A 144,179-nucleotide genomic window follows, 5' to 3' on the forward strand; every position below is an offset into this window, starting at 1 on the left:
GGTTCTTAGCGGAAGGTGTGGCAGGTGAGGCTCAGAGAAGTGAAATGACTTGCCCAAGACCACACGGCCGGTCAGAGGCGAAGCTGGATTTAACCCGAGGTCAGCCTCCTCCAGAGCTGGTGCTTCCCCTGCTACTCAAAGAAGAGTGATGAGAGTTTTCCTTTCTGACTATCTTTGGTGAGAATCCCACTTCCACAAAAAATACACAAGGAGGTCTCAAAATTCAGGGCTCCTTTTGGGCAGTAACCAACTTGAGTCAGTGCCAAGCCTTTGTCCATTCTGTTCCATCCACCTGGGACACTGTTCCTTCTCCCTCTCCAGCTGGCTGAATGCTCCTCAGCCTCAAGACTCTGCTCAGGAGTCACCTCCCGGCTAAGTGGGGACCGCTTCTCAATGTTCCCTGAAAAATGATGCTGTGCTTCCCAACCTGCATGTCTAACCAAGCTCCCTTGTCTTACTGTCCGGTACAGAGACCACGCTCAGAAGGAGCCAGTGCTGCTTATTATGGTTTTCGTCTTTCTTATTTGTCTCTCTGCCCTGAGCCTGTGAGCTCCCCGAGGGCAGGTACCTCCCTCTTCTCAGCAGCCCGGTGCCCAGCAAATGGGCAGTGCAGGCACTAACTAATGTTGAATGAATGAATGAATGAGAGTGAATGAACCTCTTCTTGACTGCGCGCAGTCAGACACCATCTCCAGGACAGTTGAGCAGCTGGGTGGACAGGAAACTTCTGGCAACCCAGGATTGGCGGGTATAGGAGACTTGTCATTAGTTTCTGTTAACCAGGGACGTCCCTGGCACTTGAGGACACAAGTGATGGGCTATGGACCTAATGCATGGCTCCTAGTGGGTGAAGCCAGGACGTGGAGTGGTAGGGCCAAGGCCACTGGGTCTCACTGGTGACTGATGTGGCTAGTGAAGGGGAAAAGGGGAGAGGGCGGAGAAGGGAGAGAGTGTTCTCCTGCTGTCAGCCTAACACCCCTGGGACCAGCTCTGGCTCCTTGCCCACTCAGCCCGGACAACAAAGAGAGGTAAAGTCTTCCTGGAAGTGGTGACGTCCCATGAAGGAGGCTTCAGGGAAGAGGAGGACACTTTGAGGAGGTGAGGGGACATCTGCTAGAAGGGAATATTTGGGAGGAAAGAAGGCAAAATGTGAGTGGATCCTGAGTCAACCAGAAACTAGTGTGCCAAACTCTTTTGAAGACTTAATCCGGTTAAATAAATGCTGGATCTTTCCAATGTTTGCATGATTCCTTCAGGATAACATCTCAAAATCAGAATTATTAACTCCACATCTTGGAGTATTTTATGACCCCAGGAATGCATCACAGAATTACTTACCAAACCGGATCTTTCTGTTGACTCTGCGATGAGCGAGTGTATATAGTTCACCTTGTATTTGCCAGGAGAAGGACACTTTTATTTTAAATATTTGATCATCGAGTGGGAGTAAAGTAAACCTCATCACATTGGAAAAGCCAAGATCCCAAATTAGAAGAGTCAATTGTTACATCAATTCGATAAACTATTTTCTGAACATTTTTGAACAAGGGAGAAATACTGTGTTTTACAGCTGAGTGAAAATATGGGTCTTAGAACTGTGCTTGGTTGGACTAATGATGCAAAAAACTGAAACTGGGAAAAAAACTGAAAAAGGATGCTGAAATTTGACAGAAGTTTGTTGGGGGTGACTCATTTCTGTTAGTGTTTATGCAAGAAATAAAGTGGATTTTCAAAAAATAGGAAGGTTATCAAGTATGTGGCTAAGTCAGGCCCTGTGCCGGGCAGTTTGGGGATGACCGAAGCAGGACCTCTCCCACCCAGCACAGCACACCTCGAGCGTGCTCCCGCGGCGTGCCGCACCTGCGGAAGGGGCTGGGAGGGAAGAGAGCAGGACCTGTTCCTGCCATCACGGAGACACACAGCCTCCTGGAGGAGATGGCTTTAGGACAACTGAGTGCTGAGGAAAAGACTCAGAAGGTGGCTTCTGACCTAGCCTGGAGGTGAGGGGCAGTCAGGGAAGGCTTCCCAGAGAAGTTGCTCATGGAGCTGAAATGAACAGGATGATGGAGAGAAGGGAGGGGAGGGTTTTGCAAGCAGAAGTGACCACATGAGCGAAGGCTGAGACGAGAGAATCAACCTAGTATCATCTGGAGACGCAGGATCCCTGGAACCTGCTGGAGGATCCCTGTGTGAGGGTCACGCGGAGGGCAGGGCCACACTGGGCGTGGCTGGGATGTGCTCCTCTTAGCCAGGAGTTATATTTCTTTGTTCTTAGCACACTATCAAAAATTGAAGACCTCAGAGAACTTCTGTCTCTATGGATTCCATCCATCGATATTTGCCATGAAAGAAACTAACCCTGAGAAGTTTTAAAAATCTCTCTTTCTGATTCCTTTAAAAATAACAATAATAAACTCATTGCATTTTTTAAAAAATGACATGTTTTTATGAAAAATAATGCTATATTCCAAAAACATCATTAGTGAGAAGATGGCTCTCTTTAAATTTTTTTAAATCTCTGTAATGACTGGCTCGACAGAGGGGACAGCTGGATTCTCACTTCTGCTCTGCTTTCAATCTGTTGCAATATCCCATGTCGTGGAGTGTCTAGAAAATTCTGCTCAATACTTGTGAGGGAATGAGAGTGAAGAGGCTAATACTGTATTTGTATTAATTTAGTATTTGTTTGGACCTTGCAGACCCCCTGGAAAGGGACTCGGGAACCCCCAGACCCCACTCTGAGAACCACTGGGTTAGGTGCTAAGAAGACATGAAAGGTTTCAGAACCAGGAGAGACGATCTCAGCTCTCAGGTTCTGGAAGTTTCCTCGTGCTGGTGATGTGTCGGGTGGGTTGAAAGGACATGAAGGCTGTGACTGGTCCAGGTGGGACAGGGGAGGAGCTCTTGCATGGGCAGCTAGGCTGCAGACAGGAAGAGAGAGTGGCTTCCATGGAAGGGGTGCTCATGAGAGAGGGACAGCCAGAGAAGTCCCTCCTGGGGCTCACTCATGCTGAGCTTTTATCATCCTGAGCCCCCCAGACTAGGCGCCAGGGCCAGGGCTGATGGCTCAGGGGCCTGCATCCTGCCCCCCTCAGTTTGGGAGGGAGAGAGTGTTGCAGGAAGGAGCCAGACATCAACTTAGGTTGCAGAAGAGGAAACAAAGTGATTCTCTTTGGCTCCTATCCAGAGCTGACAGGCAAAGTCAACATTTGTCCCTGTTAACACTCGCCCATTCAAATGACCCTTTGCCTGCAGACGTGGCTACTAACGCGAGCAGCTGTGCTGATAATGGCACCTATGGATCTGGACGTCACAACCCTGATCAAAATTTCCACAGTGTCTTACCGCACGATCCACAATATTTGATACTTACCCAAAGGAGGTGAAAACTTATGTCCACACAAAAAGTTGCATATGGAAGTTTACAGCAGCTGTATTCATAGTTGCCAAAACTTGCAAGCAACCAAGATGTCCTTCAGTAGGTGAGCGGATAAATAAACTGTGGTCCATCCAGACAATGGAATATTATTCAGCACTAAAAAGAAATGAGCCATCAAGTCATGAAAAGACATGGAGGAACTGTAAATCCATATTACTAAGTGAAACAAGACCAAGTGATAAGGCTACGTATTGTATGATTCCAACTATATGACATTCTGGAAAAGACCAAACTGAGGAGATAGTAAAAAGATCAGGGGTGAGGAGGTGGGAGGGATGAACTGGCAGGGCATGGAGGATTTTTAGGGCAGAGAAACTATTCTGTATGCTACAGTGGCGCACACATGACATTATAATTTGTCCGAACCCATAGAACGTACAACACCGAAAGTTAACTTTTATGTAAAATATGAACTTTGAGCGGTAATGATGTGTCAGTGTGGTTTCATCACAATAAGAAATGCCCCACTCTGGGAGGGGATGTTGATAACGGGGGCAGCTGCGTGGGTGTGGGGGCAGGAGGTGTATGACAACTCTATGTACCTTCTGCTCAGCTTTGCTGTGAACCTAAAACTGCTCTAAAAAATAAAGTCTATCACAAAAGAAAACCTCCCAGAGTGAAGACTCCAAGCCTGGCCTTGTGTTTGCCCTGGAACCTGTCCCCTGCCTGCCCTTTCAGCCTCCTCTCCTGGCCTTCCTTGTTCTCGTTCTACAAAGAGGAGGTATGCAGTGACGTTTCAGGGGTGGTTGAGCTGAAACGTCTGCTGGGAACCCCTGCTTTCAAATGACCGAGTTAGAGTGGCACTGTGGGTCTAACACGCATCAGTAGGTAGAAAACGGACTGCGTGAAGTCGAATTGTGGTTCAGAGCTCCGCTCTGGGGCCTGCCTCCTGGGTGTGAATCTTGGCCCTTTCAGGGGCTGGGGCACGTTGCTCAGCTGCTCGGAGCACGGCCCCTTTGCCCGTAATGTGAGTGTTAGAACATCCACCCTCAGACGGCTAGGAGAGGACGAAATGAGAGATGTGCAAAGATGTAGCATAGGGCCTGGGGAGACAGAAAGACTTAGACACAGCCCCAAAGAGCTGACAAGTTAGGGGCAGAAGCTGATATCCTCAGACCTATGGCCGAATAGTGGGGGCAAATGTCAGCTTTGGGGTCAGAGAGAGACCAACTTCTACCAGGGGAATGTGTAACAGCTTCTCAGTAAGGGGGAGATTAGAGCAAGTCTTCAAAGAACGGGTCATTCACTCATTCTTTCTTTTAACACAGATGTATGGAGCATTTGCTATCTTCCAGGCAGGCCATAGGAACGGCTTGAGCAAAGGTCCTGAGGCAGGAGGGCCAGGACGTTCCAGGAAAACACTGAGTAGACAGTGAACTTGGGCTGCATTTAGGGACGGCTGGTGAGAGATCAGCATGACACAGCCCCCATGGCGTGAGTCCGTGGGACTGGCTGACAATTCCCCAGAATGGTTGCATCACTTGACGCGGCAGGTAAGGAAGTATACAGCTCAGTTGTTCCTTCAAGAGGAGCTGCCGCGAAGAGGTAGCTGGCTGACCGTTTGTCGACATCTATGTCTGTATCTAGTCATGCAGAACAGACTAGAGGGAAATGAACCACAGGGTTGGCAGGCTTTATCTCTAGATAGAGAGAGTGCTTTCTTTACACATTTCTTTATTTTAAAAATATTCCTTTAGAAACATGGATTATTTGAATTATCTGAAATACATCTTTTAATACATTGTTGAAATTAAGGCTTGAGTGGGTCCTGGCTTTTGGAGCACATGATGGGGAGGATTTGCCCTTGGGGCCTCGAGGAACACGCCTTGTGAGCGCCATAGAGAATGAGACTCCCACTCAACAAGGAGGGTCAGCTCTGAGGAGGGGTATGTGATCTGGCGTCAAGGCTACCAGCTTCAGCACAAGGCAGAACTGGATTCCAATCCTGACTCTGCTGTGGACTAGCTCTATGATCTTGGGCAAAATGTTTCCTGTCTTGAGTCTTAGTTTCCTTACCTGTAAAATGGGACTAAGGATAATCTTTATAGCATAAGGATGCTAGAAGGATTCCACAAGCATTCGTGAAAATTGCCTGTCAATGTCAGCTATTGTTATTACAGATGGGGAAACCGAGGCCCAGAAAGGGCATGGGAGCTATCCAGCGTCAAACAGCAAGAATGAGTGGAGTCAGGCTAGAACTCAAGGCTCCCTGAATAAGACACCCCCTCCCTCACCTCCACGCAGGGCAGACTGAGTGGCTTCCTCCCTCACAGTCCCTGGGTCCACTTCACTCAGGGTGCGGATGAGGAAACCAGCTCAGAACAGGACTGGAAGGTGAATGAGTCACGAACATGGTGCCCTCCGCCACTCTCTCAGTGCTCTCCAGGTTCTCCACAGCTCTGCGTTTGGTGACATTGATGACTGCAGTTTGAAGTATGTTATTGACACATGCGTCAAGTGGCTAAAGTGAGTCCCTGCTCCTTTAATGCCCCCAGGCCTTCTATGCAAGAATGTTTGCTTTGGAGGTGTTGGATGGGCGTGGTAAGAACGAGGGCTTCTCCTCAGTCTCCTGGCTGTCCATCATCCAGTGCCACATCTCCCCCAACAACGAGGTCACTTGCCATTTATAAAGTCTGCCCCACTGCAGAGTCCATCGGGAATCAACAGACGGAGACTCAGGGCATCTCTACAGCACACAGGAGAAATCCAGGTGAGCACAATGTAATGACACTCTGCAACCTGCCTTTTTACCAGATGCCAAACCATAGTAAAGATTTTGTTAAATGTACCGGTTGCAAATGGTGATTGGTTCTAGCACAGAACGTGAAAAATAGTGGCTTAAATAATGACGAGAGATCCACAGGTAGGCTGTTACACTGCTCTTCCCTCTGCTACCCCAGGTTGTGGCTTTGATCTTCATGCTGATAAAACAGCTGCTGAGATCCAAACATCATGTCTGATATCCAATCAGGAAAAAGCAGGAGAAGAAAACAAAAGCTGGGTCCGACCACCTTAAAGAACTTTTTTAGAAGCCTTAGCCTACACCTTCCCCGGTTGCAAAGAAGGTTGGGAAAGAAAGCTTCTTTCTTAGGCCCATTTCTGTCCTCAAAAATAAAAAGTTTCTGTAAAGAAAGAGGGAAGAATGGACAAGTGCCCTTTGCTCTCCAACCTTCCATTTTCCACTCTTTAAAATAGGGGTATCAATATTTGTCTCATAGGACAGGGCTCTTGCAAGGATTTAGTATAGACTCCCAGCACTCTTTGGGCATCCACAGATGCCCTCTGGCCACACTCTTCTTCAGGTTGTGTTAGTCTGTGAATCTTCCAAAGGCACTATCAGGACCACGGAGGGATAAAGAGAAATGTTAATTTGCCCATCCAAAATTAACTCCCATTTAGCGGCACTGGGCTAAGCAGTTTTCAAAATGCTTGTTGAATCCTTATAGTAACTCTATTTAGTGAGGCGCGGGATAAGTATACACAACTAAAAGGCAGGAGAGACAAGTTTCAGTCACTAACTATAGGTGGCCTCTGGAAAAGCGTAACTTACTCTAAGCCTCAGTTTCCCATCTGTAAAATGGTTATTGGGGTGGGTAGAAAGAAGCCTAGATGAGTCCTTTGGTTCCCCGCCCCCTGAAACTCCTTCAGCTCTGTAGAGAATCTCCCAGAGTGGCCCTGAAACAGACCCTATTTACCTGGGATCCGCAAAGGTCCTACCCCAAGATGTGGAAGGTCTCAGGCCTCCTTCTCATTGTCTGTGGGCTGCTTGCCCTATTGTTTGCTCAATATTTGCATATTTGAATCACCTGTGGGTCTGTTATATTGTGTATTTTAATTTCTTGGATTTTAGTTCATTTGTCCTTTTTTTTTTTGTAGAATGCCTTGTAAGGTTTTATTAGATGCTGGACATCATGATGAAAAATTGTAGAGGCTCTGAATGATATTGTCTTTTTCCAAGGAGGAAGGGAGATAGCAGAAAGATAGGGTATAAGTGGATTGCTTTCGTCCTGCTGAGGCTTAGATTTCTGTTTTATTAGGGTGGAATTATTGTGGTTTTGTTCTTATGCCTCAGGAGGACCCTTTATTTCTGGGGCATAGTCCTTTCTCCCAGAACACAGCAGTCTTCTGGTTGTCAACTGAAAGCTCAAGGTGTCATCTCAGTGGGGTCTGAACTCCAACCAGAACTCTAACCAGTGTCTCCCCAGCACCACGCAACAGAGATGCTGAAATCTCTGCTCAGCTTTCTAACTTTCAGCTGCTGCTTTCTGATGAATGTTTTCTAGTCTTAAAGTCTAATGATTCTGACACCAGCTCCACTGTGTGAATTTCCCCACACCACCAAGCAATTCTCCGACACCAGCTGGGTGTTTTACAATTCAACTCAATTCTGACAGTATCTACCCAGAGATAGCATCAGATTCTATACTTAAAGGCTCATTCCCACAAGACTGCCCTCTATTTCAGATGTCACTGCAAGTCCAGGTTGTCACCTCTGCTTCTGACTGACTGGCTATAAATTAGAGTTTCCCACAACCCCCTCCTTGGGTCCAATTACTTCACTAGAGCGGCTCACAGAACTCAAACGTTTTACTCACTAGATTACCGGTTTATTATAAAAGGATACAGCTTAGGAACAGGCAGATGGAAGAGATGTGTAGGGCAATGTATGTGGTAAGAGACTTGGGGTTTCCATGCTTTCTGGGTGCACAACTTTCCCCAAATCTCCACGTGTTCACCAACCCAGGAGGTCTCTGAATCCTGTCCTCTTGGGACTTTATGGGGCTTCATCACACAGTCATGATTGATCAAATTGTTGGCCATTGGTGATGGATTGAACATCCAGCCCCTCTCCCCTTCCCCAGAGCTCAGGGAGTGGGATGGAAAGTTCCAACCCTCTATCACGTGGTTGGCTCCACTGGCAATGAGCCTTCCTCCTCAGGTGCTTTCCAAAAGCCACCTTATTAACATAAACTCAGGTGTGGTTGAAAGGGCCTTTTAGGAATATCAAGACACCTTTGCTGCTTTCGTCACTTAGGAAATTCCAAGGGTTTGAGGAGCTCTGTGCCAGGAACAGGGACAAACAGCAAATATATATTTCTTATTATAAATCACAGTACTGCAAGTTTCACACTGCACAGGAGAGCTGAAGAGTAGTCCAGTGAGTTGAGGACATCTGTCCACCTGTTTCAAGGCCCCTTCTCTGTGCCACCTTCCTCTGTGAGACTTTGCTCCTTAAGTCCCCGATACTCTAAAGGCCCCAGATTCCAATTTCTGCCTTCTCAGTCCCGTAAGACAGGCCCTTTTGCTTGGACTCTATTTCCCCATATGGCAATTTGGGAAATGACCTCAGGCAGAAGTTGGGGTGAATTCAGAGCTCACCGTGAGTGATATCCTTTTCTCAAGAACAATAGGCTCTCAAATTGTACCTGCATTGTTGCTCACCAATATCTCAAACCATTGTTCTATATATTTCCATTCTTTTAGTGGATTTCAGTGGGACGGTCAGTCAATACTCTGTCATGACCCAAACCAGAACTCTGCAGCTGGAATGTGAATTGAGATCTCAGTGGGACTTTGTAACCACTCATTTGAGGCTCAGGGATAGGACGAGGAGGTTCCACACAGGAAATGCTTGTACCCTTACAAACACAACTTCAGGTCTGGGTATTCCCAGAAAATGCTTCCTAGGTCGGTATTGTGGCAGGTGAGTCAGGAAAAATCCCAGGTGTGATCATCCCAGTGTCGTTTGGAATGATAACGTGAAGCTACACATAACAGAAATGCCAAAAGGAGGAGGCTGATGGAATGAACGTTGGTCAATCCAGACGTTAGACTATTCTGCAGAGAAGGAAGTAACAAGATAGTCATGATGTGTTGCTATTTTACTGAGTAATTCTATGCGAGCATGGCAGGAAAATCGAGGTTTTTCATAATGTTTCATGAATGCATGTGCATGTATGCATAATATAAAGAAAAACTTCTGAAAGAAGAGACAACAGAAGTTATCTCTGAGGATTGATTTTTATTTACCTTTTTCTTTCTTTGTATGTATCTTTTTCTAATTGTTCTTCTTGTCTAAAAACAGACCATCAAAGTTACAATACTAAACCAAAAGGGTAACTTTACACAGGATTAGTGACCAGGAATGGGCTTAGGGACTGTCCTGAATCTGTCAGGTGTCTAAAGAGAGCATTGGGCCCTGCCAGCTTCTACCTGTTAGTCTCAGATCCCAGTAAGGGCTGTTTGCAGTGTCATTTGGCTGAAACCCCAGGAAGTCCCACCAAAAGTGCATGAATGTCCTTGTCCAATCAAGGGATGTGAGGTGAGCGTCAGGGTCCTGAGGACCAATCCCAGCCCAGGGAACACATAATGGAAATGGAGGGTCCCAACCCAGAAGCACTGCAAACTGTAGCACAGTCTCCACAGGCTCTAGACTAACCCTCTCTCAGCCAGAGGGACATGCCCACGCTGCTGAGCCTACCGTTTCCCACCCACTCAGGAAGATAAGTCCTTGAATCACCAAATGAGAATCATCATGACCATAAAACTCATAGCATAACGGCAGTCATTTATGGAACACTTCTGATGTGCTTGGTGCTGTGCTCAGTGCTTAAGACGAGGCTGAGGAGAAGGGATGGGTACGTATCATCCACATTTTCCAGATAAGAATGCTGAAACTCTAAGGGTCTGTGTTGCCAAAGTTATTCAGCAAGCAGGTGGCAGAGCTGGCATGTCTGACTCTGAAGCCAGTGCACGTCACCACCAACATCTCCCTGGGGAATGAGAATATGTCCTGCACACAATGTCATGAGGTGGAGGAATTTGCCCTAAATGCCACATCTGGCAAGAGGTGGAGGGATTCAGAGACTGTTCTCGTAACTACAACATTGCGCAGCCTCTCACAGGGGCAGTGAGCAGCCTACAGAAGGCTGTGTCCCTACAGGAAAAGGTGTATGTCCACCTCGCTTGGGTACCAGTATGGATTGTGCGGCCTTGGACCCTCTGTTTCTTGCTCTGTACTATGAGGAGAAGCATGTCTCCTATGAGCCTCAGTGGCCCCATCTGTAGAATGGGTCCACATGAGTTCTTTGACCACCCCAGATCCAAGCCCTGGGGAGACCCGCTCAGAGAATGACCCCACCACTGACCCTCTCTGCCCTATTCCCTCACAGGGACATCACGCAAGATGCTGAAGGTCTCCTGCCTCTTTGTTCTCCTCTGTGGGCTCCTTGTCCCGTCCTCTGCTCAACAGATCCCACCTGAAGTTTCTTCCCAGGTCACCGATGGTGAGACTGTCCTACCTTTGGGTCATGCTTGACCTTGCCAGACACATAGGCCTCTCCTAGAAGTCCAGGCTGTGAGCCAATGTCGGTTAAGTCGTTGTTAGCATAATGCCTGGGACACAGTTAACACCATTAATCATTAGCTGTTCTGATCATCGATACCTTAATATATTTAATCCACTTCTCCCAAGATGCCCTTCTTTCCTGTCCCTTTGCTCTGCTTCATCTATTAAGACCCACCACCAAAGGACACAACCCTACCTGGATTGGTCCCTGCTCACCTCTCCTACCACCCCACCCTCACTCACTGCCCTCCTGCTGCAGTAACCTCCTCAACACATTAAGCACACCCCAGGACCCTTGCACTTGCTATTCCCTCTGCCTGAAACACTCTTCCTTTAACTATCAACATGGCTCCTTCCCTTCCTTCAGGTCTCTGCTAAAATGTCCCATCTGTGGAAAGACAATCTTTGCCCTCCCTGCATAAATTAGCACCCTCACCCAGTACTCTCAGTCCCTCACTCTGCCTTTTAATGTTCTCTCATAGATGGAAATAGCATGCAGTAGAAAGTACCAGTATGGCTGTGGTGATTAAAATAGTGAAGATTGTTTTCTGTACTCCTTGGGAAATAGCCCCTGCACAGAGACACTCCAGGTTTCTCCCCCTCATCACCCCAACCACCCCAGCTTCACCCCCAGGACTCCAGACTCCTCACCAACCAAAATCCAAAGAGTTAACACCTGGCATAGCCCAGGAGCCCCAGGACAAGGCTACAGAGCTATGGCTGATGTCCTTTCTGATCTGTCAGTGCGCATCCCGAGCTAGTTGCTGACTGTTTTGAAGCCAGCCTATCTCCTGAACGGATCTCCTCGTGTCCCTTTATTCACTGCCTTATCGTCAGTCTCTCCTCATCCTCATTAGAATGCCAGCTCCACGAGGGCAGAGAGCTCTGCCTGTTCTTGCTGGTGCAGCCCATCCCCTGGCACGGCCCTGGCACATAGTGGGCCCCTGTGAATCTTTGCTGAATGATTGTGTCTGGAAGTTGGTCCAGCACCAAGCAGGCCAGAGAGACCAGATGGATGAAGAGTAAGCGCTGCGTGTGGGACACACTCAGAGGTCAGGGTTGTGTCTCAGAATCTTTGGCATCTAAATGTCTAATTGGGTTTTGGGGGCCCATGTCTTTCAGCTTTGACCCAAGGACTCCTTGACGGGAACTTCCTTTCTCTCCTGAATGCAATTAACTTAGAAGGATTATTGAACACCATCCTCGATCAAGTAACAGGCCTCCTGAACATCTTGGTTGGCCCTCTCCTGGGGCCCAGCGATGCAGAGTGAGTGGCCTCTGATCACCACCCACAGGTCCAGACTGTCCTGGTTTGTCGGTTAGATGTCTACCCACATTTCTGAGTCTGCAGTGATCCTCCCGTCAGTGAAAGCCCTTCCAGCTCTGAAGGCCTGAAATCCACTGGTTGAGAGAAGTCCCCACTGGGGGTGGAGGGAAGAGCTGAGGAGGTGCTGAAGGCGGGGGTTCAGGCCCTTTGTCTGGGAAGAGAATGGCTGCTCATCGTCTTGGGAGCACTGTCGATCTCTTCCTCTCTCTGAACCTCAACTTCTGCCCCTGGGGAATGGGGAATTACAGCATCTACCCCCAGAGGACTGTTGTGAATATTAAGTGAATAATATGTGTAAAATTCTTGCACAGATCCCTGCCCTCACTAAGCCTCCAATGGGTGATAACAATAACAACATCCTCTACAATGATAACGTGGTAACCATAATAATCAGTGCTATCTGACCACCAGAGTGTCTCAGGTCACTTGTCTAAATGTGTCCAAGACTCAACTGCTAAACCCCACCCTCATCCCCACTCCAGTCTGCTCCTCCCCCACCTAGCTCATCTTAGCTCACGACAACTCCGCTCACCCAGGTGTTCTGGCCAAAAATCTTGACACTGCCCTTGGCTCCTCTCTTCCTCTCACACCTGTACGAGTGTGTCAGCAAGCACTGTCAGCTCTGCCTTCGAAACACACCCAGGCATCTGAGCGTTTATTCCTCCTCCTCTGGTCTGAGCCTCCACCATCTTCCCCCTGACTTACTGTCCTGGATCCCCCTGCTTCCACTTCAAGCTCCTCCTCTCCATTCTCTGCCACTAGTATCCAGAAGAATCTTGCTAAGAAGTAGGACAGACTCCATAACTCCTTGGCCCAAACCCTCTGTTCGCTCTCAGAACCGAACCCAAAGTCCTTATTGTTGGCCCACAAGGCTCCATGAGATCTGGCCCTGATTACCCGTCTCACCTCTTCTCCTACTATCCTCCCCTCACCCATTGCCCACCAGTCACACTGAGCCTGTTGCTTCTCCTCAAACACGCCAGCTAAGTTCCAGCCTCAGGGCCTTTGCACTTGCTCTGTCTTCTGCCTGGACCTTCCTTCCCCTGTCTCTCCTCATGACTTGTACCCTCACTTTATTCATGAACCTGCCCAAATGTTCTCTCCTATGAGAAGCTGTCCCTGACTCCCCTGTCTAAAATTCTACTCTTGCCAATGTCACCCTCTATCACCTGATTCTGCAGGTCCTTTTCTTCACAGCACCTATCACCTGGCACATTCGATATGTATTCATTTACTGCGCTTATTGTTTTATACATATACACTCTCCCTAAGCATGTACTATCTATGGCTTTTGGTCTTTAACTTATTATTTACTGACTCGTTTATTCCAGCCTGCTTGGCACTGGTCAAAGGGCTAGACAGGATTATTCTGGAATGCATCAAGGCAAGAGCTTCTTTTTGCTCAGGGCTGTATTCCCAGTGCTTATAACACATAGTAGCTGTGCAATAAATTACATGGTTGGTAAGTGAGTAACCGGCTTTGCATACAATCAGCTTCTGCTCTGCAGGGGACCTGCCTTTACAGAAAGGTGGATCCACCTGCACCTGGAGCCTCAACTTTTCCCCGTTGTGTATTTCTTCACCCAGGATCAAGTTGCAAGACGCTCGACTCCTTCAACTCTCCCTTGAGTTTTCTCCTGATAGCAAGGGGATCGACATATGGATACCATTGGAATTGTCCGTATATCTAAAGTAAGTAACAGCTCTACTTTACATAACAGCAAGTTCCACGTACAGCTCCATCTCCTTTTGCACAGGTGTGCAGGGATGTGGGAAGCAGCCATAACTAAAGGATCTCCACACAGTCTCAGGAAGACTCATTGTGTGGTCGAGGCAAAATCCCCACCCTCTCTGGACCTCAGTCACCCTACATGTAAAACTGGGAGTCTGCAGAGTATGCGAATGCTTCTGGCGTGGGGGCCACTCTAGGGAAAGCAGGGGCTTGAGCAGGTGTCCTCCCCCTGATTCATCCTGAGAGGCCCCACCTTCGTCTATCTGGACTTCATGAGCCCACTCAGCTCTGATGGAATGTGACTCAAGACAGGAACACAGAACCTGCTCTAGACCCCAGCACTCCTTGGCACCATTGCCTACATGTGTCTGGTGATTGCCCATAGGTATGTTTTGTTTGGCCTGCATGGTGTATTTTCAGAGAGGGTAGGCATTCTTCGGTTCATCACAACCTCCACCTCTCTCTGTGAAATTAGTCCCTGGTCGACTTCATTTGTTTCCACTTCAAGCCTGGCACTTGAGGCAGTGGAGTTCGAGACCTCTAAAAGAGTACATTCCAAGGTCACAGATTCTCAGTTTTGATAGGATGCTATCCATAGAATCAACCTTTTCCGTTCTAACTGCCCCCCAAGACAGAGGTGGTGAGTATCAGTTGGATGCCCCGAATGCAGAGCTGTCTGGTTTAACCAGTGGTGGATGCATTACTCAGAGACAGCCATTCCCATTCTCCAGCCCTAAATACTTTCTTTTGAAAAATGAGGAAGTGATGTTAACAGGGTGATAATGAGGTTTCTGTGCAAACACGGGGAACCCTTGTTCTAGAAACAAATGAGGGTGTAGTAAGTTCTGAGGTTCTCTCCCACCAGCCTTAACTCTTCCCTCCAACAGGCTCCTGATTCTTGAACCCCTCACACTTTACGTGCGGACAGATATAAGAGTCCAGCTTCAGTTGGAGAGCGACGAAGATGGCAAATACCGACTCGCCTTTGGGCATTGCAGCCTCTTACCTAGGGCTATAGAGCTCCAATCTGGAAATCCGTGAGTTCTCCATCTTTCTCTCTCCGTGTCCAGCTGATCATGATGAAGCCCCCAAGAGGGCTCACCTGAAAGATGTCACTAGGAAAACAATACCTTCCCAAATCAGCCTTTTGTGCAAATGGGGATGTGTGTCTTACAAATAGAGTTTTAGGCTAATTTAAGATTTCATTTATTATAGGAACAATAATTTCAGTGACATGAAAAGACGTTCACTGAATAGTCCTGAGGAGAAAGAAAGCAGGATCACTCGATTAATGGTTGACATTTAGGTTATTTCCAAATCTTTTGCTATTATAAATAATCCTGAAACTTTTGGTACAGTAAGATTTCCCCAAAATAGAATTGTTTCCTTATTGTAGATTCCTAAAACTACTGAAAAAGTATGAACAGTTTTACAACTTTTAAGTTTTAAGGCATATAATAGTGTTAAGGCATTCCCAATCACTTATCTCAACCCTCCCCAACAGAACTGAACTAAGTAACACTGTCCAGCTGGCACTCGTCAATTCCACCCCACATCCAATCACCACCAGCTGTGCTCATCTTCACAACTTTTCTCTTCAGTGGATAGAAAGTCCCATGGATGCCGTTAGTTTCATTTCTGGACTACCAGGAGAGCAAAGATTTTATCACTTGTTTATTAGTCTGTGACGTTTCCTCTTCACAGAACCTGTTTTCAGAGGTTTTCCCTTTTTAATTAACTAAGGTTTTAATGTTTTCTTCTAAATTTACGATATCTTTTTTTACAATCTTCTTTTGTACCACTTTTTAAAAATTTAGGCTGAAATCCACAATTAACTGAATCCAATGGTCATCACCAATCCCTTTTATACCCTGTCTTCTCCATTCATGAATTCTTTATTTTGATTCATCTCCTAGTTGCTCACTGTTTCAAGAAAGATCTGAGTATACAATCCTTTCTGAGCCCTTGCAGGTCTGGTAATGTCCTTCTCTCATGTTCAAACATAAGAGAGAACCAGGCCAGATATGGCATCCTTGACTCACAGCCATCTCTCCCTAGGAAAACTCTGTGAATACTGCTCCCGTGTCTTTTGATTTGTTGAAGAAAACAAGTCCTTCCTTTAAGTGAAATATGAGACTTGAGACTGGAAGTGGTAGGTTAGTTGATTTATATGCAAGCTCCTTATAGGATAAAGACACAAACCCTTTGCCTGAGAATTAGACAGACGTGCCCTAAACTATAAGGATTCGGGATTGAGTCAGGTACACGAAGACACCCTTACACTGCTATTTACTGCTTCTTTCTCATCTCCCCCAACTGAAGATGATATTATACTATTCCTTCCATGAAGGCATGACCACCCGGCCGGGGAGATAATTTCTATTGGAGCATTAGATAATCAGAGAAATGGGAAAGTGCACAGCGAAGAGAGACCTCAGAGTTGGCTGGAGCAGTCAGGAAGGGCTTTCTGGAGGAAGCCAGTTGGCTGGACCTAAAAGGGTGGTAGAAGCTGAAGAAGGCATTCCAAGAAAGAGAAACAAAATAGGCACAAAGAGAATGATGTGAATAGTGATGAGGGAGAGGTGATTTAAATTGAAACATTAATTTTAAGGAGCCCTGAGAGGTAGGTCAGTGTAGAAGGGCAAGACCGAGTCATGGAGGGCTGTGGAAACAAGGAGTGGACTTTGAGTAACTTGGACCCAATTGAGCAAAGAACCAATGTGAAGAAAGGAGAGTTTGGGAAAAATAATCTGTTCTACCAACTTCTTTCACTCTTTATTTAGACTCAGCTTGCCGGTAAATGCTGTTTTGGGGACCATAGAAAACGCCCTGGGAAACTTCATAACCGAGGATTTGGGAGCAGAAGTAAGTATACAAACCCAGATGACTTCTGTTTTTGAGTCTGAGAACCAGAGCTTGGTGGGTTGGATCCTCTTAATAAACTGGAGGAATATCTCCCAGGAAGGAGAGTTAGAGAGAGAGGAAGTGGTATTTATTAAGCTCCCATTCTGCAACCAAGCACTGGTAAAGTATTTCATAGACATTATTTCATTCTTCAAGTCAAAATCAGCATCCATGTGACCAGAGGTGATTTGATAAGCCTCTCCAAGACTCAGGTTCCTTATCTGTAAAATAAGTATAAGTAACCATGAAATTAGCACCTAACATCACTAAGCATGCAGACACGGTGCTAAGTTTCTTGTGTGAATTTTCTCATCTCATCCTCCTAACAATCTCATACTCTAGGTAACAATAGCATCTCCAGTTTCCAGACTAAAGAAAAAGTTGCAGAGAGGGTCAATGACTTACCAAGCCATATAGCTGCCAAATGGCTCAGCTGTTGTGTGACCCCAGGGCAGTCAATCCTCCAAAACTCTCTACCTGGTTGTTTTCTACAATGGGTTGGCTCAGAAGGAGAACTTACTTTGACTACCACCACTTAGGCTCCATTGGTAGAGTCCTCCTCCTGACCCTTGCATATTTCCTTGTCTTTCAGCTTTGTCCTACCCTTAATTCATTGGTCTCCAACCTGGATCTGCAGCTGGTTAATAATCTGATTAGTAAGTGCCGGCAGTGGGAAGGGACAATACCACCCAAGGAGAAAGCTCAGACTGCTCCTTTACCCTTTTCATCACATGTCCCCTTCCCTCACCCTGACACTTCTCCCAGACCAGAACCCCCTTCCCTGCTGAGGCAGAATGGTCCCTAATAACAGCAATCCTAATAAACTCAGCTGTCATTTGCTGAGGGAGTCCTATGTGCCACGCCCAGGGTTAAGCGCTGTGCCTGTACCAGCCACTGGACTTCCACCACCAGCTGAGTACATGCTGGTTTCACTTCTATTCTGGTGTCCAAAGCCAAGAGAAGCTGAAATATAAATGGAGGCTTCTCTGGGGGAGGAAAGCTGCCCAATAAGTCCTGTACCCTCCACCTAAATTGTATGATGTTGCATTAGGAGCAGAAAATTGGCCTGGCTTCAGCCCAGACAAAAACTGCCTCCTTCCAGTAGTTTCTACCACTAAGAACTCAAAGTTTCCACGTCTGCCAGAACCCAAAGCAACAAACGCAAGATTGAATCTCTGCATCTCAGGCCCCTGGCAGGAATCTGAAAACCAGTACAGTTGCTGGATTGAAAGGACTCTTCCTTCATTCACTGGATATTCACTAGTCCTACCAAGTGCTAGATGTTAGACTTTTTAAATTTCCTTTAGGTGGCTCTCCCAGAAAGCAATTTTCTATCCTCTGCCATACACCTCTGTTAACAGGGAGCTCACTACTGATGAAGTAGGAAGCTTGAGGCAGTTAATCTGGATGAGACTTGAAGCTCCCAAAACTTGGTTCCTAGGTTCACTCAAAGTAAATGTGAGTTGGGTAGCTGGACCAACACCCTTGCTCTGCTGATATTAGGCACCACTTTGAAGATGTTTCCAGGCAAATGGGGACTCTGACCGCTATAATGCCAACTTTCTCCACTGTCTCATTTCAATGTACAGCTCTTAAGTGATTAGCTTGGGAGGGAGTGGTTGCTCCCAATGTATGGATGAGGCAACACAAAACTGTTGGTGAAGTGATCAGAGACAACCAATGACAAAACAGAGACTCTAGCCCCATCCTCCTGCCTCCAAGCCTTTGGCTCATTCCATGACACTGCTCTGTCCCCAGCTGGAGCAGGGAGAAACTCCTTTGGCCTCTCTGATCCTTCCTCATTCCCACAGTCTGAGGTATCCATTTTGCCTTCTAGATCTGATACTGGATCGTGCGAACGTTGACCTCAGCGTCTAAGTATACCCAAAGTGAAGGAGCCACATTTGTATCAATTTGGTGAGAAACCAGCACATATTTCCCTCTTTAGTGATGGTGCCTGGGCTTTAGGGTCATTATAAATGTGTCATTCATTCATTTATAAAATTTCAGGTAAGCTTCTACTGTGTGCTAGATGCCAGGGATACAGCCATGGGCAACACAAAGATTCTGCTCTCCTGGAGCTCAGATCATTCTTGGGCATCCTAACAATGAACTGAGAAGTAAATATAGTCATCCAAATTCAAGAGGGAAGTGGGTACTATGAAGGAAACAAAGTAGGCGGATGTGAGAGAGAGAGTGACTGCAGTAGGAGCAGAGAGAGAGGCAGCAAATTAAGAGAGTATAGGCAGGCAGAGGCTCTTGAAGGAGGAGACATTTCAGCTGAGTCCTGAATGATAAGGCAGGAGTTGTGCTAAGACCCAGGGAAGAATATAACAGGCAGCAGGATGAGCATGTGCAAAAGTCCTGAGGCAGGAATGAACTTTCCTTTTTGAAGCAAAGAAAGAAGGGCAACATGGCTGGAGTGTGGAAGGAGCTCAGTTATAGGAGGTATATTTACAAGGATGTTATTTGGTGATGAAAAAGAGGAGGATTTCTATAAAAAGAGATGCCTTTATTCATTTATATGTATTTATTTGCAACTGGTCTGTCTGAAAACACTCTGCTCAAGTGTCATCATCTCAGATCTCTTAAAAAAGGCACAACTGCCACATTCTGCTTCATTTTTCTTCGTAACATTCATTACTACCTAACTTCCTATGATGTTACTTGTTTCTTTTCTGTCTCCCCTCCTAGAATGTAGACTTCATGAAGGCAAGGACTTTATCTTATTCCCTGTTTTATCCCTGGTGCCAGGATTACAAAGATGAATCACACCTGGCCCCTGACCTCCAGAGCCCCCAACCTAGTAAGGGATAAGACAAATAAACAGACAATTTTATGTGCAGTAAGGTGTTCTTGTTAAGGTTCTGTGGAAGTGGAGAGGCAAGACCCAGCAGTCCTTCCAGGGGATTTCCAGGAGGGCCTCACAGAGGAGGCAGAATTTCAACTGGATTTTGAAGAATGATTAAAAGTTTCTTTGTGGGAAAAGCCATTGAAAGCAGAGGATATAGTATGTGCAAATGCACAGGAGGTAGAATGGACCTGGTGCTCTAGACAATGGGAAGAAGCTCTGGGTAACTGGTTGTAGGAGTCATGGGGAATGGAGGCATCTTCCTCAAGGGGGTAGGATAGGTTTGTAGTGAACTGTACACATGCTTTCTGAAGACAAAGGTGCATGCGATGTATTGAGCCACCAAAGAAGGTGCAGTCTGTGACAGGGGACATAAGAAACTGAGTGGCCAACATCATTATTGAATCTATGTCCTTGGGTTGATTAGCTTAGTTATGGAATGATCCAAATCAGTTCTGTCCAGTAGAAGTATAACACCGAACACATATGTGATTTTGAGTTTTCTAGTAATGACACTTTTAAAAGGAAAAAAAACCATCATATTAATTTTAGTAATATATTTTATTTACCCAATGTATCCAATATCATGGCAACGTGGAATCAACATAAAATTATTCATGAAATATTTTGCAGTCTACTTTTCAAACTAAGTCTTTGCTATCTAGTGTTTATTTTATACTTACAGCACACTTCAGTTTGGACTGGCTGCATTTAAAGTGCTCAATATCCACATGTGGTCAGTGGCTGCCACATTGGACAGTGTAGCTCGAACTAAGCTAATTTGCTGCCGGCTGGAAAACTTTTAAAGGCCTAAAGCATGTCATTTTATCCCCACCATAATAGCTAGGCTGCCCTCTATCAAAGAATTCCCAAATTGTGGCCCCTATATCATACTCAGTCCACAGACATACTTGGTTGTGGTTAGAAAGTGTTTTAGAAATGTGGATGTTTCCAATATTAAAAGTAAGAAATCTGTCTTTTGATTAACTAGGGAATCTGGTAATATTTTGCATCCTTGTGTTGTGAAATAGGCCAAGGGGAGGGGAGGCTCCATTTTAGTTGATGAGTGTCCAGGGAACAGAAATTGTTATCCAGGGATAGGCAGTGGATGGGGGTCCGGACAGAAATTTGGTTCAGGACCATGGACAGTGGACAGCAGGCCCAGTGTGAACGAGGTGGGGGAGGGGGGAAAGCTCTCAGCTTTGACTTACAGCCTCCTTAGAAGGGGTGCAAAGTTGACTAATATCTTGATTATCTCATGCAGAATCAGGTCCTGCATGCTGGTCTCCTTCCTGGAATGCCCTCCACACTGCGGGCCACCATTTACGTAGATATTCCTGTCGATTATTCAACTACTGCCTGGAGTTTCATTACCCGCCCTGGACTCAAAGATCCTCTACTTTCCTGGCTATGGAGGCTGTTTCCCTGTAAATCTTCTCCAGAATCCCTGTACTGATTCCCTGTAATCTTAACATAATAAATTTCTGCAGCCCTGAAATGTGGACTTTCCTGCTTCCATAGCGTCATGTGAGCAGGGGCAAAACAATAGCTAGAGATGGTGGTGGGTCCGTTCATGATGACAAAACTTTGGAATGCAAGGGAAGATGCTTGGGTAGTTTAGCTTTTATCTCAGAAATACGTGAGCACTCTGGCCTGGAGTTTCCCCAAAACTAAGGAACTAGCCTTCCTGTCTTGTCTGAGATGTTTTCTGAACTGGTTCTGTGTCCTTGGGGACCCCCCACTCTTGCCCACAGTCTCCTCACTGTGAAGAGAGAGTGTTGGACTCGTTCTTTAGGTACTCTCAGGCAGGAGCAGCCTACAAAGTTGTGATTTATGGGAAAAAATTTATCTTGGCCCTGGTAACCCCATTTTTCTTCCCTGCATCACCAAACTTCTCAAAAGATATGTTGCTCTTCACTGCCTCTATTTTCTCACCGTCATCCACTGCTCGGTTTTGGATAATCTGGCTTCTTCCCTCAACTCCTTAATAGAACTTGCCCTAGGTCATCTATGACCTCTTTTATGGTGAAAACAAGTGAACCCTTATTCAGTGTTCATGCTTCTCAAGTTAATAGCAATTAGCACTTTAGATGACCACTCCAGCCTACTCCCCACCTCCTCCTCCTCTCTTTCTTCCTCATCAGTACCTTGATTCATGTCTGGCATTCTGAGCATTTTAGATACATTACATCACTTACTCTTTTAAATAAACTGTGTTGGTTATTAAGCTTTTGTCTCTTGGTTCCAAACTCATCTTTCTGTACTCCTCTTTGCGATGGTGGGTCTGGGATGCTGCAAACCACATACAGTTGTCCCTTGGTATCCATGGGGTGTTGGTTTCAGGTCCCTCTGCAGATATCTAAATCCTTGGATACTCAAGTCACTTATTTTGCCCTTTGTATGTGTGGGTTCTGCATCCGTGGATATGGAGGGCCTGACAATGTCGTCTTTGCTGGTTTGCTGCTTGCTAGGGTCTGCCAATAGTCCTTACTAGAAGGAGATTGCAAGGCTGAAGGAGAGAAAGGAAAGCACCTCTTTCCTGTTTGCTCCATATTCCTCTAAGCATCACCTGCCAATGCTGCTTCACTCAATCAGGGAAAGTTGGTTTGACTTTACAAGTTGATTTTTTAAAATGTTCCCCAAACCAGCCTTATCATGCCCCTTCAGAATGCTGCACCAGCCTCCAAGATCCTGAGCTACTAGAAGCTGCTGAGCAGTGTCTCCTCCTCAGCAGTCTGAATCCAATTTTCCCAGGTCCCTTTCTAAAATCTTGTAGGTTCTTCCAGCCCCTTTGTTCCCCAGCCCTAGAGTTGATAGCTACCCCTTACAGCTACTGTGTGTGATAATTCAGTATTATGCTTTTGCCTTCTTAGTCTTCCAGTACTATTTGACTCTTTCTTTATATTAAATTATTTCTTAAAATAAATGTGTGTGTGTGTGTGTGTGTGTGTGTGTGTGTGTTTTTTTTTTACCAGATCCTGACTGATACAGTACTTGGTCACAAGAGTGGCCAAGAGCTAGACTCTCAAAGTGGCATTAAAGAAAAAGTTTGGTCATATCCCTGGGCTTGAATGCAGTGCTCAGACATTTTTCCCAGTGAAAAATGAGGTGATAGTGACCCGTGGCATGCAGTGGCATCACAAGTCATCAAATTAGCACCTGTCATTGAACTGTGATGGAGGACTTTTCTGAAGCAATTGTTTTAGGGAAGCTGGTGGCTGCTGAACTTCATCATTATGGCATCTATGATGTCCACAAGGACTTGGGATGGGATGGCTGCTTCTGAGTAACCTGGAGTACTTACAGAAAGCGGAAAACAAGTCTCCATGACACCCAGACAATCAGAGTGTTTCTATGGTGATCCTAAAAGAACCATTTGTTTCTTGTTGTTGAAAGGTTGGTCTCACAGAAAATCAGAAATAAAATTTAACCATGGGGTTACATAATTCCAGTGTAAGTTAAATCCATAGCCTCACCAAGTTGCTCCTATAAAAGTTAAGCCACTAATTGGGAAGGTTTGGGGCTCTGGGAATTGGAATTGGAACATTTGTGTGAATTCAAAGCTCAGAATCCTCAATTCCAGAGTCATTCTGAGTTTCCTTTGTGAGCAGAAGTGTCCCACCCTCCCAATTCTGAGTGGACTAGCCTTCCCTTCCCTGAATACTCTCTAATAACTTCAGCTTGGGCAGTTTCTTTGCGAGGTGATGCTCATCTTCCTCACAACTCATCCCAACCAACACAACTCAACTCTTTATTGATACTACACCCATAGCTAGGATCAGATCCCAGTAGGCTCCAGGCAGAAAGAATAAAAGACAAAAAAATGTATATCCTTAAAAAATTGCAATGTTTAGCTAATTCATATCAGCAGACATGGGTAATACCTATAGCAATTGATTCTAAATAGACCGGGAAGATAGAATATAACACTGGATTGTTCCCAATTAGTTGATGGGTACATTTACCAAAGATTCTGGATTTAATATTAGATCACACGGCTGAAAATGGCTTTAACAATTTACTGTGTTGATTACTGCAAATTGAACTCAACACTGGCCTTCATTCAAACAGGTTAAAGTGCCAGAATTTCCCAGGTTTAATGTAAGTTAAGGAATCCAAAGGCCTAGGGAAGTGGGACCCTTAGAGTGGACGTATGTTTTGCAAAGGCATGCACCCCCACCGTTATGTTTCCTGAGAGGATCCAAAGGACAATCCCTTCCCTAAGAAACTGAGAAACACGCTAGGGAGGAGAGCATCTCTAATATTGAAAAGCTCTGTGGTGGCTGTTTTCTGCTGCCTGGGAAATGCTGCATTGAGAGGGGCTCCCTGATTTCAATGGGGATGATGAGATATAAGAATAACAGAGAACAAGGGACAGCATTTAACTTGCAGAAACAAGATGGCATTCTCATTGTAATGGATAGCAAAGATGAGTTGGTAATCGGAATATTTGGCAAATACTAACTGCTCACTGTTTCCCTAGAAAGGAAATAGATGGTCCCTCCACCAAATGTTTCTTGATCAGGGAGATCTCCAAATCTGGAATCCAAAAACCTCACTTGGATTACCAAAATGGAGAGTCAGAGCCTCTCACCCAATTTCCTGTCACAATCCAGTTCAAAATCAGCAACCGCTTGATTGAAGGGGAGGCAAAGGATCCTGCAGTATTGCCATATCATATGTCGTAAATCTTTCTTCAAGTCTCTCCCAGACTGGCCTGTTGACATTTATGAGAATCATGGTGCACTGTGGAAAAATACCCAAAACTTTGGGGCATATAAAATACTGGCCCTGAATATATGCTATTTTCCTGGAATCCAAAATAGCTTTATCATACACCAGTCAAAGCGGGCTTACGGTGTTTGAGTTATAAATAGAGTTTTGGCACAAGTTTGATACAGAGTGGGCCTGATAATTATGGGGACCCGTTGTGTGATTATTCCCCCAGTTCCTTAATGTATAACTGAAACAGACATAATTGGCAACTGGCAGAGAACCCATTTGGCTCTCGGATCCACGGACTGAGAGCTCTCTTGGGAGGAAATGCCAAGTGAAAACCCCTGGGGCTTTCTATTGTAACACAATAATACAGTCGTGCATCACTTAGTGACATGGATACATTCTGAGAAATGCGTCATTAGGCAATTTCATTGTTGTGCTAACATCATAGAGGGTATTTACACAAACGTAGATGCTATAGCCTACTACACACCTAGGGTAAATGGTACTAATCTTACGGGACCACCATTGTATATGTGGTTGTTGACCAAAACGTCATTATTTGATACATGGCTGTAAACCAAAAGCAACTGAGGGCATTGAAGAGACAAAGGCCATCATTTAAACTTGAGAAACAAAAGGATGACAATACTTTTATCAGTCAGAGTTAATGCAGAGAAAGAGAGAGATTGAGATTATAAGGAATTGGCTTTCATGATTATGGGGGTTAGTTAAGCAAGACCAAAACCCCTAAATTAAGCCATCAAGAATGGAAGACCAACGGCTGCTGCTGCTGTCTACAGGAAACGTTTCTTCTTTTTCTCATCCTCCTCCTCCCCTTCCTCCTCCTTTTTCTTCTTTTTCTCTCTCATTCTGTCTTTCTCTCTGTCTCTCTCCCTCCCCTCAGCCTTTTAAGATCTTCCGACTAACTGAATTTAGTCCCACCTAGATTATCCAGGATAATCTCTTTAACATAAAGTCATCTCATGATGGACTGAAAGCTCCCTTCAGAGCAACATCTAGTTTAGTATCTCATTAAATAACTGGAGGATGTAGCCCAGACACACTTTAAAAAAACCACAATACTTGTCCTATTCCCGTTTAACATGACTGTTCACTGTCCTTAGAATCAACATAGCCCCTGGCACCTAGGATGCACTATTATGATGAAATCCATTTTTCCCCTATACCAAGTTGTAGGAACCATCAGAATCAGCTCATTTTTACTTGGAGGTGCTTTCAACACATCTTCATAGTTTTCTTTGGGGCCAGTCAACAATCTTCCTCTACACCATAAAGTATTCTGCAGAAATCCTGATCCTCTTGACATCACAGAACATCAAGTTTGTGCAATACATTGTTAACAGTATGCTGATTAGACTCGATGAGCAGGAATTAGCAAGCACTTAAATGCAATAGTAAAATACACATGAGCAGGAAGGTGAGACAAAATCTCATGGAGACCCAGGGTCCCACCACCTTGACGAAGTTTCTGGGAGTACAATGGTTTGGAGCATGAAGAATATCCCTTCCAAGATTAAAAACAAGTTGTTGTGCCCTTGTAATGCCTATTTTTACAAAAGGGCACAAAGCTTCATGGGCCATTTTAATTTTTAAGGCAACATACACCACAATTAAAAGTGCTGTTCTGACGTATTTACTGTCTTAAGGCACCAGTTTTGAGTAGGAATCAGAGCAAGAGAAGGCTCTCTAGCGAGCAGCGCTAGCTTCTCTGCCACTTTGTTCTTATGACCTTGTTGTTAGTGCTGTCGAGTCAATTCTGACTCCTAGAGACCCTGTGTACCGCAGACCAGAATCCTGCTTGATCTTTTTGTGCCATTCTCTCACCTTCCGTTACTATATCAGATAATGCTCCTCTGCTTTTCATAAGGTTTTCATTGCCAATATTTTTTGAAGTGGGCGGCCAGCCCTTCTTCTTAGTCTGTCTTAGTCTAGAAGCTCCCCTGAAACCTGTCCGTCATGGGTGACCCTGCTGGTATTTGACATACTGGTGGCACAGCATCAGCATCACAGCAACATGCAGCCACCACAGTATGACAACCGACCTACAGGGCGGTGTGGTTCCCTGAAGGGGAAAGGAACCCAGGCCATAGCAGTGAGTGAGCTGAATCTTAACCACTTAGACCACCAGGGCTGGCTCCTCATGAGCTGGGCAGAACCAATTATACTTTTAAAGTATCTATGGCACATGAGGATGTTTTATGGATGTTCTGGCAAACTCTAATAAGAGAAACACAGCACAGACCTCTAGGGCTTTGGAGAAAAGCCTTATCATGTTCTTCAGATAATTGTTTGGATTTTGAAAAACAGCTCCTGTCTTGAACCGAGTCCTAGTAGAGATGAATATGTAACCATGACACATGAAAGAACCATGCAACCTGAGATGTCCCTCATGGACTACATATAATCTGATCTATCAAGTCTTAACATTGGGCATGGACAGCAGCCATCCTTCTCATCAGTTGGAAACAGGATGTAAGAGATTGGGCCTGAGCAGGTCGTGAAGTCACAAGTAATTTGTGTGAGTAGGTGACTCAGATGTATTTGACTCTTTGTAGAGAAAAAACACACTACTGTTTTCACTTACATTACACACAGTGCTCTCTGAATACTACAACTCACATACTTCTGACACCAGGTTAAGGGCTTAGTCCCACAAGGTGGCCCCTTGGTTCTGATTAGAATGCCAATCACAAGTCCAGGCTGTTACCCATGCCTCGGACTGGCAGGCTGTATTTCAGAGGTTCCCATGATCCTTTCTTTTGTTTCAAGTAATTTGTGAGAGCAGCTCATAGAACTCAGGGAAACAGTTTACTCGCTAGATTACCAGTTTATTATGAAAGGATATAACTCAGGAACAGCCAGATGGAAGAGATACATATGCCCCTATGGCTCTTCTACAGGAAATTACGAGTTTTAGGAGCTATGTGCCAGGAAGGGTAGAGAAAGACCAAATATATATTTCTTGCAAATCACCATATCACCTTCTTCTTGTGCTGCATGGCTTCTTATCCCTCGATGCACACCTTGGCTTCATGAGGCTGTTCTTTATGACAGTTGACTGAGAGGAAAAAAACTGGGGCTTGTTTTACAGATGGTTCTGCACGTTATGATGGATACGACTGAAAGTTGAAAAACTAAATTTATTGATCTCTAAATCTTCTAAGAGAACAAGATTTTAATTTTATTGATTTTCTCTATTGTTTTTCTGTTTTTATTTCATTAATCTTTACTCTGATCCTTATGACTTCCTCACTTCTGCTTGCTATGAGTTAAGTTGACTCTTCTTTCTCTAGTTTCCTATGATGGAGGCTGAGGTCCAATGTGCATTGCAAGGAGAAAGACTTGATACAGGCTCAACACCAGGTTGACAAAAGGGAAGCCATATTGTAAAAAACAAACCATACTGTAACTTTGAATGACCTCTGACTAACTAACCCAGTTGGATATGCACCCTCCAGGTGATCTTCCTGCTGTAGGTTTTATGACCCCTGCTTGTATGTGTATCTCCCAGCAGTGATAAGATGATAACTTTGTTCTTTTGAGTTCCTTAGGAAGGTGATGACCCCCCAGATAGAGAGTCTATGCTGATAGTCATCATCAAATGACAACTCAAAGATCTGGTGTGATGACTCCCACTCTGTAACACCAGAGGGTCAACATTCCTAAGCCCCTCCCCTATAACCCACTGGCCTATATAACTGCTTCAAGATTCTGTGCCCTCCTTAAGATGGTTCTTTAGGACACTAGTCTCCCCATCTTCTGATTTCCTAGCCTATCACTTAATAATTTTATTAAGTGGTATTTTATTTTATTAAGTGAATTTTATTTTATTATGCCCTTTTTCTGCCACCATCTTGCCTCTTGACTATTGGCTTTTGTCTTGAGGTGAGCAGATCACATGCATTGTGCGGTATGAGAAACTTGGTGACTCTGGTGGGATTTTAAGTCCAGCTCATGGCCAGTCAACCTCAGATGAGTGACCTGTCAGGTAAGTCCCTAGAAGAGTCTGAGGCTCCCTTTGTCTAGAGGATATGCTCTTCCTGCTGTCGCATGCGGATGCCAACTGCTTCCTAATGCTCCCTATGGATGGCAGAGAAAAACCTACTTCTAGTGCCTTGACAGGCTCACATCTGGAGTAGGGTAAGTCACCTCAGGAGTGCACCACTGACAACTTCCTTCCTCTCCATCTGGGATCCCCCTCTTTGAGGGGAGAGATCATCTGGTTAAGAGGGTGACGTACCAGAGTGGAAAGAGGTATAGGACTTCACCTGGAATCTGGAAACTGGTTCACTGCTGTCGGGGTTTTCTGTGTCTGTAAAGAGCTCCAGCATCAGACGTCATTTGGGTGAGCGACCTTGTGAAAACCTGCCTGTGCCTAAAATTCTCTAATATCTTGTCAGGATAGTGAGTTAGAGGCCCCACTGGTGAGATTTGGTTGCTGGGTTAAGGTCTCAAGGCTAGGATAGTGGGATCAATATAAAAGGATTACAGTTTCTGGGGCACCCAAAATGATGGTGTAGAGTCCTGAGCTCTGAGTTAGAGTCGCAGAGTGTTGGATTTTGGTGTCTGTTTGTACTTACGTCTGACTGTTTTATTTGTTAAAATTGGCTGTTTGAGGACTGAGTTTGTCACTGATCGTAAGAAGCTCTCTCTAAGAATTACCTTGTTTGTTTAACCACCTTGGGAAAAGCCCTATAAAATGGGGATAACTGTAAACAGCTGGCAAGATAACGCAAGATAATTTAGAATTACAGTGGCCAATTTTGGGCTCTTTTTCAGCCTCAAAACCAGGGAACAAGAAAAAATCTTTAATCTCTAAAGAGTCAAGGGCTCCACCTTTCCACCAAAAACTTCCAGAGGCCGTAAATGTTTACATAGAACAGCAGAATCTTACCAAGCTTGTTTTGTGTCCTGAGGGCTTGGCTTGATAATTGTCAAGTTGGGGGGGGGGGGACTCCTAAAATACAGTTGGAGAAAAATGTGGTGGCACCCCATTTTTCAGTAAGATATAGTCAGACAGAAATGCAGCTTGTACTCTTGTTTGTGGCTATGGGTCCTATCAAACTGCTGTCAGCCTGAGGGGAATTACATTGGTCATTAGAAGAAAGCCTTGGCTAGGCCTTCATTAGAAGGGTCTTGATTTCAAGGATGCCCCAAATTTTCGCAATCTGGTTCTAGCTGCAGCATAAATATACTTTTGATAGGCACGCCTAAATTCTGAAACAATGGGAAATGCTATCCCCACATGTAGCCCTTTAGGCTGCGTTTTCCCAAATTAAATGAATTTTAGCTACGAGTATGTAGTATGAGCTACTGAGGACTCATTGGTCTATTGATCTTCTCCCACAGATAGTTACCATTCTTGCTTGCCTCTGTTTTTTTTGTGTGTGTCTTTTGTCGTAAAAAGGAAAAACCTTAGAGCAAGATGCAGGCATCTTCATAAGCCTGTTATCTGGACAGGCCCGCCTATGGAGTATGCGCATAAGGTGGAAGCTGTCACTAAGGGACATCTTGGAAACCAAAAGTGGCTGCAGTATTGGTGGGCATGAGTAGGGCAGTTAAGAGCCATTAGATTGCTTGCTACCTCAAGAAGACACCCATGATAGAAAAAGTTGGTCACAGAACTGGGTAGATGACAACAGGTCCCTCATCAACCTCAAAAAAATGTCCAAGCAGGGGCTGGCTCAGTGGAATAGTGGTTAAGTTCACAGGCTCTGCCTCAGCAGCCAGGGGTTCATAGGTTTGGATCCCGGAGGGTGCAGACCTAGCACCTCTCGTCAAGCCACACTGTAGTGGCATCCCACATTAAATGGAGCAAGATTGGCACAGATATTAGCTCAGCAACAATCTTTGTCAGGCAAAAAGAGAAGACAGCAATAGATGTTAGCTCAAGGCCAATCTTCCTCACCAAAAAATAAGGAAAGAAAGAAAGAAAGAAAGAAAGAAAAAGAAAGAAGATGTCCATGCAATGATGAGGTACTCTTTGAAGGACACACAATCCTCAACTCCACAGCACCTCCCCTCTAGATATTAGTCTGGCTTTGATAGACCAAAAGTGCAGCTAAAGCTGTTAACACGCATAAGATGAGAGTTTTTTCTTCTGTCTTCTTCTATGTCTTGAGAGTTTGGCTTTATGACCTCTTGGTCATGAGGGATCCCAGTCCGTTGGGGGCCTTTGTTGTCTCAACCTTCGTTGCTTGTCAGTGCACTACCACCTGTGCAGCAGAAGCCTTTGCTTTCTTGGATAATTTTTGGGAGTGAACCTTCTGGATCTTACAAGGGCTGCTTCTTTTGCACTCTCTTTTGGGGATGCTTTTGGGTCTATAGTTAAGACACAAATGCTTATTGGTTTGAGTCACTATTAAGATCCTATTTGTCAAAGGTCAGAGGACAGAGAAGAGATTCTTCCAAGATGGCGCCGTGAGTAGTCCTCTTTGTCTCTCGCCCTTCGAGTCTACAATTATTTGGACACTTATCGCTTGACAAAGGATATCCAGACAGCATCTCAGGACGTCTGAGACACCCACGCGACTATACATCGGAAGGCGGACGGACTTTCCTCCGGGAGGATGTGGAAATAGGTGAAAACTCTCCGACCCCGACGGGCAGCCTAGTACCCGCAAGCGGCTTTCTTCCAACGGACGCCCCCAGAGGATCCACACACATCTAGGGCAGGAGCGAGAACACAACAGAGGAGCGACGGTGGAAACAGGTGACCAGAACCCTACTTAAACCCCCCGCAATTACTCCTAAACGCAGAGGGAAACTTTGGAGTTGCACACCTGAGCCCGCGGGGAGAGTCTCTCCCCGCCATTGGCGGGGAGACCCGGCCTGGTGCTCGGGGCGCCCGGAGGGTCCCAGAGAGAGACACGGTGGGCACGGAGGTCTCCCAGCTGCCGTTGCCCGCCCCGTGGGACTAGGGATTGCCGGAGATCTCGGAGAGGACCGGGGCAGGGGATCTTTCAAAGGCGGGTCCGGCGACCCGGTGGGGAAGCGCCGGAGCTCCGCCAGGCAGCAGACAAAACTCTCTGTCTGCCGGTAGCAGAGGGGCCACGCTGAGCATTCAGAGCTCCCGGCAGAGGCCCGGACAGAAGCCCAGAGGGCGGGGCGACCCCCAGCTGCCGTTGCCCGCCCCGTGGGACTAGGGATTGCCGGAGATCTCGGAGAGGACCGGGGCGGGGGAATTTTCAAAGGCCGGATCGGCGACCCGGAGGGGAAGTGCCGGAGCTCCCCCAGGCAGCAGACAAAACTCTCTGTCTGCCGGTAGCAGAGGGGCCACGCTGAGCACTCAGGGCTCCCGGCAGAAGCCCGGACAGAAGCCCAGAGGGCGGGGCGACCCCCAGCTGCCGTTGCCCGCCCCGTGGGACTAGGGATTGCCGGAGATCTCGGAGAGGACCGGGGCGGGGGAACTTTCAAAGGCGGGTCCGGCGATCCGGTGGAGAAGCGCCGGAGCTCCGCCCGGGCAGCAGACAAAACTCTCTGTCTGCCGGTAGCAGAGGGGCCACGCTGAGCATTCAGAGCTCCCGGCAGAGGCCCGGACAGAAGCCCAGAGGGCGGGGCGACCCCCAGCTGCCGTTGCCCGCCCCGTGGGACTAGGGATTGCCGGAGATCTCGGAGAGGACCGGGGCGGGGGAACTTTCAAAGGCGGGTCCGGCGATCCGGTGGAGAAGCGCCGGAGCTCCGCCTGGGCAGCAGACAAAACTCTCTGTCTGCCGGTAGCAGAGGGGCCACGCTGAGCATTCAGAGCTCCCGGCAGAGGCCCGGACAGAAGCCCAGAGGGCGGGGCGACCCCCAGCTGCCGTTGCCCGCCCCGTGGGACTAGGGATTGCCGGAGATCTCGGAGAGGACCAGGGCGGGGGAACTTTCAAAGGCGGGTCCGGCGATCCGGTGGAGAAGCGCCGGAGCTCCGCCCGGGCAGCAGACAAAACTCTCTGTCTGCCGGTAGCAGAGGGGCCACGCTGAGCATTCAGAGCTCCCGGCAGAGGCCCGGAGAGAAACCCAGAGGGCGGGGCGACCCCCAGCTGCCGTTGCCCACCAGGTGAGGCTAGGGATTGCCGGAGATCTCGGAGAGGACTGGGGCTGGAGAGAGTTCCAGAGACCCAGCTTAGTAGCCTAGGGGGAAACCCTACAGGCTCACAGAAGCCTTAGGGAAAGCCTCTGCACAGCACCAGTAGAAGGCACCCAGCCGCCAGCCACAAGGCTGGAAGACCCCAGGGCAAAAGCAGCATAGCTAGGTGTACTAACCACAGACTGTAGAAGATGCCAATAGCTCTCCTGCGACCCATAGAAGACAAGTGAGATTTGGTGGGTGCCGACAGCAACCGAGCGACAAATAAAAGTGATCCCACCCCTGGCCGCTGGAAAAGCCCATAACACCGTTGCAGACCCCAAGGAGAGAGCGCATCTAGGTGGGCAACAACAGTAGGCACCTGCAGTCTGAAGCCCCCCGTGACGGCCCCCACGGCAGAGGAGGGAATCCAAAGGGCCACTGTGGCTACGAAGAGGGGCCCAGGCCCAGTTAGCAACTACGGACAGGGTTCCTGGTTGGTGAAGTATAAACAGCTGCTCCCCCCACCGCAGCAGCTGAAACAAGTGAAAGGAGCAACTAAACTCTATCTCCATGCGGAGGCACAAATCAACATCATCAAGCAATATGAAAAAATACATCAAATCTCCAGAACAGAAAGAAAGTAACAAATACACAGAAAACAATCCCAAAGAAAATGAGATATATAACCTAAATGATGATGACTTCAAAACAGCCATCATTAAAATACTCACTGAGTTAAGAGAGAATTCTGACCGACAACTCAACGAGTTCAGGAGCTATGTCACAAAAGAGTTTGATACGATAAAGAAGAACCAAACAGAAATACTGGAAATGAAGAACACAATAGAGGAGATTAAGAAAAATCTAGATGCTCTGAACAGTAGGGCCGATAATATGGAGGAAAGAATTAGCAATTTGGAAGATGGCAATATAGAATTGTTGCAGGCAGAGGAGGAGAGAGAAGCAAGACTTAAAAGAAATGAAGAAACTCTCCGAGAATTATCAGACACAATTAGGAGATGCAACGTAAGGATTATAGGTATACCAGAGGGAGAAGAGAAGGAGAAAGGGGCAGAAAACCTATTCAAAGAAATAATGGCTGAGAACTTCCCAAATCTGGTGAGGGAGATGGATCTTCAGGTGACAGAAGCCAATAGATCTCCAAACTTTATCAATGCAAGAAGACCAACTCCACGGCATATAGTAGTGAAGCTAGCAAAAGTCAACGACAAGGAGAAAATATTAAGGACAGCCAGGCAAAAGAAACTAACCTACAAAGGAACCCCCATCAGGCTATCAGCAGATTTCTCAGCAGAAACTTTACAGGCTAGAAGAGAGTGGAATGATATATTCAAAAATCTGAAGGACAAAAACCTACAGCCGAGAATTCTCTACCCAGCGAAAATATCCTTCAAATACGATGGAGAAATAAAAACTTTCCCAGATAAACAAAAATTAAGGGAGTTCATTGCCACAAAACCTCCTCTTCAGGAAATCCTCAGGAAAACCCTCATTCCTGAAAAATCCAAAAAAGGAAAGGGACTACAAAACAAAGAGCAGAGGAGATAAGTAGAAGGACAACAACAGAGAGTAGCAGCTCTACATCAGAACAGATTAAACCATGGGACGAGAAACAAAGGAAACTGAAGAAAACCGGAAAACAAGACACAAAATGGTAGTGGTAGGCCACCACGTCTCAATAATCACTCTAAATGTAAACGGATTGAACTCCCCAATCAAAAGACACAGAGTGGCAGGATGGATCAAAGAACAAGATCCAACAATATGCTGCCTCCAGGAAACACACCTCAGCCCCAAAGACAAACACAGACTCAGAGTGAAGGGATGGAGAACAATACTCCAAGCTAATAATGAACAAAAGAAAGCAGGTGTCGCTATACTAATATCAGACAAGGTAGATTTCAAAGCAAAACAGATAAAGAAAGACAAAGAGGGACAGTATATAATGATAAAAGGGACTCTCCACCAAGAAGACATAACACTTATAAATATATACGCACCCAACACAGGAGCACCAAAATTTGTAAAGCAACTCTTAATAGAACTAAAAGAAGACATCAACAACAATACAATAATAGTAGGGGACCTCAACACACCATTAACACCAATGGACAGAACATCCAGACAGAAAATCAACAAGGAAATAATAGAATTAAATGAAAAATTAGACCAGATGGACTTAATAGATATATATAGAACACTTCATCCAAAAACAGCAGGTTACACATTCTTCTCAAGTGCACATGGAACATTCTCAAGGATTGACCATATTTTGGGAACCAAAGCAAACATCAATAAATACAAGAGAGTTGAAATAATATCAAGCATCTTTTCTGATCATAACGCTATTAAACTAGAAATCAACTACAAGAAAAAAGCAGAGAAAGGTGCAAAAATGTGGAGACTAAACAACACGCTTCTCAACAAACAATGGATCATTGAAGAAATTAAAGAAGAAATCAAATATTATCTGGAGACAAATGAAAATGAGAACACGACATACCAAATCATTTGGGATGCAGCAAAAGCAGTCCTAAGAGGGAAATTCATCGCAATACAGGCTCACCTCACTAAACAAGAAAAAGCTCACGTAAGCAACCTCAAACGACACCTAACAGAACTAGAAAAAGAAGAACAAACAAGGCCCAGAGTCAGTAGAAGGAGGGAAATAATAAAAATAAGAGCAGAAATAAACGATATTGAAACAAAAAAGACAATAGAAAGGATCAATGAAACAAAGAGTTGGTTCTTCGAAAGAATTAACAAAATTGACAAACCCCTAGCCAGACTCACCAAGAAAAGAAGAGAGAAATCGCAAATTAATAAAATCAGGAATGACAGAGGAGAAATCACAACAGATACCAATGAAATACAAGAGATCATAAGAGAATACTATGAAAAACTATATGCCAACAAATTGAACAACCTGGAAGAAATGGACAAATTCCTAGACTCCTACAATCTCCCCAAACTGAATCAGGAAGAAATGGAGAATCTGAATAGACCAATCACAAGTAAGGAAATAGAAACGGTAATCAAAAACCTCCCCAAAAACAAGAGTCCAGGACCAGACGGCTTCTCTGGAGAATTCTACCAAACATTCAAAGAAGACTTAATACCTATTCTCCTCAAACTGTTCCAGAAAATTGAGAAAGATGGAGAACTCCCTAACACATTCTATGAAGCCAACATCACTCTGATCCCCAAACCTGACAAGGACAACACAAAGAAGGAGAACTACAGGCCGATATCACTGATGAACATAGATGCAAAAATCCTCAACAAAATTTTGGCAAACCGATTACAGCAATACATCAAAAAGATTATACACCATGATCAAGTGGGATTTATACCAGGGACACAGGGATGGTTCAACATCCGCAAGTCAATCAACGTGATACACTACATTAACAAAATGAAAACCAAAAACCACATGATCATCTCAATAGATGCAGAGAAAGCATTCGACAAGATCCAACACCCATTTATGATAAAAACCCTCAGTAAAATGGGTATAGAAGGAAAGTACCTCAACATAATAAAGGCCATATATGATAGACCCACAGCCAACATCATACTCAATGGACAAAAGCTGAAAGCCATCCCTCTGAGGACAGGAACAAGACAAGGGTGCCCACTTTCACCACTCCTATTCAACATAGTTCTGGAGGTGCTGGCCAGAGCAATTCGGCAGGAAAAAGAAATAAAAGGAATCCAAATAGGTAACGAAGAAGTAAAACTCTCGTTGTTTGCAGACGACATGATCTTATACATAGAAAACCCCAAAGAATCCACAGAAAAACTATTAGAAATAATCAACAACTACAGCAAAGTAGCAGGGTATAAAATTAACGTGCATAAATCAGTAGCATTTCTATACACTAACAATAAACTAACAGAAAAAGAACTCAAGAACTCTATCCCATTCACAATAGCAACGAAAAGAATAAAATACCTTGGGATAAACTTAACCAAGGAAGTGAAGGATCTATACAATGAAAACTACAAGACTCTCTTGAAAGAAATAGGCGATGACATAAAGAGATGGAAAGACATCCCTTGCACATGGATCGGAAGAATAAACATAGTTAAAATGTCCATACTACCTAAAGCAATATACAGATTCAATGCTATCCCAATCAGAATCCCAAGAACATTCTTCACAGAAATTGAACAAACAATCCTAAAATTCATATGGGGCAACAAAAGACCGCGAATTGCTAAAGCAATCCTGAGCAAGAAAAACAAAGCCGGCGGAATCACAATCCCCGATTTCAAAACATACTACAAAGCTACAGTGATCAAAACAGCATGGTACTGGTACAAAAACAGGTCCACAGATCAATGGAACAGAATTGAAAGCCCAGAGATAAAACCACACATCTATGGACAGCTAATCTTCGACAAAGGAGCAGAGGGCCTACAATGGAGAAAAGAAAGTCTCTTCAACAAATGGTGCTGGGAAAACTGGACAGACACATGCAAAAGATTGAAAATTGACCATTCTTTTTCTCCACACACCAAAATAAACTCAAAATGGATCAAAGACCTAAAGATTAGGCCTGAGACAATAAGTCTTTTGGAAGAGAATATAGGCAGTACACTCTTTGACATCAGTTTCAAAAGAATCTTTTCGGACACTGTAACTCCTCAGTTGAGGGAAACAATAGAAAGAATAAACAAATGGGACTTCATCAGACTAAAGAGCTTCTTCAAGGCAAGGGAAAACAGGATTGAAACAAAAAAACAGCTCACTAATTGGGAAAAAATATTTACAAGCCACTTATCCGACAAAGGGTTAATCTCCATAATATACAAAGAACTCACACTGCTTAACAACAAAAAAACAAACAACCCGATCAAAAAATGGGCAGAGGACATGAACAGACATTTCTCAAAAGAAGATATGAATATGGCCAATAGACACATGAAAAGATGTTCATCATCGCTAATCATCAGGGAAATGCAAATCAAAACTACACTAAGATATCACCTTACCCCCGTTAGATTGGCAAAAACATCCAAAACCAAGAACGACAAATGTTGGAGGGGTTGTGGAGAAAGAGGAACCCTCATACACTGTTGGTGGGAATGCAAACTGGTACAGCCACTATGGAAAACAGTATGGAGATTTCTCAAAAAGTTAAAAATAGAAATACCCTATGACCCAGCCATCCCATTACTGGGTATCTATCCTAAGAACCTGATATCAGATATCTCAAGAGTCCGTTGCACCCCTATGTTCATTGCAGCATTATTTACAATAGCCAAGACGTGGAACCAGCCTACATGCCCAGAAACTAATGATTGGATAAAGAAGATGTGGTATATATACACAATGGAATACTACTCAGCCATAAAAAAAGACGAAATTGGCCCATTCACAACTATGTGGATGGACCTCGAGGGTATTATGTTAAGCGAAATAAGTCAGTCAGAGAAAGACGAACTCTATATGACTCCACTCATAGGTGGAAATTAGTATATTGAGAAGGAGATCTGATTGGTGGTTACCAGGGAAAAGGGGGGGTGGGGGGAGGGTACGGAGGGGGAAGTGGTGTACCCACAACATGACTAACAAAAATGCACAACTGAAATCTCACAAGGTTGTAATCTATCATAACATTAATAAAAAAAAAAAAAAAAAAAAAGGTCAGAGGACAGATCCTTAAATGGGAAAAACTTCTAAATTGAAAAAATGTAGCTGAAAGGGGAGTCAACCTCTTTCTAGTTCTTTGGGGAACTGGAAACAACCATCTTTGTCTTGCAAATTCCTGCAGGGCCAGAGGTAGGGCTCTAGAAGGCGACTCAAAGTTTGCCTGTCCTTTTCCCATCCCAAAGCCTCCCCTGTTCCTCTCAAAATTCTTTTAGATATTGGGACATTAAAAACTGATAGGGTGGGGCTGGCCTGGTCACATAGTGGTTAGGTTTGTCACCTCGCCTCGGTGGCCTGGGTTTTGCCTCTTTGAATCCCTGGGGAAAAGCTACACACTGCTTATCAAGCCATGCTGTGGTCAGGCGTCCCGCATAAAAAATAGAGTAAGATGGGCACAGATGTTAGCTCAGGGCCAATCTTCCTCAGCAAAAATAGGAGGATTGGCGGCACATGTTAGCTCATGGATAATCTTCCTCAAAAAAAAAAAAAAAAAAAACCTGATAGGGCAAATATTCCCCAGAAATGCCATCTTGGAGAAAATTTAAGTAGTTTCTCTGCGCCTTTGTTATGTAGTTGGACAGGCAGATCAACCTATAATGTCGTTTCAATTACAACCCAATTTCTGAGAAATCACGAGCAATTGTCCTTAAAAACTCCTTACAAGACTGGAAATACAGCCTTAGGGAAGCAGTTCAGGTTACCCCCATTTCTCTTATCTCAAAGAGCTTGCAAACCCTCCAGGGAATATGTAGCACATAACTAAATCCTAGGACTGAGGAGAGAAAAAAGGAAAAAGGAAAGAAAAATAGCCATAAGAGCACCCTCACCAAAAATCTAGCATCTTGAGTGTCTTCTCCACAAATGTTAGTAAAAAGGCTTAAGACAAAATTTGGATTCGTGACTAGGGATCTTTGTAATACTGTACCTGACTCATGGCAGTAATTTTAAAACAATAGCTGTGTATGTGTGTCTATATGTATGTTATATGCTGATATTCTACCTCTGGATGGTATAATTTCTAAAGAGCTCTATTCAATTGGCTTAAAGTAAGTACTTATATAAGTTATTTCTAAATGTAATAGAAACTAACTCAAATGTCTTACAAGTTAATACAATACAAGTTAGTCTTTGGTCACTGAAAGCTTATTTTAAATTGTTGGTTTGATTAAAATGGACATGTCCTCAGAATTATCAGCATCAGCTATGATGGAGACATGCAGCCTTTATTCTATTTTTATTGGTCAAATAAGCTGACGTCATCTCTATTACAAACTGGTTAGCAAAAATGATAACTTAAAATGATGGCTAATTTTGCCTTATGTCTCATGGAGGTTTATAGCAATCTAAATAATTATTGGGAATGAGTAAACTAAATAGTTGGGAAAAAGACAAAAGTGTTGGGTGAAATTCTTACGTGTTATGGCATGTATATTCAAGATAACTTCCAAAATCTCTCTGATATCTTTAAACTTTAAAGTTTTGCTAGGTAAAATTAAATGATAAGAAATTCATTGAATATCTATCTGGGTCATTTTCATATAAGATAACATACCGAAACATTATCACTAAATATGCCTAAGTTTATGCACTTTGGGATTTTTACTACAGAGAAACTAAAAAATGTTTGGGTCTATTAGTAAACATGTCCTGTATCTTGCTAAAAGATTGGACTATAAAGTAAGATGTTTCTATAAACTATGAAAGATATTTATAAATTTGCCAAGCCACAGAATGGTAATAGAAAAGACAGTTCATAATTGCTTACTATTTAGTTCTCACTAAAAAGAAAGATGTGTAAACATTAAGAATTTTAATTAATATATGTGATTAAAGCTACTAAAAATTAATAAGGAAAAGGTCTTTGTATTCAAGGAAAGTAAGATGTGTATTTTCAGTAAAGAATGTACCAAGATTGGAAATATTTTCGTTTGTTTTGTTAAGAAAAACACATTTGTCCTAAAGGATTAGAAAGGAAAAAGAAAGGCATGGGACAAACTCTCCATGTAAAAAGAAAGTTCTAGATGGTTTATGGAAGAGGAACCCTAAGAAAAGTCAAGTTGGCTGAGATTGAAGTAAATCTAACGAGTAAATGAGTTTTAATGTCAAAAATAAGCTGGTGTAAACATTAAAATTTGGTTCTCTCTCTCTTAAAAGGATAATTTTCCTGGACTTGTAATCTGCTCTTGATAAAGAGGTTATAGAAGGTTTTTCTTTATTTTTCAGTAAGTTTACCTTAAAGACAGATTTATGTTTTGTTAAGATAATTTTCTATGTTCAAAAAGACTGAGATCTCTCTATTAAAGTTTTTTTCCCCACTGTTTTAACTGTTTCTTTTCCCTTGACTGTTTCGTTGCCACTCTGATTGAATGGATAACTGAGCATTGTTTCACAGTGAGTGTTGTTTCCTATTTGACCAAGTGTTTTAAAACATTTTAATATATTTAACAAGCGTCCCCCAAAATACAAATCCTAAATGAAGTCTTTTTCTTGACGGAAAAAGTTTTCCTTTGAAAATTTTCAGAGGACCCCTGGGGCTGCTCAAAGAAAGTTTTTTTCTTTTTCTAGAAATATGAAGTTAATAAACTCATTAGGCTTATTTGATATGTTAAATTACATGGGAGGCATTGTCACATAAGTGGTGACAAACCTTCTTAGTTGTTATTCTGTGGGTAAATGTTATTGATATAAAAAATTTTAAAAATTATGTAACATTCCAAAATTCTGCTCTGTCCTGGTTGTCAGCCATAATTCTCATTATTATCTTGAAGTGTTTTATGTCATAGAAATAGCCCAGCATCTTTGTCAATGGCCATTTTGAGTCTCTTGTTATTTGAAGACAGATGTTTTATTCTGATGTTTTTGCAAACGTTTCATCTTCAGAAAGATTCATGGAAAGGAATCCGTCACTTACTCTAGAATACAGGTTTCAATCAACTTTCACATCATTAAACTGAACTAGGTAAGAAATTACAAAACTCTAACGGAAAAACTGATGGCCTCATAATACTGCTAGCAGATTAAGATCAAGAATCAATTACACAGGAGTGAATGAACTGATGAAGACGATTATAATTTTTATGACTTTTCCTTTGAGGTTCTGCTGATTTTTTGGTGTTTTGTTTTTTCCACATTTACGGAAATCTTTTTCTCTTCTTTTAAGCTAACTATGACTTACAGCAATTTGGTAAAATTAGATCCTTTTAAGTAAAGTTGAAGCGTTTATTTATTTTTTCTCCATATATGATCCCTGCAGGATTTGGAAACTCTTGTTGAGTGAGTATTGTTTTCAAGGCAATATAGCTATTTGCATAAGATCATAAGAATCTGTTCTCCTTATAACAGCACACAATCAAAAACATTGGTTGTATTACCAAGCCTTTGCCTGGAATGTCACATTTGAGAGAAATATTCAGACTCAAGTATGACAAGACAGCTTTTGAGGAATAAAGTTTGACTTTATGGAATAAAGCCACCTGGAAATGTTGGCCTGCTACCTTGCCTACAGGCTTCCCAGCAACGTTACCAGGTGATTAAAGAATGTCACTTCTCTGTCAGGTTCCTCGTAACTCAGAATATTTTGAGGGACCTCAAGAAGAGAAGAATCCACCCAAATCTGTAGGCATTAAAGGCCAAATCTGATGACAAGTGCTTGGCTTTGTTTTCCTGGCCTTGAGAGGCCTTTAAAGTTCAATCTGAGATTCCTTATAAAAAGTTCCAGAGAGTGAAGTCAGCTTCATGGCAGAGTGAGCTCTCCCCATAATCTCTCCCCTCTAAGATACAATGAAAAGGAGATTCATATTCAAACAGAGGGCATCCACACAACACAAAAGATGTTTCAGAGACCCATGCAGCCATACTTCAGAAGGTGGAGTTGCTGGAGACTCCCCTCCCTGAGAAACTGGCAAGAGGTAAGAGAAATCTTCTCTCCCTCCAGAAGTGCATTGACCTAGGGACTGCACACAGCCTCAAGAGGAAAGGGGGGAGGGAGCAGCCCTTCATGGGAACACAATCTCTCTCCAAGGTCCCTCACAGCCCAGGGGAAAACCCCCACACAGAGGTAGCTAGCTACAGCAGTGGTGTCTTTATCAAGCTAACACCCAAGGAGAGCAGGTAGCAAGGGAAGAGCAAGAAGCCCCTGTGGTAACTCAGAAGAAAGAAAGTGTCACTCCCCTCCCCCAACCAAGTGACCTAGATCAGTTGAAGTGAGCTGAGCCGCAGATCACAGCAGGCTTAGGATATGCAGCTGTTCAGTTCCACCCAGTGGTGGCAAGTGGAAGTGGTGATCAAATACTACCATAATGCAGAAGCACACATCTACTGCACAAGTCTGGCAATATGAAAAAATATACTAAATCTTCGGACCAGGAGGAAAATGACAAGTACTCAGAAATCGACTATGAAGGCACAGAAATCTATAATCTAAAGGAAAGGGAATTCAAAATAGCTATTATAAAAAAAACTCAATGAGTTACAAGAAAATGCAGATGGAAAGTTCAATGAACTTAGGAGCTACTTCACAAAAGAGATTGAAACTATAAAGAAGGACCAATGAGCAATATTGGAGATGAAAAACACAACAGAAGAGACAAAGAAAAATATGGATTCCCTAAACAATAGAATTGATATTGTGGAGGAAAAATTCAGCTATATGGAGGACAGACACATAGAAATGCTTTAGATGGAGGAGGAGAGAGAACTAAGACCAAAAGGAAATGAAGAAATTCTCTGAAAAATATCTGTCTCAATTAGGAAATGCAGCATAAGCATTATAGGTATTCAAGAGGGAGAAGGAGAATGGAGCAGAAAGCTTGTCAAAGAAATAATAGTGGAGAACTTCCCCAACCTAGGGAAGGAGCTGGAAATGCAAAGGAAAGAAGCAAATAGATCACCCAACTATATCAATGAAAAAGGCCTTCTCCAAGCCATATAGTAAAGAAGCTGGCAAAAGTCAGTGACAAAGGAAAAATACTAAGGGCAGCAAGGCAGAAGAAAATAACTTACAAAGGATCCCCTATCATGCTTTCAACGAATTTCTCAGTGGAAACATTATAGGCTAGCAGAGAGTAGAATGATATATTCAAATCTATGAAAGACAAAACATTTCTGCCAAGAATACACTATCCAGTGAAAGCATCCTTCAGACATGATGGAGAAATACAAGCTTTCCAAGATAAACAAAAGCCAAGGGAGTTCATTGCCTTAAGACCCCACCCACAAGAAATCCTCTAGAAGGGCCTGATCCTTGAAAAAACAAAGAAGAAAGGGGTTCCAAAACAATGAGTAAGGTGATAAATAGGTAGACAAAATCAGAAAATTGAAGCCATCCATCAGAACAGGTTAGAAAACACTGAAGTATAACATTAAAGATAAAGGGAAGGAAAATACCAGTAATAAATATAATCTTGTCATTGTAACCACAACCCACACCACAAGATTGAACAAGATGTGACAAAAACAACTCAAGAGGAAAAGAGAAAAGGGGTGGAATTGGCTGATTGTAAGAAAATAAGAGATTATCAGAAAATGGACTTTTTCATCTATGAGATTTTTCATACAAACCTCCTGGTCACCACTAAACAAATAAATAGAATAGAGACAGATATAATAAATAATGAGAAAACTAAGAAAACCAGCATAGAAAACTACCTAACTTAATTGGAAGTCCGAAATACATGGGACGAGAGACAAAGGAAGTCCAGGAGAACCAGAAAATGAGTGATAAAATGGCAGCATTAAGCCCTCATATATTAACAATCACTCTAAATGTAAATGGATTGAATCCTCCAATCAAAACACACAGAGTGTCAGGATGGATTAAAAAACAAGACCTAACAGTATGCTGCCTCCAGGAAACACATCTCAGCTCCAACAACAAACACAGGCTCAGAGTGAAGGGATGGAAGGTGATACTCCAAGCTAATGGCCAACAAAAGAAAGCAGGTATTGCCATACTTATATCAGGCAAAGTAGACTTCAAGATAAAACAGGTAAAGAGAGACAAAGAGGGCCAGCATATAATGATAAAAGGACACTCCACCAAGAAAACATAACACTTATAAATACATATACACACAACACAGGAGCACCAAAGTACGTAGACAACTATTAACAAACTTAAAAGGAGATATTAACAACAACACAATAATAGTAGGGGACCTCAACACTGCAATCATATCAATGGATAGATCATCCAGACAGAAAGTCAACAAGGAAAGAGTAGAATTAAATGAGATACTAGACTAGATGGACTTAATAAGCATATGGAGAACACTTCATCCAAAAATAGCAGAATACATATTCTTCTCAAGTGCTCATGCGACATTCTCAAGGATAGACTATCTGTTGGGAAACAAGGCAAGCCTCAACAAATTTCAGAAGATTGAAATAATAATAAGCATCTTTTCCAACCATAATGCTATGAAACTAGAAATTATTTACAAGAAAAAATCTGAGAAAGGGACAAAGATGTGGAGACTAGATAGCAGGCTACTGAACAAACAATGGATCATTGAAGAAATTAAAAGAAAAATTAAAAAATATCTGGATGCAAATGCAAATGCAAATGAAACGTACTATACCAACTCATATGGGATGCAGCAAAATCCATTCTGAGAGAAGTTCATCGCAATACAGGCTCACCTTAACAAACAAGAAAAGTTCCATAAAAGCAATCTCAAACTACACCTAACAGAGCTGGAAAGAGGAAAACAAACAAAGCGCAAAGTCAGAAGAAGGAAGGAAATAATAAAACTCAGAGCAGAAATATATGAAATTGAAACAAAAAGACAGTAGAAAGGATCAGTGAAACAAAGAGCTTGTTCTTTGAGAAGACAAACAAAATTAAAAAGCCTTAGCCAGATTCACAAAGAAAAGAAGAGAGAAAGCTCAAATAAATCGAATTAGAAATAAAAGAGGAGAAATTACAATGGATACCATAGAAATACAAAAGATTCTAATAGAATACTATGAAAAGTATACGCCAACAAATTGGACAATCTAAAATAAATGGATACATTCTTGGACTCTTACAACCTCTCGAAGCTGAATCAAGAATAGATAGGGGCTGGCCCTGTGGTCAAGTGGTTAAGTGCACACGCTGCGCTGTGGTGGCCAAGGGTTTCACTGGTTCAGATCCTGGGTGCGGGCATGGCACCGCTCACCAAGCCATGCTGAGGTGGCATCCCACATGCCACAACTAGAAGGACCCACAATTAAGAATATACAACCATGTACCAGGCAGCTTTGGGGAGAAAAAGGAAAAAAATTAAAATCTTTAAAAAAAGAAAAAAAGAAATAGGTAATCTGAATAGACTAATCACAAGTAATGAGAAAGAAGCAGTAATCAAAAACCTCTCTCCCAGAAAAGTCCAGGGCCAGACGGCTTCCCTGGAGAATTCTACCAAACATTCAGAGAAGATTTAATACCTATCCTTCTCAAACTATTCCAAAAAATTGAGGAAGACAGAACACTTCCTAAAACATTCTATGAGGCCAACATCACTTTCATGCCAAAGCCTGACAAAGATAACGCAAAAAAAGGAAAACTACAGGTCAATATTGCTGATGAACATAGATGCAAAAGTCCTTAACAAAATACTGGCAACCCCAATACAGTAATACATCAAAAAGATCATACACCATGATCAAGTGGGATTTATACCAGGGACACAGGGATGGTTCAACATCTGCAAACCATTCAATGTGATACAACACATTAACAAAATGTGGACTAAAACTCACATGATCATCTCAATAGACACAGAGAAATCATTTGACAAAATCCAACATCCATTTGTGATAAAAAACCTTAACAAAATGGGGATAGAAGGAGAGTATCTCAACATAATAAAGGCCATATGTGACAAACCCACAGCCAATATTGTACTCAATGGGGTAAAACTGAACACCATGCCCCTGAGAACAGGACCAAGACAAGGGTGCCCACTCTCACCACTCTTATTCACCATAGTAGTGGAGGTTTTGGCCAGAGCAATTAGGCAAGAAAAGGAATAAAAGGAATCCAAATAAGAAATGAAGAAGTGAAACTCTTGCTGTTTGCAGATAACATGATTTTATATATAGAAAATCCTAAAGAATCCATTGGAAAACTATTAGAAATAATCAGTAACTACAGTAAAGTTGCAGGGTACAAATCAACTCACAAAAATAAGTAGCATTTCTGTACTCTAATAATGAATGAACAGAAAGAGAACTCAAGAATACAATCCCATTTACCATAGCAACAAAAAGAATAAAATATCTGGGAATAAATTTAACCAGGGAAGTGAAAGCCCTATACAATGAAAACTGTAAGACATTACTGAAAGAAATCTATGATGACATAAAGAAGTGGAAAGATATTCAATGCACATGATTGGAAGAATAAACATAGTTAAAATGTCCGTACTACCTGAAGCAATCTACAGATTCAATGCAATCCCAATCAGAATCCCCATGACATTCTTCATGGAAACAGAGCAAAGAATCTTAAAATTCATGTGGGCAACAAAAGACCCTGCATAGCTAAAGCAATCCTGAGAAAAAAGAACAAAGCTGGAGGCAACACAATCCCTGACTTCAAAATGTGCTACAAAGCTATAGCAATCAAAACAGCATGGTACTGGTACAAAAACAGGCAGACAGATCAATGGAACAGAATTGAAAGCCCAGAAATAAAAACACACATCTATGGAAGCTAATCTTTGACAAAGGTGCTAAGAACATACGATGGAGAAAGGAAAGTCTCTTCAATAAATGGTGCTGGGAATGGCCGGCCTGGTGGCACAGTGGTTAACTTCACACGTTCTGCTGCCGCGGCCCAGGGTTCACCAGTTTGGATCCTGGGTGCAGACCTAAGCACTGCTTGGCAAGCCATGCTGTGGTAGGTATGCCACGTATAAAGTGGAGGAAGATGGGCATGCATGTTAATTTAAGGCCAGTCTTCCTCACCAAAAAAGAGGAGGATTGGCAGCAGATGTTAGCTCAGGTCCAATCTCCCTCAAAAAAAAAAATGGTGTTGGGAAAACTGGACGGCCACACACAAAAGAACGATAGTAGCCCACTGTCTTTCAGCATACACAATAATAAACTCAAAATGTATCAAAGACTTGAAGGTAAGACCTGAAACCATAAACCTTCTAGAAGAAAATATGGATAGTACACTCTTTGACTTCGGTCTTAAAAGGATCTTTTCAAATACCATGTCTTCTCAGACAAGGGAAACAAAAGCAAAAATAAACAAGTGGGACTTCGTCAGACTAAAGAGCTTCTGCAAGGCAAAAGAAACCAGGATAAAAACAAAAAGACAGCCCACCAACTGGGAGAACATATTTGCAAATCATATATCTCACAAGGGGTTAATCTCAATAATACATAAAGAACTCACACAACTCAACAACAAAAAAACAAACAACCAGATCAAAAAATGGGCAGAGGATATGGACAGACATTTCTCCAAAGAAGATACACAGATGGCCAATAGGCACATGAAAAGATGTTCAACATCACTAATCATCAGGGAAACGCAAGTAAAAACGACACTAAGATATTACCTAATACCCGTTAAAATGGCTACAATCACCAAACAAAAAATAACAAATGTTGGAGAGGCTGTGGAGCAAAGGGAACCCTCATACACTGCTGGTGGGAATTCAAACTGGTGCAACTACAACGGAAAAAAGTATGGAGAGTTCTCAAAAAAATTAACAGTAGAAATATCATATGACCCAGCTATCCCAATACTGGCTATTTATCCAAAGAGTTTGAAACAAACAATTCAAAGAGACTTATGCAACCCTGTGTTCATTGCAGCATTATTCACGATAGCTAAGACATTGAAACAACCCAAGCGCTCACTGACCGAGGATTGGATAAATGAGATGTGGTATATATAAATACAATGGAATACTACTCAGCCATAAAAAAAGACAAAATCGTCCCATTTGCAAAAACACGGATGGACCTTGAGGGTATTATTTTAAGTGAAACAAGCCAGGCAGAGAAAGACAAACACCATATGAACTCACTCATATGTGGAAGATAAACACACGGACAAAGAGAACAGTTCAGTGGTTACCGGGGGATGGGGGTTGCGGAGTGGGCAAAAAGGGTGAAGGGGAGCACTTATATGGGGACAGGCAAATAATAATGTATGACTGAAATGTCACAATATTGTAAATTATTATGGCTTCAATTAAAAAGAAAAGTTCCAGTAAATCAGATGTGAAAGAGCCTATATGATCAATTGCTATTCTTGCTGTACTTATGTAAATAATTGGGCCAAGTTTACTGAAATTAGGCATTTTACAAACCAATGAGTCTTAATTTGCTATCTTAGCTAAAAATGAGGGTGATTTTAGAGAGAAAAGTGACGTTTCAGTAGAAAATATAGTACACATTCATGGATATTAGGTTCTCATTCCGATAATGATCTGTAAGGCTTTTATTTTCTATCCGTAAACTGGACCAGATCCTGAATTCTTCTATTGTCCTAACATAACTGGTTATAAATCTCCCAACGAATATTTTTAATTTTTTCATCATTTCTACTTGAAATCATTGAGAACTGAAGCTGCCCTTTTTCCTGAAGCCCTGCAAACTGAAGCTGGAAAGCTGGATATAAACTTATGAGACATTCATGTCTGTTGCTGTTTAAGCCACTCAGAAAGATACCTGAACATCTGATGACATCGTGAGAGACATTTCAAACTCCAAAAGATGCTTCAACTCTGACATCAAGAAACCATTTGACTGGCTTCCCCCTGGGCTCAGAAACTGGTTTCTAATTTGCTACCACTATTCATCTTGTTTTTCTTTTTGTTTCTCTAGAAATGCTTCTTATTAAGTACCTGGTTACTTGCTTACACAATATAGGCCTAACTTTGGGAGCCCACCTGCATCGCCATCTTACTAAGAGACTGGAGCAACCCATGGCCCTCATCAGCAGAATCTCTCTCAAGATTGAGGAACAAACAACAAAAGGGGGGAACTGGAGTCTCAGATGGGGCCACACAAAGAGCACGATCTGCTCACCACAAGACAAAAGCCAATTGTCAAGAGGCAAGATGGTGCCAGAGAAAGGGCATTTTCTTAAGTGATAAGCTAGCGGATCAGAAGCTGTGGGGACTACTGTCCTAAAGAACCATCTTAAGAGGGTTTTCACCCAGACCAGTAGCACAGAATCTTGAAGCAGTTATATAGGCCAGTGGGTTATAGGGGAGAGGAGTCAGGAATGTTGACCCTCGATCTTTCAGTTGTCATTTGATGATGGCTGTCAGCATAGACTCTCTGTCTGGGGACTATCACATTCCTAAGGAACTCAAAAGAACAGAATTATCATCTTATTGCTGCTTGGAAGTACACACACAAGCAGACATCATAAAATCTGCAGAGCAGGTAGGTAGATCCCTTAGAGGGTGCATACCCAGCTGGATTTGTTAGGCAGAGGTCATTCAAAGTTGCAGTATGACTTGTTTTCTACAATATGGCTTCCAATATGTCAACATTGCATCGATCTGGTATCATGCTCAAGCATATTTCCTCCTCCTCACTATGTTACATTTGAGGCAGGTGTGGCTCTAAATGGTTGGTCATTGTGACTGACCTGCCTTCTTCCTTTCCCCTGAGAACACCTCTGCTGTGTTGGATTCTGGACCTGAGGAGCCAGAGCCTGCCCCTTAGTGGTCCAGAGAATTCATGGCTATGGTGAGCCCTGCAGTCCTCCCTCCCCCTGGATGATCAACTCCAGCTCGTGGAACATCTTTCCTATTTGCTGTGGGTGTCCCACAGAGTCTTCAGTGGCCTCTGTAGAATATGAGAGGAAATGCCACTGAACAAGGCAGGCTCACAGAGCCTTGGATGAAGGACAATGGCTGTGAGCAGATTTATCCAGAAACACAACAGAGCCCAAAGAGTCAGAGAGCCTGGGTTCACATCATGGCTCCTCACTTACTAGTTGTGTGTCCTGGGCAAGTGACTCCATCTCTCTGTCTCAGACTTTGCATCTGTGAAATGGGGCAATGATAATACAACTCTCAAGGGTTCTTGGGAGGATTAATCAAATTCATCTCAAAGAATGCCTAGAGTAAACCCTGGCACAGAGTTGGGGCTCAATACAAGTCTGCTGTATTGCTCCTGTGTCTTCTTGCAACTCCTGTTGGGGGTATGGGATCATGCTGGGGAGCCGAGTTGGGGGTGGGATGAGGAGTTGATGGAGGATGAGTACCAGCTTCTCTGATCTCACTCCTGTGGGTGTGTCTGATTCCTGCTCCAGCCCCACTCTGCCGCAGCTGGGTGAATTTAGGAATTTACTCAACTTCACCGTGCCTCTGTAAAGGGAGGCCAAGAATAACAGCACGTACCTCAAAGGGCTGTGTGGAGGATTAAATAAGTGATTACAAGTAAAGCTGCAATCACATGTGAGACTTTGAACCACAACTTCCCCTGAGCCTTCCTGAATTTCTGACTCACAGACATAATGGAACATCAGGAAATGAGTATTGTTTAAGTGACTCAAACTTGGGATGATATTTTATACAGAAATAGTAACTAGAACATACATAGGAGAGGATCCCTGCAGAATATTCTGTGACAGAGAGCAAAGGCAAGACTGAATGTATGCCATTGTCCATCCCAAGTGAATGAAAATTGCTTCTGGACTCGTTATCTGATGCTTATTGAAAAGAACACATTTTCCAGACCGGTAGCCACACACCAGGGCCTGAAATCAAGTGTTCTAGTAAACCTAGAACCACACACCCTCATACCACAACTTTGAGGGTGCTTAGTTAAACTTCTGGTAGTGCATCATCATCTCCATAAGCCATCTGGTGTTGCAGATTGAAGAGTTGAAATAGATGGAATAAGCATCCTCCATTCTTTCTTTCCTATCAAATGAAACTAAAACCTGGGACACAGTGACTGAGGGAGCTCTCTGAGGATCCTGAAAATAATGGTGGCACGTGGATGGAGAAAGAATGAATGATCCACAGGTGAATTTCCTGGGTTTTTGTCTTTCCCATGTCTTTCAGCCTGGACTCAAAGAGAACATAATTAATAGAACTATGCACAGGTATGAACACAAAGAGCTCCAAAAGAAGTCTTCTCTTTCTGATCCAAAAAGTAGGAATGAAGGATGCCCACGAGTAAAGACAGTGGAAGAAATCTCCTTTGAAAAATACAGCCCACAGAAGGTAGGTTGGAACTTGAATCTAACTGGATTAGCCTGACTCTACCTGAGTCAATTTCATGCTAAAACAAACACCCACCCCCCTCAAAGTTCTCCATAGGCTTAAACAAGACCCAGAGTCTCGTAATGTAATATTAAAAATGTCTGGTATACAGTCCAAAGTTACTTGAAATATAATTAACAATGAAAGACTGACAAATTCTCATGTGAAAAGACAATCCATAGGTACTAACTCTGAGATGATCTAGATATTGAAGTTAATAGATCATGACTTTAAAGCAGCTATTAACACCCTGATGCAAGAATTAAGTACTAACACTTTTGCAAAAAATGGAAAGCTATAAGTCTCAGAAGAGAAATGGAAACTTAAAAAAGAACTAAGTGGGAATTTTATAAGGTAAAAATAAAAATAAATTCCCTGGATAGTCTCAACAACATAATGGAGATGGAAGAGGAAGTGGTCAATTAACTTGAAGATAAGTTGATAGAAGTGATCCAATCTGAATAAGAGGGAGAAAAAAAGGCTGAAAGAAATAAACAGAGCCTAAGAGTCTGTGGGACTATAACAAAAGGTCTACATTCATATCATCAGTGTCCCAAAATGAGAGGAAGAAAAGAGTAGTGCAGAAAATAAATTTGAAGAAATAATGGTAACTACCTCCAAAGAGTCTCACTTTCAGGATGGCAGCACGAGGGGTTCTGGGGGCCCATTCAACAGTGAAACAAACATAACTGGTGAAAACTATAAAAAACCCAGACTTTCAATTTCAGCTTTGACACGTAAAGAGCTTGGAAGCTGTCACTACTATTCTCACAGCAAGAAAAGAACTCAACAAACTTAAAATCAACCACTCTCTCAGGTCCATCAGAGAATTGAGGTCCTAGGGCAAGCTGCCATGCAGAAATCTGGAGAGATAGGTGAACACATACAATTACAGGCAAGATCAGCTTACCTGAAGGTGAGGCTGCTGAAGCCAGTAAGTGAGAGGGGCACTTCAAGGTCATTATGACAAATTGCTGAAAACTGAATGTGGACTAGCTTGAGAGTTAAAAACTCCTGGGGACCCAGTCTTAAGGTCTGTCCACCATTTTCACAAAAAACCTTGGGGAAAAGACTTTTCATACTGACTGGGTGAGCTCTGAGTCTTGTCAAGTAAACACAGCCTTGTGAATAGGGTCTTCCAGGGAACTAACAGGCAGGTCAAACAATGGCAATTCTCTGGGATTAGGGCTTTGAAGTTCTTCAAATCCCCTTCTGCTTTCATCCAGTGGCTGCCAGGCTACTGATTTTCACCAAGAATGTGGGCTTTTGGTTTTCAAGTCTACTGTGGAGCTGGAGAGTGGGAGATGGGACTAGGGTAAGCTAAAATGCCATGAAGGTCATTGTCCTCACCAAGATTCACCAATTTTTATTGAATAAACACCCCTCATATCGCTGCAAGCCTTTGGTTAATTTTGAGAGTTCTGAAAAAACTGGTTCTGACCTTTTTTTCCTTTTAGCCATGTTGCTCACTGCTTTTATGTAAGAGAGAATTTCCGAGGTCTTTAATGTGCTATTGTCACCGATATCCTGCTAGAGAGTTTTTAAAATGTGAAAATATTGTCACTATTTAAGAGTCATAAATGTGTTCTCATCAACCTGGCCCCCTGCCAGACTCTTTTGTATCCAGGGGAGTCTTAGACTAGTTAGTTAGGAATTGAAGTTGTTAGGGGAGGGTAAGACCCATCTGTGGGATATAGGAAGAAGCCCAGGGAACAGTGGGAAAGTAGTATCCAGAGGTCGGCAGTGGCTCTGTGTCCAGGCAGGAATGCAGTTTGGTGCCATGGTCAGAGGGCGGCAGGACTGTGCTGACAGTCCAAGGTGTATGTGTCTGTCCTTATCAAATTTGCTTCTAGGGACCTCAGGCAAGATGGCCTCTCAGTCCTGACCTAATACCTGCTGAGAAAGGACATGAAGGTAACTAATCCCTGAATTCTCCCTAAGCCCAATCAATCCTGATTGCTAGTTTCCAGTCTGGACATCTCTTCTCTACTTCAGGTCACTGCTGAGGTGACATTCACAATGATCATTTAGCTGCTTATGGGATTTAACTACTCATCCTCAGTTCAAAGGTCTTATGCTTCTGTGAGCCTGGATGGTGCTTCCTCCTGTACATCCTCACCAGAAGACACAAGCTGGTTTCCTACGACAAGCCTTCCTTCAGTTCTGAACTATGGGACTGTCTTTCTACAATGCCATGGTGGTTTGGTGGCAACAGTAGGTGGAGAGTGATGTTTCTGGGCATGATGACAGACGTTTGGTAGGGGTTGAAAAACACCCACCTGAATCTGCTGATGCTCATGAGGTCAATGGGGTCTTCTAAAGAGTAAAGGGCACAGTTTTCTGTGAACTCTGGGATGTTTCAGTCCTTGTTTTGCCTTTTTGTCACTGTGACCTTGTGCAAGTCATTCTCATACCCCAAGGCCTCAGTCTCCTCATCTGTGGAGAGAGAGGGATGGGCTGGTCCTCTAAGGACCTCAAACAATGATAGTGTATTTATTTTTTCTTCGAGGGGACAACCTTCCCTAGCCTGAGCAGCCCTGTTCTTCTTCTTTCTTGCATCCAATTTTTCTTGAATCTTATCTGCATTCACGGGCTCAACTTCCTTACATCCCTTCCTCTTCTCAATTCCTTAAAATAAGACTTCTTCTTCCAAAAATATGACTCTCATCCAAGGCATTGATAATCTTTTTATTTATAACTACAGTGACCCTTCTCTATGCCTATCTTTCTCAAGCCTTTAGCAATGAAAACTTTGGACTACTTTGTCCTTCCTCCTACACTTCCTCATTGTCATCTTTATCATCCTCTTGCTGAGAAGAGAAAAGAGTTCATTACAACTCGATGCAAATAAGCAAAAGCACAGTATTCAATGACTTGTGTGTCTGTCAGCTTCCTGGATGCTTTCCTCGGGGGTCTCCAAGGCAATTACATGCAGAATGGCCACAGCTAAAGGTGTAACCTTTCTGCAGCAATCATTTCATCCTTCTACTTTCCCTGTTACCATTGGCATCCCCAACCTGAGACATGGATAGGAGCCTCACCTGCTCCCTCACCCTTCCAGGTTTACCTCCTGAACATCTCTCAAATCTGGCATTTTCACTTCATCTGTAGTAACCGTGTGTCATCATCTCTACCTGGAATGTTACATCTACCCCCATCCCCCAGTCCACTCTTCCTAAGGACAATGGAGCAGTCGGTCTGAAATCCACACTCATCTGCACACTTAAGTCCTTTAAGATCTCCAGTGTAATGTCCAAACTCTGTTCTATGGCTCAAACCACACAGACCAGGGCTCTTTCTATCCCATGAGCCCTCAAGTGATGGTTAAGAATAACAAGGCTCCCCGTGCAGTGGAAGAGCAATTTATTTGATGAGGAACATGGAGTATAACACATGCCTAGTGAGAAAGGAGGGGGAGCAGTTTCCTCAGAGAGAATGCTGCTCTGGTCTGCAAACAGCAGCCATGTCATTGTCCAGAACATGGGACAGCCTTTTGTGAGCCCTCATAAGCTGGGCGTGGAGTTGGTTGAAGAGCAGGAAACGGTTCTGTTGGGAGAAGACCCAGATCAGAATGGAGACTCAAGGTCACTGACTCTTCTTGGTATTGGCCCATCATCAAACCCATCCTCCAGGGGGAGTCTCATCCTCCAAGGCAGTCTCAGCATCAGAGGGAGGGGAGGAGGCTAAGACCCTCAGGATAGGGGTCTTGTTTCAGCCACAAGGGTAGCCCAGGCCTGGGGTCAGCGTACTCCTTGTGCATATATTGTGCATATATGAATGAGTGTATGTCTGTGTATCCATGTGTAGTTGTGTGTGGCAAGCTGCGAATGTGTGCACATGAGTGTGAGTGTGCTGGTTTGAGAGTGTCCCTCTATATGTCTGTCTGAGTGACCACATGTTTGTCTGGGCATGTGCCTGTGTGTGTCTGTGTGTACCCATGACCGTGTGTGTTTTTGGTTTGTTGCTATGATGCAGTGCTGCCTGTGTCTCTCCATCTCTGTCAGCATTTCTGTGGATGTCTCTGTGCATCTCTGTATGGGTCAATGTGGCTCTTTGTCTCTCTTTTTGGAAGTCACTCTCACAAACTCTCTTCTGCTCCCTACCAGGAGCCAGCTCCAAAATCCTGGGGTTTGGGGAGAAGCACTCACCAGCTCAGCAGAGGCCAGTTCCTTCCTGGAAGGCCTAGACTTTAATGGCAAATTCCAGTCTGTAGACCATCATGTCTGGAAAATGAAAAAAACAACCACCACCACAGACAAGAGTGATGATCTCAGTGTGAAGGAGTCCAGTGATAACTCACATGCTCCTGAGGCCTGAGGCCAGGAAACGGGAACTCTGGAGATCCGCCCAAGCCCACACAGGGTTTGGAGGGGGCCTTGCCTCCTCCAGCAACCAGCCCAGATGTTCCCCATGTCTGGGATGATGGGGGAGACAGGGTCTATACCTCAGCATTATCTGGATAAATCAAAGTATAAAGGAAACTCAAACTGGGGAGAGTTGAGGCTGGAGGGAGCTAGCATCCTATAGTGTGCAGGGACAGAGCTCCTCAGGGGAAAATGCTGCTCCTCCGGAGAGGGAGTGAGGGCTTACCGATCGAAAATGGTCTCCACTATGGGGGTGTCCGAGCAGCTGAGAACCTCTTTAAGCAGAGAGCACACCTGACCCAGGGGCAGAGAGAAGAGTTAGGCAAAGTGACACTTTAGGGGGACCCAGGGAGCAGCAGCATCCCCAGGAAAGATTCTCTGGGGACATTTTCTGTCATTACTCTTATTTGATTCTCAGCAATCCCACATCCACACTGGGCAGAAGGAGAAACTGAAGGCTTGTGTGTGAAGTGCCCAATCACAAAGAGCCACTGGTCACTCTGTGACGTGACATCTGTTTCTAAATAGGATGGGCTCCTCTAGGAGGGGTGAGATTCTGGTTACAGGAGGCACCCAAACATGAGCTGGAAGAGGGCTCATCTGTGCCTTAGGGGGCTGCACTGGGAGTTTCTTGGGGCAGGGACCAGTGCATTTCAGCTGCAGTGTGAACTAGCACAGGGCTTGGTCCAGAGCAGGCACCAACCAATGCATTTTGAAAGATGGAAAAAAGAAACATGCACAGATGGGTGAATGGAGAGATAGACTGATGGAAGGAATTTACTTATTAAGCTGAGGGACTCAGAAAAGCTCACCCTGGGGCCTCTCTCAGTCTGATAAGCTCTAAGAACCAAGGATCAGGAGTCCCCACTTCTACCCACTTACCTTGCTCTGCACCAGCCCAGGAAGGATCTTACTGAGGCTTTTGAAGAGCCTTTGAAAGGGGACAGGGACAAATCTGAAAGGGAAAAGCCATGGGGAGATGCAGAGGCCTGGGGTTGGTATGCAGAAGGCTTCAGAGGGACCACTGTGCCCAAGGCAGTGTCAGCACCAAGTAACTGAGAATGGGCCTTGTCCATCCACACCCGCATGCCAGCAAACACCAAGGGGCCTATCCAAAGGGAGTCACACCCTACACAGCAGTGCACACAGTAGGTGTGTGTAGCATAAACACATAGTTCCAGTACACAGTAGGTGTTCAATGAGACTTTGTAGAATCCATAAATGGAGGAACAGTGCATAGTATGTAGTTGTCATGAGGATTTAACAAGATGATACATGTGAAGCACAGTATACGTGTTCAGTAAGTGTGAGCCATGATGATGATGACTCCTGCATATTACGCAGGACTCAGTCTCTCTTGTGACAGTAACTGAAATCAGTAACCCAGTTATGCTCCAGAGCTATTTTACCCCTCACTGGGACAAAGCACATTCACACCGATTATCTTAGTGCATTCTGTCAACAACCCCGATGTGGCTCCATATTACAGTTATCTGAAGAAGCTGAGACTCAAGTTGGGAAGCACCGGCCAAGTTCACACAGGAAGCCCTCCACCTCTCTCCATGCCCCTCTGGTAGGTGGAACTTGAACTCAGATTTCTTGTTGCCTAATCTAGCATAAAATTGGTCAGTCCAGCCTAACAAGGGTTAAGTGACTATTTACTGATCCATTTACCTTTTCATCTATCCCTCTACTCCCAACTATCCATCTTCCCTTCCTCCTATTCATCTTTTCGCCATTCCCCCCTCCCACTCATCCATTACACCATTGTTCCATCTTTCCAACCATCCACCCATCATCCCATCCTATTGTCTCTGGGCAGGAGAAGTCAATTCTCTGGCCTCACCTGTTAAGCAGGGTGATTTTCAGGCTGTCAGCAGAGTGAGTGCAGCTGTCAAGGACCAGGGGGATATTCTTCTGTTCATCTTGTGCAGTTAAGAGTTCTGCAGTGATGTTTAGCTTCACACCCCCCTTTAACAGACTTCCGACCAGGAGCCTGTGGACGAGACAGTCTGGTACTACATTCCAAGGCAGAGGAGGCTTTTTCTTCTTGCCAGGAATTCCAGCCTCATCTCACTCCATCTAGCCCACACCTGTACTCATCTCGTTTCCCAATAGGTGAAACCAAGTATCCAAGAGGTCAAGTGAGCTTCCCAAGTGACCCAAGGTCACTCAACATAGGAGCAAAAGAGCTGAATTTGGAGGTTCATGTCTCTTAGACTTCAACACTCCCTTTTTGGTTCCCCATGGTCATCAGAGTCTCCTTTGGTGAGTCATCTTCCAACCTCCCTTGGAGCCCACTCACATATTCACATTGAGGATCATGTCCAGAGGGATGGTGACATAGAAACGGCCGCCATCAGGACTCTGCACAGTGTCAAGGTCCAGCAGCCGGGGATGAGTGACCTTCACACTACCCAGGGAGAACCATAGGAGACAGAAACATTAGGTCCTCTATCCAAAAATGTAGAAACCACATTTAACCCAAATTTACCCATCCCAGAGGTGGAGCTACCCATGAGATGGAGTCTTGTAGCAAAAGCCAGATGGGTTTTGAGTCACACATCAGTCTTTCCCAACCTCTGCGCTGGGTCAGATCCTGACACACACATGGCCCTCTCCAGATCTCAAGTCTATGAGGTATTGCAGGACAGAGACTGTGTCTGGGTTATGTTGGCATCCTGTATGCCAGCTTAGAGACTTACAAAGAAAGGGGCTACTCCACATTGGTTGACTTTGTGGATTGATGAGCGGATGGCTGGATGGATACGTGGGTGGATAGGTGGAAAAGTAAACAGCTAGATGGAAGGAACGATGGGTGAATGGATGGATGGATGGCTAAGTGGATGAGTGGATGATGTATGGCCAACTGGCGTAAGTCTTTCATAAACATTTATGGTTAGGAATCACTCATCCCACTATGACCTTGAATGGCAGGTTAATCAGCAATGTTTATCATGGAGATTGAGGAGCAAGAAGTCAGGGAGAATGGAGAGAGCCTTTTCTCTGGGCCAGCCACTGCGCCAGGTGATTTATATTCTCTCCAGTCCCCCCAATCTTTGTTCTCTGTGGATACCGTAATCTTCCTTTTAGAGATGGAGAAACCAATCACAGAGAGACTGAGTGTCTTGCCCCAGGTCACCCAGCAAGTACATGGTGAATTTAGAAGTCGAACTCAAGGCTATCTGTTTGTCTTCAAGTCAGGAGCAAGCACTGGGTGGGAAAGAGTCTTGGAAATGGCTTTGATCCAGCCCTCTGAAGGACTCAGCCTTTTCCAGTTTCCTGGCATCAAGCTTTCCATTATTGCTCCTTGCTTGGAGATCTCTCAGGTGTCTCATGGGAAACACTGTATTATATTATTCCATAGATATCACATTGATGATGTAACTGAGGAGAGGAGCTTACACAGTGTTGCTTACTCCAAAGGCCGCCTGTGTTCTAAGGGATTCCATAGGTGAGGGGAACAAAATTATCATGTGTAGTGAAAAAAGCCTTGGGTCTGGACTTAAGTGAATTGGAGTTAGATCCCTGACTTTGCATCACTCTCGTTGTGTGAGCACAAGTGCATTTCTGTGCCTCAATTTTTCCATCTGTAAACTGGGGATTATCAAATCTAACTTGGAGGGTTGTTGGGAGGATTACAGATGATGCTGGGAACTCAGGATATGCTTCTGGACTGGGGATGGTTATTGGTTCAAGAGGGCTGTTATTCCCTACCAGACTGTGAGAATGGTCTCAGACCGAGTCCTGAGCTCATCTTCAGACCACCCCCTCCCTCCTTCCAGGCCACTGCCTGCGGCTGTCTGATCTCCAATGGGGGTTCTCTCTTGGGGAACAAGGCCCTATTTTAGGGCTACTCACTCAATGATGTTCATGAAACGGATCACGGTAGCAATTTTCCCAAGCAGGCCCCCAAACACGGCTTTGGTAGTGACTCCTTCACCCTTCAGGGTGTTCAAGAGTGGAAGCTTTTCGAGACTGCCCAACAGACCCTCAGATAACAAGCCATTGCTGAGAGCTGGAAATGGATATAGGGGTCCTCGCGGGTCAGATTTGACAATTCCAGATCCTTAGCCCCACTCCCTCGCTCATCCCTGCCCCCCTCCCTCCATTGGACAGCTGGACACACAGCTGAAACAGGTTTTCACAGAATCTCACTTACCAATGCTCAAGCTTCCAGCAAAATCTGTGTGACTTAGGGCCGGGGAGGGAGCCACAGTCAAGGGCTGGGTCTGGTTTAGGCTCAAGGGTAGAGTTTCCAGGAGGGCTGTGGTCTGGCCCAGTAGCCCACAGAAGACGATGAGGCCCCCAATCTGAAACATCTTCTATCTTGGTATCTGAGGACAGAATGACTGGTCCAATGTGGCACAGATACCAGAGAGGAATTCATCCATCTGCCCTCACCCCAGCACACCAGGGAGAGAAGAGCAATAGCTAACACTGCACCCCATTTCCTCCGAGCCAGGCCTCAGGCTGAGCACTGCACACTCAGTCACCCATGTCATCCCAACTACACCCTAAGACGTGGGCACTCATCACTCGCATTGCACAGGTGAGGACATGGGGGCCTAGTGAGCTTAGGTAACCTCCCCCAAGGTCACAAGCACACAACGCAGACAGGATTTAAAGTCAGATCTTTTTGACCCAGAAGCCTCTGTTTAAACTAAGTGACCATCAGATTTACTCTCCAATTGGGCTTGCTCACAATGGTTTGAATCAGACAAAGCATTTGAAAAAACTAAACACACCAGTGGCTGAGGGACTGAACTGCTTTGCCATTATCCCCATTAAGTCCTTCGGTCTGGGTCCAGCCCTCAATGGTTTGTGGAAGTCCTTGCAAGTCACAGAATATCAGAGGCCACACTGTCATAGCCACCATCTCATCCAGATGAGTGCTGGGGAAACCCTGGGGCCACGCAAAGACCTCATTGCACAAAGACAACCAGGGGATCAGAGAGGAGTAATGACTTTCCCCAGGTCTCACAGCAAGTTGATGGTAGAGTTGTGGTTGTAGGCAGGTTTCTGAACCCTCCCATCACCCACTTCACACACACACGCACACATACACACACACTCTTTTCTTTACCTTTCTCCTTTCTCTTCTCTCGCAAGCGAACCTGGACAAACATCTGGGGCAAACCCTGACATCTGGCTCCCTTTTACACCATCCTCCCCCAGATACCATCAACCCTCTCAAGGGCCTATCTGGCAGCCAGCAAAGGTGCCCAAAGCTGGGACTGGTACCTACACTTTGGAGACACCTGGCTGCTTTGGGCAAAAGTCCGTCAACTGGCTGATTTCACCAAAGCACCATCCTTGTTGTGGCTGGCTGGGATTGAAAGAGCTGGTTGTGGCTTGCCTGGGGAGGTAAATTTGGATCAGGGCCTCTGAATCACTTTTGGGAAACAGACCTTTTATGGATACAATGAAACCTAAGGAGCATATTTCCAGAAAAATGCGTCAAAATGTACAAAATTGGGTGGATTTTAGGAGGTTTGTGGATCCTGGTGTGAATCCACAATGGCAACCTCAAGTTAAAACTCTTACTTATGGACTGGGCAGGTCTCACCTGGGCTTCTCAGAGGTCCTGGCGGCTGTCCTGGTCTCCTCTCCCCTCCCCTGTTCGCTTCCGCTGAGGAGGCAGCCTCTTTTATAGTGTGGGAATCAGGAAATGTGCGATCGGATGATGGGTTTCTAGATAATTCAGAATTCTGCAGTCTGGTGGTGTCCTTCAGGGCTCTCCAAAGTAAACCATTGCCAATCACATTTTAAGTAGATGTGACAGTTAAGCCATTTGATCAGCAAGATAAACAGACAACAACTTGAGATTGGGACATCGTTCAAGACTTCATGGTTTCATGAGTGGGGCTCAGGCTGGGGACCTACACTCCGAGGTGGCCTGCAAGATCAAATTTAGAACACTAGAAGCAGCCAACTGGAGCCAGGAAGGGACCTCAGGCTCCTATCTAGGCCCTTTTCCATTCCTGGTCCTATTCTTTCTCTCCAAACTGTCCAAGTGCCAAAAAGAGAATCTGCCTCATTTTTTCCTACATCTTGGAATTTGTGAGTCCCTCTTGCATGACAGTTCCATGCTGGGGGAGATACACCCTCACCAGAACTCTGAGAGGGAGGGGCTGCTGGTCCTCCTCCACAAATGAGGAAACTGAGGCCCAGTGGGACAAGTGCCCAAAGACACAGGGAGGATGTGACAGAGTCAGAACTCAACTCACTGGATGATAATAACCATATAAACAGTGTCAACAGCTGACACTTGCTGAGCTCTTGCTGTATGCCAGGCCTGCAACTGACATACATCATCTGACGTACATCACCTCATGAATCCTTGCAACTTTGTGTGAGGTGGGAATGAGGACCCCATTGACAAGGGGAAACTGAGGCTCAGGGTGTGAGTTGATGCATCCACAGTTGCACAGTGGGCATGGGGCCGAGGCATCTACACTCCGGTCCTTTCTCTGAGTCACTGTGCTGAGGGACAAAGACGCCTTCTGAACACTCACTGACCATTGTGCTTTCCTGCATCCTTGAATTTCAAGCTTTCCTGAAATTTCACTTTTATATCCTGGAAAAGTCTTTCCAGCTTCCCAGGCCTGAGGGATGCTGTGCATCCTGGTCTCTATCTTTACCCTTTTTTCCTCCCTTCCCCAAATGAAATAACAGCATTTGTCCCCAGATCTTGGGCCTTTGGAGTCTCTTTTATAGATGAAAGTACTGAGGAATGGAGACATGAAGGTCTTAGAGTGGGGAGAGCATGTCTTGCTCTGCTGAATCTAACACCTTATTAGCAAAAGCAGAGAGAGAAGGAGGAAATGCACATTTATCAAGCACGCTCGGTGTGCCAGGAGCTGTGCATATTTGAACCTCGTCTTGTCAGCAGTGGTTGGTACTGTTTCCCTCAAACGTCAGATAAGGAGACCGAGGTTCAGAGAGGATGATTACCTCACAGGGACACACAGCAAGTGAGTGGTGGATTCAGAATTTGCCCCTGTATCTGACACCCCTGTAATCAGTGGGGCCATGCTGCCCTCCCTCCCTCCAGGCCTTCACTGGAATCGCTCCCACTTCCTGAGAGAGTCTGGTCAATGACTCTGAGGCACCAGGACTGTGGCTTTGAACTCGATTATCCATTGAAGCACTTGATAGAGTCATCCCACAGCAGGTATGTTGTCAGTCATCCTCAAAGGGGGCCCATTTTCTGTTATCTTGGTGCAACTCTCATGGGTGGGGTCAAGTTGCTACTGTCTTATGGGGAAACAGAGGCAGATAAGTCAGGGGACTGATTAAGTCTGTGCGGCCAATTACTGGGCTCTTACAGCCTCTGGTTTGAAGCCAGGAGGCTGCTTCTGTTATTCTGGCAGAAAGGGGATGGATTTGGGCACAGATGGCCCTGCTTCAAATACTGTCAAGTCAAGTCACTCCAATCCTTGAGCTCCAGTTTCTGCATCTGTGAAAGGGGAGGGCGACATCTACCTCACAGGGCTGTGGGGGATAACGTCGGGGAAGCAGGCGGGAATCCTGTCCATAAACTCACGATCTAGACATTTTTCTTTCTAATGTATCTACAGTTTTGTTACCATATCAAAGGCCATTTTGCAGGGTAACAGAAACTTCCCCATTTCCCCCTGGGGTTTTATTTCTGTTCTAGAGGCTTCATTTGTGCCGAGGCATCTGAAGGAGGCTGCCCTGTCCCTGTTCTGACTAGAAATAAGAGACATCCACATCCCATCTGATCCCTGATGGGGGAGACCCTGTGCTTCCCTCCTGTCCAGACGCCCCTTAGATTTAGCATTTACTTCTCACTCCCTTGTTAGACAACCCGAGTTTCTGCTGTTTCTTGATTTGTTGGGCAGGACCAGGGGGAGTCAGCCCAGCCCATCTGCCCGGTTACATCTAGACCCTCCAGTTACCCTTCTCTCCCTGGGGTCTTGTCATCTCTCTCAGCTCTGGAGGGGAACAGGGGCAGAGACGCTCTTTTTTCTTGAATCCATTGACTTAGGTTTTCTGTGTCTCTCCTCCCATGCCAGGTTTTGCCTGGGGAGCCACAAGGGCATGAGACACTTTCCAGAACCCACCAGAACTATGTTCTCTTCGTTTCTCTTGGATCCTCACACTCCACCAACCCAACATGGGGAGTTGTCTAGTCTTGGGGACAGGAAACCTTGCTCCAGTTCACTGTAAGTGTGCTATTCTTGGTGTTGCCTATGCTCTGAGATTTGAAATTGAAAAACTCAGACTTAGAAAAACTTAAAACAAATTAACCTACGTAAAACTAGCTTTTTCTCTTGGTGCACATTTCTGTGAATATTAACTCTTGTGTGGGTTTACGTAGCTGCCATAATGATCAGGATATAGAACAGCTCCATCACCCCCAAAACCCCTTCTTCCCGCTCTTTTATAGTCACACCCTCCCCCACTCACTGATCTGCTCTCTGTCACTACCATTTGTCAAAGACCCGGGCTGTGGAAACGCAAAAGCTTTCTCTCTGCTTCTGCCAAAGTTGCCCTTCCTTGAAGCCACAGGGCTGCATGTTCCACTGCCCCAAGCAGGGCAGGAGTCGTGGGGCGTGAGGAAACGTGGAAGGACACGCCGCTCACATTTGGAGACAGTGTTTTCCACGTTGGTGACGTCAATGCCTTCCCTATGTGTTCCTCACAAACTGCAGGGGGTGCCTTTTGCTTCCCCCATATCACAGTGTGGCTGTGGTTGACAGCCTTTACTGGTATCATTTTTGTGAATCAAGGGATCCATTTTTAAAGGGCAGAGCTAATTTTATTTTTCAAGCGGCTCTGACTTATGCAAGGTCTGTTCTCTAGAAGTTGCGAGTGAGATCCTGGTTCTGTTTCCTGGGAGCAAGGTCAGGTAAGGCGCTGAGTTTGAGGGGGGTCTTCAAACGGCTTTAGAAACCCCAGTGGTTTTGTTGAGGGGCAGAGGGAAAAAGGATTCACAGAGAGCCTGGTGCTCCAATTTTGGTGAGAAAATAAATTTTCTTAAGCAGAGTTTGCTTAAGTCAAGTTCGACTTGCCTTGGAGATTAATCTTCCTACCTATATTTACAGCTAATAATTATAATAGCTTTCTATGAGACACTAGCACTTTATCCCATCTCTAAGAACCCTGTGGGTGCACTGAGGCTCAGGGAGGACAGTGACCTGACCCAGGTCACCTCAGAGGGAAGAGGTGATGTCAGACTGTCCTTAGGGCTGTCTGGCTTTGGTGTTCTTAACTTCAGGAGCAAGTTTGCATCTCAGAGTCTTCAGTTCAGAATGTGCCTGCTCGTGTTCTCTGGAGCCTCCCCACCCAAGAAATCAGGCAGCTGGGGTCCCAAGTCCAGCTCAGCTGATAACTCTGGGCACAAGTCTTCTGCTCTTCGAGCCTCAGTTTCCTCATCTATCATGTGGAGCTGATGGCATCCATGTCCCAGGGCTGGGAGAGGTTACATGGGGCTACATGCAGCACGTAGCCCAATCCCTGGCAGAGTTAGAGCTCTGCAGTAGAAGGGCCTGGAAGTTACAGGCACAGACAGGGAGGACTGGAGTAAGCTTCTGACCACTCATGGATGAATTTCTGCTTAAATTACCTCCCACACAAGACCCAGTATCATAATAGAGGTCCATTGTGCAACCAGCTCTTTCTGGAGAAAACACGTTGAGTTCACGGCTCCATGAACCTTAAAATGAAAGCAAACAGAATGGGAGAAACCCAAGGAGGCCCCTTGAAGAAGGAGACCCCCAATCTGCCCAGGATGGGTCAGGAGGAAGGCAGACAAAAGCAGCCTTCACTGAGGCACCAGACAAGCTCGCTGGAGGATGGGGCCCACCCTCCCATGTTTGCTCTTTGAATCACGAGCAGGAAAATCCCCACAAACTCAATGCTGTCAAGGGGAAGCATCTGCGTGAACACGGGCATTTAGGGTTGCAAACCCCAGCGAAGCATTTCAGATTAGAGAGTCCGAATTGAAAGATGGAGACATGGGGCTCTTTTGCTGTATTTTCATCTCGAGCTCTGGACACTTCCTTCCCTGAGCTTGTCAATCCAGCTGAGCACGTATTTCATTGTTTCCCCTCAGTGTGTGGGGAGGGTGTCAGAAGGAAGGGAGGGAAGGCCATAGGGGACATTTACAGAGGTCAGGAGTGCAGGCTTTAGAGTCTGGCTGCCTGAGTGCAGTCAACTTGGTCTTTCCTGGCTGTGTGACCTTGGGCAAGGGACTTTCTCTCTCTGAGCCCCAGTGTCCTTACGCATAAAATAGGGCAGGTCCAGATTCCGGGCACGGACCTATAGCACCCCTCAAGCCATGGTGTGTCAGTGACCCACCTACAGAACAGAGGAAGATTGGCACAGATGTCAGCTCATGGACAATCTTCCTCAAGCACAAAAAGAGGAAGATTGGCAACAGATGGTGGCTTAGGGTGAATCTTCTACACCAAAAAAAAAAAAAATCGTTAAACTACAAAATACATAATAAAAATGCACATAACTGAACAGCACAATGAATTTTCATAAGCTGAACATCTTCCCCACAACCAGTACCCAGATCAAGAAACAGAATATGAGCAGTTCTCCAGAAGGCCCTCGCACCCCTCCCAGGCACTAACCCTCTCCCAGGGGCAACCAGTATCTTGACCTCTGACGGCGTGTATTAGTTCCACTGTTTTTGAACTTCGTATAAATGGGAGCTGCAACATGTGCTCCTTTGCGGGGCTTTATGATGTTCATGAGATCTGTCATGTGGTCGTGTGTGGCTGGAGGTCATTTTCATCACTGTAGAGCATTCTGCTGGCTGACTAGCCCACAGGATGTTTGGCCACGCTCTTTAGCCATTCTTTTGATGGGCATTTAGGGAGTTTTTACTCTGCTGCTGGGAGCACTCTTGTACACGTCTTGTGGTGCCTATGTGCACATATTTCTGCTGACCGCACAGCTGGGAGGAACTGCTTGGTCAGAGAGCAGCCGTACATTGGGCTTTAGTGGATCTGCCCCCTGGTTTGATAAAGTGGTCGTACGACTCACCTCCCACCCGCAGTGTGAGGGCCCCTGTTGCTCCACATCCTGTGAGATTTCTGTTCCCACTTTGCAGGTGAGGAAGAGCAAAAGGGAAAGTGCCTTGTCCCAAACCTAGCTAGTGAGTCATAGGACCAGCATTCACCCATCATTTAAGCTCAGGTATTTGCTGAGCTCATATGCTATGCCAGCCTTGCACTGGGGCAGGTGTCGTTGGTCTCCCCAGTGCACACGGTCCATACCCTCATGGAACTGCTCTTTGGGCTGGGTTGAATTTGAACTCAGATCTGTTCGGTGCCAATGTTTATGCTTTTCCTCTCCATCACCTTTTCTCTACGCTCCCTTGGAGCCCAGCAAAGTGCTTGACGTGTAGGAGGTGCTCAATAAGTGTAGGTGGACTGAATGAGGGAACAGGAAATCTCCACAGGGCCTCCCCTGCATTGATGAGCAAACCCATAGATGGGCTTCTGGCTGCAAATCACAGGAAAAGAAAGAGTGTGTTCTTGGATATTTCTGGGCTGATGAGCAAACCCAGGTATATTTAGTCTCAAGATGGACCTTCATCAAGTCTGACTTTTGGAACCTAAACCTCAGGGCCCAGGCCGGGGGACCTCTGCACCTTCATAACTAGAATTTATTATGGGTGAGGACAGGATGTCCACAGGGTCTGTGGTAAAGGTTTTTGGGGCAGTGGAAGCCTCACTCTAAGGAAGGCGTAAGGTCCCAAGGTGTGGAATCTCCTTCTGATCATCAGTGCATCGCTGGAGGACACTAAGTCTGGTGTGTGTGTGGGGGGGGGGGGGGGTTGGCTGATTCACAGTTGGTTGAGTTCCTGAGCAGCAGCCTGTTCTATAAGAAGAAGAGGCAGTGTCAGTCAGCTGCATGTCTGTCCCTCCAAATCCCACGTCCACACTGACGGGGACCCTCATCCACCCATGCCGACCAAGGGCCAGTGCCAGGAGCATTTGTGTTAGAACTCTTTCCAAGTGATAGCTAGTGATGCGCTCCTTGCTGTCTTCCATTCTAGAGACTGTGAGCGCCGTGAGGGCGGGGACCGTATCTGTTTATCTGCAACTCAAGGGGCATGGTCTCAGTCTGGGGTGGGGCCAGTGCTCCCTAAAGGATTGAGTGGAAATCTTGGGAGAAGCCACAAGCTCTGGTGAGAGGTAGGTGTGAGTGACTTGGTGGGACACAGCCGGCTTGGTAGGGATCCCCTCTGCTGTCCCAGCTTTCTCACAGGACAGTAATGGTCATCATGATATGGTCACCTCTAAGAGATCTCAGAGCACATGCAGACCCCCCTGAGCAGGCCTCGCTGGGAGCTCCGTGGGGGCACCTCCTCCAGCCATCTTCCAGTCCTGAGTCCGCCTCCCTGGATGGACACAGACTCACCCATGAGGCTTTTCAACAGTTTCACATCCAGCTGCCTGAGGACTTCACCGGTCAGAGGACACACCTGGGCCAGCAGCACAGACAGAAGGGTCAGACCAGAGACCGGGAAAAGAAGGCTAGAGGCCTGTGGCTAGAAGCTTAGACTCCACTGGATTTCCACAAGCAATCATGGCAAGAGTGCTCCCTTGTATTGATCGCCAACCACATTCCATGCGTGTCTCTCTGAATCCCTGTGACAACTCCATGAGCTGTGGACCATAATGTTTCCCATGCTACAGATGGGGAACCCTAGACTCAGTGAGGCTAAGTCACTTGCCCAAGGACACACAGCCAGTAGATGGAAAAACTGAAATTTTTAGTGGAGATCTTTCAGGTTCTAAAACCCAGGGTTTGAAACTCTTTGCTGGGCTGCCATTACATATGCCCCGACCCTCAGACTCAAGGATGCCCAAGGCAAAAATATTTTTCTCAGGCTTACCTGACTTTCTACCAGGTGTAGGATAACTTTTTCCACGTTGTCTCTGAGATCGTGGAGTAAATGTTTCATCTTTGGTGGGCAATCTCTAGAAAGAGAGGCAGACGTACGGAATAGTCAGATAAACACAGGCAATATAAATGCCAGGTGCTAAGTGTTGAGTACACCTCACACAGTCGTTGAATCCTCTGCCAGCCCTGTCCAGGAGGCATCACAGTCAGCAACAGTCAAAGGGGCAACTCAGAGGGATGATGTGACTTGTCTAAGGTCACATGGCTCCTAAGTGCTGATTAGACCAGAACCAGGTGAGCAGAGCTCCAGGGTCCACAGTCTGCCCCCTGCACTGTCCTGTCCATGAGCATCTGGCATGATCTAGGCATTCAGTGAAAGTCAGATGAATAAATGAATGGACGTCCACCTAAGACTTCGTTGCTTCCAGCATCCTGGAATTCCAGAGAGAAACCTGATGCAAAGCTTGCCCTTGAGGGACTCAGTGTGTTGAGGTTGGCAGACTTGGTCAGCGAGGGTATGGATCTTCATTTACCTGTTTTTTCTGTCTTGTTCACCACTGTATCCCTAGCATCAAGCACACTATGCCTGGCACACAGTAGGCTCTCAGTAAATATTTGTTGAATGAATGAGAGATGAGGAGGAGCTTTAGAGAAGAAGGGAAGGGTATTCCAGGCAAAGGATCAGCACGTGCAAAGGCACAGTGGTGTGCAAATACATGGCGTGGTGAAGGAGAGGTGGCCCCTTCTGAGACATTAGAGGGCAGAGGCCTGCAGAGTAGGGCAGGGGAGAGGACCGTAGGGCCTTGAGTGACATCCATCAGTTTGCCATTCATCCAGAGGGCTCTGGAGAACCACTGGAGGGTTTGGAGCAGGAGCTGAGGACAGGAGCAGTTTTTTGTGCTAGAAAGTTACTTCTGCTGCAGGGAGAGAATGGACCGTAGGTGGTGAGGTCTGAGTTGGGGGAAGTCAGAGGACACTCCTGCAAAGACCCAGGTCGTGGACTATGAGCCGGGGGCAGTGGCTGTGGGATGGAGAGAAGGGGAGCAAGTGGGGGCGGCCAGGAGGTCATTGATGGGAGCGGGTGAAGAGGGGCTGTGGGGAGTGAGGAGGGAGAGTCCGGCTTCTGGGAGGTGGCAGGGCCGACACTGAGGTGGGGACGTGGGAGGAGAGCAGATCCTGGGGAAAGGGTGAGATCCGTTTGGGGCTCATCCGGGAGGTGGTGGAGCTGTGTGGCCGCAGCTAGGAATGGTCACCCTGGGGAGGGGCAGCTGGGACCTTACTGAGTCAGGACTGTTGTGTGGACGCTGCCGGGCTCCACGCCGCAATCGCCTATCACCAGATCCCTCCGGCCAAACTCGTCTTTGTCCAGCCAGAACTCCACAACGAGGTTCGTGTGCACATGCGCCTTTATGATCTTGTCGTTGAAGGGCCTGGGGACAAGAGAGAGGAGGAGGGGAAAGGGCAGGAGACGGAGGAAGAGCAGGGGTGGAAGCAGCTGAGGAGAAGAGTGGCTCTTTAGACAACAGGACAAACCGGCCCCTTGGGCTCCTCCTGGCCTGCATGTTGAATCCTGCAGTCGGTGATTATGAGAAAACTGCTATGAGCCAGAGCGGCTTCTGAAAGTCCTTTAAATAGACCAGATTAGGGGCCTTTGGAAATTCAGAAGCTGAGAGTTAATCTTATTTTTAAAATCCTCACCGCTTAGCTGCAGCCCTTTCCTTGGGGGCTGTGGATGTTAGAGAGTGGTTTGAACAGAAGGAAGGAAGGGTGATGAGATATTCAGAGTTTCCCTCTTTTTTTTAAGTCAGTGTAGTGAACTCACGTAGGTTTAAATGAACAAATGACCTGCTTCCAGTGACTAATAAGGGCCATCCACACATTAGCTGAAGAGACCAAGGAACAGAGACGTGCAGTGACTTGCCCAAGATCAAACAGCCAGTGAGTTCAGATTCCAGGATTTGAAATTGGGTTGGAATAAGAAAATATCTGGGTCCCCAGGTTGCCAAATTCCCCTCCCCCGCATCTGCCAGGTTCCCATTAGGAGGAACAGCGCCCCTCAGACCCCACTTCTGTGTGACGCACAGTCTCAGGTCAGTGTCAAATGCAAGGGAGGTGTTTGCGGAGAACCACTCCTTCTGGAAAGACATCTGGATCTCGCCACAGTCCAGCTGAAGGTTGGTGATGTTGGCGCTGCACAAGGAGAGAGCAGAGGCCCCGCAAGAGGGAGGGACCAAGACGTCAAGACCTCGGGCTGAGAAACAAGCCTGGCCCATCTGTAGAAAGGGCCTGGCAGTGGGATTTGGAGTCAGATCCTTTACAGCTTCTCTGAGGGCAGGAGCCCCGGGCTGCACGTTGTCCCAGGGTCTCCTGACAGATACAGCTGATCTGTGTGACCCACAGCCAACTGCAGACCCAGACCCTGGGCCTGTTCTCAGACCAAGCCTCCCCTCTCACGAGATGGCCCCAGCATCACCCTCGTGCGCAGGCCCACAACCCAGGAGCTGTCTGTGACTTCTGTCCAGCCCTCATCTCCACATGCAGCCCATTAGGGAATCAAGTTGTCTCTGCCTGCAAAATATATCCTGAACTTGGCCATTTCCCATCACCTCTGTCACTTTCACCTGGTCCAGGTCACCATCACTTCTTCCCTGGAGATGCTCTAGTCTTGGGTTCCTTGCCACGAACTTGGCCTCTCTACAAGCTCTTCTCCATATGGAAGCCAGAGGGGCTCTAACACTTCCTGTCACTCAACATTCTCCACTGGTTTCTCACTGCTCTTGGAATAAAATCCCAACTCCACACCATGGCCCCTAAGACCTACAGGTCTGGGCCCACCTGCCTCTGTGACCCTATCTCCTATCATCCTCCCCATTTTCACCTAGCCACACAGGAGTTTTTCTCTTCCTCTAACACACCAGTCTCTTCCCTGCCTCAGGGCCTTTGCACTCCCCATTCCTCATGTCCTTCATGGTACTCCATTCCTTCTCTTTATTCAAGTTTCTGTTTAAGGGTTGCCTCTTTATAAAGGCCTTCCTGATAGCCCCTCACGCTCTCACCCCTCACCTTGCTAAATTTGTCTTGGATACATCCCTCCATCTGAAGTTACTTATTTACTTTCATGGTCTATATCACCAACTAGGATGTGAGGCCCAAAACGGCAGTGACCGTATGTCTTGTTTATAGCTATATTCCTAAGACCCAGCCCAGGTCCTGGTATGCAGCAGGTGCTCAATAAATAATTGTAACAACTATTAAAGGAATGAATGAGGCGAGGTGATTGTGACTGCACACGTCAAGGAAAACTCTGCTGGTGAGCACGGGTGCTCATGAAATGGAGAGAGTGAGGGGTTCGAATCAGAGAGATGGGAGCTCAAGCCTGGAGATGCAGTTGAGCAGCTTGGAGAGTGGGAAGCTGAGGGAAAGAGGAGGTGAGCAGGACAGGGCCAGTTCTGCATAGTTAATGGAGTAACCAGTGGCTGTGCATCCACCTTGTGCAGCAGAGAAAGCTCCCAACCCCTCCTGTGGGCGGGGACAGTTCTCATGCCCATTTCACTGATGAGGACCAGAGGCCCAAGCTCAGGTTGCTCAAATGCCTTGCCCAGAGTCCCACAGCTGTCAAGCAAGACAGTGGAGTCGGATGTCTGACTCTAGTCCTGTGGTCCTTTGGCTCCCCAGATGTTTATCAGGCTGTGCTCTCTGGGTTCCCATGTTACAGATGAGGCCAGAGTGGTCCAGCAAGCTCCCCAAAGCTGGTGGCAGAGCCAGGATTAAAATGCAGAACATTTTACTCCCAAGCCCTCACTTTCAATTACCCTGATAGGCCACCTCCCCAAATGACCACTTGTATTGGGCCCCCTACTCATCTTGTGTTGGGACTTACACCTCCTTCTTCTAATCTTTCTTTGCCTTCCTTCTTCACAGACCTTGCCCCTCCATCCCCTTGGCTCTGCCCTCTGACCTAGAGCTTTACAAAGAGTCCCTGTGCCAAAGGTTGAGTTCAGGGTCTCGTCTGCCTTCTTGATGATGCTGGAGGTTCATGCTGCCAGTTAGCCAGCCCACCATCCCTGGGCCATCTGGCCCAAGGCATTCAGACTACCCAGCAGGTGGGTGTTCTGGATTTGCCCTTCTGAGTTGTGCTTCATGAAGCCCTGGGCAATAACTGGAATTGGACAAGGGACCAGTGACATGACACAATGTCATGGAAAAGGTGGGGAGTTTGGAGCCAGGAGGCCTAGGCTGCATGGTGGTGCACCCACTTCATGCTGAGTGCTTGGTGCCTGTCATCCTCTTTGCCCTCAACCCTGAGACCCACATTATTCATTTGCGAAATTGTGCTTTGCAGATTTGATGTGACATACCTGCACTGGTTCTGGCATTCAATAGCTGCTTAAGGGAGATATAAGGGTTGAAAGTTCCCCCAGTGCTGTATCCCTGAATCTGGGAAACACAGCCTAACACTGAGGATGCAGATCATGATAAATGTTGGAGAGAAAAATAGGTGGGCAACCACTCAGCTGAAATCCTGAGAAAACTGACAAAGGCATTGCAGACCAGAGGCCTACAGCAATTGTAAGCCCCTGAGCCTAGCAACCAGCCACGCTAGGGGCATACGTATTTAAGAGAAAAACTGCAAAAGGAATGTGCTATTAGACCTTGCAACCAACTGTGCTGGGGCTCCACACGCCCAGTAAAGATTTGAAGGGTCCATAGCAGCCACATGCAGCTGAGCGTTACAACCAGACAGCCAGGGGGACAACCTAGCCTCCCTGGGCACCTGCAGCAATAGCAACCCTGCCACAACAGAAGGACACATGCAGCCCATGCAGGGGACGCCCCTGGAACATATTAACTGGTGATGAGAGGGAAGCACACTGCTGGGCCTCATAAGGTATCTCTTACATAAGGCCCCCTCTGAAACATCTAGAGATGTAGCTGTCCTACCTAATACATAGATAAAAGCACAGAGAAATAAGCAAAATGAGGAGACAAAGGAATATTTTCCAAGTAAGGGAACAGGACAAAACCCCAGAAAAAAACTAAGCAAAACACAAATAAACAATCTACCTGACAAAGTGTTCAAACAAAAAGTCATAAGGGTGCTCACTGACTTTGGGGGAAGATTGGATGAACTCAGTGAGAACTTCAACAAAGAATTGGAAAATATAAAAAAGAACTTATCAGATAAAGAATACAATATTGGAAATGAAAAAGTCACTAGAGGGACTCAATAGCAGAGTAGATGATACAGAAGAACAGAGCAGTGAGCTGGACAACAGAGTGGAGGAAATCACCCAAGCTGAACAGATGAAAGAACAAAGAACTAAAAAGAATGAGAACAGTGTAAGGGAACTCTGGGACAACATCAAGCACACTAACAGTTATATTATAGGTATCCCAGAAGGAGAAGAGAGAGTCAAAGGGGCAGAGAATATATCTGAGGAAATAATAGCTGTAAACTTTCCTAACCTAAGGAAGGAAACAGACATTTAGGTACAGGAAGCACAGAGAGCACCAACAAGATAACCCTAGGGGGACCCACACCAAGACCCATTACAATTAAAATGTCAAGAATTAAAGATAAAGAAAGAATCCCAAAAGCTGCAAAGGAAGGCCACCTGGTCTGGGATATCTTGTTTTGGCAGCCTGGGTAGACTGATAAAGATTGATATTCCCCACTGTTGAGAAACACAGAGAGACAAGTATGCTTATTAGTGGAGTGAGTGTAGACCGGCACAGCCACTCCAGAGAGCGACCTGGCAGTCTTCAGTTAAATTGAGTTAGCACCTGCCCAAGCGCCCAGCCATCCCCTTTCTGGGTGTATCCCAGAGAAATTCTCCCACAGATCCTAACAGGGACCCGTGCCAGGATGTTCATCTCAGTGTAGTTTGTAATAGTGGGGAATCAGAGACAACTCAAGAGTCTATCTCAAGGGGAATGGCCAAGTGGTGGTGAAATGGAGGAATCTCATGGACTTCTCTGCACCAGTGTGAAGCCGCAGACGTCAACCGCACGGTGTCCAGTGAAAACAGTAAAAAATAATGAAATATATATGGCAATACAATTTATGTAAATCAAAACACTGCATGTTTCATTTTCATAAGGATGTGGGCATACTTAAAGACATATATTAAACACGGTGTGGTGCGTGTCAGGAGAGAGGAGAATGGGAGTGAGGACAAGAGAGAAGGTGGAAAATACAATAAAGCAAAACATACGAGGGCCCTTGTGATCCATGACAATGATGATGTGCTATGAATTGGCATATGATCAGCTCAACCTCAGTTTTCTGTACTCGAGGTAAGGTCTAAGGAAAAAAAGAAAAAAGGAGGGGGAGTGACTGACCTAATGTTACCCAGCAAGTCAGTGGTGGGCCCAGACGATGTTTCCCCTCCTACCCTGTGACGGGGGTAGAGTGCGGGCTCAGCTTACTTCTCACCAGGGCTGCTCGTGCAGGGCCGAGGGCAAGGCCAGCAAGCTGAGGAGGACCAGGAGCCTCCAGAGTGGATGCATCTTCAGTTCTGGGACCTGCAGGTGTCAAGAAGTGTCAGATGCTACCCAGACTGATGGCGGTGGGGGTGGCCACCCGGAGGGATGGACTCATGGTTTTCTGTGGGGAGATGACACCAGAGTCAGCCCCCAGCATGCTGTGGAGAGGTGTTGTGATGGGCTCTGGCAGCTGCCCCCAGGGAGACAGAGAACCTTGAAGCCAAAGCATTGGGTTTACCTCATTGCTCTGGGATTGCGTGTCAGAGAGAATTCAGTGCAAATACCCCTGTCCTCACCATCTCAAGAAATGGCACTACAATCCATCTAGTTGCCCTAGCCCCAGCCCTGGAGTCCCCCTGACTCCTCTTCCCTCATCTCTCATGACCACCTCTCAGGAAACCCTATCAACACTTCCAGACTGTGACCACGCCTAGTGAGTCCTCCTCAGCCACAGTCTTGGCCTGAAATATTGCAGGGGTGTCCTACCTGGTTCTTCCCCGGGGTTTGGTCCTACACAGCTTTTCCCCTTGTTCACCTACAACCTCTTTCGAACTAAGAAGCCTGAGGAATCTTTTTAAGACACATTCAGACCATACACTCCTCTGCTCAAAACCCTCCATAGTTTCCCATCCCACACGAAGCAAAAGCCAGACTCTGTGCGATGGCTGCCATGCCCTGCAGGGTCCTCTGGTCTTCCCTCTGACCTCACCTCCTACCACTCCATCCCTCCTCGCTCCCCTGCAGCCACACAGGCCTGGGGGTGGGGGGTGTCTGGGCCACACAGTTTAGCTGCTGTGAGCTCTGAGACAAGGGCACTTGCCATTGTCTGCACTCTCCCTCCAGCTGTGGGCAAGTGGGTCCTTCGCAAATTTCACAGAAGCACTAGGGCCGCTGTGGCCACTTCACTCTGGTTTCCTAAGAGATTCTACTGAAAGCATTAGTTCCAGGTGACTCTCTCGGGGTTCATGCTCCCCTTGGGGCTGTTTGTAGAATATCAATTACTTTGGTATGTACGTTTCTAGTCTTCTTGGACTTGTGTAACCAGTTGTGATTCTGTTACTTTTTGTCAAGAAAATTGGAGAAGAGTGGGCACCGTTGGGAGGAGCAAACTTATTGTCCTTGACTGTTTGTTGGTCTGAACTTGGGGGTGTGGGGTGTTGTCAGTCATGTCCCACCACAGGTCATGGGTCTCAGGGCCACCGATTCTAAAGAAATGACAACATGGAGGGTGCAGACGTTCCGAGCCTGGTGCACGACAAGGGAGCTGGCACTGCTCAGGGGAGAGCCCAGGATTTGGAGCCAGCTTGAAACATAACCACATTTGGTTAAGAGTGTGTACTTCTGAGTCACACAGACCAGGGTGCATCCCGGCTCTCCCTCTTGGCAGACTCAGTTTCAAGTTCTGTAAAAGGAGGGTGATCACAGGCCTAGTCCTCTGGACAATAATATACACTCTGCATCCCAAGGCCCAGTCCATATTTCCTTCTCCAGGCAGCCTTCCCTGACTGCCCCCAGCCCCTTGGCCTCTTTCCCGTCTGTGCTCTTGCAGCATTGACTGCCAAGGCCTGATTCTCCCCTGCCTTGGGAAACTCTGCCTTATGCCATAAAGCTTGAGATGGCACTGGAGTGAGAATTCGAGCTCATCTCCTCACCAACTGTGTGGTCCTGGGCAAGCTCCTTCCCTTCCCTGAGCCTCCGTTTCCTCCTTTGCAGTGAGGGGTGTGTCTCCCGGGGCTGCAGTGAGGATTAGAGGGGATGTTGCTATGGTTGCTGTCATCCTCATCCTCATGCTCACCTCTCTGAGCCTCAGCTTTCTCACCTGTAAACCAGGGAGGCTGGCAGAGTGAATGCCAAGTACAAAGGACCCAGACAGGGTGCCTGGGACAGTGCACAGCATGTCAAGGAGCCACCTCTCTCGAGCATGTTTGCATATGAGAGCACGGCTGTTTTGGTAACTCCAGCAGGCAGGAATCACACTTGGGGCTGAATGGCAGCTGAGGCCGTGATGGTCCCGAGCCTGGAGGGAACTCGTAGACATTGGATCAGATGATGGGCTTTGCTCTCGTTCATTCAACAAACAAATAAAGCTGCTGAAGTCATGGAGTGCTGACTAAGTGCCAAGCACCATGGGCCCTTTGGATCTAAGGGACAGCAGCCAGGCAGGTTTCCCATCCTCAGGGAGCTCACACTCCCATGGGAGACTGATGGTCTTCAACTATCCCTGCCATGGGCATAGAATTGCACAGTGTGGCCCTGGCCATGAACGGGAGGTGGGGGTGCCAGGTAAGGGCACAGAGAAGGGAGCCCTGGCCAATGGGGAGAGGTCATCAGAGAAAAGATCTCCCTGGGGAGGTGGAGTTAGGGCTGACATTTAAGGGAAAGGCTACAAGGGAGCTGGACATCCATCCTCGCACTCCTCCTGCTGGTGCTTCCACAGAGGGTGCTGGAGGAATGGGGGATGCTCCTCCATAAGCAGCCACCTACAAGGATGGTGGGGCTGACATTTATTTGGGGGTCTAATTCATGGTGCTTATCCTGCTCTGGGCATGATCTCCTTCAGCACTTGTGCCACACATGAGGGGACAGGAACCCAGATGAACCCAGTGGCTGGCCTGCAGCGTCCTCACCAGGATGAGGCTGAGCTTTCCTCCCAGTGGGCTCTCCTGCCCTCCCCAGAGTGGGGAGTTGCAGCTTCCTTTGGAAGGTGGAGCAGCTGCAGGCACCAAACCTCATCCTTTCGCAACCTCCTTTACTAGTTCAGATAACTTTCCTTAGAACAAGCTTCTCTACCTTTTGGGGAGCATTTTGAAAATGTGATGAGAAATTTGGTTTGTCTGTTCAGAAAGAAAAAAAAAAGTACCTGGTTAAGTAATGTTGCTCACAGTAGCAGGATTCAAATAGTCCTCCTAAGGTGTGCTCTCCTGGGTAATTGCTTTCAAGCGGTTTGACTTGCATAAAAATATATTTATCCGTGCAATCATTATTTACTGTGGGCCTACTATGTGTCAGGCACTGCACTTGGCTCCAGGCAATAAGAGACCCCTGCTTCTCCAGCAGCTTATCATCTGTTGAGAGAATCAGAACAAGATGAAATAAACAATACATGAAATAATTACAAATTGACCTAAGGGGGAAAAGCGGGCGAGACTGGGACTAGCAGGGGGCCCACTTTAGACCAGGGATGGGGAAGGCGTCTCGCGAGAAGGTGGCATCTGAGCTGAGTCCAGGAGGAGGAGACAGAGTCGGCCTTGGGTGTAGCCAGGGGATGGCGTGTCTGGCAGATGGAACCACAAGGGCCAAGGCCCTGAGGTGGGAAAGGCTCAGGTTGGAGGAACAGAGGAGGGCGGGTGTGGCTGGATCTGCTGGGTGAGAAGCTGGCGTCCTTGTGCCCGGTAGAGGCCCCCTCACATCCACGGCTGCAGGGAGGGGCCGTCCCGCAAGAAGCAGGCAGGAGGCTCCCCTGGCAGATCCCAGGGCCAGGCAGGCTTCTGCGCACCTGCGCCCTCTGGTGGTTGTAAGGGTGGCCGCTTCCCCGACTCCTCGGGCTCTAAGGCAGCTCAGGTCCCCAGCTGCAAGCAGAGGTCCTCACGCTCCAGGGGACAGCAGAACGGCTGGAGGCATAAAATGTGAATTCCTGCATGTGACTCAGGAGGGTCTGGGGCGGGCGGTTTAGTCCGTTCTTTGAGAATCACTCTTTTTAGGAAGGGGATTAATTATGAAACTGAGGATGAAGGAGGTAACATTTCCCTGGATTAGGGTGAAACTGTGCCATGTACCCAAAGGTGAATGCGGGAAACAAAATAACCTAAGTTTCTGAGCTCACCTTGCAGAACAGCAGGGGCATGGCTAAGAGAGGAGCTTGCTGACAGCCCCCTGCCTGACTAAACATCTTGCAGGAACATTGAGAAGCTACGATGACTGATTGTGAACTTTAGATGCCAAAGGCTGAAAATCCACCACATGCAACACATGGAACAGATAGGCAGCCTGTGCAGTTGACTCAGAACTTCAGTCCCCAGGGCCGCTTGCTCCCTGTCCCCTACCTAATAAAAGCCCTTGCAGATAGCTTTTCAGGGGAGTTTGGGATTACAGTGTTAGCTGTGTGTTCTCCTAGCTCAGCACTTTGCAATAAAATTCCTGCTTTCTTCCACTACACCTGGTGTCAGAGATTGGCTTGCTGCGTGACGGGCGAGTGAACTCACTTCAGGTTCGATATGAATTATTCATTTATCCCATTCTTTGTAGAAATATGTATTTCTAACAAACATGGAAGACTGAAGATGGAACTTAAACCCAAAGCCAAATTTCCCTATAAACAGGAGTGGGGTGAATTTGGAGGCAGTTCTTTCCTGAATGGAATATCAGGTTTCACAAAGGATGATGACATACCTCTTCTGGGTTCTGCAGTGGCATGGAGAGGGGGAAGGGAAAGTGGAAAAGCTAGAGTTTCTGTGGCCATCGCAGTATTTTGGTGGGGGGGGCGGGGACGGGGATAGGTGGTGCTTGTAAAAATACAGATTCCTGGGCCACCCCTGAGTAATTGAGTTAGAGTCCCTGGAGGTGGGACCTTGGAATCAGATTCTGGGGAATTTGGCTGCACGTGGTATGTGATGACCACTTAGCTGAAATAAGAAGGATGGTATCAGCTAATGTTTGTTGGGCACTGACTGTTCCAAGGGGCAGTCTAAGTGCTTTACTGTAATCTCTTATTTAACCCTCCATACAGCCCTTTGAGGTAGGTACTGTTATTATTGGCCTCCCTTTGCAGAGGCACAGAGAGATTGAGTAAAATCACCCAGCTGGGGCAGAGTGGGGCTGGAGCAGGAGCCAGGGAGCCAGACACACAGGAGGGAGATCAGAGGAGCTGTCACTCCTTCTCCACCAACTTCCCCATCCCACACCTTTCTCCAAAGTCTGACCCTGCAGAGGTGTTCTCAGGAGGAAAGGAGGAAGGCAGTGATACCAGCCCTGATATCAGTTTCCCTACATTGAACCCAGAGTATATGGAGTTAAAACCAAAGCACTTATTCCCTGCTTACTCCCTGGCTTCCTGGCTTCAGTATCCACTATCCACCATGGAGACAAATGGCCAACGACAGCCACCTGGATACGTTATCTCCTCCTCTCTGCAAGTAGTCTCAAGGCCTAACAGGCTGCTGGAAAAGCTTTGACCAGCAAGGCCATGTGCTCATGCTCCGTTACCTAAAACCCCAAATAAAAACCATTACTTTTAGCTTTTTGGGGAGTTTGAGGTTTCAGCGTTATCTCCCCTTTCTTCTTGCTCAGCACTGTGCAATAAGAAAATTCCTACTTTCCTCCACTACACCTGGTGTCAGAGATTGGCTTGCTGTGCAACAGGTGAGCAAACTCACTTCAGGTTCGATATCAATTTGGGAACCCAGATGGGACATTGTCCCAAGGGGACATCTCGCCTGTGGCACACCGGCCTCTGGCTAAAGGCCTCTCTTGGAAGCTGCCCTGCAGCTGCCTGAGCTCCTTGTCTCAGGGGCAGCCCCAAGTAATGGGCTGCTAACCAGACGTTGTTGGCACATGGTGCTTTTGCTTTGGTGGTACAAGAAACTATGTTCAGGAATTAGGAAGGCCTCTCTTGTAAGTAGCTGGCAGTTTTTGTTTCTGTCTTTGTGCTAACCTTTTCCAAGAGGACTGGTCGGAAATAATGGGTACCTGGCAGCCCTCTGGGCTCCAGTTGCTTTGAAGTCACAATACCTTGGCCAGATTTTGGTAAGTCCCCCGGTATGCACACCGAGGTCCCTTGTCCTTGCTCATTTGGGAAGATCTGCATAGTGGATCTTCATTTGTTGGGCGCCCCCGGAGTGTAGGACACACACTAAGCTGGGACTGGAAGCACTTTGGTTTCTGGTTTGGGCTTTGGTTTTGGTCTTTGTTTTCACTTCTGTTTGTGGCCAAGGGTTTTTGGGAAAGCACACTTATTTGGTATTTGTTGTTGTTTGTCTGTTTGTCTGTCCTTTTAAAGGTGTTAACATGGGAGGTGCTGCATCTAGTCCACCTAAGAGCCCCTTGGGAAACACTCTGGCTGATTGGTCAACCTATAGATATAAGCCAACGTCTGAAGAGGGATGATTTTCTCTAGTAACACAACGTGGCCACAATATTCTTTAAATTCCACAGAGAAAATGGCCAAACAATGGATCCTTAAGCTGGGCAAATTTTTAGAGGACTCTCGTCATGAACCGCTGTTTTATTGGTATTGAAAAGACCAAATTAAAAGGAAACTATAAAGACTAGTTTTAAGAACTTAATCAAACTTGGGGTCTCAGCTTCTTCTCATGGTCTTACAGATGCTAATGAAAACATTAAGTTAACAAAGAGAAGTTAAAAATGGAAGAGTCACAGGACTCATTCCCAACAGGATGAAATCTTTAGCTAGATATTAAAAGGAAAGTGGGGTAAACAGAACAGACATGAATAAAGTTAAAACAAAGGTTTTAATAAAACGCTGCCTAAGGTTGGATGGGCTAAAGGGACGCCTCTATTACACGCCCCCCCCCCCCAGCATTAAAGGACATCAGACAAACCTGTTCTATTCGCCCCAGTTTGAAAAAATTTTAAAAGATCAGAAGGCAGAAATCAGAGTGAGAAACTTGACCAAGAATTGTTTGAGGCAGCAGTCAGGCTGTTAAGGTTGGTAAAACTATACAAATTAAAAGTGTTTAAACTAACATTATATAAAGAGGTTATATCAACTTCGCCAGAGTTTTCTTTTGGGCATAGATGTTATGTCTAACTGGGAAGGCTTTCCCTACATAATATTGTGATTCCAAAACTTGTTAATGGAGTTCTAATATAAGTTATAATTGATGCGGGGTCGGTGAGCTGAGGAGTCGAAAGAAAGATTTCTTAGACTCTTAAGATCTGGCAGTAGTGCTCTTTTATTTAGAGAATAGTATAGAATAGCATGGGGACAGGACCCATGGGCAGTCAGAGCTTCTGCTGCCGCTGCTTCTGCTGCCCCCGCTGGCATGGGGACAGGACCCATGGGCAGGCAGAGCTGGTGCGTGGGGTCAGGACCCACGGGCAGTCAGAGGTTCTGCTGCCGCCCAGAGTTGAGGGTTAGGGCTAAATTTAAGGCATGGGTATGTGAGTCATCTCTTTACAAGACAAAGGAAAAAAAGTTAAAATGGTACCAGTGCCGGTAGGGTCCGGCCATTGGGCGGACCCACAACTTTTAGATAAGAATCAAACCGGATTGAGTAAATGGCAGAAGTCACCGCTCAAATATTATCTTCAACTAAAGACAAAGGAGGATTTTGGGGTGGGGGGTCAGTTACATGAGGTTGCCAGACAGTAAACAACTTAAGTTCTTGCCTTCCCCATTAAGAGTTTCCAGAGATAAGGCCATCCCCCCTTCCTCCTGGCGCAGAGAGGGAGGCATGGAGATTTCCTTCACAAATGCAATTGTCTCTGATCAAAGGGCAAGCAAATTCCACTCCTCGGAGCCTGGTTCTCATCTGCAGTTTTAAAATTAACCAGCCTAAAAATCCTCGTCATAAACCGTGTTTTAAAATTAAGCAGCCTAAAAATCCTCATCAATAATTAGGGGTATAAGAGTTGAATAATTAAGATAAAAGTTTGTAAAAATTGATTGACTTAAATGGGGCAGTTTCAGTTTACCCAAACTGGTGTATTTACATGTGTAATTGGAAAAAGCCAGGTACAACAGCAGGAAGCCTATTTTAACCTTTTGAGGCTTCTAAATAAAATCATAAATAATTTACTGCCTCTTTAAGAGAAAATAATTAAATAACTAAACACGCCAGCTGCTGAACCCAAATCTGCTGCTTTTCTCTACTCTCTCGCTGAGCTTCACTTCAACTCCCCCGCAATTCCTGATATAAAATTGGATAAGTAAAAATAAGCAAACTTTTGAGATAACTTAAAATTGTAATGGCCATTCTGGGAAACCTCTGTTTCAGAAAAGAGAGGATTCAAAATCTCTCACAATGGAATGCAGTCTTTGATTAATATGTCAAAACTTCTAAGAGACAGTTATTTAACATGACATAAAATGATCTTTGGTGGATAAAAGCCTGTTTAAGTTTGCTAGTTTGATTTAAAATAGACGTCCTAGGAGTTATCAGCATTGGATGTGATGCAGAAATACAGCCTGGGTTTACTGGTCAAATGAGCTCATGTCATCTCTGTTACAAATTTTGTCAGCAAAACTAACAACTCAGTGTAATAACTAACTTTGATGTCTCATGAGGTTTTTGTAGATGACCTAAATATAATTGTCAAGAACAGGTAAACTAAATAAACATAAAAAGATAAAAGTTTTTGGAAAAACATTTTAACAATAATTATGTGCATTATGATGTATGTATGTAAAACAACTTAAAATGATGGTTAACTGCTTTAATGTCACATGAAGTTTTTAAGAGTAATTTAAACATAATTGTTAAAACTGGGTAAGAGTTTTTAGGTACAATAATTATGTTTTATTGTCCACATACTTAAAAAAAACAGTTTCCAAATTCTTTTTGGAAACAGACTTTATAGCTTTACTAAGTTAAATAATAACAATTTATTGGGTATCTTCTGCATAAGATAAAATATTAAAAGTTGATTACTAAGCATAGATTTGTCTGCCTTTGGTTTCTTATCTCAAAGAAATGGAAAGGTGCTTAGGTTTATTGATAAACATGTTTATGTATGCTGAAGAACTTTCTATGAAAAAACACATTTCTGAAACGTCTGTATACAAGGAAAGTAACATGTATGTTTTCAGTAAAAAGGTATAAAAAATAAAAGTATTTTTGCTTGTTGGGTTGAAAAAAAATATATAAACTTGTCCTAAAGTACTAGAAGGGAAAAAAGAAAACCTGGAACAAATTCTAAATATAAAAGAGTAAGTGACAAAAGATTTATAAAATAAAACGCCGTGGAATTTTGTGCATGGTCAAGTTGGCTAACGCTAAAGTAAATGCAATTAGGTAAATAAACTTATATACAAAAATAAACTGGTACAAAATAAAACTTGGTTTCCTCTTTCTTAAAAGGGTAATTTTCCTAAACTTTTAATCTACTCTTGATAAAAAGATTATAAAAAGTTTTTGGACTATTTTAACTCTGTTTCCCCTTGACTGTTTCTGTTGTCACTTTGAATAGACACCTTAACATGGTTCTGCAGTGAGCTTTCTTTCTCAGTTGAACAAATGTTTTAAAGCTTTTAATATTTTTGAGAAGCTACCCCCCGCCCCCAAATAGTCCAGGCCTGAATAAAAGCTTTCTTTTGACCTGGAAGAGGAGGGAGAGTTTCTCTGAAGATTTTCAGAGGGCCCCTGAGACTTCTCAGGGAAATTTGCTCCCTTTCTTTAAGAAAAAATACCAAAGTAATTAGCTTATTTGGTATGTTAAATATGGGAAGCATTGTCAAATAAGTAATAATAAATGTTCTTAAATGATATTATGTGAATAAATATTATTGATATAAATGTCTTAAAAATTATATAACATTCCTAAAATTCTGATCTGTTCTGATTGTCAGCCATAATTCTGGTTATTATCTCAAAATGTTGTATATCACAGAAAGAGTCAAATGTCTCTGTCTGTTGCTACTTTTAGATGTTTTGTTATTTGCAGACAGTTGCTGTTTTACTTTGATATTTTTGCAAATAAGTTTCATCTTCAGAGAAATTCATGGAAGGGACTCTGGCACTTACTCTAGAGAAGAGGTTTCTGATAAACGTTCAGATCCTAAAACTAAACTGGGTAGAAATTACGGAACTGTAACAGAGAAACTGATAACCTCATAAACTGCTGAAAGAAGATTAAGATCAAGAACCAGTTACATAGGACTAAATAAACGAATAGGGATGATTATGATTTTTATGGCTTTTTGCTTGAGATAGTGCTGATTTTTGATGCTTTGTTTTTTTCAGATTTAAGAAAAGCTTTTTCTCTATTCTCTTAAGGAACTATGATTTATAGCAATTTGTAAACAAAATTGAATCATTTATATTTTTCTCCCCATCTGAGCCCTCCAAAATGTAAAAACTCCTGATGAGTAAGTTTTCTTATTCTCATGGTGACATGGTTGTTTGCATAAGTTCAATAAGAATCTGTTCTTCTTATAACAGGACACAATTGGAAACACTGGTTATATTACCAAGGCTTTGACTGGAATGTCATATTTGAGAAAAGCACACGGGCTCAGATGTGACCAGACAGATTTTGAGGAACAAAGGCTGACTTTCTGGAATAAAGCCACTTGAAAATATGGGCCTGGTACCTTGCTTATGGGTTCCCAGTAACCTGGTAAGGTTGAGTAAAGAATGTCGCTCCCTCTGGCAGGTGCAAAAAAGCTCAATATTTTGGGGAACTTCACGCAGAGAGGAATTCACCCAAATCTGTAGGTACTTTCAGTTGGAATCTGATGACAAGTCCTTGGCTTGGTTTTCCTGGCCTTGAGAGGCCTTTAAAGTTCAATCTGAGATTCTCTATAAAAGGTTCCAGCAAAGCAAATTTGAAAGAGCCTATATAACCAGTTACTATTCTTGCTGTACTTCTGTAAATAATTATGCCAAATTTATCAAAACTAGACTTATTTTGCAAATCAGTTAGTCTTAATTTGGCTGTGTCTAGTGAAATTGAGGGTGATTTTAGTGACAATAAAATTATGTTTGAATAAAAACTATAATACACACTTGTGGATATTGGATTTTGGTTCTGTCAATTGTCTTTAAGATTCTTGTTACATCTGTTAACTGGACTGGATCCTGAATTCTACTAGTCTCCTGAAATATCAGAGTAGAAACCTCCAAAGACACATTTTTAGTTTTTTTCTCATCATTTTCATTGAAACAAAACCTGCCTTTTTTCCCCTGAAGCCTTGCAAACTGAAGCTGGAGGACTTGATACAGACTTAGGAGAGATTCACGTCTGCTGCTGGGTGAGCCTCTCAGAAAGCTACCTGCATGCCTGATGACACCATCAGGGACATTGCAAACTGTAAAAGATGCTTCAACCCTGACTTCTAGGAATCTCGATTGGCTGCCCCCTGGGCTCAGGAGCTGGTTTATAATTTTCTCCAACCATTAACCTTGTTTTTCACTTTTTGTTTCTCTAGAAAAACCTCTTGAATAGCTGGTTACTTACTTACATGATACAGGCCTAACCTGCATCACAGCCTTATTAAAAGACTCGTTCAATGAAATGGAACAACTTATGCCCTGATTCAGCAGGAAGTAGCCAGATCAGTCACCACCCCAAATCCCTCAAGAGTGAGGGATGGACATAAAATAGGGTGGAATTGATACCAGCCTTGACATCAGTAGACCTACACTGAACCCAGTATATATGGGGTTAAAACCAAAGCACTCATTCCCTGCTTACTGCCTGGTTGCCTGGCTCCAGAATCCACTATCCACCATGGAGACAAATGGCCAAAGACAACTGCCTGGATTCATTATCTCCTCCTCCTCCTCCCTGCAAGTAGTCTCAAGGCCAAACACAGGCTGGTGGCAAAGCTCCTACCAGCAAGGCCACATGCTCCACCTGCCTACCTAAAACCCCAAATAAAAACTCTTACTTTTAGCTTTTTGGGGAGTTTAGAATTTCAGCATTAGCTGCCCTTTCTCCTTGCTCAGTGCCGTGCAATAATAAAATTCCTGCTTTCTTCCACTACACCTGGTGTCAGAGATTGGCTTGCTGTGCAACCAGAGAGCGAACTCACTTCAGGTTTGATATGAGCAGGTCACTTACAGTGACCAGCCATTCAGATCCAGACTTGCCTCCAATGTCATGAGGAGGAGGGACTGTCCTTGGGATCTTATCATTACAACATGCATCACATCTCTGGTCATTAATTTCGAGCTTCAACAACTTGACTTGATTTCTCTCTCTTGCCCCCACCTCCGCCTTACTCACAATGGGCTGAGTCCACTGTCACTCGGACTCCTTCTTCTCTCCCAAGTCTTCATCATAGAACCTCAGCAGTTTCTCTGCCACCTGTTTCATTCTCCTTTTATTCCCAACTTCCTGTTTCCTTCTGTTTTTAATTTTAATTTTTATTGTGGTCATAATAGCTTATAGCATAGTGAGATTTCAGTTGTACATTATTGTTTGTCATACGCCATATAAGTATGCCCCTTCACCCCTTGTGCCCACCCTCCACCCCTCTTCCCCCGGTAACCACTAATTTATTCTCTTTGTCTGTAAGTTCGTTTACATTGCACATATGAGAGAAATCGTATGGTGTTTGTCTTTGGCTGGCTTATTTCTCTTAACATGATGCCCTCAAGGTTCATCCACATGGTTGCGAATGGGACAATTTCATCGTTTTTTAAGGCTGAAGAGTATTCCATTGGATATATATACCACATCTTCTTTATCTAATTATCTGTAAGCAGGCACTTGGGTTGCTTCTACATCTTGGCTATTGTTAATAATGCTGAAATGAACATAGGGGTGTATAAGTCTCTTTGAATTGTTGACTTCAAGTTCCTTGGGTAAACACTCAGTAGTGAGATAGCTGGGTCATGTGGTATTTCTATTCTGAATTTTTTGAGAAATCTGAATACTCTTTTTCACAGTAGCTGCACCAGTTTACATTCCCATCAGCAGTGGATGAGGGTTCCCTTTTCTACACATCCCCTCCAACATTTGTTGTTTTTTTGTCTTGGTGATTATAGCCATTCTAACAGGTGTAAGATGATATCTAAGTGTAGTTTTTTTTTTTTTTTTTTAAGATTGGCACCTGGGCTAACAACTGTTGCCAACCTTTTTTAAAATTTTTTTCTGCTTTATTTCCCCAACACCCCCCCCCCCCCCCGCCCCGTACACAGTTGTATATCTTAGTTGCAGGTCCTTCCAGTTGTGGGATGCGGGACGCCACCTCACTGTGGCCTGACAAGCAGTGCCATGTCCGTGCCCAGGATCCAAACCATGGGCCACCACAGCAGAGCGCGCAAACTTAACCACTCGGCCATGAAGCCAGTCCCTAAGTGTAGTTTTGATTTGCATTTCCCTGATCGTTAGTCATGGTGAGCATCTTTTCATGTGCCTATTGACCATCTGGATATCTTCTTTGCAAAAATATCTGTTCATATCTTCTGCCCACCTTTTGATTGAGTTGTTAGGTTTTTTTGTAGCTCATTTATGTGAGTTCTTTGTATATTATGGAGATTAATCCCTTATTGGATATATGATTTACAAATATTTTCTCCCAGTTGGTGGGCTGATTTTTCCTTTTGATCTTGGTTTCCTTTGCCTTTCAGAAGCTCTTTAGTCTGATGAAGTCCCACTTGTTTATTTTCTCTTTTATTTCCCTTGTCTGAGTACACATGGTATTCGAAAGGATCCTTTTAAGTCTGATGTCAAAGAGTGTACTGCTTATATTCTCTTCCATAAGTTTTATGGTTTCAGGTTTTACCTTCAAGTATTTGGTCCATTTTGAGTCCATTTTTGTGCATGGGGGAAGGTAATGGTCTACTTTCATTCTTTTGCATGTGACTGTCCAGTTTTCCAAGCACCACTTATTGAAGAGGGTTTCCTTTCTCAGTGCATGTTCTTGGCTCATTTGTCAAAGATTAGCTGTCCATAGATGTGCGGTTTTATTTCTGGGCTTTCAGTTCTGTTCCATTGATCTGTGTGTCTGTTCTTGTACCAGCACCATGCTGTTTTGAGTACTATAGCTTTGTAATATATTTTGAAGTCAGGGATTGCAATGCCACCAGCTTTGTTCTTGGTTTTCAGGATTGCTTTGCTATTTGGGGTCTTTCGTTGCCCCATATGAATTTAAGATTCTTTGTTCTATTTCTGTGAAGAATGTCATTGGGATTCTGATTGGGATTGCAGTGAATCTGTAGATTGCTTTAGGTAGTACGGACATTTTAACTATGTTTATTCTTCTGATCCACGTACATGGAATATCTTTCCATTTCCCTATGTCATTATCAGTTTCTTTCCAGGATGTCTTACAGTTTTCTTTGTATAGGTCTTTCACATTCTTGGTTAAATTTATTTGGAGATATTTTATTCTTTTTGTTGTGATTGTAAATGGGATTGTATTATTGAGTTCCTGTTCTGTTAGTTCGATATTTGAGTATAGAAATGCTACTGATTTTTGTCAGTTGACTTTGTACCCTCCAACCTTGCTGTAGTTGTTGATTATTTCTAATAGTTTTCTGATGGATTCTTTAGGGTTTTCTGTATATAAAATCATGTCATCTGCAAACAGCAAGGGTGTCACTTCTTCAGTGCCTATTTAGATTCCTTTTATTTATTTTTCTTGTTTAATTGCTCTTGCCAAACCTCTAGTACTATGTTGAATAAGAGTGGTGAGAGTGGGCACACTTGTCTTGTTCCTGTTCTCAGAGGGATGGCTTTCAGTACTTCCCCATTGAGTGTGATGTTGGCTATGAGTTTGTCATATAAGACCTTATCATTTTGAGGTGTTTTCCTTTTATATCCATTTTATTGAGAGTTTTTAAAATCACGAATGGGTGTTGGATCTTGTCAAATGTTTTCTTTCCATCTATGGAGATTATCATATGGTTTTTCTTCCTCATTTTGTTAATGTGGTGTAGCACGTTGATTAATTTGTGGATGTTGAACAATCCCTGTGTCCCTGGTAGGAATCCCACTTGACCATGGTATATGATCTTTTTCATGTATTGCTGTATTCAGTATGCCAATATTTTGTTCAGGTTTTTTGAATCTATGTTCATCAGTGATATTTGCCCATAATTTTCCTTCTTTGTATTGTCCTTATCTGGTTTTGGCATCAAGCAGATGTTGGCCTGGTACAATGTGTTAGGAATATTTCTTCTTCTTCAATTTTTTGGAATAGTTTGAGGAAGAATGTGTAATAAATATTCTTTGAATATTTGGCAGAATTCTCCCAAGAAGCCACCTGGTCCTGGACTTTTATTTTTGGGGAGGTTTTTGATAACTGTTTCATCCTCTTTACTTGTCATTTGTTTATTCAGATTCTCTATTTCTTCTTGATTCAGCTTTGGGAGGTTGTAAGAGTCTAAGAATTTATCCATTTATTCTAGATTGTCCAGTTTGTTGGCATATAGTTTTTCATAATATTCTCTTATAATCTTGTGTTTCTGTGGTATCTGTTGTAATTTCTCCTCTTTCTTTTCTAATTTTATTAATTTGAGCCTTCTCTCTTTTCTTCTTAGAGAGTCTGGCTAAGGGTTTGTCAATTTTGTCTATCTTCTCATAGAACCAGCTCCTTGTTTCACTGATCACTTTTACAGGCATTTTGTTTCAATTTCATTTATTTCTACTCTAATTTTTATTATTTCCCTCCATCTGTTGAGTTTGGGCTTTGTTTGTTCTTCTTTTTCTAATTCTGTTAGGTGTAGTTTAAGATGGTTTATTTGCGCTTTTTCTTGTTTTTAGCGTGGGCCTGTATTGCTATAAATTGCCCTCTTAGGACTGCTTTTGCTGTATCCCATATGAGTTGCTATGCTGTGTTTTCATTCTCATTTGTATCCAAATATTTTTTGATTTCTCCTTTTATTTCTTTGCCAACCCATTAGTTGTTCAGTATCATGTTATTTGGTCTCCACATTTTTGTTCCTTTCCAAGCTTTTTACTTGTAGTTGATTTCTAGTTTCATGGCATTATGGTCAGAGAAAATAGTAGATATGATTTCAATTTTCTTCAATTTTTTGAGGCTTGCCTTATTTTCCAATGTGTGGTCTATCCTTAAGAATGTTGCATGCACAATTGAGAAGAATGTATAATCAGCTGTTTTTGGATGGAGTACTCTATATATCTATTGAATTCATCTTGTCTAGTTTTTCATTTAATTCCACTATCTCCTTGTTGACTTTTTGTCTGGATGATATATCCATTGAAGTAAGTGGGGTGTTGAGGTCCCCTACTATTATTGTGTTATTGGTAATATGTCCTTCTAGATTTGTTAAAAGTTGCTTTATGTACTTTGCTGCTCCTATGTTGGGTGCATATATGTTTATAAGTGTTATGTTTTTGTGGTGGAAAGTCCCTTTTACCATTATATACTGCCCTTCTTTGTCTCTCTTTACCTTTTTATCTGGAAGTCTACTTTGTCTGATATAAATATGGCAATACCTAGGGACTGTGCATGGCTACGAGAGGAAAGGAGGTAGGGTGTGGCCCTCCACAGGAGCAACATCTCTCTCCAAGGTCCCTCACATCCCAGGTGAAAATACCACGCAGAGGTGATTAGCCATCATGGTGGTGTCTCTATCAATCGAATACCCCAGGAGAGTAGATAGCCGATAGCCAAGTAGATAGGGCAGAGCGATAAGCCCCTGAAATTATGCAAGAGAGGGAAAGCACCATGCCCCCCTTCCCTATGCCCCATAGCAGCAGTGGGAAACTTATGCACAGATCACAGTAGGCTCAGAACATCCAGCTCAGTGGTGGCAGGTAGAAGAGGCAGTCAAATACTACCACAGTGAAGAAGCACAATTCCATGGTGTCTGGCAGTGTGAAAAAAGATATTAAACCTCCAGACCAGAAGGAAAATGGAAAGTACAAAGAAATCAACTCTGAAGCCACAGAAACCTATAATCTAAATGACAGAGAATCCAAAATAGCTATCATAAAAAATCTCAGTGAGTTACAGGAAAATGCAGATAGATTGTTCAATGAATTCAGGAGGTACTTCACAAAAGAGATGGAAGCAATAAAGAAGAACCAATCAGAAATATTGGAGATGAAAAACACAATGGTTGAGATAAAGAAAAATATGGATTCCCTGAACAATAGAGCTTATACTGTGAAGAATGACTCAGCAATACTCATGACAGACTCATAGAAATGCTTCAGATGGAAGAGGAGAGAGAACTAAGGCTCAAAAGAAATGAATAAATTCCACAAGAAATATCCAGCTCAATTAAGAAATGCAGCATAAGGATTATAGGTATTCCAGAAGGAGAAGAGAAGGAGAATGGAGCAGAAAGCTTGTTCAAAGAAATAATAGTGGAGAACTTCCCAAACCTGGGGAAGAAGCTGGAAATGCAAGGGAAAGAAGCCAATAGATCATCTAACAATATCAACATAAAAGGACCTTCTTCAAGGCATGTAGTAGTGAAGCTGGCAAAAGTCAATGACAAAGAAAAAATATTAAGGGCAGTGAGGCAGAGGAAAATAACTTATGAAGGAACCCCTATCAGACTTTCAGTGGATTTCTCAGTAGAAACCTTGCAGGCTAGGAGAGAGTGGAATGACATATTCAAATCTCTGAAGGACAAAAACTTTCAGGCAAGAATATGCTACCCAGTGAAAATACTCTTCACATATGATGGATAAACAAAAGCTAAGGGAGTTCATTGTCACAAACCCCTCCTACAAAATATCCTCAAGAAGGCCCTCATACCTGAAAAGAAAGAAAGGGCATACAAAGAACTGAGTAAAGAGATAAATAGGTAGACATAATTATAAAATTATATTCATCCATCAGAACAGCTTAGCAAACACTCAAGTATAACATTCAAGACAAAGGGAAGGAAAACACCAAAAATAAATACAATCTTATCAATTCAACCACAACTCCATTACACAAGCTGGAATGGGGTGATAAAAATAACTTAGGAGGGGAAGAAGAAAGAGATGGAATCAGATTAGTCTAAGAAAATAAGAGGTTATCAGAAAATGGACTATTTCATCTGCAAGATTTTTCATACAAACCTCATGGTTACCATTAAACAAATAAATAGATCAGAGACACAAAAAATAAATAAGGAGAAAAGTAAGAAAACCAGTATAGAAAACTTCCTAAGTGAATTGGAAGTTTAAAATACATGGGAGGAGAAAGAAAGGTAATACAGGAGAACCAAGAAAACGAGTGAAAAAATGGTAAAATTGAGCCTTCATATATTAATAATTACTCTAAATGTAAATAGATTGAATTCTCCAATCAAAAGACAGAGTGTTGGGATGGATTGAAAAGCAAGACCCAGAAACATGCTGCCACTGGGAAACACATCTCAGCTCCAACAACAAACACAGTTTCAGACTGAAGGGATGGAAGATGATACGCCAAGCAAATGGCAAAGAAAAGAAAGCAGCTGTTGCCCTACTTGTTTCAGACAAAGCAGACTTCAAGATAAAACAGGTAAAGAGAGACAAAAAGGGCAGTATATAATGATAAAAGGGACACTCTAGCAAGAAGACATAATACTTAGAAATACATATGCATCCAACCCCGGAACACCAAAGGACATAAAGCAACTACTAACAAACCTAAAAGGAGATACTAACAACAGCACAATAATAGTAGGGAACCTCAACACTCCACTCACATTAATGGATAGATCATCCAGACGGAAAGTCTACAAGGAAACAGTAGAATTAAAGGAAAAACTAGACCAGATGGACTTAATAGATACACATAGAACATTCCATCCCAAAACAGCAGAATACACATTCTTCTCAATTGCTCATGGAGCATTCTCAAGCATAGACCATCTGTTGGGGAACAAGGGAAGCTCAATAAATTTAAGAAGATTGAAATAATAACAAGCATCTTTTCCAGCCATAAGAGTATGAAACTAGAAATTAACTGCAAGAAAAAAGCTGAGAAAGTGACAAAGAGGTGGAGACTAAATAGCATGCTACTGAACAAGCAATGGATCATTGAAGAAATTAAAGGAGAAATTAAAAAATATCTGGATACAAATGAAAATGAGAACATACCACAGCATATGTGCTATATGGGATGCAGCAGAAGCAGCCCTAAGAGGGAAATTCATAGCAATACAGGCTCACATTAAAAAAGAAAAGTCCCAGAAAAGCAATCTCAAAGCAAATCCATCAAAGTTAGAAAAAGAACAAGCAAAATGCAGTCAGCCAAAGGAGGGAAATAATGAAAATCAGAGCAGAAATACATGAAATTGAAACAAAAAGACAGTAGAAAAGATCAGTGAAACAAAGAGCTGGTTATTTGAGAAGACAAGCAAAATTGAGAAACCCTGAGCCAGACTCGAAAAGAAAAGAAGAATGAAAGTTAAAATAAATAGAATTAGAAATAAAAGAGGGGGAATTACAGTGAATACAATAGAAATACAAAAGCCTATTAGAGAATACTATGAAAACTATATGCCAACAAATTAGAAAATTCAGAAGAAATGCATAAATTCTGGGACTCTTACAACTTCCCAAAGCTGAATTAAGAAGAAATAGATAATCTGAATAGACCTATCATAAGTAATGAGATTGAAACAGTAGTCAAAAACCTCCCCCAAAATAAAAGTCCAGGACCAGGTGGCTTCCCTGGAGTTTCTACCCAACATTCAAAGAAGATTTAATATGCATCCTTCTCAAACTAGTCCAAAACATTCGGGATGACAGAACACTTCCTAATACATTCTACGAGGCCAACACCACCCTAATGCCAAAGCCTGACAAGGACAACACAAAACAGGAAAACTACAGGCCAATATTGCTGAAGAACATGGATGCAAAAATCTTCAACAAAATATTGGTAACCCCAATACAGCAATACACCAAAAAGATTACACCATGATCAAGTGGGGTTTATACCAGAGACACAGGGATGGTTCAACATCTGCAAATCAATCAATGTGATACACCACATTAACAAAATGAGCAATAAAAACCATATGATAATCTCAATAGATGCAGAGAAAGCATTTGACAAGATCCAACATACATTTGTGATAAAATCTCTTAACAAAATGGGGATGGAAGGAAAGAACCTAAACTTGATAGAGGCCATATATGACAAACCCACAGCTAACATCATTCTCAATGGGGAAGTGGGCACAAGGGGTGAAGGGCAGCACATATATGGTGACAGACAAATAATAATATATGACTGAAATTTCACAGTGTTGTAAACTATTATGACCTCAATTTAAAAAAATTCCAGCAAAGAAGATTTGAAAAAGCCTATATGATCAATTACTATACTTGCTGTACTTATGTAAATAATTGGGCCAAGTTTATTGACGCTAGACTATTTTGCAAATCAATGCATCTTAATTAGCTATCTTTGCTAAAAATGAGGGTGATTTTTGAGGCAAAATTATGTTTCAATAGAAACTATAGTATACATTCATGGATAAAGTTCTTGTTCTGATAAATACCTTTGAGGTTTTTGTTTTCTATTCATAAACTTGACTGGATCCTGAATTCTTCTAGTGTCCTAAAATAACTGACTACAAATCTCCAAACAAATATTTGCATTTTTTTCATCATTTCCACTTGAATTCATTGATAACTGAAACTGCACTTTTTCCTGAAGCCCTGGAAACTGAAGCTGGACAGCTTGATATAAATTTAAGAGACATTCATGTCTGTTGCTGTGTAAGCTACTTAGAAAGATATCTGAACACCCAATGACTTCATCAGAGAAATTTCAAACTACAAAAGATGTTTTGACACTGACATCTAGCAATCACTTGACTGGCTGCCCCCTGGGATTAGAAACTGCTTTATAATCTGTTCCCATAATAAGCTTTGCTATGCTTTCTGTTTCTCTAGAAATGCTTCCTATTAAATACCCAGTTACTTGCTTACACAATGTAGGCCTAACTTTGGGAGCCTACCTGCATCACCGTCTTGCTAATAGACTGGTTCCAGGAGATGGAACAACCTATTCCCTTCATCAGCAGGATACCTCTCATGATCGAGGAACAAACAACAAAAGAGGGAATTAGACCCAAATGGGACTGCACAAAGGGCATGATCTGCTCCCCACAGGAAGGACAAAAGCCAATTCTCAAGAGGCAAGATGGTGGCAGAGAAAGGGCATTTTATTAAGTGATAAGGTAGCAGATTGGAAGCTGTGGGACTAGCCTAAAGAACCATCTTAAGGGGGGCACAGAATCTTGAAGCAGTTATACAGGCCAGTGGTAATAGGGGAGAGGGTTAGGAATGTTGACACACATTCATAAGGAACTCAAAAGAATAGAGTTATCATATTATATCAGCTAGGAGGTACACACACAGGCAGGGGTCATAAAGCCTACGGAGCAGGCAGATCTCCTAGAGGGTGCATATCCAGCTAGGTTAGTTAGTCAGAGGTCATTCAAAGTTACAATTGGGTTCCTTTTCTACAATATGGCTTCCCTTATGTCAACATTGTGTTGAGTCGGTATCAGACTTATGCATATTTACTCCTCCTCACTGGCTGACATTTGAGGCAGGTGTGGCCCTAAATGCATGGTCATTGTGACTGACCTGCTTTCCTCCTTTTCTCCTGAGAACGCCTCTTCTGGGCCAGACTTGGGCTTGAGGGGCCAGTGCCTAACTCCTAGTGGTCCAGAACATGTATGGCTATGGTGAGCCCTGCAGTCCTTGCTCCCCCTAGCTGCAGATCATGGAACATGTTTGATATTTGCCATAGGTGTCCCATGGAGTCTTTAGTGGCATCTGTAGAATACAAGAAGAAATGCCACTGGACAAGGCAGGCTCACAGACCCTTGGATGAAGGACAAGGGATGTGAGAAAATTTATCCAGAGGAAAGACAGAGCCTACAGAGCCAGACAGCCTGGGTTCACATCATGGCTCCTCACTTACTAGTTGTGTGTCCTGGGCAAGTGACTCCATCTTTCTGTGTCTCAGACTTTGCATCTGTGAAATGGGTCAAAGACAATGTAACCCTCAAGGGTTATTGGGAGGATTAGTCAAATTTAATCTGAAAGGACACTTGGATCAGAGACTGGCACAGAGTTGGGACTCAATATAAGTCTGCTGTATTCCTTCTGCCTCTCCTAGCAACTCCTGTGGGGGATGTGGGATCATGCTGGGGAGCAGAGTGGGGCGTGAGATGGGGAGTTCATAGAGGATCACTGACAGCTCCTCTGATCTCACTCCTGTGGGTCTGTCTGACTCCTGCTCCAGCCCAACTCTGCCCCAGCTGGGTGACTTTATGAATTTATTCAACTTCTCTTTGCCTCTGCAAAAGGAGGCCAATAATAACAGTACCTACCACAAAGTGCTGTGTGGAAGATTAAATAAGTGACTACAAGTAAAACTGAGATCACATGCGAGACTATGAACCAGAACTTCCCCGGAGCCTTCCTGAATTTCTGACCCACAGAAACCATGGAACATAATGAAATGAGTATTATAGTTTAAGCCACTCAATTTGGGGGTGATATGCTATACAAAAATTCCAACTAGAACTAGAGCTAGAATATCAATAGACTAGAACACCTGCAGAGTATTCTGTGACAGAGAGCCGCGGCAAGACTGAATGTGTGCCATTGCCCATCCTAAGTGAATGCAATTGCTTCAGAACCCATCATCTGATGAGTATTGAAAGGAACACATTTTCCAGATCAATAGCTATATACCAAGCACCAGGGACTGCTGTCAACTGTTCTAGTAAAGACACAATTGTGAGGGTGCTTGGTTAAATTTCTGGTAGTCCATCGTCATATTCCATAAGCCATCTGGTTTTGCAGACTGGAGAGTTGAAACAGATGGAGTAAGCTTCCTCCATTCTTTCTTTCCTGCTGAATGAAACTAAAACCTGGGACACAGTGAATGAGGTAGCTCTCTGAGGATTCTGAAAAATAAAGGGTGGCATGTGGATAGAGAAGGAAATCATAAGCTAAGGAATGAATGATCCATAGGTGAGTTTCCTGGGTTTTTATCTCTCCCATATCTTTCAGCCTGGACACAAAGACAGCATGATTCATGGAACTATGGACAGGTGTGAACACAAAGAGCTCCAAAAGAAGTCTTCTCTTTCTGATCCAAAAAGTAGGAATGGGGGACCCCATGAGTAAAAACAGTGGAAAAAATACTCTCTGAAAAAGACAGGACACAGAAGGTAGGTTGGAACTTCAATCTAACTGAGTTATCCTGAGTCTAATGGGTCAATTCCATGCTAAAATAAACACCCAGCCCCATCAACTTCTCTTTATGTCTTAAACAAGACTCAGAGCCTAATAATGTAATACAAAAAGTGTCTAGCATACAGTCCAAAATTACTTGAAATACAATTAAATAGGAATACCTGACAATTTCTCAAGTGAAAAGACAATCCATAGGTACTAACTCTGAGATGATCTAAATATTGAAATTAACAGACCATGATTTTATTATTAAGCAGCTATTATCACCAAGCTCTGAGAATTAAGTACTAACACTTCTGAAAAAATGGAAAGATAAAAGTCTCAGAAAGGAAACTGAACCTTAAAAAAGAACTAAGTGGAATTTTTAGAAGGTAAAAATACAAATAAGTTCAGTGGATAGGATCAATAACACAAAGGAAATGGTTATGGTAGTAGTCAACTGACTTAAAGATAAATCGATGGAAATGATCCAATCTCAATAAGAGGAAGAAAACAAGGCTGAAAGAAATGGACAGAGCTTCAGAGACTTGTGGAACTATAATAAAATGTCCACATTCGTATCATCAGAGTTCCAAAGAAAGAGGAGAAAAAGAATGATGCAGAAAATAAATTTGAGAAATAATGGGTGACAATCTCCAAAGAAGTATCACTTTCAAGATGGCAGCATGAGGGGCTCTGGAGGCCCATTCGTCGGTGAAACAAACATAACGGTGAAAACTATAAATAGCCTAGGCTTCAAATTTCAGTTTTAACACGTAAAGAGCTTGGAAGCTGTCACTCCTATTCTCACAGAAAGAAAAGAGCTCAACAAACTGAAAATCAACAACTCTTTCAGGTCTGTCAGAGAATTGAGGTCCTAGGGCAAGCTGCCATCCTGAAATCTGGAGAGATGAACACATAGAATTACAGCTAAGATCAGCTTACCTGAGGTGAGGGTGCTGAAGCCAGTAATCAAGAGGAACACTTCAAAGCTCATTATCACAAATTTCTGAAAATTGAATGTGGACTAGCTAGAGAATTAAAAACTTCTGGGGATGCAGTCTTAAGGTCTGTCTACCATTTCGACAGAAAACCTTGGTGAAAATGCTATTCATATTGACTGGAGGAGCTCTGAGTCTTATCAAGTAAAGACAGTCTTGAGAATGGGGTCTTCCAGGGAACTAACAGGCAGGTCAAATAATGACAATTCTCTCGTAATGGGGTTTTAAAGTTGCTCTAATCTCCTTCTGCCTCCCTCCAGTGGCTGCCAGGCTACTGATTTTCACCAAGATTGTGGGCTTTTCGTTTTCAAGTCTACTGTGGAGCTGGAGAGGGGGAGATGGGACTAGGCAAAGATAAATGCCACAAAGCTCACCATTCTCAACAAGATTCAACAATCTTTATTAAATAAACACACCCCAGATTGCTGTAAGCCTTTGGTTAATTTCAAGAGTTCTGAAAAATTTGGTTCTGACTGTTTCTTTTTCAGTTTTCTCATTGCTTTTATGTAGGAAAGAATTTCTGAGATCTTTAATGTGCTATTGTCACAGATATCTTGCTAGAGGGTTTTCAAAATGTGAAAATATTGTCACAATTTATGAGTCATAAATGTCTTCTGATCAACCTGGCCCTCTGCCAGAATGTTTTGTATTCAGGGGAGTCTTAGGCTAGTTAGTCAGGAATTGGAATTGTTGGGGGAGGGGAAAGACCCATCTGTGGGCTATAGGAAGAAGTCCAGGGCAACAGTGGAAAAATGGTGTGCAGAGATAGGCAGTGGCTGTGTGTCCAGGCAGGAATGAAGTTTGGTACCATGGTCAGAGGCTAGCAGGACCAGTGCTGATGGCCCCAGGTATATGTGCTTGTCCTTATTCAATTTGCTTCTTGGGGCCTCAGCCATGGGGGCCTCTCAGGCCTGACCTAATACCTGCCCAGAAAGGACATGAAGGTAACTTTTTCCTGAATTCTCCCTAAGCCAAATCTGTCCTGATTGCTGGTTTCCAATCTGCAAATTCCTTCTGTCCTTCAGGTCACTTCTCAGATGTCATTCACAGTGATCATTCAGCTGCTTATGGGATTTAACTACTCATCCTCAGCTCAAAGATATTCTGCTTCTGTGGGCCTGGATGATGCTTCCTCCCTTATATCCTCACCAGAAGACACAAGGTGGTTTCCTACAAGTCTTCTTGCAGTTCTGGACTATGGGAAAGTCTTCCTATGATGCCACATTGGTTGCTGGCAACAGTAGGTGGAGAGTGATGGCTCTGGGCATGATGACAGTTGTTTGCCAGGGGTTAACGAACACCAACCTGGATCTGCTCATTCTCATAAGGTCAATGGGGTCTCCCAAAGAGCAAGGGACATGGTTTTCTGTGAAGTCAGATGTTTCTGCCCCTGATTAGCCTTTTGGTCATTCTGTGGCCTTGTACAAGTCATTCTCACACCCCAAGACCTCAGTCTCATCTGTGGAGAGAGAGGTTTGGGCTGGTCCTCTAAAGTCCTCAAACAATGATAGCATATTTACTTTTTATGGGAGAGGACAAATTTCCCCAGCCAGAGCAGCCCTGTACTTCTTCTTTCTTGCATCTAGTTTTTCATAACTCTTACTTGCATTCACAGTCTCAACTTCCTTACATCCCTTCCCCTTCTCAGTCCTTAAAATCAGACTTCTTCCTCCAAAGATATGACTCTCATCCAGAGCATCGATAATCTTTTTATTTACAACTTCAATGACCCTTCTCTTTGCCTGTCTTTCTCAAGCCTTTAGCAATGAACACTTTGAACCACTTTGTCCTTCCTCCTACACTTCCTCATTATCATCTTCATCATCTTCTTGCTAAGAACAGAAAAGAGGTCACCACAACTGGATGCAAGTAAGCACATCAGAACAGTCGATGACTTGTGTAGCCATCAGCTTCTTAAATGTCTTCCTTGGGGTCTCTCAGGCAATTCCATGCAGAGTGGCCACAGGTAAAGGTTTAATCTTCCTGCTGCAACCAATTCATCCTCCCACATTCCCAGTTACCTTCAGGCTCCCTAACCCAAGACATAGGTAGGAGCCTCACCTGCTCCCTCATCCTTCCATGTTCAGCTCCTGAACATCTGTCAAATCTGCCATTTTCACTTCTTGTATTGTAACTGGTGTGTCATCATCTATGCCTGGAGTGTTACATGAACTCCCAACCCACTGTCCACCATTCCTAAGGACACCAGAGCAGTCAGTCTGAAATCCAAACTCATATGGACACCTCCCTGTATGTGCTTAAGACCATTAAGATCTCTAGTGTAAGGTCCAAACTCTATTCTATGGCTCCAACCACCCATTCAGGGGCTGTTTCTAACCTATGAGCCCTCAACTGATGGTTAAGAATGACAAGGCTCCCTATGCAGGGGAAGAGCAATTTTATTTGGTGAGGAACATGGAATATAACACACGTCTAGTGAGAAAGGAAAGGGAGCAGTTTCCTCAGAGAGAATGCTGCTCTGGTTCTCCAACAATGACCACATCATTGTCCAGAACATGGAACAACATTTTCTGAGCCCTCAGAAGATGGTCAGGGAGTGTATTGAACAGCAGGAAATGGTTCTGTTGGGAGAAGACTCTAATTAGAATGGAGACTCAAGGATGTTGACTCTTGTTTCTATTGGCCCATCACCAAACCCACCTGCCAGAGGGAGGAGATGATGCTGAGACCCTAGAGATAGGGGTCTTGTCTCAGTCACTAGCGTAGCCCAGGCCTGGGATCAGGGGGCTCCTTGTTCATGTATTTGACTGTACGTTTGTATATCTGTGTGTACTTGTGTCTGGTGAGTCTGCAAATGTGTGCACATGAGTGTGAGTGTGCTGGTGTGAAAGTGTGCCTCTATATGTCTGTCTGAGTGACCACGTGTTTGTCTGGGCATGTGTGTGTGTGTGTGTGTCTCCATGACCCTGTGTGTTTCTCTTCATAGCTATGATGCAGTGCCGCCTGTGTCTCTCTATCTCTGTGAGCACTTCACTGGACATATCTGTGCACATCTGTGTGCATCACTGTGGCCCTTTGTCTTTCTCTTTGGATGTTAGTGTCTCAAGCCCCCAGCTGCCCCCTCCTGGGAGCCAGCTCCCAAATCCTGGGAAGTGAGGAGCAGCGCTCACCAGCTTAGCAGAGATCTGTCCCTTCCTGGAAGGCCTAGACCTTAGTGGCAAATTCCAGCCCATAGAACATCGTATCTGGAAAAAGAAAAAAACAACAACCACAGACCAGAGTGACAGTCTCAGTGTGAAGGAGTCCGGAGTTACCTCACCTGCCCCTGAGGCCTGTGGCCAGTGAATGGCCCACGCAGGCCTTGGAGGGGGCCTCACCTCCTCCAAGAAACAGCCCAGCTGTTTACAGTGTCAACGATGATGGGGGACACAGGGTCTATACCTCAACATTATTTGGACAATTCAAGGCAAAAAAGAAACTCAATCTATGGAGAGTTGAGGCTGGGGGGAGCTTGCATCCTGTGTTGTGCGGGGACAGAGCTCCTTGGGGGAAAAAGCTGCTTCTATGGAGGGGAAGCAAGGACTTACCAACAGTGGCCTCCAACAGGGTGGTGTCCAAGCTTCTGAGAACCTCTTTGAGGAGAGGACATACCTGACCCAGGGGCAGAGAGGGGAGTTAGGCAAGTGGCACTGTAGGGGTACCCGGGGGGCAGCATCCCCAGGATGGGTTCTCTGGGGAGATTTTATATCATTTTTCTGTCTGAGAGGTTTGATTCTCAGCAATCTCATTTCCAAACTGGGAAGACAGAGAAACTGAAGGCTTGTGTGTGAAGTGCCCAATCACACAATGAGCCATTATTCACTCTGTGACATGACGTCAGTTTCCAAATAGGGTGGACTGCTCCGGGAGTGGTGAGTATCTGGTTAAAGGAGGCACACAAATTTGGGCTGGAAGAATGTTCATCTGTGGCATAGGGAGCTAGACTGGGAGCTTCCTGGGGCAGGGGCCAGACCATTTCAGCTGCAGTGTGGAAAAGCACAGCGCCTGGTCCAGAGCAGGAACCAACCAATGCATTTTGAAAGATGGGAAGAAGAAACTGCACAGTTGGGTCAATAGACAGACAGTCTGATAGATGGAATTTACTTATGCGGATGAGCTCAGAAAAGCTCACCCCGGGGGCCTCTCTCAGCCTGATAAGCTCTAAGAGCCAACAATCAGGAGCCCCCACTTCCATCCACTTACCTTGTCCTTCACCAGCCCAGGAAGGATCTTGCTGAGGCTTTTGAAGAGGCCTTTAAAGGGCACGGGGACAAATCTGAAAGGGAAAAGACCTGAGGTTATGAAGAGGCTTGGGGTTGCTATGGGGAAGACTTCAGAGGGGCCACCGCTCCCACAGCAGCCTGAGCACCAAGTAACTGAGAATGGGCCTCGTCCATCCATACCTACATGCCAGGAAACACCAAGAAGACTATCCAAAGGAAGTAACAATCTACAAAGCAGTGCACACAGTAGGTATGTGTAGAATAAACACCTAGTTCCAGTACACAGTAGGTGTTCAGTGAGACTTTGTAGAATCCATAAATGGATGCACAGTGCATAGTATGTAGGTGTCATGATGATTCAACGAGTTGATGCATGTCAAGCACAATATATGTGTTCAGTAAATGTTAGACATGAGGAGGACAACTCCTGTATATTATGATGGAGTCAGTCTCCCTTGGGACAATAATTGAAATCAGTAACCAAGTTAAGCTCCAGAGCTATTTTAACCCTTACTGGGACAAAGCACATTCACAACCACTACATTAGTGAATTCTATCAACGACCCCAGTGTAGCTCCATATTACAGTTGTATGAGAAAGCTGAAACTCAAGTTGTGAAGCACGGTCCAAGTTCACACAGGAAGCCTTCCACCTGTCTCCATGTCCCTCTGGTAGATAGAACTTGAACTCAGATTTCTCATTGCCTAATACAGCATAAAATTGGTCACCACTGGCTAACAAGGGACAGGTGACTATTTACCTATGCATCTATCCCTCCATTCTTCCATCCTTCCATCTTCCCTCCCTCCTATCCATCTTTCAACCCTTCCACCCTCCCACTCATCCATTCTCCCACTATTCTATCTTCAAAACCATCCATCCATCATCCAATCCTATTGTCTCTGGGCAGGAGAAGTCACCTCTCTGGCCTCACCTTTCAAGCACGGAGATTTCCAGGCTGCCAGGGGAGTAAGTGCAGCTGTCAAGGACCATGTAGATGTTCTGCTGTTCATCTTTCGAAGGTAAGATGTCTGCACTGATATTTAGCTTCACAGCCAGCTTTAACAGACTTCCAATCAGGGGCCTGTGGAGGAGACAGTCTGCTGCATCTGGCCCTACCACATTCTAAGGCAGATAAGGTTTTTCTTCTTGCCAGGGATGCCAGACTCACCTCACTCAATCTAGCCCCCACCTGTACTCATCTCATTTCCCAGTAGGAGAAACCAAGTCTCAAAGAGGTCAAGTGATTTTCCCAAGTGACCCAGTGTCACTTAGCATAGGAGCAAAAGATCTGAAGTTGGAGGCTTATGTCTGTTAGAGTCTAACACCCCCTTTTTTGCTACCCGTGGTCATCAGAGACTCCTTTGGTGACTCATCTTCCCATCCTCCCTTGTAGCCCACTCACACATTCACATTGAGTCTCATGAGCAGAGGGATGGTGATATAGAGACGACGGCCATGAGGGCTCTGGACAAGGCCAAGATCCTGCATCTGGGGATTAGTGATCTTCACACTGCCCAGGGAGCAACATTGGAGGGAGAAACATTAGTTCCTCTGTCCCCAAACCTAGAAACCACATTTAACCCAACTTTACACATCCAAGAGGGGGAGCTACCAATGAAGGGGAGTCTTGCAGGAAAAGCCAGATGGGTTTTGAGTTGCACATCAGTCTTTCCCAACCTCTGCAACGGGTCAGATTCTGACACACACATTGCCTTCTCCTCATCTCAAATCCACAAGATCTTCAAAGATAGAGAGTGTTTCTGGATTATTTTCAGCCTGCACTTCAGCTTAGAGACTTACAAAGAAAGGGGCTACTCTATGTTGGTTGACTTTGTGGACTGATGAACAGGTGGGTAGATGGATATGTACATGGGTGGGTGGAAAAGTAAATTGTTAGATGGAAGGAATGATGGATGAATGGATGAAGACATGGGTAAGTGGATGAGTGGATGATGTATGGGTAACTACAGTAGGTCTTTCACGGCTAGGAATCACTCATCCTGCCATGACCTTCAAAGGCAGGTCAATCAATCAACAATGTTTATCATCGAGATTGAGGAGCATGAAGTCAGAGAGAATGGAGAGAGGATGAAAGCATGCCTCTTTTCTGGGCCAGCCACTGTGCCAGGTGATTTACATCCTCTCCAGTTCCCCTAACAGTTTTTCTCTGTAGGTAACATCATCTTTCTTTTACAGATTGAGAAACCAAGCACAGAGAGACTGAGCGTCTTGTCCCAGGTCACCCAGCAAGTATATGGTGAGTTTAGAAATCAAATTCAAGGCTATCTGTCTGTCTTCAAGCCAGGACCAAGCACCTAGGTGGGTAGGAATCTTGGAAATGGCTTTGATCCAGCCCTAGGAAGGACTCAGGCTTTTCTAGCTCACTAGCATCAAGATTTACATTATTGCTCCTTGCTTAGAGAGCTCTCAGATATCTCATGGGAAACAGCGTATTAGATCATTCCATGGACATCACATTGATGATGAAATTGAGGAGAGGAGCTTACACTTTCTTGCTTACATCAAAGGCCACCTGTGTTCTAAGGGGTTCCACAGGTGGGGAGAACAAAACTAGCCTGTGTAGTGAAAAAAGCCTTGGCCTGGACTTGAGTAAATTGGAGTCAGGTCCCTTACTCTGCATCACTCTAGCTGTGTGAGCACAGGCTCCTTTCAGTGCCTCAGTTTTTTCATCTATAAACTGGGGATTATCAAATTGACCTCAGAGAGTTGTTGGGAGGATTATAGATGATACTGGGGACTCAGGACATGCTTCAGGACTGGGGGCAATTACTGGTTCAAGAGGGCTGTAATTCCCTACCAGACTGTGAGAAGGGTCTCAGACTGAGTCCTGGGCTCATGTTCAGACCACCCTCTCTCTCCTTCAGGGCCACTGCCGGGGGCTTTCAGATCTCCACTGGGGATTCTCTTCTGGGGACAAGGCCCTATTTCAAGGCTACTCACTCAATGATGTTCAGGAAAGGCATTCCTGAAGCTATTCTCCCAAGCAGTCCCTTAAACAGGCCTCTGGAAGTGATTCCTTCAGTCTTCAGTGCATCCGAGAGTGGAAGCTTTTCGAGACTGCCCAACAGACCCTCAGAGAGCAAGCCATGGCTGAGAGCTGGAAAGTGGTGTAAGGGTCCTCAGGGGTCAGATCTGACAATTCCAGATCCTTAGCCCCACTCCCCCATTCATCCCTGACCCCCTGCCTCCATTGGACAATTGGACACACACACACACACACACACAGCTGAAACAGGTTGTCACAAAATCTCTCTTACCACTAGTCAAGCTTCCAGAAAAATCTGTGAGACTGAGGTCCAGGTCTGGAGTCACAGCCAAGGGCAGGGTTGGGTCCAGGGGTGCTTGCAGAGCTCCCAGCAGGGCAGTAGCCTGGGCCAGCAGCCCACAGAAGACCATGAGGCCACTAATTTGAAACATCTTCTCTCTTTGTATCTGAGGACAGAATAACTGGTTCAACATAGTACACATACCAGAAAGGAATTCATCCACCTGGGCCCTCCCGCAGAACACCAGGGAGAGAAGAGCAATAGCTAACACTGCTCCCCATTTCCTCCAGGGTGTCAGGCTGGGTGCTCCACACTCAGTAACCTGTGTCATCCCAACCACACCCTAAGACGTGGGCACTCATCACTCACATTGCCCAGGTGAGGACATGCAAGCCTAGTGAGTTTAGGTAACCTCCCCCATGGTCACAGGTACACAATGGCGATGAGACTTAAAGCCAGATCTGTTTGACCCAGAAGCCTCTGTTTAAGTTAAGCAACCATCATATTTACTCTCCAGTTGAGCTTGCTCACAATGGCTTGAATCAGACAAAGCAAATGAAAAACTAAACACACCAGTGGCTGAAGAACTGAACTGCTTTCCACTATCCCCATTAAGTCCTTCGATCTGAGCCCAGCTCTCAGTGGTCCCTGCAAATCACAGAATATCAGCCGTCACACCATCATAGCCCCCAACTCATCCAGACGAGTGCTGCAGAAATCCTGGGGCCATCCAAAGTTCTCACCAGGGTACCAGAGAGGAGTAGTGACTTTCCCAAGACTACACAGCAAATTGATGGCAGAGTTGTGTTTGGAGGTCCCATCATACCCCTTCACACACACACACACTATCTTTTCTTCACCTTTCTCCTTTCTCTTCTCCCGCAAGTGAACCTGGACAAACCTATGGGGCAACCCCTGACGTCTGGCTGCCTTTTGCACCATCCTCTCCCAGATACCACCAACCCTCTCAAGGGCCTATTTGGCAGTGAACAAAGGTGTCAAAAGCTGGGACTGGTACCTACACTTTGGAGACCTCTGAATGCTTTGGGCAAAATTCCATCAACTGGCCGATTTAGCCAAAACACCATCATTGTTGTGACTGGCTGGGATCAAAAGGGCTTTTTGATTCAAAGAGCCAGTTGTGGCTTCCCTGGGCAGGTAAACTTGGATTTGGGCCTCTGAACTCCTTTTGGGAAACAGATATTTTGTGGATCCATTGAAAGCTAAGGAGTCTAGTCCCAGAAAAATGCATCAAAATGTGCAAAATTGGAGGTCGGCCTGGTGGTGCAGGAGTTAAGTTCGCACATTCTGCTTCACCGGCCCAGGGTTTGCTGATTCGGATCCCAGGTCCGGACCTATGCACCGCTTATTAAGCCATGCTCTGGTAGGTATCCCACATATAAAGTAGAAGAAGATGGGCATGGCTGTTACTCAGGGCCAGTCTTTGCCAGCAAAAAAGAGGAGGATTGTGATGGATGTTAGCTCAGGGCTAAGATGTAGAAAACTGGGTGGACTATAGGAGGTTTGTGGATCACGGTCTGAATCAAGTTAAAACACTGTAGAGATTTTGATTTAGGGCATGAAGAGCATACACACGAGAGAACCCTAACATGGAATTTCAGCAGTGTCCCCTGCAGCCATGAGCTCCCCATCACCATCAAATTCCCTGCTGCTGAACATTTCTACATTGAGGTTGCCGGTCTCTTAGGGAAGCAGAGTGAATGGCCATCTCACTCCCCACAAAATGGCCAGTTCTGTTTCCCTTCAAAGACTTCAATGAATGATCCTAACTGCAGTCAGCCAAGGCCCGGCCCACAGTGAGGAGCCTGGGACCCCTGCCGCCCTGGGCAGCAGAGCAGAAGCAGATCAGGCAGGTCTCACCTGGGCTTCTCAGAGGTCCTGGCAGCTGTCCTGGTCTCCTCTTCCCTCTCCTGTTCACTTCTGCTGAGGCAGCCTCTTTTATAGTGTGGGAATCAGGAAATGTGCGATCAGATGATGGGTTTCTAGATAATTCAGAATTCTGTAATCTGCTGGTGTCTTTCAGGGCTCTCTAAAGTAAATAATTGCCAATCACATTAGTAGGTGGGACAGTTAAGACATTTGATCGGCAAGTTAAACAGAGAACAAATTGAGATGGAGATGTTGCTCAAGACTTCACGGTTTCATGAGCAGGGTGCAGGCTGGGTACCCGCACTCAGAGGTGGCCTGGAAGATCAAATTTGGAACACCGGGAGAGGCAGGAACTGGAGCCAGGAAGGGACCTCAGGTTCACATCTAGGCCCTTTTCCATTCCTGGTTCTATTATTCTTCTCCAAACTGTCAAAGTGTCAAAAGCAGAATCTGTCTCTGATTTCCCTACATCTGGGATGTCTGAGTCCCTATTGCATGACAGTTCCATGCTGAGGACAATACATCCTCAACAGAACTCTTGAGGGAGGGGCTGCTGGTCCTCCTCGACAGAGGAGAAAACTGAGGCCCAGTGGGGGTGAGTGCCCAAAGACACAGAGAGGATGTGGCAGAGTCAGAACTCAACTCACTGGATATTAATAACCATACAAACAGTGTCAACAGATAACACTTGCTGAGCTCTTGCTGTATGCCAGGCCCGACATTGCTTTTCACATACAGCATCTCATGAATCCTTGTAACTTTGTGTGAGGCGGGGATGAGGACCCCCATTACAAGGGGGAAACCAAGGCTTAGGGTGCGGGTTGATGTATCCAGGGTTGCACAGTGGGATGGGGCCGAGGCATCTACAGTTTGGTCCTTTCTCTGAGTCACTGAGTTGAGGGATGAAGACATCTTCTGAATACTCACTGACTGTTTTGCTTTCCTGCATCTGTGAATGAATTTCACACTTTCTTAAAATTTTACTTTTGTATCCTGAAAAATGCTTTCCAGGCTCCCAGGACTGAGGGATGCTGTGCATCCTGGTCTCTACCTTTACCCTTTATTCTTCCCTTCCCCAAAGGGAAGAATTCCCTTCCAGCGTTTGTACACACCCCTTGGGACTTTGGAGTCTGTTTTACAGAAGAAAATACTGAGGCCTGGAGAGATCAAAATCTTAGAGCAGTGAGAGCATGTCTTGCCCTGCAGAGCCTAACACCTTATGATCAAAAGCAGAGAGAGAAAGAGGAAATGCACATTTATCAAGCACCCACTATGTGTCAGGGGATCTCCATATTTGAACCTCGTCTTGTCAGGAGTAGTTGGTATTGTTTTCCCTGAAACATCGGATAAGTAGACTGAGGTTTAGAGAGGGTGACTACTTCCCAGAGACACACAGCAAGTGATTGGTGCATTCAGAATTCACCCCCGTTTCTGATGTCCCTGTAACCAGTGAGCCATGCTGCCTTCCCTCCCTCCAGGCCTTCACTGGAACCACTCCCACTTCCTGAGAGAGTCTGCCCTATTACTCTGAGAACCCAGGACGGTGGTTTTGAACTCCATTGTCCCTTCAAGCACTCACTAGAGCCTTCCCACAGCTTGCATGCTGTCAGTCATCCTCAAAGGGGTCCCATTTTTTGTTATCTTGGTGCAACTCTTATGGGTTGGGTCAGGTTGCTACTGTCCTTTTGGGGAAACAGAGGCAGATAAGTCAAGGGACTGATTCAAGTTTGTGCAGCCAGTTACTGGACAGCTTACAGCCTCTGGTTTGAGGTCACTAGACTGCTTCTGTTATTATAGCAGAAAGGGGATGGATTTGAGCACAAATGGTCCTGGTTCAAATACTGTGACCCTGGGAAAGTCACTCTGATCCTTGAAGATCAGTTTCCCCAAGTTTAAAAGGGAAAGAAGTACCTACCTCACAGGGTTGTGGGGGATAGCGTTGGGGATGCTTGTAGCAATCCCAGTCCATAAACTGACATGTCTAGATGTTTTTCTTTCTAATGTACCAATAGTTTTGTTATCATATCAAATGCCATTTTGCTGGGTAAAAGAAACTTCCCCATTTCCCCCTGGGGTTTTATTTCTGACTTCATTTGTGCCGAGGCATCTGAAGGAGGCTGCCCTGTCCCTGTTTTGACTGGAAATACAGAGACATCCACATGCCATCTGATCCCCGATGGGGGAGACCCTGTGCTTCCCTCCTGTCCAGACGCCCCTTAGATTTAGCATTTACTTCTCATTCTCTTGTTAGACACCCCAAGTTTCTGCTGTTTCTTGTTTCATTGGGCAGGACCAGGGGGAGCCAGCCCAGCCCATCTGCCTGGACCCCTCTGGACCCTCCAGTTAATCTTCTCTCCCCAAGGTCTCGTCATCTCTCTCGGCTCTTCAAGGGAACATGGGCAGAGACACCCCCTGTTCTTGAATCCACTGACTTAGGTTTTCTGCGTCCCTCCTCCCATGCCAAGTGTTGCCTGGGGAGTCGCAAGGGCATGAGACACTTTCCAGAACCCACCAGAACTATGTTCTCTTAATTTCTCTTGGATCCTCACACCCCACCAACCCAACATGGGGAATTTTCTAGTCTTGGGGACAGGAAACCTTGCTTCAATTCACTATTTGTGTGCTATTCTTGGTGTTGCCTATGCTCTGAGATTTGAAATCGAAAAACCGAGACTTAAAAAACTCTTTTAAAAAGATCAACATACAGTCGTATTAGCTTTTTTCTTTTGATGTATATTTCTATGAATGTTAACTCATGTATGGTTTTAGGTAGCCACCATAATAATCAGGATACAGAGCAGTTACGTCACCCCCAATACTCCCTCATGCTGCCCTTTTATAGTCACACCCTCCCCCTACTCACTGATTGGTTCTTTGTCACTACCGTTTTGTGAAACACCCAGGCTGTGGAAACTCAAGAGCTTTCTCTCTGCCTCTGACGAAGTTGCCCTTCCTTGAATCCACAGGGCTGTATGTTCCACTGCCCCGAGCAGGGCAGGAGTCGTGGGGCGTGAGGAAACGTGGAAGGCCATGCCTCTGACATTTGGAGACAGTGTTTTCCGCATTGGTGACGTCAATGGCTTCCCTATGTGTTCCTCAGAAACTGCAGGGGGTGCCCTTTTCTTCCCACATATCACAGTGTAACTGTGGTTAAGAGCCTTTACTGGTATCGTTTTTGTGAATTAAGAGATCCATTTTTAAAGGGCAGAGCTAATTTTATTTTTCAAGCAGTTCTGACCTGCGCAAGGTCTGTTCTCTAGAATGTGGGAGTGAGATGATGGTTCTGTTTCCTGGGAGCAAGGTCAGGTAGGGGCTGAGTTTGAGGGGGGCCTTCAGATGGCTTTAGAAACCCCAGTGGTTTTGTTGAGGGGCAGAGGGCAAAAAGGTTTCATGGAGAGCTAGGCGCTCCAATTTTTATGAGAAAATAAATTTTCTTAAGCAGAGTTTGCTTAAGTCAAGTTCCACTTGCCTTGGAGATTAAGCTTCCTACCTACATTTACAGCTAGTAATTATAATAGCTTTCTATGAGATACTAGCACTTTATCCCATCTCTAAGAACCCCGTGGGTGCACTGAGGCTCAGGGAAGACAGTGACCTGCCCAAGGTCACCTCAGAGGGAAGAGGTGATATCAAAATGATGTTGGGGCTGTCCAGCTTTGATGCTCTTAACTTCAGGAGCAAATTTGTGTTACAGAGTCTTCATTTTAGAAAGTGCCTGCTCACGTTCTCAGGTGGAGCCTACCTACCTGAGAAATCAGACAGTTGCGGTTCCAAGCCTGGCTCAGCTGATGACTCTGGGTCTGAGTCTTCCCCTCTTCTAGCGTCTATTTCCTCATCTATCACGTGGAGCTGACAGCACCCAAGTCCCAGGGCTGGCAGAGGGTTAATGAGGGTACATGCAGCTCACTGCCGAATCCCCACACAGAGTCAGAGCTCTCCAGTGGAAGGCCACAGCCATTACAGGCACAGACAGGGAAACAGGGAGTGAGCTTCTTAGTACCTAGGGCTGAATTTCTGCTTAAATTACTCCTCACCCCAGTATCATAATAGAGGTCCATTGTGCAACAAGCTCTTTCAGGAGAAAGCACACTGAATCAGGGCTCTGTGAACATTAAAGTGAAAGAAAAAAGATCAGGAGAAGCCCAAGGAGGCCCCTTGAGGAAGGAGGCTCCCACCCTTCTCCGCAGGAGTCAGGAGAACAGACAAAAGCAGCCTCCACTGAGGGACCAGGTAAGCTCGCTGGAGGATGGGGCCCACCCTCCCATGTTTGCTCTTTGAATCATGAGCAGGACAAACCCCACAAACTCAAAGCTGTCAATGGGAGTCATTTATGTGAACATGGGGGTTTGGGGCTGCAAATCCTCAGGAAAGCATTTCAGATTAGGGAGTCTGAATTGAAAGATGGAGACATGGGGCTCTCTTGCCATATTTTCATCTCCGAGCTGTTGATCCTTCCTTCCCTGAGCTGGTCAATTCAACTGAGCACATATTTCATCATTTCCCTTCAGCGTGTGGGGAGGGTGTCAGAAGGAAGGGAAGGAAGGCTGCAGGGGGCATTCACAGTGTTCAGGAGTGTGGGCTCTAGAGTCTGGCTGCCTGAGTGCAGTCAACTTGGTCTTTCCTGCCTATGTGACCTTGGGCAAGTGGCTTTCTCTCTCTGAGCCCCAGTATCCTCCTGCATAAAATTGGATAGTAGTCTTGTACTTCATGGGATTGCTGTGAGGATTTTCTGAGATGCTGAATGGAAGCTCTGAGCACCCAGCTTGGCACATGCCAAGTCTTAACATGAGTGTGCTCCTATTATTAATATGTCCATGTTATCTCCCCTTGATTTCTTAGTATGCTTTCCCTCTCCTTCGGTGGAAGAGGGCAGGAATAAATAATTAAGATCTAAGAGTCATTAATCCCAATAATTAACAATGAATCAAATGACTCTAGTAAACATTTCCCATGGACCTTGCACATGATAAACATTTTGCAAAATTTTCCACATACTCCTACAAACATGTTGCAAGGTAAATAATTTTTATTTTAAACATTTTTGATAGGGGCCAGCCCAGGGGCATATTGGTTAAATCTGGTGTGCTCTGTATCAGTGGCCCAGGTTTGTGGCTTCAGATCCTGGGCATGAAGCCTACTCCACTCCTCAAGCCATGCTGTGGTGGTGACTGACATACAAAACAGATGAAGATCAGCACAGATGTTAGCTCAGGGACAATCTTCATCAAGCAAGAAAAGGGGAAGATGGGTAACAGATATTAGCACAGGGCGAATATTCCACACCAAAGGAAAATAAATTTGTTAAACTATAGCATACATAAGCACAATGCACATAACTGAATAGCTCAACGAATTTTCATAAGCTGAACATCCTCCCCATAACCAGCACCCAGGTCAAGAAACAGAACACGACCCGTTCTCCAGAAGACCCTCACACCCCTCCCAGGCACTAACCCTCTCCTAGGGGTAAACGCTATCTTGACCTCTGATGACGTGCGTTAGTTTCACTGTTGTCAAGCTTCCTACAAATGGGAGATGCAACACGTGCTCCTTTGTGGGGCTTCACTATGTGCATGAGATCAGTCATGTGGTTGTGTGTAGTTGAAGGTCATTTTCACCACTGGAGAGGATTTCACTGGGTGACTATCCCACAAGATATTTAGCCAGGCTATTTAGCCATTCTTTTGATGGGCATTTGGGGAGTTTTCACTCTGGGACTCTGACAACCACTGCTGCTGGCAGAAATCTTGTACATGTCTTGCAGTGCCTGCATGCACATATTTCTGTTGAGTGCACACGTGGTGGGGAGCAGCCATACATTGGGCTTTAGTGGATGCTGCCATCTGGTCTTATAAAGTGGTCGTACGACTTATCTCCCACCCACAATGTACGGGCTCCTGTTGCTCTACATCCTGTGAGATTTCTGTTCCTGCTTTGTAGATGAGGAAGAACAAAAGGTAAAGTGCCTTATCCCTAACAGAGCTGGTGAGTCATACGGCCAGGATTCATCCATCATTTAAGCTCAGGTATTTGCTGAGCTCGCACACTGTGCCAGCCTTGCAGTGGGGCAGGAGCTCATTTGTCTCCTAGATGCACATGGTCCATACCCTCATGGAACTGCTCTTTTGGCTGGATTTAATTTTAAATCATATCTGTTCAGTTCCAACATTTATGCTTTTCCACTCCATCATCCTTTCTCTATGCTCGCTTGGAACCCAGCAAAGTGCTTGGCATGTAGGAGGTGTTCAATAGGTGTAGGTGGACTGAATGAGGGAATGGGAAATCTCAAGAGGACCTTCCCTGCATTGATGAGCAAACCCATAGATGGGCTTCTGGCTGCAAATTACAGGAAAAGAAAGAGTGTGTTCTCGGATATTTCTGGGCTGATGAGCAAACCCAGGTATATTTAGTCTCAAGATGGACATTCAACAAATCTGACTTCTGGAATGTAAAGCTCAAGGCTCAGGCTGGGGGACCTCTGTAGCTTTAGAGCCAGAATTTATTATGGGAGAGGACAGAACATCCAGAGGGAAAGTGGTAAAGGTTTTTGGTACAGTGGAAACCCCACTCTGAGGGTGGTGTAAGGTCCCAAGGTGTGGAAACTCCTTCCAACATAAATGGGAAGGTGGAGGACACTAAGTCTGGTGTGTGGAAGGTTGGCTGGATTCACAGTTGGTTGAGCTCCTGAGCAGCAGCCTGTTCTGTAAGGAGAAGAGGCAGTGTCAGTCACCAGCGTGTCTACCACTCCAAATTCCAGCTCCACACTGAAGGGGACTCTCATCCATCTAGGCCGACCAAGGACCAGTGCCAGGAGCATTTGTGTTAGAACTCTTTCTAAGTGATATCTAACGATGCGCTTCTTGTTGTCTTCCATTCATGAGACTGTGAGCCCCTTGAGGGCAGGGACCATATTTGTTTATCTGCAACTCAAGGAGTGGGTTATCTCAGTCTGGGGTGGGAGCAGTGCTCCCTAAAGGAATCAGTGGAAATCTTGGGAGAAATCACAATATCTGGTGACTGGTACATTTCCTCAACTCCGGCAACAACTGTCTGTCAGGAAATCCTATCAACGCTTCCAGACTCTGACCACACCTAACAAATCCTCCTCAGCCACCATCTTGGCATGAATTATGGGAAGGGTGTCTTACCTGGTTCTTCCCTGGAGGTTGGTCCTGCCCAGCTTCTTCCCTTGCCTACCTACAATCTCTTTTGCACACAGCAGCCTGAACAATCATTTTAAGAAAAAAGTTAGGCCATACGCTCCTCTGCTCAAAACCCTCCAAAGTTTCCCATCACACACAGAACAAAAGCCAGACTCTGTGTGATGGCTCCCTGGGGTTGTAGGGTCCCCTGGTGTCCTCTCTGACCTCACCTCCTACCACTCCATCCCTCCTCCACTCCCCTGCATCCACACAGGCCTGGGGTCAGGAAGGGTGCCCCACAGATCAGTTGCTGTGAGCTTTGAGACAAACACAACTGCCACTCCCTGTGCTCTCTCCCCGGCCATGGGAAACATGCAGGGTCCGTCTCAAATTTCACAGAAATTGTTGTTGTGGACATTTCACTCTGGTTTCCTAAGAGATTCTACTGAAAGCAATAGTTCAAGGTGACCCTCTCGGGGTTCACGTCCCCTTGGGGCTGTTTGTAGAATATCAGTTACTTTGAAATGTACTTTTCTAGTCTTCCTGGACTTGCGTAACCAGTTGGGATTCTGTTACTTTTTGTCAAGAAACCTGGAGAAGAGTGGCATCATTGGGAGAAGCAAACCTGTTGTCCTTGGCTCTTTGTTGGTCTGAACATGGGGGTGTGGGGTGTTGTCAGTCCTGCTCCACCACAGGTTGTGGTTTTCAGGGCCATCGAGTCTGAGAAATGACGATGTGAAGGGTGTAGACATTCTGAGCCTGGTGCATGACAAGGGGGAAGGCTGGCACTGCTCAGGGGTGGGCCCCCGATTTGGAGCCAGCTTGAAACATCATCACATGGTGGTTGAGAGCACATGCTTTGGAGTCAGACAAACCAGGGTGCAAATCCTGGCGCTCTCTCTTGGCAGACTCAGTTTCCAGTTCTGTAAAAGGAGGGTGATCATACGCCTAGCCATCTGGACACTGTCACACCCTGTCCATCCCAAGGCCCAGTCCACATCTGCTCCAGGCAGCCTTTCCTGATTTCCCCCAGCCCCTTGGCCTCTTTCCCCTCCCTAGCTCCTGCAGCACTGACTGCCAAGGCCCTTTCTCCCCTACCTTGGGAGTCTGTGCCTCATGCCAGGGAGCCCATGGCGGCACTGGGGTGAAAAACTGGGCTCATCTCTTTGCCAGCTGTGTGGTCCTGGGCAAACCCCTTCACCTTCCTGCGCCTCCATTTCCTCCTTCACAAATGAAGGGTGTGTCTATCAGAGCTGTCTTGAGGATTAGAGGGAATGATGCCCAGAAGCCATGTAGCTACAAGTGCTCTCATCCTCATGCTCATGCTCACCTCTCTGAGCCTCAGCTTTCTCACTTGTAAACCAGGGAGGCTGGTGGAGTGAATGACTCCAAGTACAATGGACCCAGAGAGGGTGCCTGGGAAAGTGCACAGTGTGTCAAGGAGCCACCTCTCTTGCGCATGTTTGCAAATGTGCATGACTGTTTTGGTAACTCCAGCAGGCAGGAATCACACCGGGAGCTGAATGGCAGCCAAGGCCGTGATGGTCTGGAGCCTGGAGGGAACAGTAGATGTCTGATCAGATGATGGGCTTTTCTGTCATTCATTAAACAAACAAACAAAACAGCTGAAGGTGTAGAGTTCTCAGTGCCAAGCACAATGGGCTCTGGGGACCCACACTGAACAGCCGGGCGGGTTTCTTGTCTTCAGGGAGCTCATATACCTATGGGAGACTGACAGTCTTCAACTATCCCCACCATGAACGTAGGATTCTGCAGTGTAACCCTGGCCACACAGCGGAGGTGGCGGTGCCAGGCAAGGATACAGAGAAGGGAGCCCTGGCCAATGGGGAGGGGTAGTCAGAGAAAAGACCTCCCTGGGGAGGTGGTTACAGCTGACATCTAAGGGAAAGGCTACAAGGTACCTGGGTGTCCATCCCCACACTCGCCTGGCTGGTGCTCCCAGAGAGGGCGCTAGAGGAATGGAGGATGCTCCTCCATAAGCAGCCATCTGTGAGGATGCTGAGGCTGACATTTATTTGGGGGGCTAATTCACAGAACTAAGTCTGCTCTGTGCACAATCTCCTTCAGTCCTCCTGTCATACATGAGGGGACGGGGACCCAGAGAAACCCAGTGGCAGGCCCACAGAGTCCCAGCGGGGAGGAGGCCTAGCTGCTGTCCCAGTAGGCTCTCCTGCCCTCCCCAGAGTGGGGAGATGCAGCTTCCTCTGGAATGGGGCAGCCGCACACCCCAAACCTTATCCTTAGAAACCTCCTTTACTATTTTAGATAACTTTCCTTAGAAAAGCTCCTTTACCTTTTGGGGGAGATTTTGAAAACGTGGTTAAAACTGTGGTTTGTCTTTTCAGAAGAAGAAAACGTACCTAGTTAAAAAATGTTTCTCACTGTAGCAGGATTAACATGGTTCTCCCAAGGCGTGCTCTCCATGAGCTGGAGTTGATCCACTAGGGGAGCGAGTACTGCAGGGCTCACCATGGCCATGAACGCTCTGGACCACTAGGGGGCGGGCACAGCCCCCCCTCCTGCCCCGTCCCCCGCCGCCCCCGCCCCCACCAAGCCCAGAGTCTGAACCAGCAGAAGTGTTCTCAGGAGGATGGGAGGAAGGCAGGTCACTCCTAGTGCACAGTCATTCAGAGCCACACCTGCCTCCAACGTCAGCCATGAGGGGTGGCAACTGTACTTGGGATCTTGTCCTTTGAACAGGCTTCACATTTCTAGTCATTAATTTTAAACTTCAACACCTTGACTTGATTTCTCTCTCTTGCCACCCCCACCACCACCTTACTCGCAATGTCCTGGGTCCACTGTCTCTCAGACTCCTTGTTCTCTCTCAGGTCTTCATCATAAAACCTCAGGAGTTTCTCTGCCATCTGTTTCATTCTCTTGTCTATTCCCAACTCTCCATTTCCTTCTTTTACTCAATAGTGACATCTCCAAGTTTTCTCACTTTAAAAAAATTGGAATCTAAACTTTCGCGGTAATAGTTAGAACAGAGCAAGGCCGTGCTGCGCCAGCAGCGAATCCTGAAACCTCAGTGGCCCAAAGCAATAAAGTGTGATTCCTCACTCACACAGTCGCTCCATGTTCCATTTTGGAGCTACTCCATCTGGAATGCAGATCCCCATGGTCACCAACACAGGGCAATGAGGACTAGCATATGGGCATGAAGTCAGTAAGGGCCAGGCAGAAAGTGGTGTGCATTGCTTCCTTCACATTCCACTGGCCAGACATTATGAGCCACAGTCCCCTCATCTGCAAAAAACCCCATCTCAGGGAGTTTTTGTTGGGATTAAATCAGCTAATGCAAGTAACACATGTGCCTATCACAGTGCTTGACACATATTAGGGCTCAAGAAACATAAGCTGTTATTCTCACTCATGCCAACTATTACCCAGAATAGCATCTCAAACAAATCATTTGAACCTCATTTCATCATTGGAAAGAAAAGGGAGCATAATAGTAGCACGTGCAGCATGATTATGAACACAAAATAATGTGTAGAAGCCCCAGTACATGGTAGGGGCTGAAGAATGTTGCTGTCTGGAGTTAACTTCAAAATCTTTCCAGGAGGAATCATTGGTCCCATGCAGATCAACCAGGATCCAGGAGTGGGACACAAGAGAGAATCAGTACTAGCATCAGTCAGGCTTCCATAAGTACAGAACCACTAGGAGAGATGTCTACAACAAGGGATTTATTGTAGGGACCCTTATCCCACAATGCACATAATTGTGGGAGTAGGTTACACGGGCTCAGTTAGGCTCTTGTCTTTGCAACTGGTGCTGGAGCCTGAAGTCAACAGGGCAGACAGACAGGAAGGGAAGATGGATGCAAAATGGGGGAAAAACAAAGACAAACTGGGACCAGCATCAGTGTCTCCCCACCTCCAAGCCTCCAAGTTTAAAGATGGAGGTGTGCAGGAAAGGGTCCCTGCTCTTCTGATGGATGCATTTGAGAGCCCAGGCACTTGATAAGGCAGTGGAGAAGGAGCCAGAGGCTGGGCACTGGTCCGGACCCTGAATGAAAAGTAGTCATGACCAGTCACAGTCCCACAGCCCTCTTGAGCATTAAGAGCAATTTGGTGAAGAACTCACTGCAAGACATCCTTCTCTTTGGGACTCAGTCCTCTAAACTGTGGAATGAGAGACTTTCAGCAGTTGAGTCTTGGTTTCAGGAAGGGCACCATTTTACTTATGCTCGAGCTAACATTTATCATCTCACAGTTTCTGTGGTCAGGAATATAGGAATGGCTCAGCTGGGTGGTTCCATCTCAGGGTCTTTCGTGAGGCTGCAGCCAAGATGCAGGGCTGAATCTTCCAAGGCTTGAGTGGGGCTGGAGTATCCACTTACAAGTTCATTCACACTCATGGCTGTTGCCTGGAGGCCTCGGTTCCTTGCCACTGGACGTCTCCATCCAGCTGCTTGAGTATCCTCACAACATGGCAGTTGGCCTTCCCAGAGCAAGTGATCTGAGACAGAGAAAGAGGGAAGCTGCAGACCTTTATGATCTAGTCTTAAAAGTCAACTGCCATCACTTTCAGCCATATTCCCTTCACTAAAGTGAATCACCAAGTCCTCTCCTTGCCCAAGGGGGGAAAAATTACCCCCCCCCAAAGGAGAGTCAAGGAATTTGTGGACATGCTTTAAGTCCACTCTACCCCTATCCATTGCGGATATTACCCTGTTCATTGTCCACAATGGCCAAAGCCCCAGGGGCACGTTTTCCTAAGCAAATGAGGCTTTTGTCCTCAGGTCAATTCTTCAGTCTCCCTAGAAAGTGGAAGTGGTTCCATTCCTTTGTTTGGGTTTTGTGTTGTTGCTGCAATTGTTTAATAGCAATTTTCCCTTACCACTACGTTCACATCAGGTAAAGGCAGAAATACTCTAGTCAAGGAGGAGCAGAAGGGCACAGTTTCAACGTCCCTGCCATCTGTCAATGTCTTCTACAGTGTTGACAGTTACTTCCCCTGGTAGATGAGATGACTTTAGACAAACAACTTTGTTTTTTTTTTTTATTGAGTTATTGATAGGTTACAATGTTGTGAAATTTCAGTTGTACATTAATGTTTGTCAGTCATGTTGTAGGTGCACCACTTCACCCTTTGTGCCCACCCTCCACCCCATCTTTCCCCTGGTATCCACTAAACTGTTCTTAGTCCATAATTTTAAATTCCTCATATGAGTGGAGTCATACACAGATTATCTTTCTCTCGCTGGCTTATTTCACTTAACATAATTCTCTCAAGGTCCATCCATGTTATTGCAAATGGAATGATTTTGTTCTGTTTTGCAGCTCAGTAGTATTCCACTGTATATATGTACCACATCTTCTTTATCCATTCGTCTGTTGCTGGACACTTAGGTTGCTTCCACGTCTTGGCTATTGTAAACAGTGCTGCAATAAACATTGGGGTGCATAGGACTTTTGGGATTGCTGACTTCAAGCTCTTTGGATAAATACCCAGTAGTGGGATGGCTGGATCGTATGGTAGTTCTATTTTTAATTTTTTGAGGAATCTCCATACTGTTTTCCATAGTGGCTGCACCAGTTTGCATTCCCACCAGCAGTGTATGAGGGTTCCTTTTTCTCCACAACCTCTCCAACATTTGTTGCTATTAGTTTTAGATATTTTTGTCATAGACAAATAACTTTGAAGCACAAAGGCAAAACGCTTTTGTTCTCTTCTTAATGCTTTTTCCCTTCTTCTGATTGCAGCAAGAAGAAAGTCTCTTTAATACCTTGGGTGATGCTGTGATCTCTCTTCTGAGAGAGAGAAGACAGAACAGAGAGAAAGACCCTCCAATTCTTCTTCTCACTACATTATCCAGGAAAACTTAACATTTTTCTGTTTCACTTGTATCTACTTAGTGGTTACCCTCTATTTCTGAAATTTGATCCTGGGACTTTTAAGAGAAAATTGTAAAGTTTCCTGTTACAATAGATTTCTTTAAAAATGAGACAATTTCAAGTAGATATGTCCTGTGACCACTAGAGGGAGCTGTTGCAAGATAACCCTGCAGTCATCTTGAAGATTAACATTTATTTAGCAGTAACCCTAAACCCTTTAAATGCAGGGTCTTATTTAATCCTCACAGAGATGAAGACTCTAAGCCCCAAAGGCATACAGCTTGTGAGCAGTGGATCCAGGGTTCGAATCCTAGCATTCAAACTCTAGAGCCTAAGCTCTTGGCCAGGGGTTGCAAACTCATGAGCCTCCAGCAAATCTGGGACATTATCTTTCATTTTTGCTTTAAATTACTTTTTTTTTTTTGAGGAAGATTGGCCCTGAGCTAACATCCATGCCCGTCTTCCTCTGCTTTATACGTGGGACACCTACCACAGCATGGCTTTTGACAAACGGTGACATGTCCATACCCAGGATCCGAACCAGTGGACCCCGGGCCGTGGAGAAGTGGCACGTGCAAACTTAACCGCTGCGCCACCAGGCCGGCCCCTTTAAATTACTTTGAATGCTGATTATTCTCCAATTGGGTGCTGATTGTAAATGCATTCACATTTCCCTCAGCCCTCATCACACCAAGCTGTCTTTTGCTACTAAATCCTTGGCTCACAAAGGAAGGTCACCAGATTTACCAATAAAAATGTGGGACATCCAGTTAAATTTGAATTTCAGATAAAGTACAGATAGTTTTTAGTGTAAGTACATCCCATATATTGCACGGGACATACCTACACTAAAAATTTTTTCCTCTTTTATCTGAAACTCAAACTTATCTGGGCTTCCTGTGTTACTGACAACCTCACCCCATAGGTATTTGCGTTTGTAATTCCATCCTCTCTGTATTGCATCCCTCACAGAGGGGAATGTTCATTGAGCATCTACTCCGTGCTAGTTTTGAGTGAGGCCCAGAGCCGTGATGGGCTCTGCAGCAGCTCCAGGCTGGAGTTCAAGCAGTGCCGTTGCATGAGCTGTGTGATGTCTGACTTTATGGTCCTAGAAGTATGTGTGATAGATAAAGATGCCATGTGGAGTTTCTGACAAATCTTAACAAAGGAGTCACAAAGAAGACCAGTAGAGTTCTGCAAACTTCGGCAGCGAATTGTATGCTGTTAGAAAAACAGCACCTGATGTGCTCCTGGGCCCTGGTAGAGAAGGGGAACCTGACCATAGGGTATCAAGTGACCAAAACTGCCTGTCACACACTAGACACTGTTATCCATGAAGTCATAAGGTCAGCAGGACCAATGGCAATCAATCATCAGGTAGAAGTGGTACATCTGGCTTGGGCTCAAGATGGTCCAGGGAGCATAAGTAAACTGCATGAAGAGATGGTCCAGACATCCCATGTCACCTATGTCACCTCCTAGTGTTTCACTGATGCTTTTCCCTCAGTTCACATCTGAGGCCACATGAAGCATTTCCCATGACCAGCTGATGGAGGAAGGAAAACCTGAGCTAAGTTTATGACTGGGTCTGCTCAGCGTGTTGGTATCAGTGGAAATGGTGGCAGTTTCACTGCAGCCTCACTCAGGGTTGACCCTGAAGGACAGCAGTGAGAGGAAACCCTCCCAGTGGGCAAAGTTTCAGGCTGTGCGCTTGGTCAACCACTTTGAGAAAAGAGATAAGAGGCCAAATATTTAGTTTCATGGGCTGAGCCAAATGCCTTAATAGTTTAGTGAGGGACCTGGAAGAAACAAGATTTAAAGATTGGGACTACCAAGACTGATCTAGTAACCCAATGTATCCAAAATATTATGTCAACATGGAATAAGCATAAAATTATTCATGAAATAATTTACACTCTAGTTTTTGTACCAAGTCTTTGATATCTAGTGTGTGTTTTATACTTACAGGACACTTCAACTTGGATTTACTGCATTTCCAGTGCTCAATATCCACGTGACCAGTGGCTGCCATATTGGACAGTGCAGCTCTAACTAAACTAATTTGCTGCCAGTTGTAAAACTTTGAACAGCCTTGAAGATCTCATTTTATCCCCACAAATATATGTAGGCTACCATCTATCACACAATTCCCAAATTGGCCCCTATATCATACTCAGTCAATAGACATGGTTCTGCCTAGAAAGTGTTTTAGAAACGTGAATGTGTTGCCAAAATTAAAATTAAGAAATACGTCTTTTGATCAACCAGGGCATCTAGTAACATTTTGCATCCTTGTGTCGTGAAGTAGGCCAAAGTGAGGAGGAGACTCCATTTTAATTGATGAGAGTCCAGGAAACAGCGAGAAATTGTTATCCGGGGATAGGCAGGGCATGGGTGTCTGGACTGGAATTTGGTTCAGCACCATGGACAGTAGACAGCAGTCCCCGTGTAAAGGAGGTGGGGGAGGGGGAAAGGCTCTCAGGTTTGAACTCACAGACTCCTTAGAAAGGGTGCAAAGTTGACTACTATCTTGATTATCTCACTCAGAATCAGTCTTGCTTACTGATCCCCTCTCTGGAATGTCCTGCACACTACACGCCACCACTTATGTAGATGTTCATGCTGATTATTGGGCTGCTGTCTGGAATTTCATTACCCACCCTGGACCCAAAGATCGTCTAATTTTCTGGCAATGGAGACTGTTTCCCTGTAAACCTTCCCCAGAATCTGTGTGCTGATTCTTCACATAATAAATCTTTGCAGCCCTGAAATGTGGACTGTCCTGCTTCCATAGTGGCGTGTGAGCAGGGAAAACAATAGCTAGAGATGGTGGTGGGTCTGGTCATGATGACAAAATCTTGGAAAGTGGACAAGGATGCCTGGGGTAGTTTAGCATTTATCTCAGAAATATCTGAACACTCTGGCCTAGAGTTTCTCAAAAACTAAGGAACAAGTCTTCCTGTCTTGTCTGAGATGTTTTCTGAACTGATTCTGTCACCTTGGGTAACGCCTTGCTCTTGCCCACAGTCTCCTCACTGTGAAGAGAGAGTGTTGGACTCATCCTCTAAGTGCTCTCAGGAAAGAACAGTCTATAACATTGTGATTTATGAGAGAAAGCTTGTCTTGGCCCTGGGAACCTCATTTTTCTTCCCTGCATCACCCAACTTCTCAAAAAACATATTGCTCTTCACTGCATCTATTTTCTCACCTTCACCCACTGTTCAATTTTGGGTAATCTGGCTTCTTCCCTCAACTCCTCTGTGTAACTTGCCCTACGTCATCTATGACCTCCTTTCTGATCAACAACAGTGAAGCCTTAATCAGTGTTCGTGCTTCTCAAGGTAATAGCAATTAACACTTTAGATGACTACTCTAGCCTTCTCCCCTCCTCCTCTTCTCTTTCCTCCTCATCAATACCTTGATTCCTGGTATTTTGTGCATTTTACCTACATTACATCACTTACTCTTTCAAGTAATCTGTGTTGGTTATTAGGCTTTTGTCTCTTGGTTCCAAATCAATCTTTTTGTACTCTGCTAGGCCATGCTGGGTCTGGGACATTGCAAACCACATACAGTCATCCCTCAATGTTCACAAGAGGTTGGTTTCAGGACTCCCTGTGGTTATCTAAATCCGTGGCAGATGCTCAAGTTGCTTAGTCTGCCCTTTGTATCTGTGAGCTCCACATTCATGGATATTGAGGGCCTGACAGTGTTTTCTTTGCTGGTTTGCTCCTTGCCAGGTTCTGCCAATAGGGCTTACTAGAAGGAGATTGCAAGGCTGAAGGAGAGAAAAGAAAGCTCCTCTTTCCTCTTTGCTTCCTATTCCTCTAAGCATCACCCACCAATGCACCTTCACTGAATCAAGGAAAGTTCGTTGGACTTAACAAGTTGTTGGGCTTTTTTTTAACACTTCCCCAAACAGTCTTATCATGCTCTGTCAGAATGTTGCACCAGCCTCCAAGATCCTGAGGTACTAGAAACAGCTAAGCAGTGCCCCCTCCTCAGAAATCTGAATCCAGTCTCCCCACATCCCTTCCTAAATGCTCATAGGTTCTTCCAGCCCCTTTGTTCACCAGCCCAAGAGTCGCTAGCTACCCCTTACAGCTACTGTGTGTGACAACTTAGTATGATTCTTCTGCCTTCTCAATCTTCCAGTACTATTCAACTATTTCTTTATGTGAAATTATTTCTTTAAATAAGTGTGTGAGTTTTGGTTTTTGTTTTTGTTTCTACCAGGCCCTGACTGATACAGTACTTGGTCACAAGAGTGGTTCCAAGAACCAGATTCTCAACAGTGACATTCCAGAATTAGTTTGGTCATATGCTTGGGCTTGAATGCAGTGCTCTGACTTTTTTTCCCAGTGAAAAATGAGGTGATAGTGACCCGTGGCATGCAGTGGCATCACAAATCATCAAATTAGCACTTGTCATTGAACTGTGATGGAGGGCTTTTCTGAAGCAATTGTTTTAGGGAAGCTGGTGGCTGCTGAACTTCATCATTATGGCATCTATGATGTCCACAAGGACTTGGGATGGGATGGCTGCTTCTGAGTATCCTGGAGTACTTACAGAAAGTGGAAACAAATCTCCATGGCACCCAGACAACCAGAGGTTTCTATGGTGATGCTAAAAGAATAGTGTCTTTCTCGTAGTTGCAAGGCTGATCTCACCAAAAGTCAGAAATAAAATATAACTATGGGGTTATATAATTACAGTGTAAGTTAAATCCGTAGTCTTACCAAGTTGCTCCTGTAAAAGTTAAGGCATTAATTGGGAAGGTTTGGGGCTCTGAGACTTGGTATTGGAACATTTGGGTGAATTCAAATAAAACTCAGAATCTTGAATTCCAGAGTCACTCTGAGTTACCAGTGTCGGCAAAAGTATCCCACCCTCCCAGTTCTGAGGGGACTAGCCTTCCCTTCCCTGAATACTCTGTAATAAGTTCAACTTGTGCAGTTTCTTTGCAAGGTGATGCCCATCCTCCTCACAACTAATCCCAACCAACTCAACTCAACCTTTTGTTGCTACTAGACCCATAACTAGGATCAGATCCCAGCATGCTCCAGGCAACAAGAACAAAGGACAAAATAACTTATCTACTTAAAACAATTGCAATTTTTTGCTAACGAATATAAGCAGACATGGAGAATACATGTAGTAATTGATTCTAAATACATTAGACCATGGAAGACAGAATATAGTACTGAGCTGTTCTTAAGTTAGTTGATAGGTACATTTACCAAAGAGTCTGGATTTTATGTTAAATCACACAGCTGAAAATGGCTCTAATATTTTACTGTGTTGGCTACTGCAAATCGAACTCAACAATGGGCTTCATTCAAAGAGGTTAAGGTGCCAGAACTTCTCAGCTTTAATGTAAAGTAGGGAATCCAAATGTTTAGGGAGTTGGAACTGTTAAAGTAGACGTATGTTTTGCAAAGACATGCACCCCGGACATTTTTTTCTCCTCAGAGGATCCAAAGGATAATCCCTTCACTGAGAAACTGAGAAACACATTGGTGAAGAGAGCGTCAACATCCTTGAAAAGCTCTGTGGTGGCTGTTTTCTGTTGCCTGGGAAATGCTGCATTGAGAGGAATTCCCTGATTTCACTGCGGATGATGAGAAAAATAACACAGAGCAAGTGAGAGAATTTAACTGACAAAAACAAGATGGCATGCTCGTTGTAACGGATAGCAAGGATGAATTAGTAATCAGAATATTTGGCAATGACTAATTGGTCACTGATTCCCTAAAGAGGAAATAGATGGTCCATCTACTAAATGTTTATCGATCAGGGAGACCTCCAGATCTGGAATCCAAAAACCTGATTTGGATTACCAAAATGGTGAGTCCGAGCTTTTCACCCAATTTCCAGTCATAAGCCAGTTCAAAATCAGCAACTCCTTGATTGAAGGGGAGGAAAAGGATCCTGTGGCATTGCCGCAACTTATACCATAAACCTTGCTTGAAGTCTCTCCCAAATTGGCCTATTGATGTTTATGAGAATCATGGTGCACTGTGGAAAAATACCCAAAACTTTGGGGCATATAAGATGCTGGCTCTGAATATATGCTATTATCCTGGAACCCTAAATAACTTTATCATCCACCAGTCAAAGTGAGCTTATGGTTTTTGAGTTATAAATGGAGTTTTGGCACAAGTTTGATCCAGAGTGGGCCCAATAATTATGGAGACCCATTGTGTGATTATTTCCCCAGTTCCTTAATGTATAATTGGAACAGAAATAATTGAGAACTGGCAGAATACCCATTTGGCTCTTGGATCCATGGACTGAGAGATCTCTTGGGAGGAAATGCCAACTGGAAACCCATACGGCTATCTCTTGTAACAGCATAATACAGTCATGCATCACTTGATGGGAATACATTCTGAGAAATGTGTCATTAGGTGATTTCATCATTGTGCAAACATCATAGAGTGTATTTAGACAGACCTATGTGGTATAGTCTACTACATACCTAGGGTAAGTGGTACTAATCTTATGAGTCCACCATCATATATGTGGTTGTTGACCAAAACATCGTTACTTGATACACAGCTGTAAACAAAAGCAACTTGGGGCACAGAAGAGACAAAGCCCATCATTTAAATTTGAGAGGCAAAAGGATGATGATACTTGTGTTGGGGAGGAAGACATTTCCTCTTCCCAAATGTGGGTTCGTCTGGCCGGAGAACAAATTAAATTCACATGAGACAGAACAGCAAGAGAAAATTAAACAAAGCTTTATGAGGAACCATGGCCCGGGGCCTTTCTTCCCAAAGGAAGAAAGGGCACCGAAGAAGTGTGACAAATAAAAATGGCAAGTAATAGGATATATTGGAATATATGAGGAAGTCATTTGGCGTAAACCTAATTCGGCCTGACCTTGTCTTTCCAAAAGGGCCTGACCGAGGCCATTGAGCATGCATTGTATATCTGCTTTAGAGACTCCCTATGGCAAGAGCAAAAGGCCCTTGAGATAAAGGTGCAACTTCTCTCCCCCTCCCAACGCTGGCATCTCCTGAAAGATTAAGCCTCTTTCTTTAGGCTGGGAACAGATTGCAGTGCTCATCTGTGACCCCCCAGCCCGAGGCAACACACCTGCCACCCCGCGGCATTCACTGAGACAGCAGACCTGTCTGCCGTTTCCATCAATCGCTGTGCTGACAGAGCAGCCTCGTGACTATTGTAAAAGGGACATTTCAATCATATGTGAAACATACTCTTTGAGGGTATATAACCACCCTGTATACCCCCACTTCTTTGGAGTGCTCTGTTCCTTTGTGGAAAGACTCTCCCGGGTTATAATCCTAAGATTTAAGCTCAGAATAAACTCACCCAAATTTTCATTTATAGATTGGTTATGGATTATTTTCGTCGACAAGTGGGGTGCACAGAGTGGTTATATACCCCCAAACAGGGTGTTTTACATATGATTGAAATGTCCCTCCCACAATAGTCACAAGATTGCCCTGTCGGCACTTGATGGACACAGCAGGTAGTGGGTCTGCTATCTGGGTGGGCGTAGCAGGAGGCAAGTCTATTGTCTGGAGCTGGGCGGTCACAGGTGAGCGCAGCAATCAGTTCCTAGCCTAAGGAAAGATGCTTAATCCTTAAAGAAATGCCAATGTTGGGAGGGGGAGGGAAGTCAGTTACAGGAGGATACCAGACAAGCACAATAAAATGCAGATTTAAGTCCTTGCCTTTGGTATTGATTAAGAGTTTCTAGAGAGAAGGTCATCTCCTTTCTTCTTCCTTGTACAGAGAGGGAGGCACCTTTTACAGATAGAGATTTACCCTACAAATGTAAATGTGTCCTAATGAAGGGCAAGTGCCATTCCTGAGAGCCTCCTTCCCTGTACCAGTTTATCAAAAGCAATCAGCCTCAAATAATCCTGATGCCAAAGAGACATATCTTGGGGTGGCCAATTTCAGGTCCCTACACTTGTATCAATCAGAGTTAATTCAGAGAAAGAGAGAGATTGAGATTATAAGGAATTGGCTTTCATGATTATGGGTGTTGGTTAAGCAAGACCAAAACCCATAAGTCAAGCCATCAGGAAGAAAAGACCAAGGGCTGAAGCTGCTATCTACAGGAAATGTTTCTTCTTATTCTCCTTCTCCTCCTCCCCTTCTTTCTCCTTTTTATTCTTCTCCTTCTCTCTCTTTCTCTGTCTCTCTTCCTCCCGCCCCTCAGCCGTGCTTTTAAGAGCTTCATACCAACTGAATTTGTTCCTGCTAGATTACCAAGGATGATTTCCATTACATAAGTCATCTCATGGTGGAATTTAATGACATCCAAATGCTCCCTTCAAAGCAACATCTAGATTAGTATCTCGTTAAATAACTGGAGGATGTAGCCTAGCCAACTTGATACATTAAAAAAAAAAAAACCACAACACTTGTCCTATTCCCATTTAACATGAGTGTTCACTGTCCTCAGAATCAACACAGCTCCTGTCACCTAAGATGTACTGTTGCCCTGGAATCCATTTTTCCTCTATACCAAGCTGTAGGAACCATCAGAATCAGCTCGCTTTCCTTGTCAGTGCTATCAACACACCTTCATAGTTTTCTTTGAAACTAGTCAGCAATCCTGCTCTCCACCATAAAGTATTCTGCAGAAATCTTGATCATCTTGACATCACAGAACATCAAGTTTGTGCAATACATTGTTAACAGTATGCTGATTAGACTCGATGAGCAGGAATTAGCAAGCATTTAAATGCAATAGTAAAATACACATGAGCAAGAAGGTGAGATAAAATCTCATGAAAACCCAGGTTCCCATAACCTTGATAGAGTTTCTGGGAGTACAATGATTTGTAGCATGGAGAATATACCTTCCAAGATCAAAAACAAGTTGTGCCTTTGTAATGCCTATTTTTACAAAAGGGCACAAAGCTTCACAGGCCATTTTAATTTTTTAAGACAACACATAGCACAATTAAATGCACTATTTTCATATACTTAGTGAGTAAATCTTAAGACATCAGTTCTGAGTAGGAATCAGAGCAAGAAACCGCTCTCTCAAGCAGTGTAGGCTTCTCTGCCACTATGTCCTTATGACCTGGTGGTTAGTGCTGTCGAGTTGATTCTGACTCCTAGAGATCCTGTGTACAGCAGAGCAGAACCCTGCTCAGTCTTTCTGTGCCATCCTCTCACCTTCCTGTGCTATATCAGATACTACTAAACTGCTATTCATAGCGTTTTCATGGCCAATATCTTTGGAAGTGGGTGACCAGTTCTTCTTATTAGTCTGTCTTAGTCTAGAAGCGCTGTTGAAATCTGTCATCATGGTTGACCCTGCTGGTGTTTGAAATACCAGTGGCATAGCATCAGCATCACAGAAACAGGCAGCCACAACAGTATGACAATGAACAGAAAGGGTGGTGTGTTTCCTTGACTGGGAAACAAACTGAAGCTGCAACAGTGAGAGCACTGAATCTGAAACACTAGACGACCAGAGATGGCTCCTCATAAGCTGGGCAGAGCCAATTATACTTTTAAAGTATCTATGGCAAATGAGGATGTCTTATGGATACTCCGGCAAACTCTAATAAGACAAACACAACAGAGACCTCTAGGGCCTTGGGGAAAAGCCCTATCCTATTATTCAGATAATTGTTTGGGTTTTGAAAAACAGCTCCTGTCTTGCTATTGAGCCCTCGTAGAGATGAATATTTAACCGTGGAACATCAAATAACCATGCAACCTGAGATGTCCCTGATGGACTAGTGTAATCTGATCTATCAAGTCTTCACATTGGGCATGCACAGCAGCAATCCCTCATCAATTGGAAGCAGTATATAACGGACTGGGTCTGAGCAGGTCACGAAGTCACAAGTAATTCGTGTGAGTAGGTAACTCAGAAGTATTTGACTCTTTGTAAAGAAAAATGCACACTATTGTTTTCATTTATATTACACTCAATACTCTCTGAATACTACAACACTGGCATTGCTGACACCAGATGTGTGAGGTTTTTCCAAACATTAAGCAACCTGCAATACAAGCTGGTTATCCTACAATTTAACTCAATTCTCACACTACCTACCTGGAGATGAAACCAGATCCCACAGGTTAAGGGTTTAGTCCCACAAGACCACCTCCTCAGTCCTGATTAGAATGTCAATCAAAAGTCCAGATTGTTACCTGTGCTTCTGACCCTCAGGCTATATATCAGAGGTTCTCATGACCCCTTCCTTTGGTTCAAGTAATTGGTGAGAGCAGCTCATAGAACCTAGGGAAACTGTTTACTCACTAGAGTACCAGTTTATTATGAAAGGATATAACTCAGAAACAGCCAGATCGAAGAGATGCATAGGGCAAGTTATGTGGGAAGGCATGCAGAACTTCCATGCTCTCTCCTGGTGCACCACTCTCCCTGCACCTCCACGTGTCCATCAACCCAGAAAACCTCCAAATCCTGTCCTTTTGGGGTTCTATGGAGGCTCCACTACATAGGGATGGTTGATTAAATCACTGGCCGTAGATGATTGATTCCACCTCTAACATCTATCCATCTCAGGAGGTCAGACGAGTGGGACTGAAAGTTCTCACCCTGTAATCACATGGTTGGTCCCACCAGCAACCAGCCCTCATCCTTAGGGGCTTTCCAAAAGTCATCTCATTAACATAAAGTCAGGTGTGGTTTAAAGGGGCTTGTTAGGAATTACAAGACACCCCTTTCACCTTTATGGCCCTCAAGTTATTTCAGGATTGGATGACCAAAAAACAAATATTACAATAAAAGATTCCCTATGGCTCTCATAGAGGAAATTACAAGAGTTTTAGGAGCTCTGGGCCAGGAACAGTAGACAAAGGCCAAAAATACATTTCTTATAGATAAAAATATCACCTTCTTCTTGTTCTGCATGGCTTCTTATCCCTCAAGACATTCCTTTGGCTTCATGTGGATATTTCTTATGATAATTGACTAAGAGGAAAAAAATCTTGGGCTTGTACTACAGATGGTTCTGCACATTATGATGGATATGACTGGAAATTGAAAAACTAAATTTATTAAGCTCTAAATCTCCTAAAATTATATCTTTTAGACTTTGTTGATTTTCTCTATCATTTTTTTGTTTTTGTTTCATTAACTTTTACTCTGATCCTTATTACTTCCTTTTTCCTGCTTGCTATGGGTTCAGTTGACTCTTCTCTCTCTAGTGTCCTATAATTGATGCTGAGATCTGATGTGCATTGTAAAGAGAAAGACTTGATACAGGCTCAACACAATGTTGACACAAAGGAAGCCATGTTGTAGCAAACAAACCATATTGTAACTTTGAATGAACTCTGACTAACTAAGCCAGCTGGATATGCACCCTACAGGAGATCCTCCTGCTCTGTAGATTTTATGACTCCTGTTTGTGTATGTACCTCCCAGATGTGATAAGCTGATTACTTTGTTCTTTTGAGTTCCTTAGCAATGTGATGACCCCCAGATAGAGAGTCTGTGCTGATAGCCATCATCAAATGACATCTCAAAGATCTGGTGTGATGACTCCCACTCTGTGACATCAGAAGGTCAACATTCCTAACACCCTCCCCTATAATCCACTGGCCTATATAACTGCTTCAAAATTCTATGCCTCCTTTAAGATGGTTCTTTAGGACACTAGTCCCCCCATCTTCTGATTTGCTATCTTATCGCTTAATAAAACACCCTTTCTCTGCCACCATCCTGCTTATTGATGATTTTCTTTTTGCTTTCTTTTCTTTTCTTTCTTTTTTTTTTTTTTTTACAGATTGGCACCTGGGCTAACAACTGTTGCCAATCTTCCTCTTTTTTTTAAGGATTGGCACCTGGGCTAACAACTGTTGCCAATCTTTTTTTTTTCCTCCTGCTTTTTCTCTCCAAACCGCTCCCCCCCCCCCCCCCCCCCCCCGTACACAGTTGCATATCTTAGTTGCCGGTCCTTCTAGTTGTGGGATGTGGGACGCCACCTCAACGTGGCCTGACGAGCGGTACCACGTCCCCGCCCAGGATCCAAACCCTGGGCCGCCACAGCAGAGCACATGAACTGAACCACTCAGCCACGGAGCTGGCCCCCTTTTTGCTTTCTTGAAGCAAGCAGATTGTGCCCTTTTTGCGGTAACAGAAATTTGACAACTCTGGTAGGACTTTTAAGTCAGGCAGGAAACCTGTAGGATAAGTCCCCAGCAGCTGCTGTCACTCCCCCTTGTCTCAAGGATCTGCCCTACATGCTCTCCTGTCCTGATGCCATCTGCCTCTTAATGCTCCCTGTGGAGGGAAGGGAAACAGCTACTTCTGGTGGGTCGACAGGCTCACATCTGGAGTATGTTGTCACCTCAGTACTGTACCACTGAAAACTTCCTTACACTCCATCTGGGTTCCCTCTCTTAGAGGGGGAGACCATCTGGTTAATTGGACACCCTGCCAGACTGGAAAGAGGTACAGGACTTCACCTGAAATCTGGAAACTTGTTCACTGGTTTCTGAGTTTTCTGTATCTGTGCCTGTGTCTGTAGAGAGCTCCAGGATCAGACGTCTTTTGGGTGAGTGACCTTATTAAATCATGCCTGTGTGTAAAATTGTCCAATATCTCCTCAGGTTAGTGGGTTAGAGGCCCCACTGGTGAGATTTGGTTGCTGGGTTAAAGTCCCAAGGCTAAAATAGTGGGAGACAACATAAAAGGATTACAGTCTCTGGGGCCCTCAATAGGATGCGGTAGAGTCCTGAGCTCTGGGTTAGAGTCCCAACATGCCCTTGGTTAGAGTCCCAGAGTACTGGATTTTGGTGTCTGTTCATGTTTGTCTATGTTTAACTGTTTTATCTGTTAAAATTGGCTGTTTGCAGACTGATTTTCTTGGTGCTCAAAACAAACTCTCTCTAGAAATTATCTTGTTTTTCGTGGCTGCCTTGGGAAAGGTCCCCTAAAATAAAATAAGTGTAAACATCTGGCAAGATAACCTGGGATAATTTAAAATTACAGTGGCCATTTTGGGCTCTTTTTGAGCCTCCAAACAAAGGAACAAGGAACAATCTTTAAAGATTCCAGGGCTCCACCTTCCAACCAAAAGTTTCCAGAAGGTGTAAATGTTTACAGAGAATAGCAGAATCTTACCAACCTTGTTTTGTATACTGAGGGCTGGGCTTGATAATTTTAGGTTGGCAGGTGTCCTAAAATATGATCAGACAAAAATATGGATTCACTCCATTTTGCAGTAAGAGGTAGTCAGACATGTATGCACGTTGCTCTCCTGTTTGTAGCTAAGGGTCCTACCAAACTGCTGTCAGCCTCAGAGGAACTACATTGGCCATTAGAAGAAAGCATGGGCTGGGCCTTCGGTGTAAGGGTCTTGATTTCAAGGATGCTCGAAATTTTCGCAATTTGATTCCAGCTGCAGCATAAATACACTTTTGACTGGCCATACCTAATTTCTGAAACAATGGGAAATGCTAATTCAATCCCTACCTGTATTCTCTTAAGCTGCATTTTCCTAAAGTAAGAGAATTTTAGTTACGGTACGTAGTATGAGATACTGAGTACTCATTGGTTTATTGATCTTCTCCCACAGATAGTTACCATTCTTATTTGTCTCTGTTTTTTTAATGTCATTTGTGATAACAAGGACAAAGCTTATAGCAAGATGCAGGCATCTCCATAAGCCTGTTGTCTGGACAGGCCACAGTAAACTTTGCCATAGGGCCTACCTATGGAGTATGCACATAAAGTGGAAGCTGTTGCTAAGAGGCATCTTAGAAGCCAAAAGAGGCTGCAATATTGGTGGGCATGGGTTAAACATTTAAGAGCCACTAGGGTTCTCACCACTTCAAGGAGACTTGTGAGATAGGATGATTTGGTTACAAAACCAGGTAGATGACCACAGGTCCCTCACCAACCACAAGAAAATGTCCTTGCAGGGGCCGGCATAGTGGAGTAGTGTGGTTAAGTTCGCAGGCTCTGCTTCAGTGGCCCAGAGTTCATGGGTTCAGATCATGGGCATGGATCTAGCACAACTTGTCAAGCCACAGTGTAGTGGCATCTCACATAAAATGGAAGAAGATTGGCACAGATATTAGCTCACCAACAATCTTCCTCAAGCAAAAAGAGGAAGACAGCAATAGGTTTTAGCTCAAGGCCAATCTTCCTTATCAAAGGAAAGAAAGAAAATGTCCGTGGAATGACCTACTATTCTGCAAAGCACACACAATCCCCAACCCCACAGCACTTCCCCTGTAGGTATTAGTCTGACTCTGAGAGACCCACAGAGTAGCTAAGGCTGTTAATGTGCATATAAGTTGTTTTTTTTCCTTTTGTCTTCTTTTATGTCTTGAGAGCTTGGCTTTGTGACCTCATGGTCATGAGGGGTCCCAGTCCATCAGGGATCTTTGTTGTCTCAACCTTCATTGCTTTCAAGTGCACTATATCCTGTGCTGTGGAAGTCTTTGCATTCTTGGAATATTTTGAGAAGTGTACTTTCTGGATGTTCTAAGGGCTCTTTATTTTGCACTCTTTTCTGGGAACACTCTTGTGTCCATAGTTAGAACATAAATGTTTATTGGTGTGAGTCATTATTAAGATACTACTTGTCAAAGGTTAGAGGATGGACTCTTCAATTGGAAAAACTTCTAAATTGAAAAACTATAGCTGAGGGGCCAGCCCAGTGGCACAGCAGTTAAGTGCGCATGTTCCACTTCAGTGGCCTGGGGTTCGCCAGTTTGGATCCCGGGTGTGGACATGGCACCACTTGGCATGCCATGCTGTGGTAGGCATCCCACAAAGAAAGTAGAGGAAGATAGGCATAGATGTTAGCTCAGGGCCAGTCTTCCTCAGCAAAAAGAGGAGGATTGGCAGCAGTTAGCTCAGGGCTACTTTTCCTCAAAAAAAAAAAAAAAAAGAAAAGAAAAGAAAAAAGAAAAAGAAAAACTATAGCTGAAAGTGTGAGTCAACCTCTTTCCAGTTATTTGGGGAACTGGAAACAAACATCTTCATCTTGCAAATCCATTCAGGGCCAGAGGTATAGCTCTAGAAGGTGATTCAAAGTTCACTTGTCCTTTTCCAATCCCAAAGCCTCCCCTGTTCCTCTCAAAATGCTTGTGGATATTGAGACATTAAAAACTGATAAGGTGGGGCCAACCTGCTGACCTAGCAGTCAGGTTCGCACACTCCACCTTGGTGGCCCAGAGTTCACTGGTTCAGATCCTGGGTGCAGACCTATGCACCACTTATCAAGTCATGCTGTGGAAGACATTATACATATAAAATAGAGGAAGATGGGCAAAGAAGGGTGGGGGACCCACTGGACAAGGGAATAGAATGGAGGAGGAGGGTGGCCTCGGGAATGTTTGTGAGGGAAGGAACAGACCAGTCTTTAGGGCCCTCCCCCAAAGCCTGTGTATCAAGGGGCTGCTAATGTTTCTGCCGCATTGGGGTTCCTCCTGCTGGGGTTGCTCCCACCCACGATGCCCCAACCTCTGCCAGACCCAGCTACACCCCTGGAATCCATCTGCTCCTGCACCTGTTTTCCCCACCAAAATGGGACCTCCTGGAGGGTTAGGGACTGGGTCTAACTCATCTCTGTCTCAGCATCACCCAGCACAGGGCCAGGCACAGAGCAGCCAGTGACATGTACTGACTGAATGAATGAGTGATAGTGAGTGAGTGATCAGGGCAGGCGTGTAAGGATGTGCAGACTGTGCACTGCCCAACTCTAGGTGGTGTCATTCATGTAAACTACAGTATAGTGGTGCACCTGGAGTGGTGTAAGATGTAACCGGCACAGCAGTCAGGCACCTAGAAGTGAGTCAGCCAGTGAGCCGGCGAGCCCACCCACCCTCCCTCCCCTTGCCACTGTAGGTCTAGTTATGAGACACTGCTGGGGCTGGGCCCTGACTTTGCTCTTTTTGGCATTCAGAGCTATGGGGGCCCCTGCCCTCTCAGGCCCACCTCGCCAGGGTCTGTGGCATCATTTCTGGAGCAGCCCCAGCCCCTGTACCACCCACAGTGGCTCTCCCAGCCCTGACCTGCTGGGGTCACCCTGGGCTGAATCTAGGGGAGGCCTGAGGGTGGGGGTGGGGGAGGAGCACAGGCCAGACCTTCTGCACAGAAACTCCCGGTTCCCGGAAGCAGATGTCTAGTGTCTCCTGAATGTCCGGACTGGGAACTGGGAACTGGGAGTCCTGGGTCCAGGGCTGGGCGTAGGCTGAGGGTCCTGAAGTTCACACTTTGTGTCCGGGGTGGCGGGTCACATTCTGTCAAATGCTGGCGTGGGACTGGTGGAACCAGCGGTCCTAACAGTCCCTTGTGTTGGTGAGGGGAACCCTCACTTCCAGCTCGGGGGGAGAGCTGTCTTTACGTCCATTTTACAGACAGAGACAACAGGCTGAGAGAGGGGCAGTGGCTTGCCCGAGGTCACCCAGTCAGGAGCTTCTGTGTGATGCTCTCTCCCCGCCTCGCCCCTGAAGTCCCTTCTGAGCTGCTGCTTAGGATTGGGGCTCTTTTGAAGGCAGGGCACGAAGAAATGAAGGGCCTCTCTCAGCTCCGCCCCTTCCCACCGACTCACGTCAGCCTCTTCTCAGGTCCACTCACAGAGGGGAGGGACAGCGCTGGAGGAGGCAGGGCGGCCCCGGGGGCAAATGCAGAGCTGGCAGATTCCCCTGGAAGCCCCTCTGCGAGTCTTCTCTGCTCTCTGGTCTCTGCTGCATCTTTCCTCCCTGGCTTTACCCAGCCTAGGGCTGGCCCTGGTTCCCACCCTCTGGCGGTTCACAGACAGCAGGCGCCGGAGGCAACAGCCCTGTTCTGGGGATCGGGACACCAGATTCTAGAGTGTGGGTGGAAGTCAGATGAACCCCAGTTGGAATCCTGTCTCGCCTGCCCTGGGCAAGTTTCTCTGCCTCTCTGAGCCTTAGTTCTCTCTTGCGTAAAATGGGAGAAATAATAGCATCCACTTCCTGGGGCTAATTGTGAAGATCACCTGTGTAAGGCACCCACGCTCTGGGCGAGCCTCGGCTGTGGCGCCCTGAGGGATTCATGGAGGCCCTTGGAGCCTCAGTTTTCTCATTGTAAAGGGGCATCAGGTCCAGGATGGCTGTGAGATAGGGGTGGTAAAGGGCTTGCCACGTGGAGGGCCTCCTCTGCCCGAGCCTCAGCCTCTGCCCTGCAGGGTGGGGACAAGGCACCTTGGGCCCCAAGGCCCCCCCAGCTCTGCCCTCCCACGTGTGTCTCAGGAAGCTCCTTTCTCAGCGCTTACCTCGGAGGGCTCCATTCGGGCCTGATCGAAGGAGATGCCCTTGACGCTGGGCAGTGGGAGGCCTTGCTCTCTGAGCAGCTCTGCGAGAGGGGCAGGTCGGGGAGCTCAGTGTCCGGGTGGGCGGAGGCGTCTGTGGTGCAGGGCAGGGGCAGCGAGGGCCAGGCCAGCTGAGCCCCGGCTGCTTCACTGCCCACATCAGGGAAGGGACCGGGGGTGCCCCCTCCCACCTCCCCTTCCTGGGGGGGCGCTATCTCCATCCCGCATTGGGCAGCCCCACTCCAGACAGCCGGGTCTCTGAACAGCTGCTCTGCCCATTTACTAAGAACGTATCTGAAGGGAATTTCAGTAACCATGGACACATTCTCATGGAGATGCTCTTCCTGGCAGCATTTTAAGGAATGTTCGATTTATTGAAGGCTTCTTAGGAATCTATTAATGAATTTTATTCTTCGTGCTGAATTGTGGGAAATGACTGAAAACGCTATGCGTTCCTCAAAATACTAAAATGGTGGCAGAAACAGAAAATGTCTCGGAAAAGGATTGGAAAGAAGTCAGCATAAACTGAAAATTACCCTTAACACTAGAAATTTGGTTATGTTCATAAGAAAATATCCATTAAATATATCAAAGAAAAAATATTCATGAACATACTCATTTATCAAATATATGAAAAATAGTCCTTCAAGTAAGTTTTTGGTAAATTGGTAAATGTACTAAACTTGGAAAATTGGTAATTTTGCAAATTAGGTTTCAAAGAGTTAACCGTTTGACCAGTTGATTTTTGGCAAACTGAGTTTCTGAGATTCGACCTTGAGGCCTGGCCTGGGCCCTCCTGCTCCCTCCTCCACACTGGCCGGCCCTCTCCCCATGCCCGTCATAGCTCTGGGCTCAGGGGGAGGTCTGCCACCCCTGCTGGTCTGATGCGTTGTCCCGCCCGGTGAGGTGGGGGTGGACAGAGAAGAGGGACAGGTGTCTCTGGTCCTGTCTGTCCTCTGATCTTCAGAGGCCTCCTCACCAGCCTGCCAGCTCCCAGACTCGGCACCCCCTCGTCTCACTCCTCTCTCTGTGTTGAACCCAGATGACCCTGCGTGTGGCACAGGCTTTCGTCAGTCTCTCCCCTGCCAATTCTCTCACCCTCAGGCCGCTTCTTGCAGGCAGTCCTCCCGCATTTCCTCAGTGGCTTCGGCCCTGCTCTTTTTCTCCTTGTGGGGGAGCTTTGAACAGGACTCTAGCGTGAACAGCACCCCTGGTGCTGTGCATCCCACTGGCCTGTGTTCACAACCTGCAGGACCATATAGGCTTCCTGGGTCAGGCCTAGCCCCTGGGTCATCTCTTGACCCTCGCCATGGCTCTCTGTGGTCCAGGATCTAAGATGCACTTGTGTGAGCTGCCCATGGGAGGCACTGGCATGGGTGGGGCCCTTTCTCCCTGGTTCTTTGCCCCCTGCCAGGTCACTTTGCATCCTTGCCCACCTGGCCTCTCAATCTGGCTGCCTTGCTGGACCTTCCATCACCACTGTCCCCCACTGCCAACTGGTCCCCCTTCTCGAACACAAATCTGCTCACTTCGTGCCCAGAACCTTCCCTGGTTTCCATGAGCCAAACCCTTCAGCCTGGCCAGCATTTGAATCCCAGCCTGCCCTTCTGGCCTCACTCTGCACTCCTAACACGAGTCCTCGAGTTGGAGAACAGAGAAAAGCCCCTTTTGAGGAACCAAGAAGCCAGAGTTCTGGACTCAGCTCTGCCAGAGACTTGCTGTGTGACCCTGGGTAAGTCACTTAACTTCTCTGGGCCCATCGGAAAGACAAGGAGGCTGAGCCAGGTGATTTCTCAGAGGTGAGTAAGGTCTGAGCTGTTTATCCTACATGTACTTCCTGAGTGTCTGCTGGGTGAAGGGAACATGAGGGAAAACAAAGACAGGGGTCCCTCCCCTCAGGCAGCTTACCTTCTGGTTGGGGACACAGGTGCTGACCCAATAATCACGTGGGTGGGTGGGCGGTTGTCACTCAGCCCACCTCAGTGGAGGTGTAAGGTCAGGAGGCGGTGAGTTCTGGGGGAGAGGAGCCTGTCCAGGCTCCTCACTCCTGTGGAGCTCACGTCGACGCCCCTCCAGCTTTCTGGGACCACCTCCCCAAACCCCTGCACCCCCTTGTCTCAGGTCTGCTTCTGAGGGAGCCCAACTAGGACGGTGGTGTCAGGAAAAGTTTGATTTGTCGCTGATGTCTAAAGATGGAGGCGGGGCCTCAAAACGTTCAGCGTCCTGCATCCCTCACAGAGGAAACATAGCTGCCCCGCTGGCGACATCGACTGAGCTGAGTGTGGCACCCACTGCAGGTGGGCGCGCTGGCCAGGCCACCCCGGGCCCCTTCCTTTGGGCTGTGCCCTGCCAGGTCCTGCAAGCCTGGAGTGGCAGCGGTGGCTCCATCACTCCAGGGGCCCTTCCTGTCCTCACTTTCCACGCTGCTCCCTGCCTCCCCCCAGAAGCCCTGCGTGCCCACTGGCCCCGCCTCCGAGCTCCCATCACCACTAGCTGCCTGGGCGAAGGACAGGAGGGCCCCCGTGGCCCCTTCCCCACCCCCTCACACCTCAGACTTCAGCCTCCACCCTGCCTCCTCCTGCCTTGCCCGTGGGCCATCCCTAACCAACCCCGGGGGACAAGGCAGAAGCCAGCCGTCTGTGCAAAGCCCCGGACATGGACGATGCTGCTCCAAGCTGCACGGAAAGTGGCATGAGGAGAAACAGCTCACCGTTGTGATGGGGCAGAAACGTCCTCTTCAGAAGCTCCAAGACCAAGGCCTCCAGACGTTCTTCCTACAACAATGAAAGAGGAACAGGAAGCTTGCCCCAGCTGGGTTGGCAGATTCTGACCACGGGAATGGGGGGCTCCAGTGTATAGGTGCCCACAGGAGGTCAGGAGTGTCCTGGGGACTCCACTTTTAAAGGGCAGTGGAGCTGGATGACCAGTTAGTGAGGGGCCTGGGGAAAGTTGAGGGGCCTGAGAAAGAGCCACCCTCACCCCGGGTCTCTGACTATCTTCATGTCTCTGCAGGGCAGCCCAGAGGGGAAATAGGTGGGCACGAGGAACCTGGGGCCAGAGCCTCACAGCACCAACTTGGGGTCAGTCCAGGGAGGAGCTTCCAATGCTGAGAGTTGCCTGCTAATGGGGCAGGAATCTTCTCATTGCCATAGCAAGCCTCCTGTCACTGAGGGTGTTCAAGAGGTCTTGATCGGGGCTGCTCCAACCCATTTGGACAGACTGGAAAAGGACTCCCTTTCTTCAAGACACTGTTTTCCCATCTGTTTGCAGACTGTCATAAGCACATTCGTATCTGTATTGTCTGTGATGTGGGTGGCTTGTACAGTGCACGACCTCTCCAACCATACACGATAGCCCTGGTCTGGATGACGGCCCTCTGATGAATGTCACAGAAAGGATCCCTGACCTGCGAAGACGATCTTTAGGACCTCTTGACCCTGACATTCTATGCAAGTAAGGCTGGAGCAAGGCCTGAGGTAACAGGGAGGATAATTTTGAAGCGTTTCCCAGTACATGTTCTCATCTGACCCTTTTGTTCTGTGGTTTTTCCATCTTGCAGCCTTCCCCCATTAGGGCTGAGGCATGAGGCTCACAGTCCTGTGGATGTGGAGGATTGTGGGATGTCCCAGGGTGGGGACAAAGGGCAGTTACTTTATGGGGCTCCCTCAGTCAAGCAGGCACAGTGAAAGCTCTTCCGGGGTAGGAGTGAGATCAGCCCCTGGGGAAGAGACCTCGTGCTGGTCTGGTGACTCGTTCACAGCGGGGCAGGGAGGGCCAGACCAGTCACACCGCAGCAGAGTCCTGCGCAGGGCCACAGGTGGCTCAGGACACCATGCTGGGAAGCTGAGGGGGGAGGAAACCCAGAGTGGGGATGCAGGGCCCTGCAGGGGGTGCACACTGGGCGCTCTCCCGGAAGAGGCCGACGAGGCCCTTTCCAGCCTGCAGAGGGGGAGGCGCCTTCCAAAGCCTGGCATCCTCCTGGACGTCTCTCACTGCTCTGCATGTCTAGGAGATCCTGCCAGCTCCACTTCCAGAACACATCCAATCCCCACGGCCACTCCCCCCGGGGCCACTCCCCCCTTGGCCGCCTGCCACCACCTGTCAAGCCTCATGACCCTCTGCATCACTCTGCCAGCTGCCCAGTGGCTCCCTGCCCCCAGTACCGCGCCTCTGGTCTGCTGCTCCTCGGCCCAGAACCCATCATCGCTTCCATCTCACTTGGAAAAACCAGCCCCCTCTAGGAGGCCCTGCCTCGGCCCCTCTGCCCCAGACCCTGGTCCTGAACCTCCTGTGCTCCCCTGCCTTGGGGCGCTGGGTCCCCTCTTCCCCACACCCCACAGCTCCCTCCCGCCCCCTCCAGTCTTTGCTCAATTGCCCTGTTTCTCTGAGGCCTTCCTCGACCTTCCTTTATTAATATTTCCCCCTCCCACCCTCCCCATCCCCCAGCCCCTCCTCTGCTTTTTCCGTAGCCTTATCCCCTGCCTGCTTACTGTGTGATTAACCTTTCTGTGCTTATGTTTATTATCTGGCCTCACCAAGCTAGACCGTGGGTTCCCTAATGGCAGAGACCTTTGTTTTGTTCACTGACACATCCCAGTACCTAAGACGAGGCTAAGTGTACAAAAGAATGACATGGATGTGTTTAAGTGCTGGGGGCTCCCGCTACCCCCCACGGGGGGCACGGGGCTCCAGGGCAGGATGAGATCCGTGATAGAAAGCGAGGGAGTCTTTCAACCCCTACAGCAATGACCCAGGGCCTGCTGGGGGTCCTTCAGGACCGGGGAGCAAGGCTAACGAAACAGACTCACCTGACCTGCAAGGCCAGCGGGGTGGGGACCCAGGGCGACCGTGCTGCTGCCAGAGAAAAGAGGTCACCCTTTCAGGTCATGGCCGCTGCTTGGGGGGTGCAGCGCTCAGGGGCTGCCAGTCACGACACCCTTCCCTCCCTCCTTCCCTCCCTCCTTCCCTCTCCCTCCTCCTTCCTGTAACCACTGCGTTCAGCTGACAGCAGGCATGGAAACCTGCGCCCCTGAACCACACTCTCTCCCCCCATCTCTCTCTCTGTGAGCCGCCTTGTTTTGCTGAACATCCAAAACCAAAAAATATCACCTGTTTGGAGTGAACTGGAGTTTTAATTCCTGATTTTTTGAGGAAAACATGGCCTTTGAAAGGAGTTTCTATGAGGAATTGAAATTAGGTCAGAAGAGGAGAGGAATCGGCGTTCCAGCAGAGGGACTCCCTTCGCCCCAGCCCCCTGAGTTCTTGTCCAGCGCGGCCCCCCCACTGGTCCTCTCCCCGCCCCAGCTGCTGGTCCACGGGTGCTCAGACCATGAAAGTGTGCTGTTGCCACAGGAGAGGGCACGGTGGGCGCTGGAGCTCCTGGGGGCAGGGGAGGCTGGGGCTGGACACAAGGGGAGGGGGCGCAGCTCGGGGGCGGGAAGGCCTTCTGCATCGAGTCACTTGGCTGTGGAATCACTGTTGTGGAAGCCAGAGGACCGCTTGGTTTTGAGGGATTTGTCTATGGGCCTCCATATTTCACGCGGTCACCTTATAGACCAGAAACAGGACCTTCACCGGCAGCCAGAGATGACCGCCTTCTTGGCCGCAGACTCATGCCAACGAAGACCCCAGGATCCTGTTGTACACACTCGATGCTCTTGGACT

At 45.4% G+C, this 144,179-nt stretch overlaps 3 protein-coding genes and 1 pseudogene across 3 annotated transcripts; 1 reads left to right on the forward strand and 3 right to left on the reverse strand.

Moving 5' to 3' along the window:
- The first annotated feature begins 5,956 nt into the window (after positions 1–5,956).
- Positions 5,957–21,099, forward strand: LOC111769982 (latherin). The gene is made up of 9 exons (XM_070247209.1): positions 5,957–6,149; positions 10,612–10,725; positions 11,910–12,054; positions 13,702–13,806; positions 14,734–14,883; positions 16,630–16,711; positions 17,343–17,406; positions 18,588–18,667; positions 20,866–21,099. Exons 1-8 carry the CDS (start codon positions 5,972–5,974, stop codon positions 18,626–18,628), a joined length of 879 nt encoding a protein of 292 aa, XP_070103310.1. The 5' UTR covers positions 5,957–5,971; the 3' UTR covers positions 18,629–18,667; positions 20,866–21,099.
- A 33,548-nt stretch (positions 21,100–54,647) lies between these two features.
- On the reverse strand, positions 54,648–60,991 carry LOC111769903 (BPI fold-containing family A member 1-like). Its single transcript, XM_023625934.2, has 9 exons — positions 60,751–60,991; positions 59,827–60,001; positions 59,526–59,682; positions 57,970–58,077; positions 57,511–57,660; positions 56,547–56,619; positions 55,891–55,958; positions 55,449–55,523; positions 54,648–54,846 (listed from the first exon to the last, which is right to left on the reverse strand). Exons 2-8 carry the CDS (start codon positions 59,984–59,986, stop codon positions 55,490–55,492), a joined length of 750 nt encoding a protein of 249 aa, XP_023481702.2. The 5' UTR covers positions 59,987–60,001; positions 60,751–60,991; the 3' UTR covers positions 54,648–54,846; positions 55,449–55,489.
- Positions 60,992–62,654: 1,663 nt separating this feature from the next.
- On the reverse strand, positions 62,655–95,677 carry LOC102149575 (BPI fold-containing family A member 3-like; annotated as a pseudogene).
- A 5,543-nt stretch (positions 95,678–101,220) lies between these two features.
- Positions 101,221–108,285, reverse strand: LOC100068890 (BPI fold-containing family A member 1). The gene is made up of 9 exons (XM_023626354.2): positions 108,234–108,285; positions 106,344–106,518; positions 106,027–106,183; positions 104,468–104,575; positions 103,997–104,146; positions 103,043–103,115; positions 102,388–102,451; positions 101,971–102,045; positions 101,221–101,421 (listed from the first exon to the last, which is right to left on the reverse strand). The coding sequence occupies exons 2-8, from the start codon at positions 106,501–106,503 to the stop codon at positions 102,005–102,007; spliced, it is 753 nt and encodes a 250-aa protein (XP_023482122.1). The 5' UTR covers positions 106,504–106,518; positions 108,234–108,285; the 3' UTR covers positions 101,221–101,421; positions 101,971–102,004.
- Between the last annotated feature and the right edge of the window lie 35,894 nt (positions 108,286–144,179).

Source organism: Equus caballus, chromosome 22 (genome assembly GCF_041296265.1).
Source record: "Equus caballus isolate H_3958 breed thoroughbred chromosome 22, TB-T2T, whole genome shotgun sequence".
Classification (NCBI taxonomy): Eukaryota; Metazoa; Chordata; class Mammalia; order Perissodactyla; family Equidae; genus Equus; species Equus caballus.

Bases quoted from the DNA above. Each gene is read 5' to 3' on its own strand.
- LOC111769982 (XM_070247209.1), top strand. From the start codon at position 5,972: ATGGGCGTGGTAAGAACGAGGGCTTCTCCTCAGTCTCCTGGCTGTCCA. The intron at 10,726-11,909 runs GTGAGACTGTCC...CATGTCTTTCAG, and splicing joins TTCTTCCCAGGTCACCGATG to CTTTGACCCAAGGACTCCTT. The intron at 13,807-14,733 runs GTAAGTAACAGC...TCCCTCCAACAG, and splicing joins GAATTGTCCGTATATCTAAA to GCTCCTGATTCTTGAACCCC.
- LOC111769903 (XM_023625934.2), bottom strand. From the start codon at position 59,986: ATGTTTCAGATTGGGGGCCTCATCGTCTTCTGTGGGCTACTGGGCCAG. The intron at 57,661-57,969 runs GTGAGTGGGCTC...TCTCGTCCACAG, and splicing joins ATGATCCTCAATGTGAATAT to GCTCCTGGTCGGAAGTCTGT. The intron at 55,524-55,890 runs GTAAGCCCTCAC...TTCATTTTCCAG, and splicing joins GTGGAGACCATTTTCGATCG to ACATGATGGTCTACAGACTG.
- LOC100068890 (XM_023626354.2), bottom strand. From the start codon at position 106,503: ATGTTTCAAATTAGTGGCCTCATGGTCTTCTGTGGGCTGCTGGCCCAG. The intron at 106,184-106,343 runs GTAAGAGAGATT...ACCACTTTCCAG, and splicing joins TTCTGGAAGCTTGACTAGTG to CTCTCAGCCATGGCTTGCTC. The intron at 102,452-103,042 runs GTAAGTGGATGG...CCCCTGGGTCAG, and splicing joins CTGGGCTGGTGAAGGACAAG to GTATGTCCTCTCCTCAAAGA.